Source organism: Papio anubis, chromosome 9, assembly GCF_008728515.1.
Source record: "Papio anubis isolate 15944 chromosome 9, Panubis1.0, whole genome shotgun sequence".
Classification (NCBI taxonomy): Eukaryota; Metazoa; Chordata; class Mammalia; order Primates; family Cercopithecidae; genus Papio; species Papio anubis.
This window is the reverse complement of record NC_044984.1, coordinates 46,812,723-46,940,490: the sequence shown is the minus strand read 5'-3', so window position 1 is coordinate 46,940,490 and position 127,768 is coordinate 46,812,723. Positions and strand designations below refer to the sequence as shown.

General features: G+C 54.0%; 4 protein-coding genes and 1 long non-coding RNA gene across 11 annotated transcripts in view; 1 reads left to right on the top strand and 4 right to left on the bottom strand.

Annotated features, from left to right (window-relative positions):
* Positions 1–49,433: 49,433 nt before the first annotated feature.
* On the bottom strand, positions 49,434–53,841 carry SMIM41 (small integral membrane protein 41). The gene is made up of 2 exons (XM_031650494.1): positions 53,416–53,841; positions 49,434–50,726 (listed from the first exon to the last, which is right to left on the bottom strand). The coding sequence occupies exon 1, from the start codon at positions 53,821–53,823 to the stop codon at positions 53,536–53,538; it is 288 nt and encodes a 95-aa protein (XP_031506354.1). The 5' UTR covers positions 53,824–53,841; the 3' UTR covers positions 49,434–50,726; positions 53,416–53,535.
* Positions 53,842–56,105: 2,264 nt separating this feature from the next.
* On the bottom strand, positions 56,106–64,248 carry ATG101 (autophagy related 101). Of its 4 annotated transcripts, none has more exons than XM_017945890.3 (4): positions 63,565–64,248; positions 63,034–63,166; positions 59,660–59,987; positions 56,106–56,814 (listed from the first exon to the last, which is right to left on the bottom strand). In XM_017945890.3, the coding sequence occupies exons 3-4, from the start codon at positions 59,909–59,911 to the stop codon at positions 56,410–56,412; spliced, it is 657 nt and encodes a 218-aa protein (XP_017801379.1). In that variant the 5' UTR covers positions 59,912–59,987; positions 63,034–63,166; positions 63,565–64,248; the 3' UTR covers positions 56,106–56,409. The 4 variants fall into 4 exon arrangements, with proteins under 4 accessions (XP_017801379.1, XP_003906452.1, XP_009179036.1 ...); XM_003906403.3 differs by lacking the exon at positions 63,565–64,248 and adding an exon at positions 63,278–63,533; XM_009180772.2 differs by lacking the exon at positions 63,565–64,248 and adding an exon at positions 63,254–63,528.
* A 10,375-nt stretch (positions 64,249–74,623) lies between these two features.
* Positions 74,624–99,610, bottom strand: NR4A1 (nuclear receptor subfamily 4 group A member 1). 3 transcript variants are annotated; one of them, XM_003906400.3, is made up of 8 exons: positions 99,357–99,610; positions 94,886–95,005; positions 79,551–80,428; positions 78,601–78,730; positions 78,115–78,266; positions 77,501–77,703; positions 77,230–77,408; positions 74,624–75,437 (listed from the first exon to the last, which is right to left on the bottom strand). In XM_003906400.3, exons 1-8 carry the CDS (start codon positions 99,448–99,450, stop codon positions 75,181–75,183), a joined length of 2,013 nt encoding a protein of 670 aa, XP_003906449.2. In that variant the 5' UTR covers positions 99,451–99,610; the 3' UTR covers positions 74,624–75,180. The 3 variants fall into 3 exon arrangements, with proteins under 3 accessions (XP_003906449.2, XP_021778072.2, XP_003906447.2); XM_021922380.2 differs by lacking the exons at positions 94,886–95,005; positions 99,357–99,610 and adding an exon at positions 92,914–93,661; XM_003906398.3 differs by lacking the exons at positions 94,886–95,005; positions 99,357–99,610 and adding an exon at positions 83,099–83,260.
* Positions 83,408–91,963, top strand: LOC103875759. Its single transcript, XR_634691.4, has 3 exons — positions 83,408–84,487; positions 90,479–90,550; positions 91,857–91,963. It is a non-coding gene; the product is annotated as an uncharacterized LOC103875759 (long non-coding RNA).
* A 21,671-nt stretch (positions 99,611–121,281) lies between the features above and the next one.
* Positions 121,282–127,768, bottom strand: part of GRASP (general receptor for phosphoinositides 1 associated scaffold protein) — an 8,578-nt gene continuing 2,091 nt past the window's right edge. Inside the window, exons 2-8 of one of the 2 annotated variants that reach the window (XM_003906397.3) lie at positions 127,561–127,610; positions 125,877–125,931; positions 125,672–125,774; positions 123,385–123,478; positions 123,220–123,286; positions 122,962–123,028; positions 121,282–122,476 (exon numbers count right to left, since the gene is read on the bottom strand). In XM_003906397.3, coding sequence (XP_003906446.1) covers positions 121,971–122,476; positions 122,962–123,028; positions 123,220–123,286; positions 123,385–123,478; positions 125,672–125,774; positions 125,877–125,931; positions 127,561–127,610 — 942 coding nt within the window. In that variant the 3' untranslated portion in view covers positions 121,282–121,970. Of the gene's footprint in view, positions 122,477–122,961; positions 123,029–123,219; positions 123,287–123,384; positions 123,479–125,605; positions 125,775–125,876; positions 125,932–127,560; positions 127,611–127,768 lie in introns of both variants that reach the window. The other variant, XM_021922379.2, reaches the window with a different exon arrangement.

Sequence of the window (127,768 nt, the reverse complement as noted above, 5' to 3'; positions counted from 1 at the left end):
TATAATTTCAAAGAAAGCAGAACAGAAAGATTTGGAAAACTCTTAGCCTGGCCATTTAAAGAATAAAAAAGCAGCCATGCATGGTGGCTTATGCCTGTAATCCCAACACTTTGGGAGGCCGAGGTGGGTGGATCACGAGGTCAGGAGATCAAGACGATCCTGGCTAACACCATGAAACCCCATCCCTACTAAAAAAAAATACAAAAAATTAGCTGGACGTGGTGGCACACACCTGTAATCCCAGCTACTCAGGAGGCTGAGGCAGGAGAATCGCTTGAACCTGGGAGGCCAAGGTTGCAGTGAGCCAAGATTATGCCACTGCATTTCAGCCTGGGCAAGAGCAAGACTCTGTCTCAAAAAAAAAAAGAATAAAAAAAGGATGTTTGGGGAAGAACACTAAGCATGCAGCCAAGTGACCTTTTGCTAAAGAGAGTAATATGGGGAAGCCAGGTTCTATTCACCAAGACAATTGGGGGAATGAACCTGAAGGCATTTCAGAGATCTTCAAGGCAAACAAGGAGCTTGAGGGCAAGGTTTCCAGAGAGCTGCCCAAGGGAAGTCGGCATTCACTGTCCCATCCACCTCAAGACTCTGCTCCCGATTTCCAGTGCAGTGCCCCTTGGCTGCCCCAGCCACGGCTCAAGCAGGCCCGGGTGCAGTTTGACCCACCACTCCAGAAGGTACAAGCTGTAAACCTTGGTGGCATCCCTGTGATGCTAATTCTGCAGGTGGGCAGAATGCAAAAACTGTGGGACCTTGGTGGCCTCTATCTAGATTTCAAATGATGTCATGGACAGCCTAAGGGCCCAGACAGAGATTTTCACAGGGGCAGAGCCGCCTCAGAGAGTTCCTGCCAGGAATGCCTAGTGGAGCCATGGGAGTGAGGCCACCTCAGAGACCCCAGAACTGTAGACTACCAATGTGCCACTCCAGCATGGGAGAGCTGCTGCATGGGCTGAGTTCAGCAAAGCCATGGGAACTGGGCTGCCCAACGCTTTGGGGGCCCAAATCCCTCAGTGTAGGAAGCACACGGAGAGAAAGATTATCCTAAAGTCTTAAGTTGTAATGTTGGCTGGGCATGGTGGCTCATGCCTGTGGTCCCAGCACTTTAGGAAGCCAAGGTGGGCAGATCACCTGAGGTCACGAGTTCAAGACCAGCCTGGCCAACATGGCAAAGCCCTGTCTCTACCAAAAATACAAAAATTAGCCGGGTGTGGTGGCACGCACCTCTAATCCCAGCTATTTGGGAGGCTGAGCTAGAAGAATCACTTGAACCCAGGAGGCGGAGGTTGCAGTGAGCTGAGATTGTACCAGCCTAGGGAACAGAGCTAGACTCCATCTCAAAAGAAAAAGATATAATGTTGTCTGTCATGTTGGGTTTTGGAATTGCTTGGGGCCTATTAGCCCCCGCCCCCTTTCTTCTTGCCTGTTTCTCCCTTTGGGATGTGAACTTCTGTCCTATGCCTGTCCCACCGTTGTATTTTAGAAGTAGATCACTTGTTTTTATGTCACAGGCTCACAGACAGAGGGGAACGTGCTTCAGGGCAAATGATACCTTCAGTCTCATCTATGTATGATTTAGATTTAGACTCTAGACTTTGGGCTTCTGAGTTGATGCTGGAACAAGTTAAGACTTTCAGGGCCATTGGGATGGAATGAATGTATTTTGCATGGGAGAAGGACATGAATTTTAGGGGCCAGGGGTAGAATGCTATGGTATGAGTAAGTCCCCCAAATTCATGTATTAGAGCTTAATTCCCAGTGCAGCATGTTGAGAGGCAGGACCTTTAAGAGGTGATTAGGTCATGGGGGCTCTACCCTCATGAATGAATTTATGTTACTGCATGAATGGGTTTGTTATAAAAGTGAGTTTGGCCTTCTCTTGTTCCCTGTCATGCACTGTATCGCCATGTGATGCCTTCTGCCATGTCATGATGCAGCAAGAGGCCATCAGGCCATCACAAAATGCAGCCCCATGATCTTGGACTTCCCAGCCTCCAGAACCATGTGCCAAATACACTTCTACTGTTTATAAAGTACCCAGTCTATAGTCTTCAGTTATAGCAGCACAAAAGGGACTAAGACACCCCCAGGCACCTAGCCCCCAAAAGGTTATGCCAGCATCAACTCAACTGCAGCCTTTAAGTCGTGCCCCCAACCCCCAACCCATCATTAACCCCCATCAGAAAGAGAGGTATGCCACTGCAGGGCCAGCACTCAACATTCACTTGACAAACATGCATTGACAAATATTTATTGATGCTTACAATGTGCCAGGCACATTCTAGGCCCATGGATACGGCAGTGAACAAATCTGCCCAAATCCCTGCCCACATGGAGTTTATGTTCTCATGGGAAGAAAAACACAAGGAAGAAATGTATTCATATAAAAGATGTGGTTGACTAGATGTTGATCAAAAGTGCTATGGAGAAAACTAAAGCAGAAACAGCATAAGGAATGTTGAGAGTAGGGTGCTTACTAGGGAGGTTAGGAAAAGCCTCACTAAGAAAGGAACATTTTGGCTGGGCGCAGTGGCTCACGCCTGTAATCCCAGCATCTTGGCAGGCTGAGGCAGGTGGAACACCTGAGGTCAGGAGTTCAAGACCAGCCTGGCCAACATGGTGAAACCCCGTCTCTACTAAAAGTACAAAAAATTACCTGAGTGTGGTGGCAGGTGCCTGTAGTCCCAGCTACTGGGGAGGCTGAAGCAGGAGAATGGCTTGAACCCAAGAGACAAAGGTTACAGTGAGCTGAGATTGAACCACTGCACTCCAGCCTGGGCGACAGAGGGAGACTCCATCTGAAAAAAAAAAAAAAAAAAAAAAAAAAAACCAGGAGATGAAGAAACAAGCCATGCAGAAGCCTGGGGAAGAGCATTCCAGGCAGAGGGAACAGCAAAGGCAAAGGCCCAGAGGCAGAACCTGCCTATCATGTTTGAGGACTTGCAAGGAGGGATGAGGGGGAGTAGGTGGGGGGTTCAGCCTACACTGGGCCTCAGGGGCCGCTGTTGAACCTCAGCTTTGACTGAATGAGATGGAAGGTTTGAATGTGACCTCTGCAGTAAGAGGCAGGGGACCAGAACAGTACCATAATATCTGGACTTTTCCCAGCCTGCATTTGATAAGCAATGAAAGAGGAAAGGGCCTTCCCTGCCAGTCTCTGCCTTTTATCCCATAATTTCCACTTCAAATAATCAAATGGGGAGTAGTGATCATTTTGTATCCCAAGTATCCTAAGATACTCCCCCCATTAGAATGTTAGCTCCCTAACAGTGGCAGGAGCCACAGGGTGTGACTTGATCATCACCGTATCCCCAGTGCCTTGCAATGGACCTGGCACTTAGTAGGTGCTTGGAGAACTGTGCAGACATACCATTGACGGAGGCTCCGACAACCTCTCATAACCTCCAGGGTGACATTGTGTGTCAAGGCCTGAACTGGACACCTGGCAGACATTGCCCCATTCAGGAGAGCTCAGGTCACCCAGAGGCAGCTCTGGAGTCGGACCTCGAGTGTGCCTGACTGCAGAGTCCTTGCCTTCCTTCCCCTCCTCACTGTCTCCAAGGGCCAGCACCCCCTGCCTCCAGAGGGACGTGTGGGCCGATATGCTCACTCTCATCTCCCTCTGGCTCACTGGGCCCAGAGTGCTCTCAGAGGATGAGGGATTGTCCCTGTGTCTGTCCTTCTGAGGGTCTGTGAGTCTGTTGGAGAGGGCCTGTCCCTCTGGGGAGGATGTGCATATCTGGCCCTCTGGGAGTCTGCCCCTCGTGTTGCAAAGTTCATGTTCCTCCACCCTTTCCCCGCAGGTGGGTCTATGCCCGTGGTTCAGCCCTACTCTCCCCACTCCCATCCCCACCTGCCTGTTTCATGGCTCCCCACCATCTGCAGGCTCTGAGCGCCCCCTGCTGACCACTGCCTCATCTGCACCTCCACGCCCAATGGGGAGCCAGATACCTATGGCCTGGGGTCTGGGACAGTACAAAGAGCGGTTCCTGGGGCTGGAATTTGGCCTTAGCCCTTCTCTCCAACACCTGTGAACCTCAGAGGAGGTTTAGCATTCCCATCTTGCCCCCCATGCTCAACCCCTCCATTCCCTTAGAGGATTGCCTGGTACACAGATATGGAGACAGGGCACAAACATGTCCTCCCTACCTGGGTTTCCCTAGGTAGTGGGGCTGAGTCTTGAAAGAGGTGGGTAGGCCGAGCGTGGCGGCTCACGCCTGTAATCCCAGCACTTTTTGAGATGGAGGTCAGAGGATCGCTTGAGCTCAGGAGTTCGAGACCAATCTGGGTAATATAGTGAGACTTCATCTCACTATAAAAATAAAAATAAAATAAAAAATAAATATAAATAAATAAGAAAGAGGTAAGTACAGGGTACAGGATCAGGCTCCTGCGAGGCCTCTACCCCTGATTGGGGGGCTGAAAAACACCTAGGCCTGCCTCCGCCCCATCTGCCACCTTCCTGTTCAACACCCAGCCCTGCCAGTCCTACCTCTCCCCAAGTCTCCTTCCTTCAAATAATCTTCAGAAGTCGCTGTACCACCAGCAAGGCCATCACACATCCTGCTGTGACCCTGACTCAGTGGGACCAACATGCAAATAGATTCCACACATGTGCCTGAGTCAGGAGCCTGAGAAGGGGACAGAGGCTGAGTGAACTGGAGTGAGGTCAGCCTTTGAAGATAACCACGTATACCCAGGGACATGGCTATCTGCAGATATGCACACTCATGTGCACAGCCCATGCATACACCTACTCATAAATGCAGGCACACTGTGCACAAGCATATGTTCTTATGCATATGTTCACATCTGCACACATACACACACATTTGTACCCAATATATGTGCATTGTGCCAGCGTAGGTGCATGTGGGCATCTGTGCACACACCTGCATCCCTAGGCAGAAACAACCACGCCTGCATGCAGGTGTCCTCAACAGGCGCAGGCCGACTCAGGCCCACCATCAAAGCACACATCCGCACACGTGCGTACACACAGCCCTTGATCAGTGCTCACATGCACACACGTCCACAGGTGCCAGGAGTATAACTGGACTGAAGTCAGACAGACCTCAATTTGAACCCTGGCCTGGCTTTATCACTCAGTTACTCTGTGACCCTGGGCATCTGCAACTTTCAGAGCCTCAGTTTCCCCACCTATAAAACTGGGTAATAAGGGTGCCTGCCTACAGGGTTGGGAAGATTAAAGGACACAATACATGAAGCAGACCTGCGACACAGCAAGTGCTCAGCAAGCGCTCGCTGGCAGAACCCCAGCCTCAGAACTGTATATAACTGTGACTATAAAGTAATGAGAAGGGCCCCCTCTGGGGCATGAGTCCCCCAGCAGAGGCCCACACATACACACACACACACACACACACACACACACACACACACACACACAGAGAAACTGCTCTGTGTTTCCGCTGTTTACAAAGCTGCCTAGCTACGAACTGAGATCAGGAGCACATGGGCTCACCTGGGAGCCCCACCCGTCCTCCCCAGCCTGTCGGAACAGGGCCTGGCGGGGAACCCTTCATTCCTCCTCTTCTTGGCTACAGACTTTAGGGGTACAAAATGGAGACCTTGGAGACCTACTTCCCCCAGGTCCCCCCATAGGCTTTGCCCTGCTGCAGTGGATTGTGGCTGCTTTAAGGAGCTCCCTGAGATTGGGGGAGCCTGGGGTCCCCCTGGAGGCTCTCCAGCCTGCCTGACAGTCCTCTCCCCAGCTCCATCCCCCTACAAGCCTGTGGCTGCTAAGACTATGTTTCTGGTGGAGGGAGGCCCACGGCGTCCCACCGCATACTCTCCCCATGACCTCCTGGAAAAAGGAAGATGGCCAGTGTCCTCCTCTCCTGAGGATGCTAAATCCCCTTGCAAAACCCTGCCCTGACAGGCCACTGCCATCCCACCCCTATGGCTACCCCAATGCCAGAGCATTGACGGAGAGGAGTTCCCTGTCCTGTACTCAGAGTGGAGAATAACTTGAGCTGATAAGCTAACTCTGAAGACCTTCCAGGGGATCAAGGATAGCCACATGTCCCCACGTAGTTTCAAGGTCAACCTTCGAAAGTATAGCTTTCCGGCCGGGTGCAGTGGCTCACGCCTGTAATCCCAGCAACTTGGGAGGCCAAGGCAGGTGGATCACCTGAGATCAGGAATTCAAGACTAGCCTGGCCAACATGGCGAAACTCTGTCTCTACTAAAAATACAAAAAATTAGCCAGGTGTGGTGGCCCACACCTGTAATCCCAGTTACTTGGGAGGCTGAAGCAGAATAGTTTGAACCCAGGAAGTGGAGACTGCAGTAAGCCGAGATCGCGCCCCTGCACTCCAGCCTGGGTGACAAAGTGAGATTCCATCTCAAAAAAAAAAAAAAAAAAAAACAGCGTAGCTTTTAGCTGGGAGCAGCTCATGCCTGTGTGTGATCCCAGCACTTTGTGAGGCCAAGGCAGGTGGATGGCTTTGAGCACAGGAGTTCAAGACCAGCCTGGGCAACATGGTGAAATGCCATCTCTACAAAAAATACAAAAATTAGCCGGACATGGTGACATGTGCCTGTAGTCCCAGCTACTTAGGAGGCTGAGGTGGGAGGATGGCTTGAGCCTGGGAGGCAGAGGTTGTAGTGAGTGGATATCGTGCCACTGCACTCCATCCTGGGTGACAGAGTGAGACCCTGTCCCAAAAAAGAAAAGAAAGTGTAGCTTTCAGATACCAAACACTCGACCTATCAAGCCTCAAAAGGCTAATATGGGTCCCTTCCCCTTGCCTGACCTTACCCCAAGCAGAAGAGAAACACAAACTTGTGCCTGTTATGGTACTGCCTGACTTGGCCTCTCCTACCTGATGTCTCTGAGGGGAAGTTGGAGCACATTAGAGCTTCGAGGAATAGCAGAAATTGCTGCCATACTTAGCAGACAATGATCCCCTTCCTTTAGTCCTCTGAAAACTAAACCGGCCAAAAAAGTAGCTGGTAGAGCCCAGATAGGCCATCCCCTCCCATTTCCCTCCAAAATAGGTCAGGGCCACCTCACACCTCAGGTTTGGCGATATAGTGGGTAGCAAAGGCACCCTTGAGGGGATGACATACTAAAACCATGAATGTCACCTACCTCCTCATTTTACAGATGGAGAAACTGAGGCCCAGAGAGAGGAAGGGCCTTGCTCTAAGCCACACAGCCTGTCGACCAACAGAGCAGGACTTTAAACCAGGAGCTGGACCTCCTGACCCCTCCCCACTGTTTCTGGAGACGGTCAGGACTCCAGGTGACCCCTGCGCTCTGAGCGTTGCCCTGTGCCCTGGCACTGCCCCACTGGTGGAGAAGAAAGGGAAAGAGGGGATACACCAGTGGAAACAGCTGATGCCCTCTGTCAGGGAGCAGGCTGAGGAGGACCTACCCCAGGGCTGAGCCTTAGGGTTGGTGGGATTTACATTGCCCAGAGAAGGTCCCTTCTGGAACCTCCAAACCCAGACCATGGAGAGTGTCACTGGTATGGCCACAGCCAGACTTTGGCTTGGGAAGGAGACCCTGAATATATTCTGAGACCCCATACCCTCTCTACTACCATGACTTTGCCACTTCAAACCACTCAAAAAATGTGGACATAGGGAAATGGGAAAAGAGCACTAGGCTGGGAGTCAAGGGCCCTGGTTCTCGTCCTGCTTCTGCCGCTAACTTGTTGGAGGAATTTGAGCCTCAGTTTACCCATCTGTCAGACACAAATGAAGTTTGTACTCCCCTTCCCCCACCACCCTCCTATGCTGCCAGAGCCTGACCTTCATGGCCTCAGTCTCTCCCTCCAAATGCCAGGAATGTGCCTCCCACTCCCCTCTCTGTCCTGGCCTTGCGGGTCAAGGGCAGGGTCAGCAGAGGCTGAGGGGTGAGCCACTCTCCAGCCCCTTCCAGGCTCCCCATGGCCCCAACTTCCCCTCAGAGACACCAGGCAGGGGAGGCCAGGCCAGGCAGTACCAGAACAGGCCAAAGTTTGTGTTTCCTTCTCAGCCTCTCACCTTCTACCCACCCATCTAGCCTGGGAGCCACAGGCAGCCATGGGATGGAGCTGGGGCCCCAAGAAGCCCCTTCCTGAGGAGCCTTGCCCTGGGGGGCTGCCAGTCTGATGAGGGAGATGCCTGATGTCATAAGCCTTACCTACTGGTCAACACCACAGTGCTTCGAAGTAGGATCATCACTCTCTTTTTTGTTTTGTTTTATTGGGATTTTGCGTTGTATTAGAGACGGGGTCTCAGTATGCACAAGCTGGAGTGGAACTCTTGGGCTCAAAGGATCCTCGTGTCTGAGCCTCCCAGGTAGCTAGGACTACAGGTATCACTCTCTTGACAGATGAGGAAACCAAGGCCCAACCAAGACTCCAGCACAGGCCAGGACAGGCAGTAAGCCAATGATGCTGGGACTAGGGGTCTGGTCTCCCAGACACCCACCTACAGGGCAGGTGTGTCTCACGCTGCCCTGGTTCCTCCCGTGGAGGGTCCCCGAACCCCAAACCCAGGCACTTGGGGCCTGTCCCCCGCGGCGGTTCCCTCCCTGACCACATGCCCGCGCCGCGCCCACCCTCAGGCGCCCGGCGTGGGGTGAGCAGGGTGGGGTGCCAAGTCCCTGGGAGGGGCTCAGAAACCTGTTTCCGCAGCGCCAACACCTGGTGTCCGCCCGCCCTCAGGCCAACATGCCCGGGCAGGAAGGCCGCTCAGGGCTGCCCGGACGGGACAGGACGGAACGGGACGGGATGGGACGGGACACTGGAGGCGCCGCCACATCTGAGCCCCGCCGCCTTCGGGACGCCCCGCCTGGGGCAGGGGAGGGGAGTCTCCCAAAGCCGGTCGGGCACCGCCCCCTGCCGGCTGCCGCGGGCTTCTGCAGGCCCCGAGCAGGCCACGGGTGAAGGCAGGGCGGCATCCACCCAGCCGCCAGCCCTAGGGAGCCTCTCACGTCCCGCCACCCCCATCAGTCACTCATCAAACACTTCCCGCCTATGCCTGAGGCACAGCGGGGGGTTTTGGAGCTGGACACAGCCAGAGCCTTGCCCTCTCTGGCCCTCCACCCTCTCTGACCTTCTGACCTGCCAAGGCTCTGAGCCACACCACCCAACAGACCACACCAGCCACGGCCTCCGCACAACCGGCAGCTAGGCTGGAGAAGCGGCCTCCAGTTTCTAGACTCTTCTTGCCCAGGAGGTGGGCAGAGCCAGAGCCTCCTCTTTCTGACTCAGCATCTCCAGCACCCCTCCAAGCCCACCTGTCCTGCTACCCCTGACGCCCACTCCTCCTGCCCACAACTCAGCCAGGGTCCTCCACCTGCAACTTTTCCAGTCCTCCTTGCCTTACCTAGGCTAAGACCCCTCAAAATAACAGCACGGTACTTACTATGTGCAACACTGTTCTTCCTGCTTTATCACATTTCATCGACCTGCCCACAACATACCCTGCACAGCCCCTGCCACCCACACATGTCATGTATATGCACACACACACACACACCCCCGTTGATGCCTGTGGGTAGCTCTACGTTCCTGGGACTGGGCTTCTGCAGATCTTTCTGGGCCTCCTTGCCACCGGCAGCTGTGCTTCAGAACCTTGGGCACGGTCTGTTGCTCCCTGGGCCGGAGCCTCCTCTTCCCCACTACTGAATTCCCAAGGAGCTCAGGCAGTTCCTTGGGGAGTAGATGCTGGGGAAGGAACATGGTCTCAAGTCCCAGCCACCACATACTGCTGTGTGGCCCAAGGCAGCACATGTCCCTCTCTGGGCCCTCAGTCCCTGAGTTGGTTGGAAGAGCCCATTTCTAAGACCCACATCAGACCTGCGCATCTGGGGTTCAGGGCGGGCCTGGCCTAACTCACTTTAAAATGTGCTCTCCTTTCCCAGAGTCATAGGGCTTTGTATCCGGTGAGTGCTCACTAACAGTTGTTCACAGACTGTAACTCTGCTCTCAGGCCTTCTCTGATCCCAGGCCCTGGGAGAAGCCACACCCTCTGCCTCCCATGCCCTGGCCCTCCTGGCTTCTAGAACCTTCTCATGAATCCTGGTCCAGGCCTAAAGAAGCCACATCAGTGACCCGGAGGGGGTGGTGATCTGAAGAGACCCTACAGTCCCCTCTTCTCTTTAACCCCCTCCAGGGCCTAGCATCAGCCTACAGGCCGGGAGAAAAAGGTAGTCTAAGTTTACATGTGGTGTTCAGATGTCCCCAGGTAAAGCATTGTGAACCAAAGGTCCTAGTGGGTTGGACCCACAGGGTCTACTCTGGAATTTCCATTTGGAAAGTCAGGAAAAGTCAGCTGACCATGGTTCTCAGCATGTGTTTGAAGGGCTGCTGGCCTGGGAAGAGGGTGGAGACCTGTGTGTGTCCTTCCCCAGAATGGAGGTTGACGGGAGGTAGGTGTCAGTTCCGTGCCAGAAAGACCGTTCTAAGAATTAGAGCTTCCCACAGTGGTTGGTGCCATGATGAGGTAGTGAGCTCCCCATTGTGGAAACTGTTCAAGCTCTTAAATATGCAATGAGCACCAACTAGTGTCAGACACTGGCAGAGGCACTGGGGACACAGGCTGGCAGGGGACACAGAGAGGATGCGAGGACCAACTAAGATGCAGAATCTTCCTGGAGAGGAGCATGCGTGAGGTGTGGAAAGCCAGGACAGGCCAGAGGGCTGGCGAAGAAGAGAGGTCATCCCCAATGGGGGCTCAGCATAGAGCCTCAGTTTGCCCAAACCCCACAGATAGGGACAAACAGGAGAGAACTAGGGCCCCTGTAACTCTGACCTCCAACTTACTGTGGCCTGAGCACTGGGCAGCCTGCTCCCTCCAGAGGACAGGGCAAGAAGAGAGGGGGCTTGAAACACAGCAGGAGAGACTGGAGCCAGGCAACAGGGAGAACTTCCTGCTAGGACTGCCTGGATTCCAAACTGGCATGACACTGGGGGACTCCCTGAGCCCCAGGGTTTTCAGGAGGGGGTGCAGCCACAGGGACTTGGAAGTGAAGGGTCCTTTGTGCACTTGGCCAGGGGAGCGCAAAAAGCCTCTGAGAACCACTCCACGCAGGGAAGGCTGGGAACGGGAGAGGGCAGGGGAGGCTGGGAACGGGAGAGGGCAGGGGAGGCTGGGAACGGGAGAGGGCAGCTGTGCATGGCAGCCATGCTCACGTGTCTGGCCTTGTTTTCTTCACACAGCAGAAGCTGCCTTGTCAGCCCTCTTGAAAAACCTCTGTGCAATTGCTATGCTAGGAATGGACAAGCCAGAAGGCTCCGTGGGACAGAGGAGGAGGGAAGGAAGGCCCACAGCAGGGATCCTCCATGAGGCAGAGGCTTGGAACCTGTCCCAACCCTGTCTCCCCTGGCTGGGCCAGACACAGGGAATAGGGAGAGCAGGCAGCCTCTGGCCAGGCCCGGGGGCAGGAGGAGGGGAAGGATCCTGGGCTCTTGGCCAATCTGGGCTCCACAGTGGGAGGCTGGACTAGACATTATCCAAGGACGCCCCCAGCTCCAATCTTCCCAGGACTGACAGAAATGAGACAGGCTCCCTTCCCTTACTGTGCTGACCAGGGGTCCAGGGCAGAGAGCACCAGCCATGCTGTGAAACCTCACTTGCCAAAGTGTCCTGTAGACAAGAGTCAAACCAGATAATGCTTAAAAGACACTTTGGAAATGTGGAGTCAGGGTTTTTATCTCCAAAGCCAAGTTCCAATGGCAGAAGAAGATGCAATACATGATGTACCTACGGCCTGGCCTGGGGGCTTTGGGGCCGGCATTAGCTGACGGCTGAAAATGGAAGCATTTCTGGCAGAGAAACAGATCCAAGGAGGCAGCGCCGGCTTCCTCAGGCCCTGTCTCTACAAGGCCCCATTGCTGTAAGCAGTCAAGCCAAGCAGATTGCCCTGCCTGGAGAACTGACTGACCTGCCCTGGAGTCCCCGCTTCCCTGGAACAGAGACGGGGAGCCCCATAGGCAAGCTGTGGGTTTGGAGCAAGGGGGCTGAGACTACACCCTTGGAGACGGGTGCACCCTGGCCCCATGTTTGTAAGTGGAGGGACACCCTATGGGGTTAAGAAGCCTCAGGACAATTCAAGGTCCCTCGCACACCTGCTGATTGTATAGAAGAGGAAGCTCAGGCTTGGGAAGGAGGGGTCACCTGGCCAAGGTCACACAGCCCCCAAGCTGACGCTCGTGAGGCTGCCCCTTCTGCCTCCCAGGTGGGAGGCCAGGCTTCCCCATGCCAGATGCCCCCACCCGAGTGTGGAGCAGGAAGCCGGAGCTCCATGGGGTGAGGGGGTGTGGGGTTTCTGGGCTCGGGCCAGGACTGAGATGCCACAGAAGCTGGTGTTCTGCCAGGGCGGGGCAGGCGGGCCTGGAGGTAGAGGCGGGCCTGGCCTCTCCCCACCTGGTAGAAGGCATTTCTTACCTAATAAGGTGCTTTCTTCTCTCCCTCAAACAGCTTCTGACAAAGCAGGATGGTGCAGGGGGTGGGGCCAGCTCCTGGGGCCACACCCCACCTGCTCACCCCACTGTACCAGGCTAGGCCTTTCTGGGGGCAGCAGGGTCCGTAGCAGACCCCGGTCTATCTGAGAAAAGCAGGCAAGCTCCAGCTGGCCTCCAAGAACCCAAGCCTGGCCCAGGACACAGGGGCCCCGTGTGCCCATCCACACCCTTGTGGGAGGGGGCTGTCCACAGGCAGTTTAGAGTCCAGGTTCCCCTAACCTGCCCTGCTTCCCCCCTACACCCGGTATAAGCCAAGCTGCCTCTCCTGTCCCATCCCACACACACAGATATGCACATACTTCCTGCGCTGTCCCTGGGGGCAGTGAGGCCTGGATCCCCCAAGTAGGGAACTGCTCCTCAGGGCCCCAGGACCTCCTGCTGTTAGCCCAGAGAAAGCAGGTCAGGTACCCTCCAGGGAGTCCAGCAGAGCCCTGTGTCTTCATCCTCAGAGACAGTGGAAGGGCCTGGGAGGGACAGTGACACCATTCCCCATGGGAAAATCTGGCCCCAGTCCCTGTGGGCCCCTGCCTGACTGAGCAAGGGGTGGTGTCGAGGGGATCCTAGTGATGAGCTGGACTGAAGTGGAGGGAGGGCCGGAGCCAGGCCACACAGAGCACCTGAGGAGGAGCGTCCCGGTGGGACACACACTAGTCGGTTGACTCTAGACAACTATTAACCACCCTAGTGTCCTCATCTGTAAAGTGGGAACAATGCACCTTCCTCTCAGAGCTGTTCCAAGGATCCAGTGGGTGCACAGTTTGGACAGATGGCACATGGTCACCTGCATATGCCCTTTATCAGGTAGCTGGGGAAGGTTCTGTGTACCCCTCAGGGTCTCCGGCTGTGCCTGCAGGTCCCCCTCCAGGCCCGAACCAGGGAGTGACCACGAAGAGAGAGAAGCCTTTCTCAGTAAACAGCTGAGTTTGCTCCAAGGGCACAGGGCCCTTAGTCACCGAGGAGCTTCTCGGGAATGCCTCACAGCACCACCGAGGGAAAGGCACCAGCGACAGCACCCACACCAGGGGGCCCCTCCACTCCCAGGGCGCTGTGTCCTGAGCTTCTGTGTGGTTCTCTGTGAATGTGGCCATGTATGTCCCGCCAGCAGCTCGGCCACACCCGGGTGACTCAGGGCTGCAGCACGCAGCCTACCCGGCCAGTGGGAGAACAAAGCTGCCAGCTCAGAGCCTGGGCATCCAGACTGAGTCACACACAGGCACACCCAGCCAGGTGCCCCCACCCCTCCGGACCCACCCCAGCCTAGGGCTCAGGAGCCCCCCCAACCCACGCCGCAGTGAGGGAACCGAGATAGCCCCTCACACTGACTGGGCATGCCCAGGTATGACCAGCCAAGCTGAGGAGCTGGGCCCGAGGAAGCCTGGAGGTCTCGCTGAGAGCAGGAGCAGAAGCCCACAACCGGGCTGCCGACTCCAGCTCAGTGCAGTAGCAGGGGACAGGCACCAGGATGGGCAGCATCAGGCCTGAGGCCCAGGAGCCCAGCTTCCCCACAGGGCTGGACTTGGAGGGAAACCAAGGCAGAAGTAGAGGACCTTGGTGAGAGCCATGGGCTCTCACTGAGCTCTGCTTAAGACAATGCGGAGCAGCCCAGCCTCCCTGCCTAGACCTGGGAGTGAGGTTTGTGAGGAGAGGGGCCGGAGCATGTTCTGTTAAGTGCCCCAACACCACCAGCGGCTCAAAGAAGGTGCTAAGGTTCCCAGACAAGGACCCAGGGTGAGGCCGAGGCAGGAGGGCAGGCAGCAGCCAGGCGTGGGGACCCTGGATTCCCCGGCAAGGAGGAACCCCAAACCCCAGGCCCTTTCCAGTGTGAAATGGGGGCCCCTGCTTCGGCTGATACTCCAGCACTGGAGAGTCTGGGGCTCCACTGCAGGATGCCACCTCCTGGAGCCCCGGTCCAAACCCAGAGGGTGGCAGGGTCTGGCCACCAGCTGGGTCTCCAACCAAGGCCATAGCTGAGAGCAACGCTGCAAAAAGGGAGAAAAGGCCCATCAGGGACACCACAGGGCAGAACGAGCCGATCCTCGGACACCCTCAGCAGGCCCCGCACACCTGACCCTACCCCAGAAGCCCTCGCCCTGACCCAGCCTCACCAACCCCGAGCTGTGCCCGGTGCTAACTGCAAATGACCCTTACTCTCAGCCCTGAACCCATCCCTTCATCTGACATGGTACTAATCCCAACCCTAACCCCAAATCTGAACTGTGCCCCAAACTCTACTTTCTTCTTTATGCTTAAGCCCCACTCCATCCTCACAACTCAGCCCTAAACCAATCCCATCCGAAACCCAGCTCTGACCCTCACCCCTCTCAGATCATCTGTGTGCCCAAAATTCCATTGTCAGCCCTACCACCGCTCCAAAACCTAACCAGCCCTCCAAGCCTTGCCTTCCCAGGCCCTTTCTAATCCTCCTCCCCATTCCACAGCCCAGGAGCACTGCACACCTCTATCCTCTCCAGTAACCCTCCACTGAGCCTCGCAGCCTCCGCACTCTTCACAAACCCCACTTGTGCGCAGACTGCCCACATTGCGCCCACCCTGGCCCACTGTCCAGCCATCAGGAGCCTCTGCTGCACCAGGCTGTGCACACCCAGGCTGGGAGCTGACATGGAGGAACAGGGGCTGGGGACCTGATGTGTCCCCTACTAAGAATAGCAGACGCTCTCCCAGCACCAGTGGCTTTATGACAGGACTTGTATGGGGTCATTCAGACTCAGGCCTGCTGGCCAGCCCCAGCCTGCCTGCCCTGCAGAGGTCGGGGACAGCTCAGAGCAGGCACTTCTGTGCCTTCCCAGCTCAGGGCTCCACTGCACACTCCCAAGCCCACTCCTCTCCCCCAGGCCCTGGCGCACCCCAGGCGCGCCTCAGGGGAGGGAGTCAAACCCAAGCCCTAGGCATGGGTTCTAATATGCCCAGGGGGCTCAGCTCCCCACTCACCCCACACCACTCACTCTTGCCTCGACCCCAGAGCACCCCAGCCCCTGATCTGCTCTAAAGGCCCAGCAGGCTGAATTGGAGACCCCCCACTCTCCTAGCCAGACTGGGAATGTCTGCGGGTGGAGGCGGGGGTGCAGGGCCCCTGGCTGCCCTCCCTCGCCTGCCCTCAGGCCCAGGCTGCATTCCCAGAAAGCCCAGACCTGCCACTCAGGGACACACAAGCTGAGCTCAGCACCCTCCTCCGCTTCCCAGGAAGCTGCTGGGACTCCTCCCTCAGCCTCAGCCTGAAGCCCTCGTGCTGCAGTCACTGTCAAAAGGCTCCAGGGACCCCTCTCAGGCAGGCCCAGGTGCCCCAGACTCACCAGGCCCGCCCAGCCCTCTCTCACCCCCTCAGCCTTCAAGCCAAGGTGGCCTTGGTAGGTCCTTCCCTTGGCCTGCCACCGTCTTGTCAGAAGCCCCAGCCCATGGAGCAGGGGCCCCACGCCCCACCGTGGTGGGCAAGGAAGACCCAGAGAGGTCGCCGTGTGTCACTTGTCACTCAGTGGAGCTGGAACAGAACTCTCACCCCGCAGCAGGCCTCAGCCAGGGTAGGGCTCACCCCTAGAAGCCCAGACAAGGGCAAGGGGTGTCTGAAGACAGTGGGAGCTGGGGAGAGGCAGGGGATCCAGGGATGGGTAAGGGCCAGGTCCCTGGGCCAGGGCGTCCCCAGATCTGTGCCAGGAAGTTCTTCTAGTCATCTAACCTCGATTCCCTACAATGCATTCCAAGAGGAAAAGGAGATTCTCCTCCCAGTGAACCTCTCCCTTCCAGCTGCCATCCAGGCCCAGGCCCCGGCACCTCTTGTCCACTGACCACTCGGGCCCCTACCCCTACCCCAGCTGGTCTCCCTGGCTGGAGCCCTCTCCTCCACTACAGGCTCTTCACTAGTGGTCAAGGCCCCAACACTCAGCCGTCCCACCCGGCAGCCTGACCCCGACAGAGCCCACCACACCAGACGACTACTGCTGTCCAAAGGCCCCAGTTTCCACCTCCCTGGTTTTGTAGGCCGCCCACAGCCTGGAGTGCACTCCCTGGTGAAATCCTGTCTTTCCTACAAGCAGAGCCCAGACCACCGTGTTCCATGGTCTGGTGGCCCTTTCCCCGCCCCTGCCCCACAGCTTTGTGGTGGGCCTCTGCCACCCTCCAGCCCTTCAGCTTCCTGAGGGCACAGCCTCTCTGGGTATAGCTCTTGCTGCCTGGCACAGCTGTGACACCACCATCCCTCCTGCCACTGTGTGGAGGCCAGGCCCTAGGTGCTTCCCACTGTTCTTAGAACAGTCCTGCAACATTGGTGTCCTTGTCCCCATTGGACTTACAAGGATACCGAGGCTACAACCTTTTAGGGATGGACCAAGGTGAAGAGTGGGGATTACACCTCAAAGCTCGCCCTCCAAAGCAGCCTGTTGAAGATCTGCCTCAAGTGGGTGACGAGGTGGGGTGCCCTGGGGAAGGGGCTGGAGGGCAGACAGGGCCAGGCCCAGACTTTCACCTAAGTCCAAGGAATCCTACTGTGAGGTCCCCAGGCTCCACAGAACCCATACTATGACCTATGTCCCCACCACACACACACAGCTAAGCTGCATGCACACACCCAGCTCCTGTACCCCCACACCCCGAGGCCCGCACCCACACACAGATGTGCTCCTCCCCACCCCCTCTTCTGGCCTCCACCACCCACGCTCAGACCTGCTGGGCAGGCTGAGCAGGCCCAGCCGCCAGGAGAGGCTCCAGAGCTCCCCGCCCCCACTTGGAGCCGGGATGCCGGGGTTCTGTGGGGCAGGAGCGCCCTCAGCTGACAGGTGTGGGACACACAGGAGACAAGGACCCCATCCAGGCCCCAGGCCAGGAAAAAGGAGTCCTCCATGCCCCAGGCCCCCTGGCCACCCGCTGCTTCTAGACCTCACTGAGCACCCAGGCCCACATTAGAGGGCATGACCCAGGAGAAGAGGAGAGGGGAGGGCAGGCCTGGCACCACGCTAGCAAAAGCACAGTGGCCAGACACAGGCAGTGTGGCCGAAGTGTAGATGTCGCCTCGAGCTCAGTGATGGAGGGGCCAGGGGCTGGAGATGAAGAAAGGATCTCACGCGACTCCCAGGTTTCTGGCACTGGCTGGATGGGGAGACCAAGGGACTGGGAAGGCGACTGAAGAGCTCGTCTCAGACATGCTGGGTCTGAGGGACCTGAGCAGCGTCCTGGTGGAGGCCAGCAGGAGGAGGACGCTCACGTCTGAAGCTCTGGTGAGTCAAGGGACATGGCAGGGAAGCGGGGAGATTCCTTATGGCCCGCATAAGGCACATGCAACCCCAACCCTATAAGGTAACACCTGAATCCCCAGCACCGCTCCACGGAGAAACAGCAGAGCCCCGGGGGTCTGCACTCTCTTACCCCTGTGCTTGCACTCATGTCCACAGGCTGCCTAGGCCCCATCTGGCTTCCCCCAGCCCTGCGCCCACCTTTCCAGACCCGGCTGCCTCGCGTGTCCTCACTGAAGCCTTTCCCCACGCCCCCTGGCTGAGTGAGGTGCTCCTTCTCTGTGCTGACCTCTAATGTGACTCTTTTCTTTCTCACTTTAAGAAATCTTCATTCTAGATGCTGCAGATCCTAAAATACTACTGTGGACGAAGCCCAGATCCCTCCTCTAGTAGGGCTTCCCTCTTGGCTGAGGAAGAAGGACCATAAACCAGCAGAACACTGTGAGGACCACTACGCGGTCAGGCAGCCCAGGCCGCCACCCAGGGCCCCGCGCTGCTGCCTGGGAGTTGTTAATAATTTTTAAATGAAAGTCCCCACATTTTCATTTTGCATTGAGACTACAAATTATGCAGTCAGTCCAAAGACAGTATGTTAGGCAGCAACTGCTATGGAGAGAAATAATGCAGGAGAGAGGAATGGAGGAGCAGGAGGAGGGATCACACATTTAAATAGTGTAATCAGGGAAGGCTTCACTAGAAGGTAATGTCTCCGAAGACCTGAAGGAGACAGGAGAGCCAGCAATGTCGTCGAGGGTGGGAGCGGGTGATGGATGGAGAGAGCATGGTGGGAGGTGGGGGCTGAGAGCCTGAGAGGCTCACATTAAGACCTGGCTTTCCTTTACTTAGACCAGAAGATGCACATCATAGCATAGTGGGGCACATAGCAAAGTGACATGAGCTGATTAAGGATTCAGCAGGACCTCTGCTGCAGGGGCAAGGGCGGAGGCCAGGAGATCACCTTAACATGTACTTGAAATCACCTTTCTGTCTCCCAGTAGGCCTGTTGGACTGAGGCGGGGAGGAGGAGTGGAGGCATTGGAGGGGATACCCAAGTGTCTGGTCTGGGCAACCAGGAGGGCAGAGGAGCCACTCAAACGAATCCAGAGACCATCAGAAGATAGAGTGATCAGGGTGAATGATGGGGAGACGAGGGGCCCATGGATGGCAGCTTTCACCCGGAAACTGACCACAGGCCCTGCCAAAGTCAAAGGCCCACCTGCAGACACCTACACCCCACCCCACACTGAAGCCCGACCATTCCTACATATTGACAGGAGGATAAAGGCCTAGAGAGCTGCCTCTCACCTTCTCCTGCTCTCTGGAATCAGGGCACCTTCTCCTCCTGATTCCCTCAGATCTTCCCACCCCTTCCCATCTCTCTCACAACCTCAGGAAGCATGACAGCTCCTGCAATAGCAAATTAGCATTTCACTCACAGAGGGGACCTCCAGATAGGACAGCACTGCTCAGTCCAGCCTGAAACCAGGGTCTCCTCTGCAGCATCCGGTGTGGCAAGTGCACTCTGCTTGTGCACTGCCAGTGCCCAGCAACTCACTTCCTCACCAGGAAGCCCCTTCCATTCTTGAACAGCTCAGATTGCAAATCTGCCCACCCATCGAGCTCTCTCTAAGTCCCTGCCTGGTCTCCATGGAAGACACCTGGAATGCAGCGACTCCTCCTCCATGTGATAGGGGCAGGGTGGAGAGAGAACTAGCTTCTGAAGCACCTGCTTTGTTCCAGGCCCCTGGGACACAGGTATCAACAGTCAGCTATGGTCTCTGCCCTCAGGGGAGAGAGGGTACTCTCTCAGATAGATCACTACAATGCAAATGAAAAAAGAAAAGAGTCCAGTTGCAGTGGCTCACGCCTGTAATCCCAGCACTTTGGGAGGCTGAGGCAGGTGGATCACTTGAGGTCAGGAGTTTGAAGCCAGCCTGGTCAGCATGGTGAAACCCCGTCTCTACGAAAAATACAAAAATTAGCCGGGCATGGTGGTACACGTCTGTAATCCCAGCTAGTCAGGAGGCCGAGGTGGGAGAATCGCTTGAACCCAGGAGGCAGAGGTTGCAGTGAGCTGAGAGCACACCACTGCCCTCCAGCCTAGGCTACAGATCGAGACTCCATCTCAAGAAAAAATATATATATATATTGAACTTTATTGAGCAATGACCATGTAATATGCACTGTTCTAAGCACTTTATATAAAGCAAATTATTTCTTTATTCCCAAAGCCCTAGATAGGTCAGGTTCTGTTATTCTCTTCACATATGCAACCAGCCCAGTCATGCAGAATATGAACTCTGGAGCCATGCTCAGAGGACAGGCAGCTGAAATTAGCACATAGCTCTGCCGGTTTTAAGTCTGGGCCAGAGTTTCACTTTTCAATTTAAAGCATTTCTCTCTTCCATCATCTCCAAAATACAAAAAGCCTCTTTTCCCCAGAACACCTGGACCAGGTGGGAAGCAGCACAGTCCAGCAGTGCCATCTAGGGACAGAAGCGTGCACTGCAGAGGTTTCAGTGCAGTGGCACCGGGCCCTGAGGCAGAGACCCAGCACCCCAGCGCCATCCATCTCCCCACTATGGGGTGCCGTTCAATGCTGCACGTTTGATCTGCTTCCAAAAGTTACCAGTCAGAAGACAGCCCCCTGCAGAGCGGTGCCGCTAAAACTCTGTTGTTTGTTCAAGGGTCCCATCTCATTTTTGGTATGAACGCAGGTGACCTTAAGAGTTCTGAAACCCGGCCGGGCGCAGTGGCTCACGCCTGTAATCCCAACACTCTGGGAGGCTGAAGCAGGTGGATCACTTGAGGTCAGGAGTTCAAGAGCAGCCTAGACAACACAGTGAGACCCCCGTCTCTACTACAAATACAAAAATTAGCCGGGCGTGCTGGTGCATGCCGGTAATCCCAGCTACTCGGGAGGCTGAGGCAAGAGAATCGCTTGAATCCAGGAGACGGAGGTCACAGTGAGCCAAGATCGCCCGGCTGTACTCCGGGCCCCACTGCACTCCGGCCTGGGCTCCGCTCCAAAAAAAAAAAAAAAAAAAAAAAAAAAGTCTTCTGAAACCCAGTGGTTTAGCAGAAGGACTCATACAGTCCCTGAGCAGCTAAGTTGTACCTGTTTCTGGTGTCAGGCAAACTTGAAACGGTGACCTTATCAAGACCCCTGAAAGGGAGAGGGTGTCCACCCACCATGCTGGCAACACTCTTCCTTAAGCTGGGTGGTGGATACATAGATATTCATTTTATTAAACTTTGTACATATTTATAGATATGAAATATATTGTTTAAAGTGTATTAATTCTTTAAGACAAACTTTCTGTTTCAGACCAACTCTGTATCATGCATTTGAACGGAGCACCCGCAGGGAACCACAAACAGCCCTGGAAGAGAAGCCCACAGGGAAAGCTCAACCTGTGGCTCTGCACCACCCACCAGCCAATCAAATCAGCCCAGAGAGCAGATCAGGAAGTTGCATGCAGCTCCAGCCTTAGAACTCTGCCCATGGAGCTGCTGGAATTCAGTGTACAGAGCTGCATAGGGTAGTTTATTCATTTGAAAAATAATTAGTAAACACCTACTACATGCTAAGCCCTATGTGAGCTGCTGGGAATCCAAGAGTGAGTTGGACGTGTCTCCTGCCAACAGAGCGTGACCTCTGTGTTGGAAATGAGTCCTGCCCATAGACAGCAACAGACAAGATAGAAAGTGGGAGGCGGCGTAGGGGAGACATGGGGGAAACACTTCCACCTCAGTGATGTTGATAAGTCATTGATAGGTATTTTCATGCACATAGAGATAACATAGATGAGAAGTATAGGGTGAAAGGTCTCCCCTGAGCTCCAGACTCTTATCCCCACCTGCCTGCTCACATCTCCACTGAAATTCCTCATGGACATTTCAAAGTTAACATGTCAAATAAGACTCTTGTTTCTTCCCTTCATTTACTTTGGGAGGGATGTCCTGCCATTCACCTTGATCACTGGACCCTGAAAGTTTTACCAATTTCATAGTCCTCTGAATCTTTGTAGAGTTTTTTTGTTTGTTTGTTTGTGTTGAGACCGACTGTCACTCTGTCGCCCAGGCTGGAGTGCAATGGCGTGATCTCATCTCAGTGCAACTTCCGCCCACCTGGTTCAAGCAATTCTCCTGCCTCAGCCTCCTAAGTAGCTAGGATTACAGGTGCCCACCACCACGCCCAGCTATTTTTTGTGTTTTTAGTAGAGATGGGGTTTCGACATGTTGACCAGGCTGGTCTTGAACTCCTGACCTCAGGTGATCCGCCTCCCTCAACCTCCCAAAATGTTGGGATTACAGGCGTGAGCCACCACACCCGGCCAGTCTTTGTAGAGTTTATCTCCCACCAGCAGAAGCACACATATCTTGCCTCCAGAGAACTAGCCACTTCTTGCTCATCAGACCCTATTAGCACAATATCATCCATGTGACAGATAAATAGAACATCTGCAGATGTCCAGAGAATCTGGATCTCTTCAAACTCATATGACAGACTGGGTGTGGTGGCTCACACCTGTAATCCCAGCACTTTGAGATGCTGAGGTAGATGGATTGCTTGAGCCCAGGAGTTTGAGAACAGCCAGGGCAATATGGCAAGACCTCGTCTCTATAAAAATTTTTAAAAATTAGCGGTTGTGATGGTGCATGCCTGTAGTCAGAGCTACTGGGGAGGCTGAGGCAAGAAGATCACTTGAGCCCAGGAGGTGGAAGCTACAGTGAGCCATGTTCATGCCACTGCACTCCAGCCTGAGCACAGAAGAAGACCCTGTCACAAAAAAAATCATATGACAGCATGCAGGAGATTTAATAGGACCTTGGAGCAAAGCTGCAAATTATTTTACTGCCCAGTTCATATGAATGTGAACTGTCTTATGATCCTCTTCTCTGATTGGAATAGAAAAGAATGCGTCTGCCAAGTCCATGCTTGTATATTAAGTGTCTGAGGCTGTGTTGATCTTCTCTAGCAAAGACACCACATCCAGCATGGCAGTTGCAGCTGGGGCTTCTGCTTGGTCAAGTATGTGGTAGTCTACTTCCACCCTCCAGATTCTGTCTGGTTTCTGCTAAGACCACATGGGGGAATTAAATGGAGATGTGAAGGGGACCACCACCTCTGCATTTTTTCAATGATTAAGGATAGCACTAATGGCCATTCCCCCAGGATGAAATATTGTTTTGACTTTCACTCTTGGCTGAGGGGTGGTGGGGAGGGGCAGTTTCAGAGGTTTCCACTTGGCCTTTCCCACTCTGATAGCCCTACCCCACAGGCCAAGGACCTAAGGTGGGGGTTGCACTCCTTCTTAATCCCAATTATACATCTCAGGATCAAAGAAATGGCCACTGGGTGTATGTGATTAACTTTAAGCCATTTTAAGTTCAGACCTTGGCTAGGACACCTTATTACCCAGCCCTTACTTGTCCCCCGATATGTCATCTATTGCTGTGTAACAAATAACTCCAAAACTTAGTGGCCTAGAACCAAAAACATTTATCCTCTCATAATTTCTGTGGGTCTGAAATTTAGGCATGGTTTAGCAGCTGGTTCTAGCTCTGGGTCTTTTATGAGGTTGCAGTTAAGCTGCTGGTGAGGCTTGACAGAGGATCCATTTCTGAGATGGCTCATGCACGTGGCTGCAAGCAAAAGGCCTCAGGTCCTGCACCTACCCACGTGAACCTCTCCTTGGACTACTCACTTGACCTCATGATATGGCAGCTGGCTTCCTCCAAAGAGACTGATATAAGAGAGGATAGAAAAGAATAGAGGATAATAGAATAGAGGATAATATAAAGAATAGAGGATAATATAAGAGAGGATAGAAAAGAATAGAGGACTGATATAATAGAGGATAGAAAAGGATGCCTTTTATGAACCAGTCCAGGAGTTGGCAAACTCCAGCCTGCTGGCCAAATCTGGTCACACCCATTCCTTTACATATTGTTTACAGCTGCTTTCACACTACAATGGCACGGTTGAGTAATCAATTGCAACAGAACCCATATCGCCTACAAAGCCAAGAATATTTACTCTCTGGCCCTTTTCAGCAAAAGTGTGCCAACCCCTCATCTAGCGTTGGAGGTGACAGGCCTTCCCTTCTGCCATAATCTATTCTTGAGAAGTGAGTCACTAGGTCCAACCCACCCTCAAGGGAAGGGTAAGTAAGCTCATCTCTTGAAGGGAGACGCTTCGAAACCCCCACACATCACTCTAATGGTGATGCTTCGTGTTCCTGGGTGTCGAGCTCAACTCAGGCTCCATGTCTAAAAGCCCTTGAATGTTTGGCTACTACCATTTCCCCCATCTACAATTTCTCCAAGCAAGTGGCCACAGGTCCCTTTGGGAAAGGGCTGGGGAAATCAATCCTGTTAATGCTGTTGTGGTGTTGCGGGTTCCTTCCTCACAGAGACCCAACCTCCTCTTCATTCTCTTCCTCTGCTTCCATGTCCAGAAACCAGACACAGGGTCATAACTGCCCAGTCTTATAGTCATCCATCCTTGGTTTCTTCTGATGGCACGAGTTGGGTAGTTTCTGGATTGGCTCTTCATCTAATTTGCCCCTAGGAACACTGTATTCTCTTAACCATCTCCTAGCTCTGTAGGTTAGGTTTCCTTGGCTGCAACCCTGTGCTCATTACAATCATCACGAGAGATGATAGACAGTGTCTATGGACAGGGTCCTATCCTCCTTCAGCCCACCCCACCCCTCCCTGTGCAATCACTGAGCCTGGTCTCTAAGGACCCCTAGTGGGATGCCAGATGGCGGAGACCCTCCTCCCCAGAAAGAAGTGAGCAACTCCTCTCAGCCTCTCTCTTTTGTGTGTGTGTGTGTGTGTGTGTGTGTGTGTATGATTTACGTTTAACTTTTTTATTAAGTATAACACACGTACAGAAAATATATACGCACATATATGTGCATTCACAAAAACTAAAAATGCTCAGTAAATCATAATAAAGCAAATACCTGTTTAATCCCCACCCAGGTGAAGAAAGAGAACTGTTACCACCCCACTAACCTCTCTCATGCCTACCCCTCTATCTCCACACTATAAATTTCTTTTCTTTTTTTTTTTTTTTTGAGACAGGGTCTCACTCTGTCACCCAGGCTGGAGTGCAGTGGCAGGATCTCAGCTCACTGCAACCTCCATCCCCTGGGTTCAAGTGATTCTTATGCCTCAGCCTCCTGAGTAGCTGGATTACAGAAGTGCATCATCACACCTGGCTAATTTTTGTATTTTTAGTAGAGATGGGGTTTTGCCATGTTGGTCAGGCTGGTCTCAAACTCCTGGCCTCAAGTGATCCACCCACCTCAGCCTCCCAAAGTGCTGGGATTACAGGCTTGAGCCACCATGCCTGGCCTTCTACACTGTAAATATCTAATGTTATAGTTTAGTTCTGCCTGATTTTGAACTTAATCTAACTAGAACCATACAGTATTTTTTTCTTTCATGTCTGATTTGTGTTATTCATCTTGTTAAATGTCTCCAAATCCTTATCAACACTGTATTAACGCTTATGGAGCTAGAGGTCTTCATAATACTTGCTCATCCTCCCCGTCCATAACAAGCAAAATGCAAGCTCATATTTATTGAGCACTTACTAAGTACCATGCTCTATTCTCTATTCTCACGCTTTGCATGCATTTCTGGTAGTTCATAAATTCTCATTGCTGTGTAGAATTCCATTGTCTATATACACCATAATTTAGGTATACTTTTTTTTTTTTTTGAGACGGAGTCGTGCTCTGTCGCCCAGGCTGGAGTGCAGTGGCGTGATCTCGACTCACTGCAAGCTCCGCTTCCGGGTTCACACCATTCTCCTGCCTCAGCCTCCCGAGCAGCTGGGACTACAGGCGCCTGCCACCACATCTGGCTAATTTTTTGTATTTTTAGTAGAGACAGGTTTTCACTGTGTTAGCCAGGATGGTCTCAATCTCCTGACCTCGTAATCCGCCCGCCTCGGCCTCCTAAAGTGCTGGGATTACAGGCGTGATACCGGGCCTGGCCTTATGTATACATTTTACTGTTGATGGGCACTTGGGTTGTTTCCATTCTGCATATTACAAATAAAGTTACTATGAACACCCTTGACCATATCTCTTGGTGCTCATATGCATGCATTGCTATTGGCCATAAGCCTAGGATATAGGATATGAGAATCTTCATATTTGATACTTAATGTCAAAATAGTTTCCAAAGTATCTCTACCAATTTGTGCAACCCTCAACAATGTATGAGAAATTCTGTTTCTCCAACAATTTAGTCTTTTTATGTTCTAGCCATGCTGATGGAGATGTAGAGCTAGAGCTAGCTGTCTCATTGTGGGGATTTTGTTTGTTCGTTTGTTTGCTGTTTTTGTTTTGAGATAGTGTCGCTCTGTCACCCAAGCTGGAGTGCAGTGGCACAATCTCGGCTCACTGCAGCCTCTGCCTCCCGGGTTCAAGCAATTCTCTGCCTCAGCCTCCCAAGTAGCTGGAATTACAGGCGCCCACCACCATGCCCAGTTAATTTTTGTATTTTTAGTAGATACAGGGTTTCGCCATGTTGGCCAACTCCTGCCCTCAAGTGATTCACCCTCCTCAGCCTCCCAAAGTGCTGGGATTACAGGCATGAGCCACCGCTCCTGGCCTCATTGTGGTTTTATTTTGTATTTCCTTGGTAACTGGTGAGGGTGAACAACTTTTCATCCTTATTGGTTATTTGGGTATTATCCTTTGTAATGTGCCTGTTCAAATCTCTCAGATTTTCGTAGTGGGCTGTCTAACTTTGTCTTACTGATGTATAACAGTTCATTTTTATAGCTTTATTGAGAAATTGATACAGCAAAAAAACCTGCCCATGTTTAACGTATGCAATTTGATGAGTTTGGACACATACATACACTGTGATACCATCACCACAATCAAAATAAACATTCATCACTTCAAATGTTTCCTAGTGTTCCTTCCTCTCAGCTTCTTTTGATCGTCTCCCCACTCTCTTTCTCCCACCTTCCCCCTGTGATCTCAGAGGTCCCAGCATCTCTGATCTTCAGAGCTCCTGCTTGCATCTCACGTCCAGATAATAATAGTCCAACAGTCACAGGTGGTTAAGAAGAGATCCGGCCTTTGCCAGGCCCTCCCTAAAATCCTCTGGGACCATTTCTGAAGAAACTGTCCCGTTGCCAGTCTGTCCTCACATAGAAGGGCCAGGCTACCTTCTTATGGGCCTGGGCCCACCCTCAATCAAGGTTGCTCCAGGCTCTCAAAACCAGACAGTCAGTGTATACTCAGTTCAGACCTGCCACAAAAGGAATCAAGAAGGTCCCCAGGCATGCCTCTCTGCCCACAGTGAGGATGACCTCAGACATGCCCATGCCAAGCAGCTGAGCCCCCACCCTGAATTCCTCCCTTCCAGTGAATCCCAATCTCCACCTTCAGTGAGATAAAACACAGCTGGCAGTTCTACATCAGGGCTTACTACCCCCACCCTCTGCCTTCTAGGTTTTGTTGGGTTTCCAAATCCTTATCAACACTTATGGAGCTAAAGGTCTCCATAATACTCACCCCCTCCCCCTAATCCTTCCTCCATCCATAACAAGCATAATGCAAGCTCACGTGTATTGAGCACTTACTAAGTGCCAACTTCTATTCTCACCCTTTGCATGCATTAATTTAAACATCCAACCCTTTCAACAACCCATCTAGCAGCAACTATTACTACGCTGATGCACAGAGAGGTTAAGTGACTTCTCCAGGGTCACACAGCTTCTGATGGTGGAGCTGCAATCAGTGCCCAGATTCCCGGTCTCTCTGCACCCGGAACTGCTGCAGGGGCCTCTACCGCAAGCTCAGAGCTTGCTGCCTGGCTTCTCTTACAACATCGCTCTGCTTCCTTCTTGTGGAGACAGTCTTGTAAACCCTCCCTTTCTGCCCCGGGTGCTGGGAAACTAGAGACAATGCCGATACTCAAGCACAGCAATGGTACCAGCCCTCATGGCCACCAGGTCTGCTTCTTCCCTCGTTTTCTATTTTATCAGTAATGATAGACTGAGAATGTAGGAGGCGACATCCTTCAAAGATGTAAAATGCTAGGCTACAGAAAACAGAGATTGTAAAAGGCAGAACTGGGCGGCAACAGATGCCACGGTTACAGACGTCTCGAGGCAGCCAAGGCGGAAGAAGAAATCTGATCCATTACTATCTGCAGGAAGCAGACTGTTTGCTCTGCAGGGACAAAGCTTTCCCCTTACAATACTTTCTCATAAAATTTGCTCGCTTGGGCCTTCCTGTAAAGAACGTTGAGTGATGCGATGGATTGGCTATGTCCTGAAAAATCACTTTTGCAGCAAAAGGAAAGCATACTTCATGTGACTGTTGACCAACACAGAGAACACCACGCCAACAACCCTCAGGGATGCAGAGTCCTCCAGAAGAGAGGCCAGCGTGGTCCAAGGACACACTCTCCCAGGGCAGAGGGTCTGGTCAGGACCAGAACTCGGAGTACCCGGCAGCCGGCTGGACAGCTCAGACCTTCAAAGCCCTGCTCTGAACACCCTCTACCCACTTTTGTTTGCCAAGGAACTGGTTGCCCCTTGAGTCCAGAGACTGGTTGTCCCTTGAAAGCAGGGACATATCTTTCTATCTCTGTAACTCAGCCCCTTCCCCACCCTCAACAGCTGAGATGACTGGAAAAGGTAGGTGGGTGGATGATTGAGGTGGGTCCCTCAATCAAAAGAAGTGGCAGACTCTTCTTTTGTCCCCTAGCTTCTGTAGAAGTCATGGAGCCCTAACTGTAGTTGGGCACATGGCTTCCCATGTTGCTTTCTGGCACCCCTTGCGATTGGGAGAGTCACACACCTGAGTCCTGAGCAACAAGAGGGGAGTAGAAGTGATAACCTGAACATGCCCTCTCCCTGCCTTGTGCCCTCTCTCTGGCTAGAACACAGAGGAGGTGGTGGCTGGCCATCTCAGATCAAACTTGTCCATCAACCTTCAGAGCAACCAGATGAAAGAGCCTGAGGCACTGGCCCTGTGCAGCTGCTGTTCCAGCCCTGAAAGTCTCCTGCCAAGACAGTTATGTGAGAGAAGTCCAAGCTTCCATGTTGTTTAAACCACTGTTGTTTTGAGTCTCTAATGCAACAGACAAGTCTATAGATGAGCTCATGTCCCAGGAGTTACCAATGAAATGCCACTGCCTTCCTCCAGGGCCACCTGGCCGGCACCTGAGCACTGTGTCTAACTGCATGTCTTCCTGGCACAGTCTCCACTACCAACACTCCTAGAGGGAGAATAGCCCCCAACAAGGACTTAACACCATCCCTGTTTTACAGATGGGGAAACCAAAGCTCGGAGGAATGGCCAAATCTGCCTGAGGGCTCAACAGCAATGGTTGGCGGAGCCAGTCCCAAATCCAGGCCTGCCAGCTGCACAGTGTTTGCTCCCCTGAGAGGGCTGGGTCCTGTTGTTCACCTGCTCAACCAAGCAGAGACTGCTTGCCCAGTTAGCGGTGGAGGCCCTATTTGTGGGGAAATGCCTGGATAAGCCTGTCTGGAGGCCAGGCCAGCACCTAAGGTCTGCAGGACAGGCTGTGACCAGGCATCAGAGGGAAGCTCCTTTGCATTATAAAGGGAGAAACAGTGGGGATGGGGTGTTGCGGGCTGGAAGGGAGGGGGAAGGGGGGAAGGGAAGACCGGTGAGAACAATGGCAGGAGGCTGCCTTCCCCGCCTCTCAGTGAGGTCTTCTTAAACATCACAAAACACTGCAGTCATGGGATTTCTGCGGAGCCAGGTGAAGACACTGAGCCTTGTGAAGGGGTCCACTTGTGACCTGGCTGCCACGTGAGGGTGGCACACACGGTGGAGGGGAAGTGAGCCACACATTTGACAGGTTTCAGAAGGTGCATCTGGGAATGTGAATCTAACAGGGGCCGGGCCCCACCACAACCCACTGATGTTGGAGTCAGCAACCAGCCCACAGCAGGGCTCTTGCAGGGACAGTGACCCCACGTTGCACTGAGGTGCTGCTGTGTTTTGAACCACCTCCAACATCATGGCCTACAACAGCCATCACTGTATTATGTTTCAGAGTCTGGGGAGGTCAGGGGTTTGGAACTGGGTGTGGGGTGTAACGGGTTGAAGCCTGGAGCCTCAGCTGGGAGCACTGGAATGGTTAGGGGGTGACTGGGACAGCTGGGTTGGACTCACTGCTCCAGCTTCTTCACTCCCATATCTGGACAGGACCATGGCTCAGGTAGGACTGTCAACTGAAGCACCTCCAGGACACCTCCCCATGGCTTCTCATAGCTTGGCAGTGAGGTTCTCAGAGGGAGTGTCAGAGAGGGACACCTGAAGAACAGCGTTTCGAGACACCCAGGCCAAAGCTGCCTGGCCTTTAATGACCTGCACTTAGAAGTCATGTGGCCTTCCAGTGCGGTGGCTCACGCCTGTAATCCAAGCACTTTGGGAGTCTGAGGTGGGTGGATCACTTGAAGCCAGGAGTTCAAGACCGACCTGGCCAACATGGCAAAACTCCATCTCTACTAAAAATACAAAAATTAGCTGGGCGTGGTGGTGGGCACCTGTAGTCCCAGCTACTTGGGAGGCTGAAGCAGGAGAATCGCTTGAACCTGGGAGGCAGAGGTTGCACTGAGCTGAGATCGTGCCACTGCATGCCAACCTGGGTGACAGAGAGAGACTCTGTCTCAAAAAAATGGAAGAAAGGGCCAGGCGTGGTGGCTCACGCCTGTAATTCCAGCACTTTGGGAGGCCGAGACAGGCGGATCACAGCATCAGGAGATCGAGACCATCTTGGCTAACACAGTGAAACCCCATCTCTACTAAAAATACAAAAACTTAGCCGGGTGTGGCAGCAGGCACCTGTAGTCCCAGCTGCTCCGGAGGCTGAGGCAGGAGGATGGCGTGAACCTGGGAGGCGGAGCTTGCAATGAGCCAAGATCGCGCCACTGCACTCCAGCCTGGGCAACAGAGCGAGACTCTGTAAAAAAGAAAAAAAAAAAAAAAAAAACAGAAGAAGTCACGTGGCCTTGCATCCCCTATGCTGTATTGGTGGCAGCAGTTACAAGCCTCCCCAGTTTCAAAGGGTGGGGACATAGACCCCACTTCCGTGGAAGGAGTGTCAAAGAATGCGGGAGCTTGTTTTAAACTGCCATGCTCCATAACGCCGTAAGTGACGCCCTCTTGAGGTCTCCTCAGCCAGTTCAGGTCTATGATTTCAGGGTGTCCTAACATCAAAAAATAACTCCCCTTCCCACAGCTGATGCTTGGAATTTCCAGAGAGAGATCAAAGGCTTCGATCTGGAGGGGACTTTTATTCTAAAGCAGCTCCTCCTAACCCCTCTCCCACCACCCTTGAGAAGTACTGGGCCCTGACGCCCCTTCTGCCTCCATGTCAGTGGGCTCGCCAGGCCTCTGCAGGGAGCAACTGTGGCCGAGGGAGGATGGAGCACCTGGGCCATTGTGTTTTTACCAAAAGTCCACCCTAACAGCATCCTGGGAAGAGTGAGGAGAGAAGGAGAGTCTAAGGTCCTGAAGGTCAACTCAGTCAATGTCACCATTTAGCCAGAGGCTGCTCCTCCCAGGAGCTTCTGCTTCACGACCCAACTACACTTTCCCCTCCCGCCTCGCACTGCCTTCCATCACACAGGGCTCCATCCAGCCCTGCACCTCTGGGGTTCCTCCTACTTCCTACCGCCAATCCACTGTGACCCTCCCTTTCACAGCCAATGGTCTCAAAGATCTGTTTAGAAGTAGATTCAACTCCTGGCCGGGCGCGGTGGCTCAAGCCTGTAATCCCAGCACTTTGGGAGGCCGAGACGGGCGGATCACGAGGTCAGGAGATCGAGACCATCCTGGCTAACACAGTGAAACCTCGTCTCTACTAAAAATACAAAAACTTAGCCGGGCGAGGTGGCAGGCGCCTGTAGTCCCAGCTACTCCGGAGGCTGAGGCAGGAGAATGGCGTGAACCCGGGAGGCGGAGCTTGCAGTGAGCCGAGATCCGGCCACTGCACTCCAGCCTGGGTGACAGAGCGAGACTCCGTCTCAAAAAAAAAAAAAAAAAGAAGAAGTAGATTCAACTCCTGTTTTATCCATCCAAGCCAGCTTTTGCTGTGTGCCTACTGCATCAGCAGTGCAGAAACAAACCATTCTAGGTGGAAAAAAAAAGTAGGAGCAAGTGGGGCACAGGAAATCAGGTGCTTGTAAAATCACGGGAGTGGGTGGTGGGTGGCAGCTGGAGAGGCAGGAGGCTCCCAGTGGGGCTGCTGAGCTCAAGGACACACCCACCCACCACCATGTTGCCATCTGTGGATCAATAATTGCTGCACTGCCGCTGCCTCCACAACTGCCAGGACACCCAGGACACTCATGACCAGACACTGGAACACAGAGTCCAAAGGCCACAGCCACTTTCTACAACCCTGCTGGTCAGCAGAAGCAGCGGCAGGAAGATGGCCTTCACCATGCCAAATCCTGCCGAGCACTGTCTATTAGAGGCGCCCAGTGTGCTCTAGCTGCAGGGAGTTTGGGAAGAGCATTTGGCTTTCTCATCTCAGCAGTCCAGAAAGACATGTAGAAGGAGGAAGTATGGATGCTGAGGGCTGGGACACTGTGCCCAGCACACATGAAGGAACCTCATCTGTGCTCCTGGAACTCCTGGGAAGGACCCTGGGAAGCTGGAAACCTCCTTTTCTTCCCAGGGTAGGGTTGGCGGAATTCTCTGATCTCTGGGCACCATCAGAAGACCTGGTCTCTGTCACCACTGCATATGTCCTCTGGTTTATTTATCCTGCTGCTGTTTCGCCACCTCTAGAACCTTAGATTGCCCCATAAACCTCCTGGCTACTCAGCAGGCTGACACCTTCTCTGCTGCAACGTGGAAGAAATGAGTGCCACGGGCTCCCACTGCCACTGCATCCCTTAAATCTCCCGAGGACACGTTTACCAATCATGCACATTTCTTTACTGACATGTTTGAGCAATTTCAAGGGGAATTATTCCTCTTCTGAGAAAAAACTGTTAAAGTCCCAACTGACTTGGACTTTCCCTTGAGTTTCACATAAAAATGTACCTAAAGATCCCGGACCTTCCCAAGGAAGTGACTCCCTACCCACAGTATCCCCACTCCAGCTGCTCTCGGGGTCCCCCCACCCCCAGCAACTCCCTCCTTCTCTCCCTGCCCATCAGGAAACCACCCTGCTCCCAGCCTCCTTCCCCTTCACCTTCCTTCATCACCAGCGTCAGATCTGAGTCCTGCGGTCCTAAATAGCACCCTAGGCCTCAGCAAGGGGAGGGTGGAAGAAGAAGAAGAGGCAACTCCTTGCTGCCAGCCCTCAGCAGCACCGTGGGAGGGGGCTTGGAGGGAGAGGTGGTTGGGGTCCTGGGGCCACAATGAACTGAATCCTGGCATTTGGTTCCTTCTCAGGACCCCCCACTAGAGGGCGCGACAGTCCCGCCAGTTCCTTCCCAGGTGGCTCCAGCTGTGACAGACATCAGAGCACCTCCCCGGGACTAGAAGTTCAGACTAATGAGATTGAGAAAAGAGCATTTCCACATTTGCAAGGAGCCTGTGCTGCTCCAGAGGTCCCCATTGTTCTGTCCAGAATCCTTTATTGCTTCCTGGTCCCCAGGGCCTGCTGGAACCAGAATGCGAGAAGGGCTCTGCGTGGTTGGCTTTCCTGGACTCACAGCTTCCCTGTGAAGAACCTAGCAGGCTGTGAAGAACCTAGCGGGCTCTGCAACACCCTGGCCACCCTTTCAGAGTGCTTGAGAGCTTATACGGGGTATGTTTAAGCTGAGACGGGTCCCCAGCCACCCACAGCACGGGTAAGGGAGCATGGGCAGGGGACCCTCGGGGGAAGTGTTCCAGACCATAGGCCCAGCCTCTGCTAGGGCCCTGAGGTTGGTGAGGACAGCATGCTCAGAGGAGATGGAGGCCAGTGCAGCTGGAGCTGGGGGGACAGCGGGTGTGGGGGGACGGTGGGTGGGGACCACCACCTCCCCAAACTTCTCCATTAAGTAGCTGTGGGCAGAGACTGTTCCCCCCTGAGGCTGGAGGAGGGAAAGAATGGAGGTGCCTCTCGGATTTTCACCCACTCCTACATGAGGAGGTTGCTGCTGCCTCCCAGCTAACCACCTCTGGGAAAGTCGACAGATCCTCCCCAGCAACCAGCCACTCCTCCTTTTCTTCCTAGCCAACTGTCAGAGGCGTGTGAACCACAGCAACTCCATCTTGAATAGGGGCTGGGTAAAATGAGGCTGAGAGCTACTGGGCTGCATACCCAGATGGTTAAGGCATTCTGAGTCACAGAATGAGATAAGAGATTAGTACAAGATACAAGTTGTTCAAGATCTTGATTATAAAACAGGTTGCAGTAAAGGAGCCGGTCAAAACCCACCAAAACCAAGACATCCTCACAGCTATACTGCCACGAGCGCCATGACGGTTTACAAATGCCATGGCAACGACAGGAATTTACCCTGTATGGTCTAAAAAGGGAGGCATGAATAATCCACCCCTTGTTTAGCACATAATCAAGAAATAACCATAAAAATGGGCAACCATCAGCCCTCAGGGCTGCTCTGCCTATGGAGTAGCCATTTTTTTATTCCTTTACTTTCCTAATAAACTTGCTCTCACTTTACTGTATGGATTCACCTTGAATTCTTGCTTGTGCAAGATCCTGGAACCCTCTCTTGGGTTCTGGATTGGGACCCCTTTCCGGTAACACAACCACTCCTCCTTTCCTTGGTAACATCCCTAATTTTATTTCCGGTGTACACACCTCCCCAAGTGATCCACGTCTTTGTTGGGAACTGACTCCTCTGTGGGCTCTAGGTTGGGCATACAAGGTTGTACCCATGGAGTCTCTCTCTGTCGCCCAGGCTGGAGTGCTGTGGCGCGATCTCAGCTCATTGCAAGCTCCGCCTCCCGGGTTCACGCCATTCTCCCACCTCAGCCTCCTGAGTAGCTGGGTCTACAGGCTCCTGCCACCGTGCCCGGCTAATTTTTTTTTTTTCTTTTTGTATCTTTAGTAGAGACGGGGTTTCACCGTGGTCTTGATCTCGTGACCTCATGATCCGCCCACCTTGGCCTCCCAAAGTGCTAGGATTACAGGCGTGACCCACCGCGCCCGGCCTGCTGTAGGCTTCTTAGTTGCTTCCTCGGCCTCCTGGGAGAGCTTCCCAAAGCCTCCCCCTCCCGCCAGGGACCTGCACCAGGTAGCCCAGGCTCTGGGAGCGGCTATACTCTTGGGGCCACACGGGGGTGCCAGCCTCAGGCGACTGCACCACTCCCTCCTGGAACAGGAGACCCCAACACCCCAGAGCACAGTCAAACGCCCTGCACTGGCCAGTTACTCCAACTGATAAGCCCCCTTCCTGCTTAGCCCCAAGTGAGTGAGGTGCTTCCTTGCAAATGAAAGTCTGCTGCCAACCCAGAGTCACTTCTCAAGATGCGGGCTCCCGTCAGCTCCCCAACTCCAGCCCCAACCCTGGGTGCCGCCTCCTGAGCAGGCCTGGAGAGTGCAGACAGGAAGGAAGCACAGTTGGACCTCACCGGAGAGGGGGACAGATTATCAGCAGGGTGAGAAGTGCTACAGGGAGCCCCCAAGGGCATCCCGCTTGTGTGGGCGATGCAGGCAGGTGCATGGGGGAGGGTGGGGTGCTACCAAACCCCAAGTGAGTCCTGTTGGAACTGAGCCTGGGGTGAGCAAATAAACAAGGTGTCGGGAGGCGATCCAAGCATCGCCAAGGGCCCCGGAGCATGAAGGTAGAGACAGCCAGGCGGGAGTGGCTGGAGAGGGTGCACGTGAGGACAAACAGGAGGAGGGGCAACAGGAGGGTGAGGTGGTGACAAGGGTGAGGAGGTAACCTGGACCAAGGAGACTGGACTCTTGCGGGAGGGAAATGACCCTCAGGGCGGGCTTAGGCAAAGTAAACATGATCACAGGGCAACGTGCTCCCACAGGACTTTATGCAGTAAGGAAGTGTGGCTATTGAGCCCTTGAAATAATGTGGCTAGTAAGATGCAGGAACTAATTTTTAAACATTATTTACTTTTAATTAATTCTTTTTTTTTTTTTTTTTTTGAGATAGAGTCTTGCCCTGTCACCCAGGCTGGAGTGCAGTGGTGCAATCTTGGCTCATTGCAACCTCCATCTCCTGGGTTCAAGCTATTCTCCTGCCTCAGTCTCCCGAGTAGCTGGGACTACAGGCACGTGACACCACTCCCAGCTAAATTTTGTATCTTTAGTAGAGACGGGGTTTCACTATGTTGGCCAGGCTAGTTTCGAACTCCTGACCTCAGGTGATCTACCACCTCAGCCTCCCAAAGTGCTGGGATTACAGGTGTGAGCTACCAAGGCTGGTCCCTTTTAATTAATTCAAATGTAAATAGCTACACCAGTTAGGAGGCTGTGAAGATGGTCCAGGTGAGGGAGGGTAGGGGCCTGAAGCTGGTGGCAAAGAAATGGGGAGGGCATGGACCCTGGGATTGTCAGGGCACTGGCTTTTTAATATTTAACTTAACCACTCAGCCGGTACTGAAACAGTTGTTATGGAGGCCTGCGCTCGTGAGAACTGGCATGCCACAAGTGAGCAGAGCCAGGAAATCATGGAGATCCACTGAAAAGGGGAAGGAAGGCTCAGGGCCTCGGAGGTCTCCTGGGGGTCTGGCTGGGGCAACAGGGTGCTTGTGTATCATCACTAAGAACAGGAACCCATGATGAATCAGCTTGGAGATGACAAGTGCAGTTTTGAACACATGGAAACTGAGAGGCCTCAGGACATCCCAGTGGAAGCATCTGATAGGCTGTTCTGTGTATGGCTCTGATACTCAGGAGGGAACTGAAACTGAAGACAGCTCTGTCAGTCATCAGAGGTCAGAAACTGGCAGCCCATAGGTCAGCTTCAGGTCACAGATGGAGGTTTAGACTGGCTGACACTATTGATTTCTTATGGAGCCTATTTTTTTTTTTTTTTTTAAGATGAAGCCTCGCTCTATCGTTCAGGGTGGAGTGCAGTGGCACAATCTCAGTTCACTGCAACCTCCACCTCCTGGGTTCAAGTGATTCTCCTGCCTCAGCCTCCCGAGGTGCTGGGACTACAGGTGCGTGCCACCATGCATGGCTAATTTTTGTATTTTTTTTAGTAGAGACGGGGTCTCACCATGTTGGCCAGCCTGGTCCTGAACTTCCGACCTCAGGTGATCCACCCGCGTTGGCCTCCCAAAGTGCTGGGATTACAGGCATGAGCCACTGCGCCCAGCCTAATTTTTGTATTTTTAGTAGAGACAGGGTTTCACCATGTTGGCCAGGCTGGTCTCAAACTCCTGACCTCAAGGTGATCTGTCCACCTCAATCTCCTAAAGTGCTGGGATTACAGGCGTGAGCCACAGAGCCCGGCCAGAGGCTACATTTTTAGATTAGCAGAATTTATGTAAAAATCTGGATTTCCATCTCCTCTTGAAAACTGAGAAGATCTGACAACATTGGGCCTGAATTTCCTCATGCGACAGTCATCTAGAGTTGCCTAGCAGCCCCTCCTCAGGCCGACACCCAGCCAGCAGACACCACTAGTGGGCAGCATATTTGCCCACTCCAAGTAGATGTGGCGAAAGAGACTTGCCACCCCTGTAATCCCAGGGCTTTGGGAGGCCAAGGCAGGAGGATGGCTTGAGGCCAGGAGCTTGAGACCAGCATGGACAATACAGCAAGACCCCATCCCTACAAAAACTGTTGTTGCCCAGGCATGTTGGTGTTCATTTCTAGCCCCAGCTATTTGGGAGGCTGAGGCAGGAGGATCACTTGAGCCCAGGAGGTCGAGGCTGGGACAAGCTATGATTGCACTGCTGCACTCTAGCCTGGGCAACATAAAAAAACTCCCATCTCTACAAACAATTTTTTTTTTTTTTTTTTTTTTTTTTTTGAGACGGAGTCTCGCTCTGTCGCCCAGGCTGGAGTGCAGTGGCCGGATCTCAGCTCACTGCAAGCTCCGCCTCCCGGGTTCACGCCATTCTCCTGCCTCAGCCTCCCGAGTAGCTGGGACTACAGGCGCCCGCCACCTCGCCCGGCTAGTTTTTTGTATTTTTTAGTGGAGACGGGGTTTCACCATGTTAGCCCATGTTGGGATGGTTTCGATCTCCTGACCTCGTGATCCGCCCGTCTCGGCCTCCCAAAGTGCTGGGATTACAGGCTTGAGCCACCGCGCCCGGCCAACAATTTTTTTTTTAATAGCTGGGCACAGCAGCATGTACCTGTAGACCCAGGTACTCAAGAGGCTGAGGTGGGAGGCTCACCTAAGCCCAGGTCTCCAAGGTTGCAGTAAGCTATGATTGTGACACTGTACTCCAGCCTGGGTCACAGAGCCAGACTGTCTCTAAAAACAATTTTTAAAAATGTAAAAAAAGACACTTACAACAACCCCCACACACATAGTCACAGGCCCCTTTATGGTGTGACTTTGGGCACTCCTCTCAGCAAAAGGTGCAGTCTACTTAGCATGAAGTACAGCAAATGGAAAAACTTTAAAAAAAAAAAAAAAAGGCCGGGTGCGGTGGCTCACACCTGTAATCCCAGCACTTTGGGAGGCCGAGGCGGACGGATCATGAGGTCAGGAGATCGAGACCATCATGACGAACACGGTGAAACCCCGTCTCTACTAAAAATACAAAAAAATTAGCTGGGCATGGTGGCGGGCGCCTGTAGTCCCAGCTACTCGGGAGGTTGAGGCAGGAGAATGGCGTAAACCCGGGAGGCGGAGCTTGCAGTGAGCCGAGATCGCACCACTACACTCCAGCCTGGGTGACAGAGCAAGACTCCATCTCAAAAAAAAAAAAAAAAAAGAAAAAGAAGCGCAGGTGGGAGGAGGCCAAGCGCAGTGGCTTATGCCTATAATCCCAGCACTTTGGGAGACCAAGGAGAGTGGATCACTTGAGCCCAGGAGTTCAAGAACAGCCTGGGCAACATAGTGACACGCCATCTCTACAAAAAAAATTTAAAATTAGGTGGGTGTGATGGCACATGCCTGTAGTCCCAGCTACTCCAGAGGCTGAGGCAGGAGGATTGCTTGAACCCAGAAGGCGGAGGTTGCAGTGAGCCAAGATCCCCAGCACCATGTGAAGACACTCAAGCTAGACTTTAAAATGAGAGACCCAGAGGAGAGACAGAAGCTCCACTAAGTCCAGAGAACACCTGCACTGACTGACAACAGAGGGGGCAAGGACAGCAAAGAGCGCTACAGAGCCAAGAGGTGAGAGCACTGCAGGAGGGAGGAGCAGTCAATGGTCAGCCGCAAGTGCCTTTGGAGGCCAAGCCATAGCTTGACCAACATCCCAGGGCATACAAAGGCACAGGTTACCTGGATGTGCGTGGAAGAGTTTCCCTCTTTGAGTGAGCCTTAACCCAACAAGAACAAAGCTTTGTGTTGGCTGGGCACGGTGGCTCTGGCCTATAATCCCAGCACTTTGGAAGGCCGAGGCAGGCAGATCACCTGAGGTCAGGAGATCGAGACCAGCCTGGCAAACATGATGAAACCCTGTCTCTACTAAAAAGACACACCAAAAAAATTAGCTGGCTGTGGCAGTGCACACCTGTAGTCCTAGCTACTCGGGAGGCTGAAGCAGGAGAATCATTTGAACTTGGGAGGCAGAGGTTTCAGTGAACTGAGATTGTGCCACTGCATTCCAGCCTGGGTGACAGAGCAAGACGCCGTCTCAAAAAAAAAAAAAAAAAATTTCAAAAAGCTTTGTGGGAATTGTTCAAGTTAGATTTTTCTTTCTCTCTTTTTTTTTTTTTTTTTTTTTTTGGAGATGGAGTCTTGCTCTGTCGCCCAGGCTGGAGTGCAGTGGTGCAATCTCAGCTCACTGCAACTTCTGCCTTCCAAGTTCAAGCAATTCTCGTGCCTCAGCCTCCTGAGTAGCTGGGATTACAGGTGCCCACCACCATGCCCGGCTAATTCTTGTATTTTTAGTAGAGACAGGGTTTCACCATGTTAGCCAGGCTGTTCTCGAACTCCTGACCTCAGGTGATCCACCTGCCTCAGTCTCCCAAAGTGCTAGGATTACAGGTGTGAGCCACCGCACCCTACCCAGCCAGATTTTTCCAAAAGGGTTGCTTTTGTTGAATGATAATCCAGTTGAATAAAGAATCTGTCCATTTCCATTATGTTAGTCCAGCAATAGAGCCAACATGACAATCTTCAGCCATAACCACAGAAGCCAGCATTACAACTCAGAAGCTAAAGTTCCAAATGTATAACATGATAAAAACATACCAAGACAAGCTTGATTAATTTAATAAAACATTACCAGTCTCTTGGCCAATACAGCCAACTTCCCAGCAGAAACAGCGAGTCAGGCCTTTAGGCTCCCTGGGCTTGGCCCGGAATCCCCATACCTCAGCCAATGGCCCAGGCTACTGACCCCGGTCTCTGGGTCAGTTCATTTTAGACAACAGGGTTGCTGGGCTGCCACAGAGATCAGCAAACAAAATAGTTCACCTGCAAGGAACAGGCCTTCCTTGTGACAACTATGCTGCAGGAAAACCAGCCAAGTTGCCAGAACCACAGAGTACAACAAAGTTTGGATAAGATAGTTGTGGCAAAAATGAAATTCTGGGGCTACATTTCCATCCTGTGTGAAATTATTGAACATCCTTGGCCATCACTCCCTGTGGAGGTTTGTTTCATGTAAGTTGTAGTTCCAAACTGTGTGGGGTTTTTTGTTTGTTGCTTCTTGTTGTTGTTGAGACGGGGTCTTGCTCTGTCACCAGGCTGGAGTGCAGTGGTGAGATCTCAGCTCACGACAACCTCTGCCTCCTGGGTTCGAGCGATTCTCCTGCCTTAACCTCTTGAGTAGCTGGGACTACAGGTGTGCTCCACCACGCCCGGCTAATCTTTTTTTGTTTTTTTTGTATTTTAGTAGAGACGGGGTTTCACCATGTTGGCCAGGATGGTCTCGATCTTCTGACCTCATGATCTGCCCGCCTCAACCTCCCAAAGTGTTGGGATTACAGGCATGAGCCACCATGCCTGGCCCAAAATGTGTATTCTCTAAATCACTCTTTAAAAGAGTTTTTAAAAAACTACTTTACTAAAAAAAATTAAATTTAAGTTTAGTAACATGGCATTACGATCCTTGGAAATAAAATTAATTTTAGGCTGTTGTCCTGACAAAGCAAAGGAAATGCATCTGAAGTGGCATGGTTTTGTTTTATGTGTTTTGTTTTGTTTTGTTTTGTTCTTTGTTTTCTAAAATTTTTGTACTCTTCCAAAGGGAAGGTTTTAAAATGTTTCCCAAAGCATGTCTGTTGGAATGGTGGTCCCATGACATGCTCCTTTAAAAAAAAGAAGGAGGTAAAAGAATTATTTGGCCAAATCTGCTTTGAAATCCTCTCTCCCTCTTTTAGATTCATCCCGCTACTGGCATAGTAATGCCTCTTTAAAGAACTACAATAAAGAAGCCTGTTTATCTTTGCTTAACACAAACTCCTCAAGTTATTAACCACCCTTTTTTCAAGTAACACCCACAAAAGTCCCTTGGTGCTAGGGGACCTTGGAACCCACTGAAAGAAACACCACCTTGGTCTCTCGGGGAGGAGAAGTGGGACATAACTCCCTGCTTTCTGACAAATGGTTTTGAAATATTCATCATTTCTCTAAAATGACAAAGGATGAAATATTGTTTCTACTTTTAATTCATTTCCCCTACAATTCTTGTAACATTTAGTTTGTAACAAAGACATTTTAAACAAAAAGATACATTCAAAATTGGGAACCAGCAGGCAGCAAAGCTTCCATTCACCAGCCACCTGTGCATTTGAAGTGGTTGAGTCTGCTCCCAATGTGTTCATAGCCTCTGGAACGCCCTCACAGGTACAAGAGCATGCCGTTCAAATTTTCAACCAGTTACATGGCCATGTCCCTCTCCATCCCGCCTGCACACTGGGAGAAAATGCAAATCCATGAAGAGTGGTATTTAAAGAATTGACAGCCTTGAAAACATTTTGGAATTATTTGATTTCCTCACAAAACTTCATTATTGCTAAATCCAAAAGATGAGCATGACAATATCTGTAAGTCTACCAACTGTCCTCCTTAAACCTTGCTGTTAACACTTCCCTAAATCTTCTGTTCACGCCAGCAGCATATCACATGACCAACTCTAATGTGCCTCTGTTAGATTCTAGGACATTTCTGGGAGTTTATACATTTTTGTTTGAGAAAGTTAAGGAGCTATCATACATTTACAGTTCCCCCCTCCTCCCCACTCTATGATCAAAGGAAAAATTTAAGGGGCAGTGCCCCTTGTTCCATAACATCTTTCCCCATGGTCCTCCATGTGCAGTGCAAAACAGCAGAAATCCCCATCCTAACGGAGTTGGCATTTGAGCAGATGGCTTGGGCAAGGAAGTTCCCAGTTAATATAGCGGCTCTTATCATGCAAACCAGTCCAAGAAGGAGACACAGTCACCTTGAGCCAGATTGTTTTGCAAGGAATGGGTTCAAAGTCAAGAAAAGAGGAGAGTTCACCACATAGACTGTCAACTTCAACAAAGAGTAGCTCTCATAGGGGTGAATGGGTTTGGGTTGCTCAAGGAGAGATTCCAAAGATGGAGCTTGAGTTGAAGCCCCCAGGAGCTCCCCATGCAGAAAGAGCAGAGGCTCAGGCTGAGGACAGCTCCCTGAATGGCCACCTGAAACCTGAAACCGTGGAGCAAAAACATCAGGGAACTCTATATGGTGGAAAGGAGATAGCCAGATGTGGCAGCGCACATCTGTAGTCCCAGCTACTGGGAAGGCTGAAATAGGAGGATCACTTGAGCCCAGGAGTTTGAGATTAGAATGAGCTGTGATTGCGCCACTGCACTCCAGCCTGGTGAAAGAGTAATACCCTGTTTTAATAAGAACAAAATAACAAAAATAAAAACAAGAAAGGAGAGAGTTGGCTAAGCTTCATCACCTTTGTGGGTTTGGAACCCTTACTTGATCCTTCACTAAAGTACATCTTGGGCGTCCAGTGAGGTTCTGTGTGTATTGGGAGGATGGTGAGGATGGGAGCCAGGCATGGGACCTGTATTCAAGAAGAAGCTGCCCCACACACTGGCCATCTATGGATTTCCAGCCAACAAGCATTTGCAGCCATCTATGGATTTCCAACAACAACTGAGAACTCAAGAGACAGGCTGCCCGGTCTTTCCTCTCTCCCAGAGCATGAAGAGGCCTCCATCATTTCAGGTTGATGCTCTGGTTTGGGTAGAGCACACTCTTTCTGAGTGGCTTCCTGAGAAAATGTGCAAGACAAGTCCATTTTCTGGCTCTCCATGGAAGACCCACTTCACCTGCAGCCTCTCTGTGTTCTCATCGGTGCTCCCTTGCTCACTCACTGCAGCTCCCTGGACTTCCCCGGGGTTCCCCGACCACAGCAGGCATGCTTCTTTCTCTGGGTCTCAGCACTTGTTCCATGACCTGGAGTGCTTCCACCCTGCCCCCTCCCCACTCTCTCTATTGCCCACTCTCATTCAGGTCTTTACTCAAATAACACTTTCTTGGCCGGGTGCAGTGGCTCATGCCTATAATCCCAACACTTTGGGAGGCCAAGGCGGGCAGGTCACTTGAGTTCAGGAGTTTGAGACCAGCCTGACTCAGCCTGACCAACATGGTGAAACCCTGTCTCTACAAGAAATACAAAAAATTAGCCAGGTGTGGTGGTCACACACCTGTAATCCCAGCTACTCAGGAGGCTGAGGCAGGAGAATCACTTGAACCCGGGAGGTGGAGGTTGTAGTGAGCCAAGATCATGCCACCACACTCCAGCCTGGGCAACAGAGCAAGACTCTGTCTCAAAAATAAATAAATAAATAAATAAATAAATAAACAAACAAACAAACAAACACCTTCTTGGCGACACTTTCCCTGATAATTCCATTTAAAATTCCAGCCTTTCCCCTGCTCTCTCCATGCACCATCCCTGCTTTGCTTTGCTCCATAGGTTGAACTGTGTCCCCCTACAAAAAGATGTGCTAAAGTCCTAACCCTGAGCACTTCAGGATGTGACCTTATCTGGAAGTAGGATCATTGCAGATGTAATTAGTTAAATTAAGATGAGGTCATACTGGACTGGGGTGGGCCCCCAAATCCAAGAGGACTGGTGTCTTCATAAGAAATTTGGAGACAGAGACATGGGAAGAACACCATGTGATGGGACAGAGCTGGGCTGTGCAGCTGCAAGCCAAGGGACGCCAGATATTTCCGGCCACCACCAGTGGTCACCACTGGAAGCGAGGTGGAGGCAAGGAAGGATTCTCCTGCAGGTTTATTGTTTGTTTGTTTGTTTGTTGATTTTTTTGAAGGCAGGGGTCTTGCTCTGTTGCCCAGGTTGGAGTGCATGGCACAATTATGGCTCACTGCAGCCTCAACCTTCCAGGCTCAAGTGAGTCTCGTCTCAGCCTCCAGAGTAGCTGGCATGCACCACCATGCCCGGCTAATTTTTTAATGTTTTTGTAGAGATGGGGGAGGGGGTCTCACTATGTTGCCCAGGCTGGTCTTGAACTCCTGGACTCAAGTGATCCTCCTACCTCAACCTACCAAAGTGCTGGGATTACAGGTGTGAGCCACCACACCTGAAGCCCCTACAGGTTTCAGAGGGAGTATGGCCCTGCCAGCACCTGGATTTCCTACTTCTGGCCTCCAGAACTATCAGAGAATAAATTTCTGCTGTTTCAAGCCACCCAGTTTGTGGTATTTGTTATGGCAGCCCCAGGAGTTAATATACCATCTGACAGGCTCTATTTTTAAATTGTGTGGTTTATCATCTGTCTCACCTCACAAGAAAGCAGGCAGCACAGGGGCAGGGAATTCCACCAGTTTCGTTCCCTTGGTGCCTAGAGCAGCGCCTGGCACGCAGTACAAGCTTTACAAGCAGTGGCGGTTGGATGAGGGGTGAATGGTTGGAGCCTAGCACTCTTCCACGGCCACTGAAGACTCGGTGCCTGGCAGAAGGGTGGGCACAGCATCCTCAACGGCCCAGAAGACTAGAGATGGTGGAGCACGTGAGGGACAGTAGTGAGAGATGCAGGAGCAGGGACTCAAGAGGGCAGCAGTTTAGGGGCCACAAGAAGACGCCATCCTACGAGCAGTGGACACCACATTGAGAGAGTGTGAAACAGGGACCGGATAGTGTGGCCAGACAGAACGCTCCTCTGCTAAACACAACTCTGACAGCAGTGTGGAGGATGGGTGGGCTGAGAAGCCCCAAGGGACACAGGGACCAGGTGCAAGGCGAGGTGGCGGCCGGGGACATGAAACGAAGCTTTCCATCAGGCAGAAGGGACCATATTTGGTGACGCACTGGCTGTGGAGGGGAATCCGGGACAGCTGCTGGGGTGGAGAAACCATCCTCTAAGATGCAGAACCTGCCAGGGAGATGGCTCCCGAGGGAAGAACCTGGCTGTGGGTGTGCTCTGGCACCTTCCACAGTCCTTCTCTGTCCGCACTAGCCTCTTGGTGTCCCCTCAGACACACCAGGCTCATTCCCACCCCGGTAACTTCCCACCCCTCTGGCAGGAACACTGTGCCCCAGATCTTCCCTGGCTGGAGTCACCTCACAGGTCAGGTCTCAGCTCAAGTGTCACCGCCTTGGAGAGGCTTTCCCTGGCCACCTTCATGAAAGTCCCCCACAGGTCTCCACCCCGTCACCCTGCTGTCTTTCCATTGCAGCACAATCACTCTCTGCAGGCACCTCATGCATTTGCTCACAGGTGCACGGAAGGGCCCTTCCCACCAGCAAGTACTTGAGCTCTCTGTCCCATGTACAACACGGTCTCCAGTGCCTGGGACAGTAGCTGCTCAAAAATATCTGTAGAATGGGTGGCAAGATTAACGTGGCCTTCAGGGGCCAGGTTAGGCTGGGGCTACTGATTTCAGAGCCATGGGCAGAGAGGTGGCAATTTCCATGCAGGGGAAGGGCAGGGAGCCCAGGGGAAGATCTAGGAGACAGCCTGGAGGAACTTGGTTTTGAGAGAGGAAAGAGGAAACCCTGGTACAAGACTCTCAAGCAGAGAGGGGAGATGCCCCAAGGGCAGGCCTAGGAACTGAGGGAGCCTGGATTCAACCTGGCAGGCGCTCCAGAGCCCCAGTGTCCAGACACTAAGGTGCCCTTCATCTTGTTTGAGTGTTGCCAAGTGGGTATGATCACTATCTCATTTTCCTAAGGATGAAGAGGATTTAACTCACACAACAAGTGGCAGACCCAGGGGGAAGCCCCAGCAGTGTTCTTCTGGAGCCCACAGTCTCATCCTCTCCTGTTGATGGCACCGATCTTCTTCGGGAACTGCCACAGGAGGAGGAGAGCTGTGAGAAGGGGCCAGCCACAGCAGACGTGGCCGGGAGAGCAGCCTCTGGAGCAACCACCCAGGGGATCTGAAGACCTGGCCGTCAGCTTAGCTGGGGTGGAGGCCAGGATGAAGAGGATGGAGACATAAACAGGAGGCAAGGAAGTGGGGACGGCAAGCGTGGGTAACTCTTTGGAGAAGTTTGGCTGTAAAGACAAGTGAGACATAGGATAGTAACCGGAGGCGGCAGTGGGTGCAAAGAGCGCTATTTTAAGGTGGCAGAAACCGGAGTGTGCTTGGACGCGACAGCCAACAGAGGAGCAACTGAAGAATTGAGTTAAGGAGGAAGCGGGGCAGCTCAGCACCGGGGTGGAGGGGCTGCAGAGGCGGAGGCCCAGCCCTCCTCTGCCCACTTATTTTCCGTGGGAAGTAGGAGGAGGAGAGGGCACCTGAGCAGAGTTGGGAGGTGGGAGGGTCAGGTTTGAAAGAGCAGGGAAGGCTTGCAGTCATGCAGCAGGGGAGACAGCTGGCTGCAGCGAGGGCCAGGCAGCGGGACCCAGTGACCATTCTCAGTGCCATCAGTCTGCTCAAGGGTGTGATACTCTTTGGGGGCACCCAGCAGCCTGGGTAAAAGTCCAAAGGATAGAGAGTTGCAGTCATCCAGGGATGAGGTTTCACCGGGACGGTTCTGTGGATGGAGTGAAGTTAGGACATGGGCAAGAGAGTGACTGAGGTAATGCACCAGGCAATCTACACTGGAAATGGGGCAGCTGGGAAGGGGCTGAGGGTCAGGGAGGAAGCAGAGGTAAAAGAGGTCAAGGGACCAGAGTGACAATGTCGGAGTGAGCAGGTTGAAAGAGTAGAAGGCGTGGCCATAAAGCACAGCCTCTCAAGGAGGGATCTCAGAGGGGCCACAGCTCTGAGCCGGGGCAGGTGAACACCCAGAGGAGTGGTGGGTGTGGGCATGTGGCTGCAGCCTTGGCCTCTTGGCAGGACTCACAGAAGCCTCGCGGAAGTCAGCTGCGGCTGGGAAGGGCAGCCTGGCAGCTGTGGAGCAGGATGAAGATCCTTTTTGTGTGTTTGTTTTATTTTTTTATTGTCTTATTATGCCTAGGTGAGACAAGTGCCTGGGAAAGCATTCACACAGCATGAAGGAGTATATTCTAATAAGTCTGTTCCTCACCCTGCAGTGGGCTTGCAGACCAGAGGCAACTGCACCACCATCTTCCTCTGTGTGGAGCGTTTTTCAGAGCCTGAGGGGTAGTGCTGGGAGCAGCTCAGCTGGGCAGAAGGCTTCCCCACTTCTTCCTTCCAAGGTTCCAGGCTTCAGGTCCCCTCCCAGCACCCCAGAACTGCTCAGGGTACGGAGGCCCCTGTCCAACCCCTCAGTTTCCGAAATCCTCTCTTCCTCAACTGCCAAGAGAGTCCACTCCTCGGGCTCCCTCCCCTATCCCTGAGCACTCCTTGTCTGCCCCTGCCTTTAAGTGGTGGTCCACCAGGGCTGCGTCTTCCATCCCCTGCCTCCTCGCCTCATTCTGATGCATTCCTGCAGCTTCACTTTCCACCTCCAGCAGCATCAGGGCTCAGAACTCTCTCTGCTGAATTCCAGTCCTATACACTCATTGTCCACCTGACAGCTCCCCTCCAACTCAAGGAGCCACAGCTGAGCTCGTCTGCTGCCCGTCTGCCCATGGCCCCATCGGCAGCAGACATGAGTTATCTCATGGCCACCCAGCATCTGTTCACCCCAGGATGGAACAGGCCCAGATTTGGTGCACAGACAGCCCCCTCTGCTTTGGACCCTGCAGTCTGTGGTGTTCCCTCCACCTCTACCCCAACTCAAGTACAGCATGTTACCAAAGTCTAGAACATTCCATACTCTCAGCGTAGTACTGTTTCAGGGTTAGCACAAACAGGCCCAACAGCAGCAAACCCCGGGGTTTGGCCCAAGTGACATGGGAGAAGACCTCTGTTTTTCCTGATAGGTTTGAACCTGAGAGGCTTCAAGCCAACGCCCTGCCTCACGTGGAGGCCGGGAACACACACCATCAACACTCGCAGTGCATTTTCTTGGTGTCAGGTATGTGCCAAGCACCCTACATGTGTGGATCTCACTTTATCCTAACAAAACATGGCACCAGCTAGGCCCTATTTTTTCCCAACCTAAAGAGGAGGGAATTGAGCCACAGAGAGGTTCAGGGCCTTGTCAGGCCATGCAGCTAATAACTACGGTGCCAGAATTCAAATCCAGACCACGTGACTCCAGAGTCCTTGCTTTCAACCACCAGGCTCTACTGCCAGAAGCCGACACAGGCAAGCAGAGCTATAGGAAGAGGGGAAACTGAGGCCTGCTCCCACCATGGAGCCCTGAATCATGCTGGGCCTGCGTCCAGAACCACCCCTAGACTTTTCAGTTACATGGGCCAATATACTCCCTTCTGCCTGAGCCAAATATAGTTTGGGTTTTCTATAAATTCAGACCAAAAAAGTTCTAACTGATAACACATCCTCTCAGTGGGTGGCACCATCGCACACACAGTATTCAGGCCAGAAACCAGAACATCGTCCTCCCCTCCTCTCTCTCCCTCATCCCTCACATCCAACCAGTGACCACAGCTGGTGTCCCAGGCCTGTCCCTCTTCTTACCTCTGGTCCAGGCGACTATCATCATTTTTTTCTGGGTTTTGACAACAGCCTCCTTGCCTCCTTTCTACTTCTAGCCACCACAAACTTACCGCCAAGTTCTTTAAGATCCAGATCTTAACATGTCACTTCCCGCATGAAACCCTCCAGACACCTCACTGCTCCTGGGGTAAGCTCCAACTCCTGCCCAGGCTGGCCCTACCCACCACCCTGGTCACACCTCCCTCACTCACCCTGCCCCAGCCCCCCTGCTTCTGAAGCTTGCTGCTTCACACCTCCAAATCTCTGCCTGAAATGCTCTTGCCCCCTTCTTGCCCAGGCGAATGCCCAGTGGTGATGCCACCTCCTCTGTGAGTTGTGCTTTGCTAATCCCAGCAGAGCTCTCACTCTCTGCTCTCGGCTCTGTCACTCTGGGCTCTTTTCATTGTCTATTTTAACTTCAGTTTTGCGAGCACCACTCTTTACTGGACTGTGAGCTCTTCAGGGGCAGGGTTTCTGTCTTGTTTTTGTGTGTGTGTGTGTGTGGGTTTTTTTGTTGTTGTTGTTTTGAGATGGAGTCTTGCTCTGTTACCCAGGCTGGAGTTCAGTGGCAGGATCTCAGCTCACTGCAACCTCTGCCTCCTGGATTCAAGCAATTCTCCCCATTATAGGCACGCACCACCACACGCAACTAATTTTTGTATTCTTAGTAGAGATGGGGTTTCACCATGTTGGTCAGGCTGGTCTCAAACTGCTGACCTCATGATCCACCCGCCTCGGCCTCCCACAGTGTTGGGATTACAGGTGTGAGCCATCGCGCCCAGCCCTGTCTTATTTATTTCCTCATCCCCACGTCCCAGAGTATGCCTGGCACGGAGCAGTCACTCAGTAAATACTCATGGAAAAGAGAATAAAATGAGTGTTCCCAGGAATAGAGGGTTGGTTCTATACCTCTTCTCTCCTCTCCTCTTCTCTTCTCTTTTCTCCTCTTCTCTTCTCTCCTCTCTAGGGATGGTCAGGTTCAGGGAAAATAATTATGCCACAGGATGATTACTAGGCAGAAAGACTTTTTTCAATAAATAAGCATGTTACCAATTTGATCAATGACAAACCTATGATATTGTCACCTACATTTTATAAACAAAAAGACTGAGGTTTAGGAAGGTTTTGCAATCTAGAATTCCATGCACATGCTCACGAAACCCACTCTCATCTCAAAGCCAAGGCTCAGGCTGGACTCTGATGGGACAGACCCCAACAGTGACTGGTTGAATGAAGCGGTGCTCTTGCCCACACTGGCCACAGGGCGGCAGCCGAGTGCTGGCGTGAGGGTGGCTTTCTGCCCCACTTCACATCCACCCTGGGAAGATGTGGATCTGAGGGTGCAAGGGGAAAAGCCACCACTGAGGAGAGGCCAGGGGACAGGGCCTGGGGTTGCTATATCTGCTAGAAACAGGTAAAACTGGAGGAGAGTTGGGGAACAAACCATTAATTCCTAGAGTCAAGGGCTGGAGACATAGACTGTAGACCTGAAGCTTGCATTACCAGCATATTTAATAACAGGCCACAGAAAGTGATGCAGCATTCCTGGATTGTGGGGGCACTGCAGGCCTGCAAATGGGAGGCACTGACTTGCAGCAGGGGCCGGTCACTGTCAGACCATTGCTGCCTCACACCTGACAGGACAAGTGCTGCACTCATGTCCTCAGAGGCCAGAAGGCAGGGGGCACAGCCAGCACCTGCTGCACCAGGCGTCCAGGATGTGTGACCACTTCAGTGCCCAGGACATGCAGCAGGTCCCAAGTGGGCTGGGAGTGCAAGTCTCCCAAGTCCAGGCCCACACTGAGTACTTCCGGAGGTCCAGTGGAGCAGTTCAAAGGCAGCGGCTGGGTGCAAGGATCCCAGGTTGAGGTCTCACCATAAGCCAGGTATCTCCCAGTCTTTCATCTGCAGCAAGAATGGGCTGAAGGTGGCAGGGGACCCCCAGAGCGGCAGCAGGAGAGCTCTCTGGTTGGCAGATGATGCGGGGCTCAGGAATCTGTAGAGAGAGCCACCCCCGTGTCTTTGTTGGAGAGGGAGCTGCACTATGTGGAGACTGAGGAATGGACTCCATAAACTTCTCACAGCCTTTCCCAGCTTAGGGAAAATCTCAGGGGCTGGAGGAAGGTTAGGGCAAGATCTGAACCCATCAGCTGCTCCAGCCCTTCCCCTATGGACAGTGCAGGCTAAGTGAGCTGGCTAGGAGTCCAGGTGCCTGGCTTCTCTCCCTGGCACTCAGACCTGCACCCATCCCCCACCTCTCACTCCCAGCTGGAGCCTGATGGGGTAACAGCAGCACCCACTTCCCAATTTTCCACATTCTTTCCTGCCCACTCAGCCTGACAGCCTTGACCAGGGTCAGAGTTCCACGGCAAACATCTCAGTCCTTTCCCGTAGGAACACTGAGGTCCCAGGCACACCCCACGCCCTGCCCTCCAAGCACTAGGCTCAGAAACAGCAACAGGAGGAAGTTGGATGAAGAAAGCCTTTGCCCCCACCTCTACACCCCTGCCCCAGCCCTGTCCTGGGTGTGAGCAGACACAATGATGCTGGGGGCACAGCCCTTCCTAACACCAAATCACTCTACACCCTCACACCACGGGAACTTGAGCCCAAAGGCCAAACGGAAGGTCATCAGCCTTCGGCCCTGATCCCTCAGCTCTGACCGCTGGGATGTTTTTTCCACGGATGTTTATTCCAGCTGACCCTCTAAGCCCATCCCCCCTCAGGTTCAGGCCAGGAAAGCTGAGCCCAGCTGGCTGAGGAGCTGCTGCCGGCATCTGGAAGACTGCTCGCCACAGCAAGAAGGTAGGCAGGGCCCCAGGGAAGCGGGATGGGAAGGGGGCAGTGACACAGGGGTTTGGGGGTCCATCCCTGATTCGCAAATGTATGAAGAGAGGCCGCGTTTTGCACCAGCATCTCAAGAGTGATGAGAAAGCAGGGAAGGGAAGAGGACAGAGCAAGAGGGGCCCCCAAGCGCCAGAATGGGGCTTGAACTTGGAATCAGGGCCAGGGTCTGCTTCCAGCTCTGTCATTAATGTGAGCATGTCACTTACTGTTCTCTGAGCTTCCCCACGTGTAAAAGGAAGGGGTTCCCAGTGATCTGGAGACCCTCTCTCCCAGCTGGGAAAGGAGAGGAGTGTGGGGCCAGAGGGTGACAGGCAAGGCAGCTGGGTGAAACCGGGTATAATCAAGAGAGGAAGTTCCCACCCTCTCCCCCAGCAAAGGGAGGGGGGGAATGTCCCCTGGGCCCAACCCCCTGCTTGTGCCAGGTGCAATAACAGACACACCACACACACCCCTCAGGGCGCTGGACAACCCTCCCTCCTAGGGGGCAGGGTAGGGGATAGGAGGGGACCCTGAGGTGAGAAGTCCCTGGCTCAGCAAGGCCAGTGTGGCGCCACTGCCCAGGATTAGCGCCAAATCCTGGGCTGCTGGGCAGGGATCACACGTCGTCTTCAGCTTCGCAGCTGCTTAGCTGCACCTGCCCGCATCCTCCCCCTGCCCCTCACAGGCACCCAGCCTGACTCGTTTCTCGGATAGAAACTGGGACCCTGCCCTACCCCAGATAAGCAGGGCAGGGGCTCCAGAATCGGGGAGGGGGCAAGAGAGGCCAAAGTCACCCCTGACAAACAAACACTTCCACCCACAGAAACCCCCAGGGGCTCCTAGGTGCAAAGCTGAACAGAGGGAAGGAACAGAGAAGGCCTCTCCAGTCCCTGTGGCTGTCCCAGGTGGCTTTCACCTGTAGTTACCTTGTCCTCAGGCCACCCAGGCCCTTCCCTCCAGATGGCTCCTGTCCTTGGAAAGACAGAGCGAGACACCCAGACAGAGCCCCCACAGCTGGGAGTCCTCAGCCCTACTTCCTGGAGCAGCGCTTCTGAGGCCCCCCAGCTGTCAGGAACCCTGCCATCCACACCCCGCAACACACACCACACAAAGCTCTTTGTCTGGGCTACATCTACTCCCCCACCCCTCACCCCCCCCCCCCCGCCCCCACGACCTGAGCAGGGTCCAGGGAAGGGCCTTCCACTCACCTCCCCATTCCCCAGGGCCACCCAGGCCCCTGGCTCTGCCCTCAAACATGACCACACTCCTCTCCCTGTCTCAAGAGGGAGGCCAGGCAAGGAATCTCCCACAAGCCCCCTTCCAGGGAAAAGGTTTCAGGCAGCTGAGGCCAAAGGCTGGTGCTGTCTGCCTATCTCCTCAGCCCCGTGGAGTGGGCAGTGCTGGGGCCCGCAGAGTTGGGCCTAGGGCCTATAGGGGCCGGGGCAGATGCAGACCGTGGGGTTGAGGGTGGGGGCTAAGGAAGAAGCCCCCAAAGCACACTGTGGCCTCTAGACTCCCTCCTCTGTCATCCTCCTGCCTCCACAACCACCCCACAGTTACACAGCAGCCTCTGTTCCTAGAAAAAAAGCTTAATGCTGGAACATTTAAGATGGGAGGAGGGGGCCGGAGCTGCAGGAGACACAACCCCGGGCGGGGCGGCCTCCTCCTGATTCCGCACACCTGGGTGGCTGCAGCCCCACGGGCCGGCCGTGGACTTATACAGAGGTGGGAATCGGAGTCGCTGAAGAGCCCATTCCCCAGACAGGTGCCTTGCTGCGCCCCAAGAAGCCTCCTCAGTAAGGAAGCTACTGTAGCCCCCCGGACCCCCGCGCCCACACTCCCGCTACCCTCCCTCTCACCTGTGTGGGGCGCGCCGCTTCGGGTAAGGGATTGCGACCGCAGCAGCCGTCGGGCATGCTCCGGACCGCTGGGAGTCAGGAGCCGCCTGGAGGCCGCGACCTCCGAGCGCAGCTGGACGCCTAGGAGTAGTCGTCGTCGTCGCCGTCCTCTCCGCTGGCACTGCCGGGCTCGAGCTCCCGGGACGCGCGCTGCTCGCGGGTCAGCAGCGCTGTCAGGCCCTGGGCGCGGAGGAGGAGGCCGCCGCCCAGGAACAGGACCCCGCAAAGCACCAGCAGGGACAGCACGCCGAGCACCGCTGCCTGCACCGCGAGCGGCTCCTCGGGGGGCTCTGGCGGCGACCCCGACTGGTTACAGCAGGAGCTCAGCCAGGCGGCCTGAGCCGCCGCGCCCCCCTGAGAGCCGTTCATGCTCCAGCGCCGGCTGCCCAGATGTGGCGGGATCGCCAGATGTGCGGGAGCCCAGACTGGCGGGCGGGCCGGAGGCTGCGTCGGGGGGAGGGAACCAAGGGGCGGACCCCAGGCGCCCTACGCCCCTACCCCTTGCACAGAGCGCTCGGGCACTTCCTAGACAAAGAGCTCCAGCCGTTGTGGCTACGGCCCTTTCTCCACAGGCCCAGACTCTGGGCCCATCGTATTTCTTCTCATCCCCAAGGCCCACAGGCACCCCCATGCGAGTCCAGTCAGCCAAAACCAGAAGCCATGTCCCCAAGAGTCCCTCCCCTTCGCAAAGTGGGCCAAGAGGTACACCTAGGCAGAGCCCTGAGAAGATCCTCAGACCCCATCCCAGCTGCAGGCTGGGGTGCTGCCCCTCTGAGCAGGACACAAGACAAAGGTGATTGTCCCCATTCTTGAGTTTTTTGTCCCGAGACCAAAGTTCTATGGTGCTAGGGGGCCCAGGTGGCTGCTGAGCCAGGAGGCACATGGGCAGCCATAAGAGTGAGTCCCACCCTTCCTCGTCCATCATCCCCTTCGGAAGCCTCCTGGAGCTGGACAAGCAGGCCAACGCCTCCTGCACACTCCACAGCAGGGGGACATTCAGGCACAGCAGAGCAGAGCAGAGCATGGGGAATTCAAGGCCCACCTCCACTCCTTTTCTCAGGCCCCATAGGCCAAGGAGAGTCACATTTACAGACCAATGGGAGAGCACAGATTTGATCCACCAGGACTCCAGTCCTGACTCCGGATAAATTAGTCCCCCACTTCAGAAAATCACAATGCCATAAGGGAGGGGAATATTACTGTCCTGTCTACCAGGGTGGCCCATTGCCAGCTAGGTGTCCCACAGCCAAGCCAGGGTGGGAGAGTGAAGCAGAGTTCAGCTGCAGAAAAGCAGAGAGACTGGAAAAGCGGACAGAGAAGCAAGACCCTCCTGCCAGGTCTGTAGCTGGACCTGTAGCAATTCTTGTACAATTCTGTTGCAAATTCTGTAGCAAGCCTTGAGTCCTCTTTTAAAAAATAAAGTCACTGCCAGCCAACACCTGTACCAGTCCCCTCAGAAGGGATTAGATTAGCTGATGGCCGTCTGGTAGGAAAACAAGAAGAGTCCCCAGACTGCAGCAGGCCAAGTGGGGTGTCATATGCTATCAAGGACTTGCTAGAAATTGGCCTTCTTCAACTATAAACCCCCCTCCTGAGTCCTCCAACTCTCTGATGACCCAGAGATCAAGAGTAGAAACATCACATGGCCAAGGGTAACTTGGAATGGGAAAAGCGCATTCCAAGTGCAAACACTTCCTGGTCATCCTGACTACCTACACTGCTCCAGGACCATGGACAAGATACCCCACTCCCACCCCATTTCTCCCTTAGCATCCCTCCCTACACACACCTCATTTAGTCTGGTTAGAACTGGTCCAGAAGCAGCCAAAAAGCATTGTAAAGCATGGACTGTATCGATGAGTATGCGGGTGTAGAAATGAATGTGAGTGATGGAGGCAATGACCAGCCCAAGCTGGAAGAAGTGTCACCAGATACCAGACTGTCTCAAGTTGGCCAATCTGTCTCCAGACATGTCCCACATCAAATGACCTTTCAGGTGCACATGGGGATCTGTGTGCTCTATGAAGACAGAGAAGGTACTCTCTGGGGCCACGGTGAAGCAAGACCAGACAACATAAAGGCCAGGGATGTCATAGCTTCCTTAGAAAAGGTGGAGATAACACGGGAACAGAAAACCAACATGTTCTCACTTGTAAGTGGGAGCTACATGACGAGAACACATGGACACACAGAGGGGAACAACGCACACTGGGGCTTTCTGGAGGGTGGGAAGAGGGAGAGGATCAGAAAAATAACTAATGGGTACTAGGCTTAATACCTGGGTGATAAAATAATCTGCAAAACAAAAGTTTACAAAAAATAAAAGAGGAAAGTGAGTTTGGAAGTGTTGAAATAGGGAGTCGATTGGTGGGGGGGAAAGGGAGGAGCAGCTCAGTCACATCCAAAAGCAACAGACCCTCACCCTACCATGCACCTTCATTCATGGGATTGGCTATGGCCACATCTGGGTAACACCTGCTTTGTGTGAATAGCCAGTCAAGTGCAAAATCTATCCATTTTAATACATCTTTAATCCCATCCACCCACCCCTCTCATCTTGGAGCAATGCCCTCCACACACACCTGTGTCCTCAGAGGAATGCCAGAAAGTGTTAACACATCAGGGCAGAAACAAGAAAAGAGAGAGATGGCTCAGCCCAAACTCACGTTCTCAACTTTATTCCCCATCCCAGTGGTGGCTCTTCTGTACAGTGGAGAAAGAAGGGGGACCACACCAGGGCTATGGAGAGACAGTACAGACAGGACTGAACCGTCAGCAAAGATTAAAAGGATGACCAGAGGCTGGCAACCACAAAACCAAGAAGCCAGCGGGGGCTGCCCCTTCCAAGTCTCACCAACGACCCCAAGCAGGCAGCAGAGCCAAAGGCCCAATAGTACAATCCCCAAAAGCCAAGGTCTGGGAGCCATCAGGGAGCTCCCAGGGATCCGGCGAGGCTCAGAGGGCAAGGGTGTCTTTGATGAGCCTGCGCATAGTGGTGGTGACCGAGGTGCCCAGGGCATCAGTGATCTGGAAGGAGATCTTGTAGAGGTAGGGCTGCACGTCCCGCAAGCCTGTGTCAAACACGTTATCCACCTCCGACTGTGTGGGCATCTTGGGCAAGTACTCATGCCGATTCATCACCTCCACGATGTTGATGATCTTCTCGCAGAGTTTCTCACCCACCTTCTCCCGGCAGATCTGCCGCTCCTGCTCCGTGGCCAGGGCTACCACATGTACCTTGACCGTCCACACTTCCCATGGAATGCACTCGTCTGAGAAAGGCCAGCGAGACTTCTTCTTCTGGTAGAACTCCAAGGACATCTGCCCCAGCCCATCACCACCAGAGTTGCGCAGCGCATCCTGGGGAAGAAGGGAACGAATGAGCATGCCAAGGCCTCTGAGTTCCCACCTGTGAGGGCCTGCTTCCCACACCCCAGGGAATTATGCTCTCTTAGCTCTAGTAATCATCCAGGGATGGCAAGGAAACAAGGCTGGGAAAGGGTAAACGATTTGGGTGAAGTGACACAGCAAACTGCCAACCTGAAATTGTGTAGTTCAAGCAAACCAACAAAATCTGTCTCCACGCCCAATTCCTCCAGCTTGGTGAAGAACTGATATTACAGGAATAACTACTGGTCTGCAGGCACATATTCTGTGCCAGGAACTTAACATACACAATTCCACTGGCTCCTCCCAACAACCCCATGAGCTTTCACCAAGGCACAATGAGGCTTAGAGAAGTAAGGTAACTTGCAAGAGTCACATGCCTATGGATGGCTGGACCAGGGTTTGAATCTGGATTGTCTGATTTCTAAATCCTTGCTTTTCGCCTTTACATTGCATTAAGGGCCTTCTCCTTCCACACCACCCCTTTAGCCTATATCCTTCAAAATGTTCTAATCACCTCATCAACATCTCCCTCTTCCCCTGTAAACTATTTGTCTTCTCCACTGCCAATTAAACATAATTCTTTCGATATTTTTTAAAGAGACTGGGTCTTACTCTGTCACCCAGGCTGGAGGGCAGTGGAGCAATCATGGCTCACTGCAGCCTCAGAATCCTGGGCTCAAGCGATCCTCCCATGTTAGCCTCCTGAGTAACTGATACTACAGGCACACTTGGCTAATTTTTAATTTTTTTTATTTTGTTAGAGATGGGGTATTGTTACATTATCCAGGCTGGTCTCAAACTCCTGGGCTCAAGCAATCCTCCTGCCTCAGCCTCCCAAAGTGCTGGGATTACAGTTGCAAGCCACTGGGCCCAGTTCACAGTCTCTTATGAGCGCAGGAAGAGGGAACTGTAGAGCCCAGTGATCCTTGCTCAAAAAGAGGGAAACCAAGCAACAGAATGGGGAAGGGAAGTTGAAGGACAGACTAGACCTGGTGCTTCTCCCTCTTCTTCCCTGAGAAGCAAACAGGACCATCCAGTCCAATGATTCTGCCCTTGCCACCCCATGGGGGTGGGTGGTCCCATACTCCTCTTCCTAGGGCAGCCAGGACCCTGAAGCTCCTTTCCATCTGAGTTAATGCCAACCCAGAGGGTAAGGATGCCTGAAATCCTGAACCACACTCATCAGGGAAGAGGCTCTCCTTCATTGACAAACCAAGGTCAAGTAACCTTGAATGAGTATCTCTAATGTTTACTGTGTGCCAGGTTCTGTTCCAAACACTGGGCATATTTGACTTATTCAGTCCTTGCAGTGCACACACCCTTTGAGGCAGGTAGGATTACTATTCCAATTTTGAGTGGAACCACTAGCCCAAGGTCACACACTTGCTGGCTAGTAGAGTGCGGCTCCAAAGCCTATGCTCTTCACCACTCTGCTCCACCTGCCTCTTACGGACACCTGGAGGACAGAGAGCTGAGAGCTGCTGCTGCTCTTGAGGGTGACTGGGAAACCGCTGATGAACTTGCCCTTTCTGGGTTTGGCGGGACAATGAGGGACAGCTTTCGCCTGACACTGGGCAATCCCCTGCAATGAGCACACAGTACTCAACACAGTGAAGGGCTCTGCAAGTATTTATGGAATGAAAGTCAGACACACAGCTCCCCTGTGTTCTAACCCCAGAGCAGATGCCTTTAGGCTCATGCCAGTAGTTCAAGACCAGCCTGGAGTTCAAGATCAGCCTGGGAAACACAGTGACACCCCATCTTTACAAAAAAAATTCTTTTTTTTTGGAGACAGGGTCTTGCTCTGTCACCCATGCTGGAGTACAGTAGCATGATCATGGCTCACTGCAGTCTCGAACTCCTAAGCTCAAGCAATCCTCCCGCCTCAGCTGCTCAAGCACCTGGGACTATAGGCATGTGCCACCACGTCCCACTAATTTTTGTATTTTTTGTAGAGACGGAGTTTCGTCATGTTTCTGGGGCTGGTCTTGAGCTCCTGGGCTCAAGCAATCTGGCCACCTTAGCCTCCCAAAGTGCTGACACCACAGGCGTAGCCACCAGGCCTGGCAAAAAAAATCGTCGAAAATTAGCCGGGTGTGGTGGTAGTGGTGTACACCTGTGGTCCCAGCTGCTTGGAAGGCTGCGGTGGGAGGACTGCTCAAGCCCAGGAGTTCAAGACTGGGGTGACACAGTGAGATTGTGTCTCAAAAAAAAAAAAAGGAAAAAAGAAAAATTATCTTCGCTACTTTAAAATTTAAAAGTACCCACTCAATGAAATGGTCAAACACTGTGACTCTGAACAAAGACCAGAGGAGAACCACACTACCACTTCCACCTCCTGAGGTGACCAACAGCAGCAGCCGGCCATGTCCCTTCCACATCTTTCTTCCACCCAGGCACACAATGCCACACTGCCAAAACAGATCTGTGGATGGCAGCCACCTGAGCCAAGCAAGCCACCCTCTGGGGGAGTTTCATGTGGGAAAGGAAAAGTGGAAACAGAAGCAGAGAGAGCTGTAGCCAGAGAGAAGGTCAAGACCACAGAAGCAAGGATGGCCCCAGGGGGCCTGGCCACCAACACTTCTCAGCTTCCTGTTCTTCCTTCTCCCCCAAGCACATTTATGAGTGTCTCCCTCCCTCACCACCGTTCGCGCGCGCACACACACGCCCTCCCCTGAAGAGGAGCTCTCAACATGCCTGTTTCTCAGAACCTGAAAGAACCCGATTCACACACTCAGGAGGAAGAGGCTAGTTCAACAGCAAGCTGGGGTGGAGGGCACCCTAGGCCCCGCCATCCGCTGTGCCACACCCTTACCTTGAACTCCCCGACAACCTTGCGCAGGGCACGATCCAGTTCCTCAGAAGAGACGCGCACGTAAGTGAAGTCGATGAAGTCACAGTCAACATCCTGGGTGCCCACGGTGCCAATGGAGTAGGTGCCCTCCTTCTTGTAGTGGAACTTGCCCGTGCTGCGGTGCAGGAGCACCGTGTGCAGCACAGCCAGCATGGCTTCCTCCACCTGTCGCCCCTCCACCGACACCTCCAGCACCTCCGAGCGACAGTTCATCCTGCACCCAGTAACCCACACCAAGGTGGGGAACAAGGATAAAGACAAGGGATCTTCACCCTACCCAAGGGCCACCCTGCAAGAGGAGCCCAGGTCAGAATGCTGACAAGAATAGTCCACATGTTATCTGTTCACTTCCTTCTAGGCTCAGCTCGGCCTCTGCCTCCACTGGCCCTTCTCTGCATTTTGGCAGCACAGACTATCAGAGAATCATCAACTCTCAGGATCAGAAAGCGCAAGAGCTTCAAAGTTATCAGTCCAAACGACAGGCCGGGATTCCATTTTACAACCTTCAGTGTAGTTTACAGCAGATGCTCACTGTGCAACCTTTGTCAGGTACTAGACATAAAAGGCAAGCACGGCCCCTGCCCTCAGGCTGACAGAATGAAGGAAAAGCAGGCAACTAAACATTATCACCATGGAGAGAGTACAGGGTGGGAGTAAGAAGTACAGAAAGACGAGTTTGATTTCCTCGGACCTTGAATGAACAGGTTAAGGCATTTGAACTCTGTCCTAAGAGCAGCGCACTGTGCCAAGATCAAATCTGTGCATCAGAAAAGTACCTCTGGGCCAGGTGTGGTGGCTCACATTAATCCCAGCAATTTGGGAGGCTGAGGCAAATCACTTGAGCCAAAAGTTCAAGACCAGCCTGGGCAACATGATAAAACCCCATCTCTACCAAAAATACAAAAAATTAGCTGGGCCTGGTGGCAGGCGCCTGTAGTCCCAGCTACTTGAGGGGCTGAGGCAGGAGGATAACTTAAACATGGGAGGCTGAGGCTGCAGTGAGCTGAGATCATGCCACTGTGCTCCAGCCTGAGTGACAAAGTGAGACCCTGTCTCAAAAATAAATAAATAAATAACAAAGTAATAAACTCAAAAAAAAAAGAAAAGTACCTCTGGCTAAAGGGCAAAGAATGGCTCTAAACTGTATTAGGGTCACAAACTACTCAGAGAAGTCAATGAAGCCATGAAGGCTGGGCTTTAAAAACATGACACACACACACATACCAAATCTCACCTATTTCTAGGGACATCCACATCCACAGACTCCAGGGCAAAAACTTGTGGATTTAAGGCACAAAGCCTGGGCAGGGAAGTCAGTTAAAGACCACTACAGTAGATGTAGTTACAGGAGGCAGCATAATCAGGTGTGGGGGTTTTTCATGCCCTAGAGTCCTGGGTTTGAATCTCACCTCATCTACATCTTGCTCTGTCACTTTAAGCAAATCACTCAACCTCTCTGAACTTATCTGTAAACGGGGATAGCAGTGAGAATTAAGGTAACACATGTAAAATACAGTAGAATAGTGGTTAAAAACGATGACTTGAAAGTCATACAACATGGACTGGAACTCCAGGTCTGCCACTTGCTCCATGCTCATGATCTTGGGCAAGTTACTTAACACCTATCTGCCATATATACAAAAGAGATAATAATGGCTACCTTGAAAGGGTTGAGGGCTGAATGAGTTAGCATGTATAAAACACTAAAAGCAGTATCTGACAAGTAGTAAACATCCACTAAGTATTCATTAGTACATTGTTATTGCCAAGAGATGACGCAAGGCTATACAACAGTAGTGGTAGAGGGAGTGGGAAGGACAGACAAGAGACTTGAGAATCAGAACATAGTAAATAACTAAATACATGCCCAGAGGGAGAGGGAACAAGTTCCTTATAACTCAGAGTATTCAGCTTGCAAACTTCCCCTGACAGGGAATTCACTAGCTCTCACAACAACCACTCAATGTTCAGGAAGTTCTATTCAGTTATTCTGATTTATTTATTTATTTTATTCATGAGATGGGGTCTCACTCCATCACCCAGGCTGGAGTACAGTGGCACAATCTCTGCTCATTGCAACTTCCGCCTCCCAGGCTCCCATCCCAGCCTCTCCAGCAGCTGGGAACACAGGTGCACACCACCACACCTGGCTAATTTTTTGTATTTTTGGTAGAGAAAGGGTTTCGCCATGTTACCCAGGCTGGTCTCGAACTCCTGAGCTCAAGACATCCACCTGCCTCGGCCTCCCAAAGTGCTGGGATTACCGCACCCAGTCCAGTTATTCTTTCTACTGAAGAATCTGTCTCTTAGTGCTTCAAACTACTTTTAGTTTTAGTTTTGGTACCCAAAGCCACATAAAGTCTCACCTCTTTTCCACAAGTGAGTTTTTATTTAGGGGCAGCTGTTCCACCACCCCCTCACCCTTTCTACAGGCTGAAGGTCCCCAGTCCTCAAAATCATGCCTGTTCCACATCACATCTTATCTGCATGGAATCCTGGCAGCTCTCTTCTAAGTGTATTTCACTCATCTGGTTGACAGACGGTGAAAATAAAAAATATATTTCAGTTTGTGTCTGCCCCCTTTTAAACTGTTGCTCAGCACAGGATACAGGGCAACAGTCTGTAGACTGCACAGAGATCAGGCCAGCTCTGCCTCTCACCTGGCGATCAGCTCGCGTCTACCTGTACTATCACGCACCATCACGTTTTGTTTTTGTTTCTACCACTAGGCAGACAATTCCTATATTCTGCTTATAGGGCAGAGACTATATTCCATTCATCACTATAATGGTACTTCCTAGTACTTTGTACAAAACAACTGCTCAATTCATCCCAACCCAGGAATTCCAGGTCCTTCCAGGGGTTGCTAGATTAGTTTCTTCTACATGCTTGGATCAAGAATGAGAAGGGCTCTCTTGCTCGTTTTGCCCTCCAGTTCCACTCCATCCAGCAGTCTTCTTCCCATCTGGAGACTCCTGGCTCTGGTCTGGCTCCCTTTCTTCCACGACTTCTCCCTCTTGTGTCCCCCTCAATCGTTCATACAAGCCATACATCTCACTTGTGCCCCAAGCCTGGGCTCCTCCCTCACTCTACGTGCTATTTTAGAATCCACTCCTCCAAGAAGTCAGTCCTGACCAACCCCATTCTCCTTCCCACAGCAGCCACATTTGGTCTGTGAAAACCTTGTTGTCCCCTGTACCACACAGTGAGCAGTGAGCAGCAGGGCCCACCAGAGTAGGGTCTGGCAAGTCTCGTCCCTCTGGTCCCCCCGAGTTTCAGAGGTTAACAGCCGCCTTCTCAAGCTTGGTCGGAGCACAGGGTGCGCCAATTCCCACCTTGAGTGTAGAGTTTGGAGCACGGATTCCTCAAGCTCGGCTCATGCCCTTCCTCCTCCTCCTCCTCACGCCCAGGTGCGACCTCCGCAGGTACGCGTCAACCTCCGCGCGGCGCTGAACCACAAGAGGCCGGCTAAAAGCAAAACCAGAAAGCTTACTTGGCTTCATATCAAGAGACTCGGGACGGACGCAGGAAGGAATTCCCGCCCGGGTCCCGTACCCCCGGCCGCCACTACGAGCGAACCTCCACCGTCCACGTAATCAGGGAAGAGCGGACTCCTCGGGTGTCTCGGGGGCGGCGCCCCGCGCCCAGGCTGGCTGGAGGAGGGCCCCCGTTCCGCCGCCCCAGGGGATGCCCACGCCGGCACAGGAGAGGGGGGAGACGGTTAAAACAGCTCCCACCTCCCCCAACCCCCGTCCGCAACCAGCCTCTGAGATGCCACCACTCTCCCGGCAGGCTCCAGACCACCTGGGTAGGAGGCCGAGCCGGGACCGGAAGCCGCACCGCCCCCCGCGCGCCGGGAGGCTCACCGGATCCCGTGGCCCCGGAGGGGGCACGTACCCGGCTAGCCGGGTCCTCGCATGCATATAGCCGCCCACATCATCCGCGTAGTCACAGGAGCACACACAAATAGTTATGTGTTGCTCTCTATCTGGGGGCTGCTCTTTTCGTGGTTATGTCTTGGATTTTAAGATTTGATGGTGATGATGATCCCCCTTATGTGGACGAGTCCATTCAACCCACCACCTAGAACGCTGTGGTGTTTCGGCTGGGACAACTCACTTCCGCCATAGAGACTAGAGAGAAGGAGGAGCCCGATGGGCTCTCGGCCGCCTCCCTAGGCCGAGCGGAGTCATTGGCTGCGAGCCCGGCCCGGGGACGCAGACAGGGTGCCCAACTCAGTCCGGACTGAGAGGCCTGGAAGCAGCACCGATCTCCACAAGATGAGGGGCATACCCCGTAGGGAGAGGTCCTGGAGATGCGCCCACACCGCTGTGCTGCAGGACGCCCAGTGGATGGCAAAACTTGAGTTTGTTCAATGTGCGTAACAGACAGGATCCCTGGCCCTCCACCCACACAGATGCTGGAGAAAGGGGCTTCATCTCTCAGTGTTGCCTTTATGCAGCAGCACTACTTGGTACTCCACGGTGACCAATCTGGTCTTCGGAGGCTAGTAATTCGGCCATTGCTTGTCTGCGTGACCCTTAACATCACTCATCCTTTCTGATGCTCTCTATAAACAGGGGGCTGTTGTGAGGATCACAGGAGATAAGTCATATGAAAGATTTTTGTGACCTGTGAAGTGTAATATGAATGCAAATGTATTTTTAGTGCTGTGTAACTTCCTGGAGCGCATTTGGTTATCCATGTAGATTGTAAGCCCAGAGCAGACAGGGGTTCGAGAGCTCCGTTAATGCACCCACCCCCAATAGCAGGCGCTCTTAAGATGTTACTTGGTGTTTACCATGCTTGTTTTCTGGCCACTGGGGTGCCTCACGCCTGTGATCCCAACACTTTGGGAGGCTGAGGACGGAGCATCACCTGAGGCCGGGAGTTCAAGACCAGCCCTGTCAACATAGTGAGACTCCCATCTTTAAAATAAAAATTTAAAAATTAGCTGGGCATGTTGGCGTACCCCTGTAGTCCCAGCTACTTCAGAGGCTGAGGTGGAGGATCACTTGAGCCCAGGAGGTTGAAGCTGCAGTGAGCTATAATCATGCCGCTACACTGCAGGCTGAATGACAAAACAAGATCCTGTCTCAAAAAAAAAAAAAGTTGGGCGTGGTGGTTTATGCCTGTAATCCGAGTACTTTGGGAGGCCGAGGCTGACGGATCACTTGAGGTCAGGAGTTTGAGACCAGACTGGCCAACATGGTGAAATCTCATCTCTACCAAAAATACAAAAAAAATCAGCCGGGTGTGGTGGCAGGCACCTGTTATCCCAGCTACTTGGGAGGCTGAGGCAGAAGAATTGCTTGAACCTGGGAGGTGGAGGTTGCAATGAGCTGAGATTGCACCACGGCATTCCAGCCTGGGCAACTGAGTGAGACCCTGTCTCAAAAAAAAAAAAAAAAAAAAAAAAAAAGCTCGTTTTTCAAACACATGCTTTTATCTTCCAAAATGATAATAGATAACATTTATTAGGTGGAATGGAAAGGTCATGATTTTAAATACCATATATATGTACATATAAATTTAAACCTGATACTAATCAATCCTGCAATATAGATGAGAAATTGGGCCAGGCATGGTGGCTCATGCTTGTAATCCCAGCACTTTGGGGGGCCGAGGTGGGTGGATCATTTGGGGTCATGAGTTCAAGACCAGCCTAACCAACATGGTGATACCCCGTCTCTACTAAAAATAAAAATAAAAATAAAAAAAAGCCAGGCCTGGTGGCACATACCTGTAATGCCCACTACTCTGGAGGCTGAGGCAGGAGAAGCGCTTGAACCGAGGAGGCAGAGGTTGCAGTGAGCAGAGATGACACCACTGCACTCCAGCCTGGCGAAAGAGCGAGACTCTGTCTCAAAAAAAAAAAAAAGAAAGAAAAAAGAAAAAGAAAGTGATTGGGGAGAGGTTAAGTAAGTGGCCCAAGGTCACTCAGTAAATAACAGAGCCTTGAATTCAAATCCAAAACTCTTTACCACTATGGGAGCTCTCTTTCTGGCTGGCTTCTTTAGCCAACTCTCCCCTATGTACCACCACTCTCCAATACACCCTCACCCACCAGTGGTGTCCTGATAAATGCTTCACACCTGCTCTCTGGTAGGGGAAATGCCTTGCTTTGTAGCATTTGCCCATTTTCTGCCATAGGTGATTTCTTTTTTTTTTTTTTTTTTTTGAGACGGAGTCTCGCGCTGTGTCACCCAGGCTGGAGTGCAGTGGCGCGATCTCGGCTCACTGCAAGCTCCGCCTCCCAGGTTCAGGCCATTCTCCTGCCTCAGGCTCCGAGTAGCTGGGACTACAGGCGCCCGCCACCACGCCCGGCTCGTTTTTTGTATTTTTAGTAGAGACGGGGTTTCACCATGTTAGCCAGGATGGTCTCGATCTCCTGACCTCGTGATCCGCCCGCCTCGGCCTCCCAAAGTGCTGGGATTACAGGCTTGAGCCACCGCGCCCGGCCCATAGGTGATTTCAAGCTACAAGACATCAATGAATGCAGAGTCCAGAATGGATGGATGATTGCATGTTGATTGTCAAGGTTAGAATCAGCCCTTGGGGGCCAGTGCCAGCTGGCTCCAGCACACCACTGTCACCACCTCAGCCTTAGGCTTCCTCCTCCCATTCAGGTCTTCCAAACCTGGCTGCACAAGCTCCTCCTCTGGCTGGCCTTTCCTCCATCATCTGTTCCCTATCTTCTTTCCTTCCTCCCCACAGTTCTGCCCTTCCTTGTTCAGCCCTTGCCTCGTATTCCAGGTGTAGGTGCCTCTCCTGGGAGAAAGAGAAAGCTGCCTGCCCTGCAGACCAGCAATATTTTCGGGAAGCTGCACAAAACCAGAAAGCAATCAGGAGGAAATATTGAGAGGGAAGGGTCTGTAAGGAGCTGAAAGAGAGGGACCAAGGGAGGTTGGAACCAGTCCTGGAGTGGAGGAGGTACCAGAGCCCATCCCCAGAGACTGCCATTGAATAAGGGGAGAGACTGATCTCCCTGGCCATCCACACACTCCATCTCACAGCCCTTTGCGGCCACTAGCCTGACATCATCATCATCATCATCATCACTACCACCAATCACTGAGCCTTACTAGGCACCATGCCAGCACTCACAGACCCTATTGTGCTGATTTTGCCAACTACCATTCAAGGTAGATACAGTTCACCTCCGCAACACCCCACTTTCTGATTTACTAATGTTATAACTGAAGCCCAGTCATACATAGTGATGCATAGTGGTTTGCTGTGATGCTTAATTTTACGTGTCAGCTTGACTGGGACACAGGGTACCTAGACAGTTGGTTAAGTATGATTCTGGGCGTGTCTGTGGGGTGTTCTGATGAGCCTAACATTGGAACTGGCAGACTGAGTGAAGCCAATTTCCCTTCCCGGTGTGGAGGGGTTTCATCCGATCAGTTGAAGGCCTAATAGAACCAAAAGTTTGACCCTTCAGTGAGTAAGGGGAATTCCTGCCTGACTGTCTTAGAACTGGGACATCAGTCTTTTCCTGCTTTCAGTCTCCAACTGCCTTCAGAGAGCTGCTTCTCCTGCATCTCAAGACTGAAATGACACCATCAGCTTTCCTGACTTCAGATCTTAGGACTTGTCAGCTAGTTACTTATAATAAATCCCTCTCGGCCGGGCGCGGTGGCTCACGCCTGTAATCCCGACACTTTGGGAGGCCGAGGTAGGCGGATCACCCGAGGTCAGGAGTTCGAGACCAGCCTGACCAACATGGAGAAACCCCGTTTCTACTAAAAATACAAAATTAGCCAGGTGTGGTGGCGCATGTCTGTAATCCCAGCTGCTCAGGAGGCTGAGGCAGGAGAATCACTTGAACCCGGGAGGCAGAGGTTGCGGTGAGCCAAAATCTCACCATTGCACTTCAGCCTGGGCAACAAGAGCGAAACTCTGTCTCAATAAATAAATAAATAAATAAATAAATAAATAAATAAATAAATCCCTCTCTTTCTCCCGCCACATATATATAGGGGAGAAACTCTCACTATATATAGTATGTGTTTGTGTCTATGTCCTACTGCTTCTGTTTCTCTGGAGAACCCTGACTAGTACATGCCCAAGGCCATGCAGCTGCTCTTTCCTCCTTCCACCAGTCTTTTCACTCATTTATGTACCTACTCCGGCACTCACCCTTTCCATGGAGCCTTGCCTGCTGGACTGGGGAACATAAAGGAGGCTGAGTCTTCTCACCTCTTTATCTCACATGCTGACCCACACTTGCCTCTTCTTACCTCCCTGAATTCTTACAGCGAAATTCTCATTGCAACCCTGGGTCTCAGCCCCTCTGAGTAGTCCCATCATGGAGGGGAGGGAGTAGTTAAAAAACTGGGACTGTGTGGGATGAATTCTGTCATTCTATGCCCCTACCTCTGATGATCAAGACGTAATCGTGCCAGGCCCTTGTAATACCTTGTGATGCCAAGGGAGACAAGTCATACTTCTAGCCCTCTGGGAGCTCAGAGTCTTCAGATGAGGTGGACCAGGAGATACCTGTGGGTAAGAAAACCCAACAAGTGGTATGAAAGAAATGGCAGCAGGTTTTGTGGGGACCCAAGAGGGCCAGGATGGAGAGATGCTGGTTGCCTGGAATAGAAAGTGACACATTCGGCCAGGCGCGGTGGCTCAAGCCTGTAATCCCAGCACTTTGGGAGGCCGAGATGGGCGGATCACGAGGTCAGGAGATCGAGACCATCCTGGCTAACATGGTGAAACCCCGTCTCTACTAAGAAATACAAAAAATAGCCGGGCGAGGTGGCAGCGCCTGTAGTCCCAGCTACTCGGGAGGCTGAGGCCGGAGAATGGCGTGAACCCGGGAGGCGGAGCTTGCAGTGAGCTGAGATCCGGCCACTGCACTCCAGCCTGGGCGACAGCGCGAGACTCCGTCTCAAAAAAAAAAAAAGAAAGTGACACATTCAGGCTGGGCACGGTGACTCACACCTGTAATCCCAGCACTTTGGGAGGCTGAGGCGTTGGATCACCTGAGGTCAGGAGTTCGAGACCAGCCTGGCCAACATGGTGAAACCCCATCTCTACTAAAAATACAAAAAGTAGGTGGGCCTGCTGGCACATGCCTGTAATCCCAGCTACTCAGGAGGCTGAGGCAGGAGAATGACTTGAAACTGGGAGGTGGAGGTTGCAGTGAGCCAAGATCATACCACTGCAGTCCAGTCTGGGCAACAGAGAAAGACTCTGTCTCGAAAAACAAAAAAACAAACAAAAAACAGAAAGCGACGTATTCAGAGTGAAGAGGAATCCCAAGCCCTGCTCTCATCAAGTTGAGAAGTGACCAGGCACCAGGAGAAAACCAGGACAGCCTGAGAGAGCAGCAGGCAGCAACCTGAAGAGATGGCAGGGAAGGGGGCTGATTCCAGGAGGAAGTGGGAATTATTCTAGGAAAGCTCCCTGGAGAAGAGGGAAGAAAAAAGCCAGGGGGCACGGGGGCAGAGAGTGGAAATTGAAGGTTCTGGGGTGAGAGAGGCAAGAATAGAGAGAGCAGACTTTTCAGCCAGAGCCCAGAGCCACAGCCGCCAAGCAGACAGGCAACTGGCTGAGACTCTCCAAGCCATGCCTGCAGCAAAGGCCTGTGGGGAGACCTTGAAGGCCAACCCAAGACCTTGGGAGTAGGCAGCTGGCTTCGCCTGGTGAGTGTGGCCTCAGATGGCCCCAACTCATCCTGGTGTGTGCCCAGGGGAGAGCTGAGCCCCAAAGCTGCCCCTACAAGCCACCCCAGCTGCTCCAGCGCTGACCCCAGTGGCGTCACAGGGAGTGACTCAAGCCCCAGCAACAACAATGAGTGGGACTGACGTAGGCCAGGGTTCCTGCTGGGGGCCAGGCTGGCTGGAAAGCCAGCACCCTGCCTGCTGCTGACCCTCTAGCCTGGGCAGACTGCGGGGGTGAGGAGGACCAGCTGTCCCTCTCTGACATCTGCCCTCTGGATCGCGGGCAGCGGCTCTTCCACCTCCCACCCTTTCTGGGATGTCACTTCCAGCCCCCACCCTCCCTGACAGGGAAAATGTCTGAGCGGATGAAAGAGTGGCAGAGAGCGTGAGAAAGGGGCGCCTCCCAGCCCCAACCTGCCAACCTCACCAGGCAGCCTGGAGACCAGGACCAGGCCGGGAGCAGCATGTGTGCTGTCTGTTCTCCTGAGGACCCAGGGATCTGTCCATGCTGGGGAAGGGTTGTGTGGTGTTTTTTTGTTTTTGTTTTTGTTTTTGTTTCTTCCAGAAAGGCCTGTGTTTTTCTGGCCAAGTTGGAGTAGGAGCCGGGCTTTATTTCTGTGCCTCCGTCCCTCGGGGGTGCGGGACTGTCTCTCCTTGCTGCAAGGTCTGTTCCTTTGGCAGGCTGTTCTGAGCATCTGTCATTCTTTAAGGAAGAGGATTCTGGACGACCGTGCTTGCGAAAGGTTATGGGGCTGTTTATCCGCCCCTGATAAGGCAGTCCCTGTATCTGCCTCTGGGGAGCTGTTTTCCCATCCCTGCTTTCTTGTGGGGCAGGGGGCATCTCTGTATCTGTCCTCATAGTATCCCAGCTACCTGGGGCCCTGGGGTGGAGTCCAGACTTCCTGCTTGGCTATGCCAAGGCTGGGCTCCCTGGTTGGAGGCCTCTTTCCTCTGATGTTCTCCAGGCTAGGAGCGCAGTGACAGTCAGCACCCTGCCCGCCTGGCTTGCGGCTGGGCACTGCTCCCTGCTAACGCAGCATGTACCAGGACAGGCCCCCCCGCACTCCCTTCCCTGTCCCAGCTGCCACCCCCAGCCCCTGTGGCCACGCCAGGCCTGATTTATGGTCCTGAGTTGGGACTGGACAGTGCCAGCGCCTGGGTCAGACCTTGAGGAGACCTCAAGTGGCACCCTTGGCCTGGCAGGGTCAGGGCCCAGGAGGAGATGAGGGGGAGCCAGGGTGCTGGGGAGGATGAACACAGCACGGGCCCAGGAGTGGCAGGCAGGAGGTGGAAACCAAGGCCAGGGCCTCCAGGGGCCCATAGGTTTCCCACCGGCTCCGAGTCCAGCCGGGGACCTGGAAATGTGACTCCTGCCTTCAGAATGTCCCTGGCTTGTGTGGAAAAGGAGACATTGGGGAGTGAAAAGGGCTTTTCCTCTGCTTTGCACTGACTCCTTCATGTACCCACCATTGGAGGCTGGAGGTTTCAAAGTCCCACTGGCCAGCCTAGGCCAAACCAGACAGTCTCCAGCCTAGGGCGCAGGAAGAGGCCTGAGAGCCTGAAGCTGGAGCAGGGATGCAGGCAGAGGTTTGGGGCAGAGACTGCAACCCAGAGCTGAGCACTGGCTGCCCCAGGTAAGACGGTACAGCTGCCCCCTGAACTATAAGGCTGCAAGGCCAGACCCCTGCAGGGCTGGATGCCAGATAGACAGAGGTCCCCCCCTTCAACCTCATCTTCCAAGAAGGCCCAATGGCCCTGGGGCTCTGCTGCAGTCAGGGACTTGTGAGAGAGGGGCCGGGGCTCATCCAGATGTCTAAACTAAAGCTCTCTTAGGATCCCAGGTCCAGCTCACACAAGGCTGCCCAGCACTGCCTCACCAGGGCATGACTCTGATGTGCCTGGCACAACTGCCTCATGGCTGCAAAAGGATGTCACTGCTGATTGTCCAGGGACCACACAGCGGCCACCTGCCTCTGATGAGTCTCTCTCAGGCTGCCCTCTGCAGCAGCAGAGCTGCCACCACACAACTGAACATGCTGGGTGCTCAGAGCGGGCCATGTGGACAGGACACCCCATTACAGCACAGTCACCCATGACCTTCAGGAGCTTCTCACCTCCTGGAGGCTGATCCTTGCCACACCCCTCCATAACCAAGACCAGGTGGCTGGAACCCAGGTGTGGGGCAGCTTCCTCCACACTGGCCTCAGGGAAGGGCTACAGGCAGAGACCCCCCCCCCGGAGTGCAGAGCTCCCCCTCAGTCCCTAGACCTCAAAGCCACCCCTCCGCAGTCACAGTGGCACCTCAAGGCTGGGGAGGGGGCCAGGGACCTCTGGGCACTGGGCCCAGCGTGGGTGGGGTGGGGGAGACAGAGAGGCAGGCTTCCTGGGTCTCCGCGTGAGGACAAACAGCAGACTTTGAGGCCTCGGAAAATCCCGCCTGGGATTCCAGGCTCTGCCGGCGTCACTGCCTTTTGACTATTGTCCCCGTCGGAAATGGGCCCAGCCCCCGGCCAGCCTGGACAGAGCAGCCATTGTGAGGCCCCATCAGGCTCAATGCCCCCTTGTTTGCCCTCCCATCCCATAGCAAGAGTTGGAGGCCAGTTCTTCCAGTTGCTGAGTGGAAAGAAAGGGCCTGCCTCCGGGCTCCAGCCCTTGGGCGGGGCAGGGTGGGGCAGGGTGGGGCTGGAGGAACCAGCCCCCAACCCTGTACCCTAATTGCCAGGGTCCTGAAAAGGAACGACCATCAATGGAGCTTCTTATTTTCGAGGCCCTGGGCAGGGAGACCTAGTGGCTAAGTAGCCAGACGCACCCGGCTCGGCTACTCACAAGCCAGGTGACCTTGGGAAAGTCATATCCTTTCTCTGAAATGAATTCTCCTCTTTTGTAAAAACAATAGCTAATATTTATTTGGTGCTTGCTATGTGCCAGGCACTGTAAAAAACACTTTGTATGTATTCACTTCTGTAATCCTTATAGCAACTTTGTAAAATAGATTCAATTTGTTTTCTTATTTCTAGGTGAAAACACTGAGGCACAGAAAGGTTAACAAACTTGCCCCAAATCACACAGCTAGTAAGAGCTGGAGCCAAGATGTAAACCCAGGCCTCGGGCTCCAGGGTCCTTGCTTTCGCCACTCTCCCATGGTGCCCCATGAAGTGGGAATAGCCAGGCTGTCCTCATGGGATGGCAGCTAGGGCTGGAAATCACAAGCATCTGATGAAAAGAATCTGCCAGCGTGGACCCTAATACCGGCTAACCTCATCCATAGATATGGAGATGCTCCCTCAGCCCCACTCCACCCCCAGCCCTGGCCCCTCCCTGAGCATCTGAGCAGCCCTCTTGCCTTCCCCAGCGGCCTGTCCTGTCCTGTCCCTACATCTGTCTGTGCTAAAGGCAGGGAGCTGGAGTCAAGTGACACAAAGGAGGACTTGGTCCAGCCGGCCAGCGGGAGATTTCCCAGCAAGCTCTGCTCCTAACCAGCCTCACCTCCCCACTGAACAGATGGGAAACCGAGGCTCGGTGAGGAGGAGGGCCTTCTCAGAGAGCAGCATGGAGTTGGAGGCAGGCTGCAAACAGAAGCCTACCTACTGATAGCCTCGTGTCATCAGGTGCGGGTGCAGCTGACAAAGCCTCGCTCAAGGGTCTGGGGCTGGGTGGGGCGATGCCAGGGATACATGTTTGGAAGTCCACAGCACTGCTGGGAGCATGTCCCAGGGTCGGGGCCATGGTCTCCCTACCCCAGCCTCATGTGGACTCTTCAGCAGGCCTGAGGCTGGACTGTGCTCCCAGAACCCGAGTGAGGGCATGTGGATGGGGGCTCCATGCAAGCTGTGGCTGGAGCACTGGGGAAGGCCCTTCTCACCCCTATCCAGTCGAGAGCCCTATTCTGTCTGGCCCCATCCAGTAGGAGCTGCCCCTCAGCCAGCCAGTTCCCAGGGACCATGGAGGTGGAGACTTGGGGGTCCTGGGCCAAGGGCTATGAGGAACATGTGTGAGGGCACTGCCTTCAGGCCTCCTACTGGGTCCTAGAGAAGGAAACAGTGAGGCTGGGCGAGCACTGAGCACAGGAAGGGTGCCATGCCCTGCATGGTGACCAACTCCTGTGGGCCTCAGGTTAGGTCCGTCTGGGTCTGTTTCTTAAAAGGGTGGCCCCAGGCTACCTGCATTACAAGCACCTGGGTACTTCCTAAGACTGAAGTTTCGTGGGCCCCCTCGCCTCCCCAAATCTGAGTCTTTGGGGGTAGATCCCAGGAATCTGCATTTTAAGCCAGCTGACTAAACAACTGATGAGCCTGGGGGGTTGGAGGGCCTACGTGGTGACACGGGCACAGGTAGGGACTTCTTGCCAAGAAGGTGAGGGCCACCAGATCCCTGGATCCTCTTGTTGGGGTGGCAGGAGAGTGGGGAGGAATGTTGAGAATGTTGAGAATGTTAAAACACTGAATACAGGCCAGTCCGGTGGCTCACGCCTGTAACCCCAGCACTTTGGGAGGCCGAGGCAGGCGGATCACGAGGTCAGGAGATCGAGACCATCCTGGCTAACACGGTGAAACCCCCTCTCTATTAAAAATACAAAAAATTAGCCGGGCGTGGTGGCGGGCGCCTGTAGTCCCAGCTACTCTGGAGGCTGAGGCAGGAGAATGGTGTGAACCTGGGAGGCGGAGCTTGCAGTGAGCCGAGATCACACCACTGCACTCCAGCCTGGGTGACAGAGCGAGACTCCGTCTCAAAAAAAAAAAACAAACAAAAAAACAAAACACTGAATACAACAGCTACTACCAATTTGGGCTTACTTAAACTCAGCCCATGCTAAACATTACACACACACTCCTCTGATCCTAAAAGCTCTGTGAGGCTGGGTCTATTCCTGTTTTATGGATGTGGAAATCAATAATCAGAGAATAATGTGTCCAGATTAGGAACTGTGACAACCCTGAGATCTGCGGCTAAGTATATTGCTAGGGTCCTGCAGTAACCCCTGGGCTAGTCGGCCACTGCAGGCCCCTGCAATGAGCCAGGCATGTCTAGTGGAGGCTTCCCATGTGTTAGAAATTAGTCTAAGTGCTTTGCGTAACAACCTCGTGGAGCAGGTGTCATTATTATCCACCTTTTACAAATACGTACACTGAGGCCTGACAGCTCAGACTGGTAACATCCAAGTTTCATCTTGAGCGACCCATCTCTTATGTAATGATGAGGTGTGTCGGGTGGGGGAGTGGGGAGCGGGCATCAGAGACAGACTGAATCCCAGTTCCAGCTACATGTCTATTTTTTATTCAATATATTAAATATATTAATCAGAAAAGTCACATACTATAAATCCAGGAAAATACACAAATATAAATGTCAGAATCTGTCATTTGTCTTCTTCCTAGAGTGACAGTTTATGTACATGTGGAAGGAGGGTAGGAAGAGAGAGCCAGCAAGAGGCTGGAAAGGCTGCCCAGGTGGGTGGGGCCCATCCCTTCCTCCCAACCCCACTCCCACCTCAAGCTCTTTCTTCCTGTATTTACAGCAGCACTGGGCTTATTTACAGCACGGCGCTATGTGTTAAAAACGGTTTATCTTACAAAAAACATAAAGGCCAGGGCCAGGCTGGGGGAATAAGACAAATCGTGGGGTCACCCCCATGAATGCATCCCCTCCCCAAGGGCTTGAGCTCCCTGCCAACCTCCTGGAGCAGGTGAGAAGGTGGAGTCATTCTGCAGCGCAGGCCCAGGCTTGGGGGTGCTCTGGGGGTCCGTGGACTAAAGGCACGTGGGGTGGCGTATGAGAGTGCACATGTGCACACGTGTTCCCAGGCGGGGGTCAGAAGGGCAGCGTGTCCATGAAGATCTTGTCGATGATGGGTGGAGGGGGCACCAAGTCCTCCAACTTGAGGTAGAATATACGCTGCAGGCCCTGGGTGCACAGGGTCCGGAGCTCGGGCAGTTTGCCCAACAGACGTGACAGGCAGCTGGCCGGCTGGGGCTCGCCCGCCACAGCTGCCACGTGCTCCTTCAAGCAGCTGGCGATGCGGTTCTGCAGCTCCTCCACCCGCCGCGGCTCCTGCAGCCCATGCCGGTCTGCGGGGAGTGTACAGGATTAGCCGCACATCTGACAACCAGGCCCCCAAAGCCCCAGCCTCCCCAGGCCCCTAAAACTGCTGCCCCGACCACCCCTCAGGCTCTGCTGGCACTTCACAAAAGCGCGTTCACATGTTGGCCATTAGTAAGCATCATCACAAGTCTGAGAGGCAGTAACCCTCATTATCCTCGTACTCCAAGTGAGAACCCAAGGCCCAGGAGGCTAATGACTTGCCCAGGGTCACAAATGGGAAATAAAATCCTAACCGAGGTTTTCCGGCTAGATCATTGGGTTTTTAAAATCTAGACTGTTCTGAGAAACTCAGCCTCAGAACTCAACACCCCTCAGCCCAGAGTACCTCTGATTGTGTTCTATATAGTTGGGTCCCCTGTGCAATTTAAGTGAAAAAAGGAACGAGGGTGGATTCTTTCCTTTAAAAAACAGAGATCTGAAAACCTCTGCATTCAACACCAGATTCCATCCTGCAGAACTACATTTACATAAAGTCCAAAACAGGCACAGCCAATCTGATCTGCACTGTCACAAGTCACAGTGAAGGGCTGGGCGTGGTGGCTTATGCCTGTAATCCCAGCACTTTAGGAGGCTGAGGCAGGAGAATAACTTGAGCCCAGGAGTTTGAGACCAACCTGGGCAACATGGTGAGGTACCATCTTATTTTTTTTTTTTTTTTTTTTTGAGACGGAGTCTCGCTCTGTCGCCCAGGCTGGAGTGCTGTGGCCGGATCTCAGCTCACTGCAAGCTCCGCCTCCCGGGTTCACGCCATTCTCCTGCCTCAGCCTCCGGAGTAGCTGGGACTACAGGCGCCCACCACCTCGCCCGGCTAGTTTTTTTTTTTGTATTTTTCAGTAGAGACGGGGTTTCACCGTGTTAGCCAGGATGGTCTCGATCTCCTGACCTCGTGATCCGCCCGTCTCGGCCTCCCAAAGTGCTGGGATTACAGGCTTGAGCCACCGCGCCCAGCCTACCATCTTATTTTTTAAAATTTTTAAATAAAAAGTAGTGGTTACCCTTGGGGAAGGCAAATGACTGGAAGGGGCATAATAATGGGTTCTGGGGGGCAGTTATGTGCTCTTTCTTGACCAAGGCGCTGGTTGGGTAAGTGTGGTTTATAAAAATTTACCATTTGTGTACTTTTCTACATGCAGCAAAATTGACAGGAAGGTTTTCAAAACAAGCCAATACCCCTGGCCGGGCGTGGTGGCTTACAACTGTAATCCCAGCACCTTGGGAGGCAGAGGTGGGAGGATCATGAGGTCAGGAGATCGAGACCATCCTGGCCAATATGGTGAAACCCCATCTCTACTAAAAATACAAAAAACTAGCCAGGCGAGGTGGCGGGCGCCTGTAGTCTCAGCTACTCGGGAGGCTGAGGCAGGAGAATGGTGTGAACCTGGGAGGCGGAGCTTGCAGTGAGCCGAGATCACGCCACTGCACTCCAGCCTGGGCGACAGAGCGAGACTCCATCTCAAAACAACAACAACAACAAAAAAAAAACAAGCCAATACCCTAGGCCACATACATGACACCTGCAGTCTAGATCCTGGCAGTCTGGGACCAAAGGCTGTCTTGGGCTTTAGAGCTGGATGCAGCTGAGCCCATCTCCAATTCCTATGGTCCCTACTTTACTGTTGGTATGAGCCCGGGGCAGTGCAGGGGCCCAGAAAGTGCTAGATCCCAGCTCACCAAACTCCCTGGGACAGTGCCCTCCTGAGAACCAGTCAACTCCCTGACACCCACTCCCTTGGACCTGGTGTGGTGCTGGTCACTCACCGGTGATGAGGACAAGAGCAGAGAGGCAGGCGAAGGCAGGGACATCGACAACCAAGCTGTGCAGGGACCTTGAGAAGGCCAGGATGCTGTCAATCCAGTCGCCGAAGCCACGGGCACACTGCAGCCGGTGTAGCACCAGGCCTGAGCAGAAGATGAGCTTGCCCTCTCCTGGCTTAGACCTGGCAGGCAGATGGGCACGAAGAGCGATCAGGGTGGTTCACAGGCAGGTGTATCAGGGAAAGGGCCTGGGCAGACAGTCGGCAGCTCTCACCTGTATGCCAGGCGGAGGATGAAGAGCTCCAGGAAGGCTGACTCCAGCAACAGGTCCTGGTCAGCTGGTGACAGCTCAGCAAAGCCAGGGATCTTCTCCGCCCACTTGCGGATGACCTCCAGAGAACCGGAGAGCAGGTCGTAGAACTGCTGTACATCCCCAGCATCTTCCTTCCCAAAGCGGGGCAGCACCAGCTCCTGAAACTAGGAGGATGGTCCAGTGGGGTCAGCACCCCAGGCAGGGTCCTGCACCCACTGCCACATACGGCTGTGTCAGACACTTGGATGCCAGATCCTGGGGGTGGGAGTGGATGTGAGATCCTGCCCAGGCTCTCACTTGCCAAGTCTCACATATTAACCCAGGGCTGCAGCTGCCAACAGGACACATTTTTCTAATTGGCCACCTGCCTGAGGGGTTGCATTTTCCCATCTGGTCAGCCCAGAGGGGGCTCCTCTCTTTGATCTATCAAACCGGAGGGGGTAGCTTTTCTTTCTTTCTTTTTTAAACTTCCTTTCTCATTCTATCCTTCTGGAGGGGACAGCTCTCCTAACATGCACAAAGGCACTGCATGTGCTCATAGCCCTCCCCTAGGCAGGCACGGGGTGGGACCTCACCTTGGAGTAGTCCAGTTTGGCAGTGCTGGGCCCTGAGTCCAGGTGTGCACGGACCAGGGAAGTGAGGAGATTGGCAGGGGAGGCATCTGGAGGCTGCTTGGGTTTTGAAGGTAGCCGGCCCCGCCGCCCCTTCAGGCTGTCTGTTCGGACAACTGCAAAGGAACGGGTAGGGGTGAGGAAGGAAGGGATCTGAGGAAGGGCCTCTCAGCCCAAGCCGCGCACACCACTGCTGAGATGCGCCCCACCGAGTCCCTAGGACCCAAAGCCCCTGAGATCCAAGGTACCCTACAGGGACCTCCCCCTGCCACCACCCTCACAATCCAGGCAGGTGTAGGCTGCCTCCCTCCAAGGCCTGGGGTTCAGAGATGGGGTGGAAATAAGACATGCCCTCCCCTGGGTCATCCAGGGCAGAAGCCTGGGGACCCTGCTGGTCCCACTCCAATCAAGCCTACCCTTGCCCCGCTGGGCTGCACCCCAGCCACATACCTTCCTTCACCATGCCCACCGCCAGGCACTTCTGGAAGCGGCAGAACTGGCAGCGGTTTCGCCGCCTCTTGTCCACAGGGCAGTCCTTGTTAGCCAGGCAGATGTACTTGGCGTTTTTCTGCACTGTGCGCTGGGTGGGGGGGCAACACGGAACAGGCTGTCAAGAGTGTGGGGTGGGGAGGGGGGAGCCTAGGGGAGAGGACTGTCCAGATCCTGCTGCCATTGCAGACAAAAGCACTCTCTGTTCACAGCTATTTTTCTAACATTTGGGTGGCAAGGGAGGGAGAGCTAGGGGGTTGGGGGGGAGAGAAAAGTCTTGAAGACATTGGGGGAGGTTTCTCCCTCTGAGGAAGACCCCAGGACACAATATCGGGGACCAGGGTCTCTCCGGCAGTCCAGACACCTGTATTTTTTCATGGGCTCTTGTCCGCCTGCCCTCTCCCTAGGGCAGACAGGAGAGGGCCAAAGGGCTGGGGGTGGGGACGGGAAGTTAAGCAGGCACCATCGCTGGGACAAACACACAGCCTGTTCCCAAGTCCACCCCTAGTCCTCAGGAACCAAACCCTCCGCCGGGATCCTTTCATCTCACGCCAGGAACATGAGAGCGCGAGGGCACCCCTTCCCACTAGAACCTTGAGTTGGGGGAGGACAGGCAGAGAAAAACCAGAGGCTGGCCAGGCACCCCTGCAGCCCATATCTGCCCATATCTCACCCCTCCCTCCAGCTCTGTGCAATCCCATGGGCCCCTGAGTGTCCTGTCGAATGAAAGCTTCCAGCCCTGGCATCTATGGGTCTCCAGGAAGGCGGCCCACCTGGCAGGGCTGACCCCATCCTGCAGGACAGAACTTAGCTGGGAGGAGAATCCAGGGGGTGACCACAGGTCCCAATGGGATGAGAGGCCAGCCTCTCTTCATTTCCAACAAAAAGCCCCACCCGGGGCCGCGCAGTACCTTGAAGAAGCCCTTGCAGCCCTCGCAGGTGCGGACACCATAATGCTGGCATGACGCGTTGTCCCCACACACAGCACAGCGGCCTTCAGTTCCACCTGGGGCCCCGCTCCGGGCCTTGGTTGAGGTCACGGGTGCATCCAGTATCCCCGAGCCCTCAAGGTGTGGAGAAGTGGGTGCCAAACCTGGGAAGGCGGTTGGCATGGAATAGCTCTCTCCCTCCCCCAGCTGGTGGGTGGCCTGTGAGGGGAACAACTTCAGGGGGCTCTGGGCCAGGCTGGGGCTGGGACCGGTGGGAGGACTGAAGGAAAAGAAGGCTGGAGGCTGTGGGGGCCCAGACGCTTTGGGCAGCTGCTCTGTCCATGCCCGCAGGCCTTCGTAAGTCTGGCTGGGCGAGAAGTGGCCGAATGAGCCATCCCAGGGAGAGAGCTGGGGCGGCTGGAAGCTGGGCGTGGACGGTGATGGGGCCGAGCAGGGGCTGCCATAGTAGTCAGAGCCACTGGAGGACAGGGCCTCATCCACTGGGCCGCTCAGGGGGCCGGGGTAGCAGCCGTACACCTGGAAGTCCTCGAATTTGAAGGAGGCAGAGGCAGGGGAGGTAGCTGAGGACGAGGATGTGGAGGAGGCCGAGGAGGAGGCTGAGGAGCATGGCTGGACTGTTCCCGGCAGCTGGTAGAGGAAGGTGTCAAACTCTCCTGTGTAGCCGTCCATGAAGGTGCTGAAGCTGGGCAGGGCAGTGGGGGCAGCGGGGGCCGCCTCAGGGCTGGCCAGGTCCATGGTGGGCTTGATGAACTCAGGGGTCAGGGGGTCGCTTGCCAGGTGGTCACGGGGTCCTGGACTCGGTGCTGGTGTCCCATATTGGGCTTGGATACAGGGCATCTCTGGAGAGAGAGGAGACCCCAGGGAGGGAAAGGAGAGTCAGTGAGAGAAGCCTATAGCCTGGTCTCAAAGTATTTGGGCCCCAGAGCAGCAAGGTGGCAGGAATCCCAGCCTAAAGATGGGACAGAGGCATCAGGACCAGAGCACCCAGGAATCCTGACCCCTGGCCTGAGTACCGTCTCGACTTAGATGCCACAAAGCCCCTGGGCAGCGGCCCAGCATGAGTGGGCTCCGTCAGAAGGCCAGCCACACCCTAGTCAGCCTGGGAACCCTAGGGGAGGCATCCAGCCAGCATTTCTCTGCTGGAACAGGGGGAAGCTGTGTTCCTCTAGCCCCCTGACCCTCCCGCCCCCCTGCCCGGGGAAGGCGTGGTGGGGGCTGGGAAAAGGGTGAGTGGGAGAGGCAGCTCAGCAAAGCCTCAGCCCAGCTCCCAGCAGCAGCTCCCTGGGTTGTTTCGCCAACCAGGCACTTCCTGGGAATACTCCCAGGCACATCCCAGCCTCTGCAAAGCCCCTTTTCTCCTCCCCTCGCAGTGCCTAGGAAGAAAGACATCGTGGAAATGGAAGAGGAGCTGGGAGTGAAAGCCCAGCTGCCTAAGAAGGGAAGCCACTCTGCACTGCCCAAGATGCTCCCAGAAGCAAAGAGGAAGGCAGCCTAGGCCTCCTCATCAGTAACCTGGCTCCAGACCTTTAAAGGCCATTTGCTGGGGACAGGGGAAGGGGGAGGAAGGAGACCACAGCCCCCTGGACTCCCAGGAGAATGGACAACAGTACCTAAAAAGAATGTTCTGCTGCCCTCAGTTATTTTAATAAGAGAACTGTGAGAGTCCAGCAGAAGACTTAAGGTGGCTATGCAGGAAGGAGAAGCCTGCTGGTGGGTGGGTGGAAGACATTCTGCCCCTCCACTAAATCGGGGTCTGTGCCCTGAAGAATCCAGGGGCTCAGGCAAAGGGGGTTACACACCCCCAGTCCCAAGGAGCCTGAAGAGAGCCTGAACAGAGATAGCATCATTCAGGTAGATCCTCACATTCACAGAATGGTCAAAAAATAATGCAGAGAAGGCTCCAGGACAGTCTCCCTCCCAACCTCCATGTCTGGGGTCTGCATAACTCCGGCCTCACCAGTCAAGGAGGGAAGCTGGAGAAGAAATCAAGCAGGAACAGAGAGTACCATAATCAAGGGGTGCAGGGATGGGGGTAAAGCCTGTCACCACCTCCTGGCCAAGAACCCAGGAAGTCCTCTCTGGTTCTAGCCTTTCTTCTAACTCCATGGGCCCTGAACAGGGCACCTCCACCCCTAGCCTGACATTCACATAACCAACCAAGACAACAGAGACCCTCGTAGCTCGGGCCCCATCCACCCAGTGGCACCAGTCCACAGGCATGCAGCACCCTGCAAGAGGTGAGGGTGGCCACATCTGCCTGCACTAGGACAGCCTGGGCAGGGATGGGCTGGGGGTGAAGGAGGAAAGACAGCAGTTGGGCAGAACTGGGCGTTCGTTCCTGCCTTATTCAAATCCTGTTTCTCCACCTGGACGTCCCACATCCGGATCAACCCCCATCAATCCCTCCCCCTTCATGCAGGTTCTTAACAACACAAGATACGACCTACATCTAGCCTCATGGGAAGGGGGAGCAGTCCCACAGGAGGAGGAAGAGGCGGGGTTGAAGGAGGGAGTGGGGAGAATCCGGCTTCAGGCAGGTCCTGGCAACAATGTGGCTTGCACCTGTTCTGCTGAACAAGTCTCAGGCTGCACCCTACCTATAAGATCCAACAGGGACTACTGAGGGAGGAGGCATAGCGATGATCCGCATCTGGAGCTGGAATGGTTGGGAGGTATCCTCTAGGCAGCACCGCCCCAAGACTCCAACACTGGCAACTTCTATCCAGGATCCCCAAGGACAAGGGTTTCCACCTCTCTTTGTCTGTCTGTCTGTCTCTTTCTCACACACACACACACACACACACACACACACACACACACACGATCCAAGCCCCAGTGAAATCAATCCTCCCTGTGCTTCCAGAGACCCTGCCCCTGATCCCAAGAAGTCTCCTTTATTCAATACAGAGCAAGCAGCCCTCCACAGCTCAGTCACCAAGCCAGTCACTTCCTTCAGTGATCCGGAGGCTTCCTAACGCACCTCAGACAGAAAGTTCAGGGTGGGGAACCCCTGCCAACTCAGCCACAGCTGAAAACAACTGGGGCACTGGGAGCGGGCTGACAGGCTGGGAGGAAGAAGAGCCTTTTGGAAACCCAATCCCAGTTGGAGTCGTATGGATCCCCAGCAGCACCAAAGCTCTGTGTACCTGTTCCCCCACGGTGTTGTGATCCCCATCCACACCCACCCAAGTTCAGAGCACCCTGCGCCCAGTTGGGCACCCTAGGAGACTGAACTAAGGCCAGCCGTCTGCTGGACAAGTCCCTACTCCCGGCGCCAACCCCAACTCCCTGTGGCTCCCACCTTGCAGGTAGTCAACCTCCCCTACCTCCTACTCGGCACCCCGTAGTTTCCAGTTTGACCTGGGTTCTTATCCCGTTGCACTAGAGCTGCACACTACACCCGCCCTCCTGCATGCTGGCCCTACAACATCCTTTCTGCCCGCGTGTACACCCATCTCCCTCATGCACCACCCCTAAAAACAGATGCACATTCCCCGAAGGGAACCTACCCGGCCGGCTCCCGCTGCCCCTGCCCGGACCGGCGCCCCGAGTCGCAGCCTGGTCCCTGGTCCCGTGTGCGCTCCCGAAGTTCTTCTGTGCACTCCCCCAACTTTCGCAGCCTCAGCCACTGGGACTCCCCGGGCGAGCCCGACCCTCCTCTTAAGCGCTCCGTGACGCACGGGGAGGGGCGGGGGCGCCACTGACGCAGGCCGCCCGGCGAGCTTTGGCCATACAAGGGCGCGGGGGGCGGTGCGGTTCCGGCGGGAGGCGGCCAGGGGGAGGCGCGGCCCGGGGAGCCCGAGGGGGCGGGGCGAGGAGGGGGGGCCTGGAATGTCTGCGCGCGTGACGCACGCGGGGTTCCATTGACGCAGGGAGCGCGGATTGTTTGATCTATAAATAGTCTCCTCGCGCCCGCCGCGCCCGCTAAAAATAGCAACTCCCAGGCCCACTAGGCTCCCCGCACCGGACCCGGGTCCCAGCTGGGGGCCCCCAGGTCCAAAATAACCAGCGGGAGGGCCAGCGCCCGAGAAGGGGCGCTGTAGCGGCCGTGGGGCTTCCCCGGACGAGGATCTCCTCACCCTCCAGCTGCTCCTGGGAGCCAACCGCGCCCGGTCCCTCTGGCTCCCTCCGAGCCCAGCCCCGCCTTTGCACCTTTCTGGAGCCCTAGGGTGTCGCTGCTGCCGCTGCTGGGCGGTCAGGACAGGCCGTGGGCTGGGACAGGCAACTTGGACACACCCTGGGGAGCCTGCGCCCTCACCTCAGCCCTAGGCGCAGCTAGTGCACAGGACGCGGCTTCCCCAGCAGGATCTCAGGCTGAGAGGCTGCCCCTGAGACGTCAGAGCCCCCTCTTAGTCCCTCCAGGCAGTCTCCCTACACAGGACCTTCCGGAGGGCACTGGTTGGCCAGGCCCAAGCTCGGGCCAACAGCTCCGGCTCCACTCCACAAGCTGAACTTGGTTTCGCACCGTCCCTTCCCCAGCCCCTTACAGGGGGAGTGCACCCTACTTGGGAAATTACCGAATTTCAGAACCGGGTGGAGCCTGAGAAATCTTTTCAAACTTGTGCGAACTCTTCCCCATTTTATAAATAAACAGGCTCAGAGAAATAATGGCACTTGCTGAAGGTCACACAGTCAAGTGGTGGCACACGGGTGGAACCCAGGGCCACAGACTGCATCTCTAGGGATCTCTCCACGCCTCTTATCAATCCCCCTCCCCCTGTCCACATCAGAGAGCACCGGCAGCTCTGACCAGTCATCACCTGCCCGGTGGAGTGCGGAACAGCCCGCCAGGGCCCTGCTGGGCACAGACCAGGCTTCAGTCACCTGGAGCTTTCCCTGGTTTGGCCGTCACCCGTCCACCCTGATCTCTCCTGAGCCTGGGGAGCCCTCATGGCAAGGTAAGAGAGGGAAGGGAATTAAAAAAAAAAAAAAAAAAAAAAAAACCCCACAAGGAAAAGAGAGCCCTGCCACCCCACTGCGACCCCCAACCATTCCCCTTCTTCCCATGTAAGTCAATATCCATGAGTTTCTGCTTCCACTGAGCCTGCACCCACCCTGTTCTCACCTCATCTGGTCACCCCATAGGACTTCCTCTGCCCCAGAGGCTCTGCCTGCTCCTGATTTCCGCCCTCAACCCCCATCACAGGTTTCCCACACCCTGGTCTCCAGCCCCCGCTTCTGCCCACTCAAAGGTCCCACAAGCACCTCAAATTTCAGCTGTTCCAGACAGAGCCTGTCATTTCTGCACCTCCTGCCTGCCACCTAATCTCTGCTCCTGATGCCCCATTTGCAACTCTTCATTGTTTCCTGAAATTCTTTTTTGGAACATCTCTTGGGTCCTTTCCTCTCCCCATTTTTGTTTTGTTGTTTTTGAGATAAGGTCTTGTTCTGTCGCCCAGCCTGGAGTGCAGTGGCACGATTATGGCTTACTGCAGCCTCGACCTCCCAGGCTCAAGCCTCTTGCCTTGGCTTCCCAAAGTGCTGGGATTACAGGCATAAGCCACTGCACTCAGCCTCTCCCACTTTCCTACTGCCAGCCACAGCCCATGCCTCACTGGTCCCACAGACCAACTGCCTGCGCGCAGTGACCACTCCTTGCCCACACCCATGAAGACTATCCAGTAGCCTGCCTATCTTCTCTTTCTAAAGCCTCACTGTCCACCACAGATGGAGCAGTCTTCATACAGTTGACCCTTGAACAACACGTTTGAATTGTGTAGGTCCACTTATATGGGGATTTGGGGATTTTTTCAATCCAACGTGGATCCAAAAACCCACATATACAGAGGGCCGACTTTTAGTATCTGCAGGTTCCACAGGGCCAACAGTGGGACTTGAGTATTCACAGTACAAGTTGGGGTCCTGGAGCCAACTCCCTTCATATACTGAGGGGTGACTGTAATGCTGATGGCCAGTGATCTGGTCAGAACCTGCCAGAACCCTCCATCCCAGCAAACAGTCTCAACGTGAATGCGTCTGCAGAGAGCTCTGGGTTGCCCCAAACCATCTTCCTTCAAGGCCACTGGTTGAGCGTGAAGTGTGGGCAGGATGCTGCCAATTGGACCCATCCAGGATCCCTACCTCATTTCAGCCAAAGTTTTGCTTTTCTTTCTCTTAGGCTTTTCCATAAGATTTTGCTTGGATTTTACGGAATCCTTTTGTGGAAAATGACTCCACAGCTTTAAAAAAATAAAAAATAAAAAAAAAGGTTTAAAACCACGTATAGAATTCAAGTCCTCCCATTTTGCAGATTAGGAGACAAGGGTTCCAAGAGGAGTTGCACCTTGCTCAGGAGCACACAGTGTCTTGCTGGGTGGAACCGATCCCAGCTGTGTCACAGGCTGGCTTCCTCACCTAGCACCTGCTTTGCCCCAGGATGTCTCCCTCCACCCCAGCAGGGCCTTCCCTAGAAAATAAAACTAACTTTTTTTTTTGAGACAGAGTCTCGCTCTGTCACCCAGGTTGGAGTGCAGTGGCACAATCTCAGTTCACTGCAAGCTCTGCCTCCCGGGTTCACACCATTCTCCTGCCTCAGCTTCCCGAGTAGCTAGGACTACAGGTGCCCGCCACCATGCCGGCTAATTTGTTTGTATTTTTAGTAGAGATGGGGTTTCACTGTGTTAGCCAGGATGGTCTTGATCTGACCTCGTGATCCGCCTGCCTCGGCCTCACAAAGTGCTGGGATTACAGGCATGAGCCACTGCGCCTGGCCAAAATAAAACCAATTTTAATAGGTAGCAAAAGATAATCAGCCAAGCCAATGTTCTTCCTGCTAACCAGCAAGAACAGGTGTGTTGTCTATGGCTTGACCAGTCTGTGCTCAATCTCCACCCTTGCTAGCTCTTGTTTTGTTTTTTTTTTTTTGTTTTTTTGAGATGGAGTCTCCCTCTGCTGCCCAAGCTGGAGTGCAGTGGCGCGATCTCGGCTCACTGCAAGCTCCGCCTCCCGGGTTCCTGCCATTCTCCTGCCTCAGCCTCCCGAGTAGCTAGGACTACAGGTGCCCGCTCCCAACCAAGCCCAGCTAATTTTTTGTATTTTTAATAGAGACGGTGTTTCACTGTGTTAACCAGGATGGTCTCAATCTCCTGACCTCGTGATCCGCCTGCCTCAGCCTCCCAAAGTGCTGGGATTACAGGCGTGAGCCACCAACCCCCACCCAGCCTTGCTAGCTCTTTGAAAGTTGAACCAGCCTCAAGCTCAGGCACCCTCCTCTCCTCCTAACAACTTGGCATTTGTAAAAAGTGGCACAGACCATCCTGTGAGGTAGGCCCACGCATAAGCCTAAGGAAAACTGAGTGTGGTGAGGAGCTGTCCAGGTCCCTGGTCTGAATCTCAGCATCTAGCCTCCAGATCTGGGCCTGCAGCCCAGGCCCCACCTCCCCAAGCCGCTGCAGGTCATGAAGGCTGCAGTCCTGCTGCCCCAAAGCCTGGAGGAGGATAAGAAACTATAGCTGCCACCTGGTCATGCTTGCAGGGGTGGGGAACGGTGGGGGTGCTCAACACACCACATTCTGAAAATAAGTAAATAAGGAGAAAAAGGCAAAGTCCCTCTGTGGAAACACAGCTGGGGCCACGGATGCAGGTTCCCATGTGGAGCACCTAGCCTAAGATAAAGGCGAGAGAGGTGAAAGGGGCTTGGGGATCCCAGGCCTTGTGGGCCCTCCAGGGAGGATGGCCTGGGCCTGTGAGAGAGTGGAGTCCAGCTAGTGGAACTTTGGAGAAAGGCACAATTGATGTGGACTTTGGGAGGCCTAAAGCAAATGCTGGTCCCAGACTGTCCAGAGACTCCCAGCAGACACTCCCCCAAGTCAACCTTCAAGAACAAGGTCAGAGTGAACAGCTAATTGTCAGGGAGATGGGGTAGGAGGGAACAGGTAATAATGAGAGAGGTATCCAAAACTAGAGACAGGGACCTGAAGGTAAGGCAAGGCCATGACAACACAGAAGGGTAGGTAGAGAAGATGTCATGCTGGAAACGAGACAGCCCCACCCAGTAGTCAGGCCCCCACACCACAGCCCAGCCTATCCATCTGCCCTCATCACCCCAGTTCCCCACCAACCCCATATAAGGACCTTGAGCTAAACCTTCCCATCACCCACTTTGCACATACTGTTTCACCCACTGGGCACACTGTTTCCCTTCCTCCTTTCTATTATAATCCTGCTGATCCTCCAAGACCTCAGCTTAGAGTCTGGACCAGCCCAACTCTTTTTTTTTTTTTTTTTTTTTCCTAAGTCACTATATCCAACTAACTCATTTATAATAAGCTCCTTCTCACTGGGAGTGGGTCAGACCTTGGCCAGGGCACTTCACATGGATTCTTCCATTTAACCCTCTCCCCAACCCTTCCAGGTTTGGAATTACAATCTGCATTGTATAAAGACAAAAACAGAGGCTCGGGGCAGGATTGAAACTCAGGTCCCCTAACTCCCAGTTTTGTGCAGGACCCATTGGCCCTAGACTCTAACCTCCAGAGGCTGTGGCTTCTGGCCCCATGGGCCTTGAGTCTTGTAAGTGAACCACAAAACCAGGTATACACACAACCTATAAACTGAAAATGGAGGTGCCTACAATGGGGGCCTTTGTGGAAATGGACACATTCTAGTTCCCCATCTGGACGATAATCACCCAAGCATGTTCACTCTGGAAAAGTCATCAAATTGTACTTTTTTTTTTTTTTTTGAGACAGAGTCTTGCTCTGTCACCCAGGCTGGAGTGCAGTGGCACAATCTCAGCTCACTCCAACCTCTGCCTCCTGTGTTCAAGCAATTCTCTGCCTCAGCCTCCCGAGTAGCTGGGATGACAGGTGCCTGCCAACACGCCCAGCTAATTTTTTTATTTTTAGTAGAGACGGGGTTTCACCATGTTGGCCGGGCTGGTCTCGAACCCTGACCCGATTACCAGCCTAGCCTCCCAAGTTGGGGTTACGAGCCACCACACCTGGCCAACCTATACTCTTAAGACTGTACTGGCCGGGCCGGTGGCTCAAGCCCAATCCCAGCACTTTGGGGAGGCCGTAGACTGGCGGATCACGAGTTCAGGAGATCGAGACCATCCTGGCTAACACGGTGAAACCCCGCCTTCCCCTACTAAAAATACAAAAAAAATTAGCCGGGCGCAGGTGGTGGGCTTCGTACTCCCAGCTACTCGGGAGGCTGAGGCAGGAGAATGGCATGAACCCGGAGGCGGGTTGCAGGAGCTGGAGATCCGCCACTGCACTCCAGCCTGGGCACAGAGCCAGACTCCGCCTCAAAAAAAAAAAAAGACTGTACTGGCGGCTGAGGCTTGCTCAATCCCAGCACTTTGGGAGGCCGAGGCTGGTGGATCACGAAGTCAGGAGATCTAAAACCATCCTGGCTTACATGGTGAAAACCCCGTCTCTACTAAAAAATACAAAAACTAGCCGGGCGTATGGCGGGCTTCTGTAGCCCCAGCTACCGGAGGCTGAGGCGAGAATGCATGGAACCCGAGGCGGAGTTTGCAGTGAGCCGAGATCATGCCACTGCACTGCAGCCTGGGCGACACAGTGAGATTCTCTGTCTCAAAAAAAAAAAAAAAAAAGACTGTACTCCAGGCACTGTGGCTCATGCCTGAAATCCCAGCACTTTGGGAGGCCGAGGCTAGAGGACTGCTTGAGCCCAGAGTTTGAAACCAGCCTGAGCAACACAGTGAGACCCTTTCCTTACACTAAAATTTTAAAAATTAGCCAGGATGTGGTGGTGCACACTTGTAGTCCCAGCTACTTGGGAGACTGAGGTGGGAAGATTGCTTGAGCCCAGGAGTCTGAGGCTGCAATGAGCCATAATCATGCCATTATACTCCAGCCTGGGCAACAGAGTGAGACCCTGTCTCAAAAAAAAAAAAAAAAAAAAAAAAATTGTACACCTATAATGTGTGCACTTTTCTGTATTATGTTATATTTCCCCCAAAGTTTTGTGTTTGTTTGTTTTTGAGATGGTGTCTGTCGCCCAGGCTGGAGTGCAGTGGTGTGATCTTGGCTCACTGCAAGCTCCACCTCCCGGGTTCACGCCATTCTCCTACCTCAGTCTCCCGAGTAGCTGGGACTACATGTGCCTGCCGCCACGCCCAGTTAATTTTTTGTATTTTTCGTAGAGACGGGGTTTCACGGTGTTAGCCAGGATGGTCTCGATCTCCTGACCTTGTGATCTGCCCGCCTTGGCCTCCCAAAGTGCTGGGATTACAGGTGTGAGCCACCGCGCCCTGCCCAAATTTTATTTTTATTTTATTTTATTTATTTTTATTTTTATTTTTTTTTGAGACGGAGTCTTGCTCTGTCTCCCAGGCTGGAGTGCTGTGGCCGGATCTCAGCTCACTGCAAGCTCCGCCTCCCGGGTTCCCGCCATTCTCCTGCCTCAGCCTCCCGAGTAGCTGGGACTACAGGCGCCCGCCACCTCGCCCGGCTAGTTTTTTGTGTTTTTTAGTAGAGACGGGGTTTCACCGTGTTAGCCAGGATGGTCTCGATCTCCTGACCTCGTGATCCGCCCGTCTCGGCCTCCCAAAGTGCTGGGATTACAGGCTTGAGCCACCGCGCCCGGCCCCAAATTTTATTTTTAAATAGCCACGCCTGAATGAGAGAGACATATTTCTTCATATGGATCCAGATGCAGATGGAATTTATTGAGAACAATTCTTTCAAGTGTGTGCTTCTGAAACCACAGTGGCTGTTTCTTATTATGTATTATTTCTATCAATAGATAGAGTACAAATACGGTTAGCAGGGAATGCAGCATCTCATAGTAGAAAGGGGTCCTCCTGCTGACAACACAGTTTATTTTCTGAGCAGTTCACCAGGCCCTTACCCCTCCTAGTCAAATTTTATGGGGCCCAGGGATTTATCATGTACTTAGACCCATCTCTCACCCACCAGATGTGAACACCATGAGGACAAGGGCACTGTCTGCTACCCCATGCTGGGAAGATCCTTTATACATCCTCAGTGGTAAGTAGCCCAGGGCAGGCCCCAGATGAGCAGCCAATGTCCATCACCATTCCCCAGCCCAGAGGGTGGGGGTAGAGATGGGTAAACAGGAGATGAAGGAAGTGGAATTACACAGCCCTTTTCCCACGCTACCCCTCCACCTTGGGCTGGGCCCCGCCCCTACTAAGTAGAGGTCAGGAACTTGCCCTACTTTCACTGAGACTGTCCCCACCCATGGGCCTCCACACCCTTCCCCTGGGGTGGGCAAAAGGAGTGAGCTTCGCCTTCTCCAGCTCCGAAGTGGCCCTGGGAGCTTCCCCTCAGCCCCAGGGTCTATCGCCAGCCCTGACCTGGCCACTTCCTCTTCCTGCTCTGGCAGTGGGCAGGGGGATTTGCACTGTGGGCAGGGAAGCACTGCCTACTGCCCCGGGGGCTTCCCATGGGCAGCTCTGGGAACCAGGGGGGAAGGGTAAGGCCCAGACCCCTGGCTCTGCTCTCCTGGCCCTTGCCCAAGCCCTACCATGAGCACATGTATCATTATCTCCCCAAAACCAGCCTCCCAGGGACCCAGGTAGGCCTGCACCCCTCCCCTCAGCTCTCAGCAGGGGCCAAAGATGGAAGAGCTTTCAGAGGCATCTTTGTCCAGGAGCTAGCAAGCCTGATGTGTGACCTGAGGCCAGTCCCTTGTCCTCTCCAAGACTGCTTCCTCATCTGCCTAATGCAGACATCACCAGTCCCAGTGCTGGTAGAATTCAGTTCACAATGGAGGGAGAGGTTCAACATCCAAATGTAGCACTGCCTGGGGCCTGGGCTCCCCCACTGTCGTGGGAAATTTGTAATGGCAAGTGAGGGTGGAAGTCGGGAGGCAGGCAGTACCTCCAAGTCACAGGGAAGTGCTACAGGGGGGTGGGTTCCAGGACCCCGACATATACCAAAATCCACGCATACTCAAGTCCCGCACTCGGCCCTGTGGAACTCGTGTCTGCAGTGGGACAACCACAGCGGCCTGCAGCAGAATCCTGGGACTGGCAGGGGCAGGAGATAGCAAGGTCCTCAGCTGGATGGGGGAGCCAGCAGCCCTCCTGCTCCAGGAACTACAAACAGTAACCCCATCTCTACTTCTCCCATTCCTGGGCTGAGTGAGAGGAAATGAGAGTGTGCCCAGCGATGTGGCTCTACCCGGCACTGGGAGAATTCCAGACTCTGTATGCAGCAAGTGGTCAATTAATACTCTGGAGAGAGCCAGTTAATTAAGGAGGTCAGGGTATGGCCACAGAGGCTATCTTCAGTCCAGTGATTTCTCTACCCCTTCCTCCCTCCCTCTCAGGCCAGAAGAAATTAACATACAGCACAAAAGAATAAGATCAGGCTTCAGGAACAACAGCCAGACCGGGCTGGAAAACACTGACAAGATCACGGAGTTCCTTTGGGAAAGGTTGGCCCACGCCTTGAACCTCCCTCGGTTTCCCCCTCAGTCTGTTCAGCTCCTGGCCAGCTCTCTTCTCCTCTCACCTTGGAGGGTCTCCCACCACCTTGCAGAACATCAACACCCACCAAATTCCCTTGCCTCTGTCCAAGGTCTCCACCCAGCCAATGCGGGCAAAATTTCAAATTCCAAAATAAAAACCCTCTGATAACGAGTCCCAGCCGGAAAGACTGATGCACTTTCCTATTGTTAAAGTATTTTTAGTCACAGGCTCTGGATTCGTTTAGAGACTCACGTTCAGAAAGGGGAAAAAAATTTTTTGAGAACTGGGAAGGAGAGCACAGGAGCCTCCCACGTAAGGAGCTGCTGCCTGTTCCATGCTGGGCCAGAGTCCCTGGCCCAGGTCCCGGAGCGTGTTTGTGGCAAGCTGGTTGGCAGACTTGCCAGACCTCTCTCCAGCTCTGCTTCTCAGGCACCCAAAGCAGCTGGGAGGCCCGGCAAGGGCCCGGCAAGGGGGACAGGCCAGGGGCTGAGGGCTCAGCAGGGCACCAAGCCCCTGGCCCAGCCACTCAGTCCCAACTAGTGGGGGCTCAGGGGCCCCTACTCAGAAGCCAATCCTGAGATACCCCAATGGACACCAAACTTGCTGCAGTGACCAGTGCCTCATCCAGATGGGGCGGACAGGAGAGGAAGACGGACCCTGTGGGGAAGCTCTGAGGAAGGAGCTAGACCGCATCACCTGTCTCTGTCCACCTCTCCCAGTTCTCAGTCACAGCGTTCACAAGTCCAACTACCGTCATCCAGCTGTGGTCAAGCTGCACACTCATGCCTCCAACTGTTGGCCACCCTTGCTTCCTCCCCGCAGCCCAAGGCCAAAGGGTTTGGCATGACAGTCGCAATGGGAAAAAATCCAAACAGCCCAGCTCCCATTCCTCAATGTCCCCGTCCCAAGACTCACCAGCTTCGTCCTCACGATCTGCTTTGACCCTGGACAAAGGTCCTGGACAATCGCACGAAGGGAGAATCCCAAGATTGGTTGGGGGCTCTTTCTGGCAGCCTCAGGGAGCCCTGTGGGGAGAGACGTGCTGCCCAGCCAGCCTATCCTCGCAGCCGAGGCCGGGCAGCAGCTGAGCAGGCTCTGGATGTGGTGCTGCCTCCAAGCCGGCGTGTCCTCCTCTGTTTATATAGCAGAAACCAGAGCTGGCCTCTGGGGATGGGGGGAGCCACTTTGGGCCCTCTTGGCTGGGCCTGACTTTGGCCCAGGTCAGCAAGAGCCCAAAATAGTCAGCTGACGGGAGCCCCGGCATGAGCGTGACCCTGGGCCCGTGCCCGGGCCTGGCAGACAGGTGCCCACGTCACAAGACCAGCAGCTCTAGCACTCATGGGGCCCCGGTTGGCAGCCCCTCAGGGTGGCCTTGGCAGTGTATCTGGCATGGGAGTTCCACCCAATCACCACCATCACCCAGACAACGAGGTAAACACAAGGAATTCTGCCCACCAAGGCTGCTGTGTACCCAGAGGGAGAGCTGGGTGCTTAGGAAGCTGGGTCTGGACTGGGGGTGGATGTGGGGGCCGAGTTGAGGGAGGGACACCTGGCCACTGCTGTCATCTACATTCACGTGCCTCCCAAGTCCAGATCTCCAGCTGACCAGAGAACACCTGCCTCTTACAGTAATTCCTCTCCCTGTCTTTGGCCCGAGGTTGGTGGTACAGCGCCTGCTGCCATTGGGAGGCCAGGCGCACACCCAGCCCCACCCCTAGAACAGGAGGCCCTGCTTCCCAGGGCTTCCCCCTTCCCTCCAGGCTGGGACCAGACATCCCATCCTCCCCACCCCAGCCACCTCTCCAAGGCTCTCTGCACCCTGAACGCTGACCCCCTGTGAGGCAACAGTGTTTGGGAAGCTGAGGGAGATATTGAGCCAGCGCCTGCTTCATCCGGGATCTCTCAAGGCCTGGGAGGGCTGCTGCTCAGAGATGGCCCTCTTCCAGGGAAGGAGGAAGGGAATCTCATGGCCCCTGTCTGTCTGGGGTGTAAGGCAGAGCTCCAGCTCCTTTAAGAACCAGGACTACAGTGCCCTTGGCCCCATCTCATGTCCCCAGGAAAGGCCTGCTGGAAATCCCATTCCTGTCGTCCACCTCTCAGTCCCAGATCAGTGTGGGCCTTCTCTGGAAGCACCCTCAGTCAAGGAAGTTATGTCCTCCACCATCAGACCAGGTGCCAGTGCTTGCCAGCTACCCAGGAGGCATGGTTCTGGGCTTGGCTCTGCACATCCTTACTGCAGGACCCCTGGAAAAGTCATTTCTCCCTTCTGTACCTCAGTCTCCTCTTCTGTAAGTGGAGGAGATGTGCTAGATCACAAGTAGTGGAAGGGCTGTCCCTGCCTTCCCATTCACAGAGGCCACCCCCCACACCACAGACTCCACAGGCCCTCAGGCCTGCTGCAGTAAGGAGGGGCAGGCACCGTGCTTTCCATGAGGGAGTGGAGGTCCCGGCCTTCCCTTCATGCACTCACCTGGAGAAGTGTCTACACCCGGGAGACAGGCCAGTTCCCCACTGCCACGTCTGCTCCATGATGCTCCCAGCCCAGTCCCCAGATACCCTATTCCACCCTATCTGCTTCCTGGAACCAGGCACATGCTGCCTTGGGAGCAGCTGTCATCCCCTATTCCTACCAGCCCATGTCACCTGGGCCCAGAGCCCTCCAGCCTATCCTGCCAAGAAAATAAGGCTTCCCCAGTCCCCACACCCACATTACCCCACCTCTGAAGAAATCAGATCCCCCACACTGAACAGCACCTTGGCTGCCACCTCCGCGGGGTTTCCCCTCCATCCCCCTAACCACATCCGCTTTGGGCAGCTCCACCCCCACCTCTGCCCCCCAACCCCACCTGCTGGAGGGGTGTACAAAGGACAATAACAGAACACTTACCACTCTGGATGGACCAACAGGCCTTGGCCAACCACATTATCCTGTCAGCCGTCAGGGCCCAGGAGAAGGCACCAGGCTGCCTGGGAGGGGCAGGGCCTGGCCTCTGTCCATGGTGGAGGCCTACAGAGGGAGAGTCGATGTGAGTGAAGAGAAACCAGCCAGCAAGCACATTCCCTGGAGACAGCATGGCCAGGACACACAGGAATGGGAGCAGTGGCAGGATCCAGGCTGCAAGAGGGGGACAAGCCATCCCAAGGACCTCCCTGGGTTAGGCATCAGAGCCTGGGGGCCCAAGCCCCAGGCAATCTGCTTCCAGGGGTGTAGGGTGTGGCCAGGAGCTGCTGACAGCATCTGGGGCATTTCAGAGCCATATAAACACATCAGCATCTAGTCCCTCCACCTCATACCCTTCTCTGACGTGCACAAAAGGGCATGTTGCAGGCACAGGAAGGGAGCTATTTGTGAGGATATAGCGGAATACCCCTCTCTCCTTAAGGGGCTCTAGTTAGGCCCCTAAAGCCTCAGAGGCCCCCAAAAGGCAAGGGTTCCACTCAGAGTAGAGTGGATGTGGGATCCCAGACTGTCTGGGTTCAAATCCTAGCTCCACTGCTTATCATCTTGGGCAAATTACATAATCTCTTTGTACCTCATGCTCCTCATCTATAAAAATGATGACATCTCTAAAATTAACAATCACAGGGTTATCAGCAGGCTTTTAAAACAGTTTTTTTTTTTTTTTTTTTTTTGAGACGCTTAGGGCAGTGCTAGATACACATATCTGCTACATGTCATTATTAGGAGAAGTTCAATGAGGACACACACATAAAAGCTAGCCACAGACCCTGGTTCCTAGTCCAAGGCACCCTGGGCACCTGGCCTCTCCTTCCAGGGTGGAAGCCAACTATGTGCCTCACCCCACACCCCAGCCTCTTCAGCTCTCCCCTAACCCCGTTCAGCTAGGGTACCTTGACCCACGTCTCTCCTTCTCTTCCTCCACCCACTCCAGTGCTCTCTCCTCTCGACTACGCTCCAGAGTGAGGGCAGAACCAGGCCTTCACTGGCTATTGGACTGCCCTTAAGACCGAGATGAGGTCTGGGAAAAGAGAAGGAGATGATGGGAGCTAGGAGGGACAAAGAGGAGGAGGACCCCAGAGGGTGGGCAATGGGCTTCCTCGTCCTCCTGACCTCTGCCCAAGGTCTACAGGCCAAGGGGAGGACCTCTGGCCCACAGTACCCAGGCTCTCCCCTTACGACATTACCAGCACCCCTCCCTCCCGATCCTGTGGGTATGATGGGGAACAGGAAAAGGCCACAGGAGACAAGGAGGGAAGGGAGGGCAGACTGGAACATCTGGAGCACCTTTAACCCTAAACAGAAAGCAAGACGAGGCTTCCAATCTGCCCCAGCCCATGGACTACACCTGCTTTCCAGGATGACAGTGTCATCCTCCCATCCCCTGGAAACTGGTCTATAATTTCCCCCAGCCTTGTCTTTTCTCCCTACCAGCTCACTGCTGAGAAGGAAGGGTAGGGAGGGCCAAATACCACCTACCATAATCAGGCCCAACCTGAGCACCCAGGTCTTCCCCATCTGGTTCTCAGAACAGGGGCCAGAGTCTGGCACCTGGTGGTGCCCACAAATGATTTTAGCATCTTCAAGCAGGTATCTGTTTCCCTGCCTGCTCCAGATCAAAATGCCCCCCTCAATAGTCACACCACAAGCATTTACTGAGGACCCCCTGGAAGCCAGGCAGTGTGCCCCGAACCACAGGAGAGCCAAGAATGAGCACACCAAGATCCCAGAGCCCCAGGATCTGATAAGGGATGAACCAAGGTCAAGGACAATCTGCACTGGGCAGAGGGCAAACCAAAGGCTGAGTGGGCTTGGCGGAGAAAGTGACCCCCAAAATGGGGTGGACCATCAGGCCAGATTTCAGTCCCCAGTTCCTGCTCCCCACCAACCTCATTTCCCAGCCACTCACTGTGGTCCCGTCACATGGGCCTTCTCTCCCCACTCAGGGCCTCTGCATCCACCATTTCCTCTGCCCAGAACTGGCTCTTCCTGATCAACGAGGTTTCCATTCCCATGTCACCTCCCTGAACAGCTTGCACCCCCACCCCACCACACTAGCCTGATTTTTATTCATCAGAGGTCTAATGTTCACATCTGTTCACTGGTTTATTACCTGTCTACCCAACCAGAATGTAAGGATGCTGTCCATCTCAATCACTGCAGAATCTGCAGTCTCTCAACTCTGCTCAGCACTGGCAGGTGCTCAGTAAGCGTGCGTGGAAAGGTGGGGGGTGCACATGCCTGCATTGGAGCTGTGCTGGGAGGAAGGTCAGCTAGGTGGGGACAGCATTGCAGCTCAAGAGCTGTCCCTTCCATTTGGGGACAGATCCAAGAGCCAGAGCGTTCTTCCTTATGTTGAATCACATCCCTGACTCTAAAAGTCCCTGGATCCCAGCTCTGTCCCCTGCACTGGCCCACAGGAAGCCTCATTCTAGTCCTTCCTAGCAAGTATTTTAGTCTTTTCTTAACTAAACTGCCCCTTGCAACAGGACACCGCTGACAGGCCCTCTGCCTGACAGGCCCTGGTGGCCTCCTGAGTACAAGCTCTACATTGGCCAATATCCCTACCCAGAAATGGGAATATTACTACTATTAGCAATAACAACAGCCGCTAATATTTGTTAAACAACATGTGCCAGATACATTAAGCACTTTACATGCATTTTCTCATTTCAGCCTCACAATGCTATGAAGAAGGGATTATTATTATAAACATTTTACCAATGAGGAAACTAAGGCCCAGAAAGAAATGTTAAGCAACTTGCCGAAGGTCACACAGCTAGGAATTGGCAAAACTGAGATTAGAACCCAGGGAGCCTAACCAAGGAGTCCAGAATCAGGCATTCTTGCTCCCCCTACCGCCCACTTGGACCTGTGTAGTGGATGGAGGCTTCACACTGCACAGAGCAGTCCCACAGCCTCCGTCCAGGGAACAGCTCAGAAGCTAAGGGCCTGGGTTCCTGGGCCTTTGAGCCAGGCACACGGCCTGAACTCCTCAGCTGACTTTCTTAAGTCCAGCAGAGGCCTCAGCACAGGCCTCATCAGTCACATTCACATTGTTAATCTCGGCCCATCCTTCTGCCCAGTTGCCTTCAATTAGAATCTTGATTTTATACTGTGCACTTGTCATTCCTCACAGCTCTGCATGACTACAAGGAGTCGGCTGACTTCCTTTTTAAGTCTTCATCCAAGTCACTGATCTTAAACGTTCACTTGGAGTAGGTCTAGGAGCAGGTCTTGTAGCCCCACCACTAGGGCTCCAGGCCAGGCTGACAACAGCCCCCAAATCCATCAGCACCCACTGGGCATAACTGTTGTGAAACCGACCCCTGCTCAGCCTGCGTTTTTCCAATGTGCCGCTAATACTAGCCCCACATCCAAATTAACAATTCACTGTAAACCAGCTCTGTAGCATTTCCCCTATCCACCAAGTCATCTATCAAAAACGAAGGCATAAAAACGATATGAGCCTGCCAGGCGCGGTGGCTCACGCCTGTAATCTCAGCACTTTGGGAGGCCGAGGCGGGCGGATCACAAGGTCAGCAGTTCGAGTCCAGTCTAGCCAATATGGTGAAACCCTGTCTCTACTAAAAATACAAAAATTAGCCAGGCGTGGTGGCGGGCGCCTGTAGTCCCAGCTACTGGGGAGGCTGAGGCAGGAGACTCACTTGAACCCGGGAGATGGAGGTTGCAGTGAGCCGAGATCACGCCACTGCACTCCAGCCTGGGCAACAGAGCAAGACTTCATTTCAAAAAAAAAAAGGGGGGGGGGGGTAGGTTGTGGAGGGGAATGAGCCAAGTCAGAGAACTGTGTCCTGTCCTCAACACAGACCACCATGGTAAGGAGGTCTGGAAATACCGCGCCCCCACCCCTCCCAATACAAGGAGGGAAGATGTTGCGGCAAAAAAAACAAAACAACAACCAAAAAAACACGCCTGGGAGACACAAGCCCCAAGTCCTAATCCCCAGCTCCGCCTGATTCCACGAGACCCCCAGCCTTGGTTTCTTGACTCAGTCCCGTGAAGGGGTTGCATCGCGCAGCATCCGTCCCTCCCGGCTGGGTCTCCTAGTAGACTCCTGGAAGCTCCCGCGCTCCTGGAACCGGTTCCCGCAGCCGGCGGGGAAATGGAAGGAATTTCTCTGGCCTGGCCACCTCCAGCGCCCCTCGTGGGCCAAACCCCACCCTTGGCGGGCTGGGGAGAGAAAGCCTTGGCCGTCGCCCTTGGGGGCTGACTCTGAGCCAGCAAGTTCCGCTGGGAATCCAGTCCCTCCCCCGACTCCCCAGTTTCCAAGCGGGACTCCGGCGTGGCCCTGAGCCCGCCCCAAGGCATCCACCAAAGACCCGAGATTGCCCGGCCTTTCCGGGGCCCACCTCCCGCCACCCCGGCGGCCCCTCACCTGGCCCCGCGGGCTCCTCTAGCGTCTCCACTCCTGCTTTCCGGGGTCGCGCACCAGCAGGCCCTGAGCTGCTCTGCGCCGCAGGGGCGCCCATGCCTGGAGGCCGGGGGTCGCGGGCGCCGCGCTGGGACCCCGCCAGTTCCGCCGCCGCCGCCGCCGCCGCCTCGCGCTCCTGCAGCCGCGCCGCCGCCGCTCGGCGCCCGCCCCCAGAGCCCCCGCCCGCAGTTCCGGCCTCGCCGCGCCCCCCGCCCCCGCGCCCGCGGCCGCCCGCGCGCGCTGTCCCAGCCCCGGCGCGCCTCCCCCGGCGGGCGGGGCGGGGACCGTGACGCGTGCCCATTGACGTCTCCGGAATCCCGGCGGCGGCGGCCGACGCAGCCTCATCAATGGGGCTAAAAATAGCTGCGCCCGGAATAGCCGCGAGCGCCCCGCCCCGCGGCTCCCCCTACGCCGCACACCCGGTTACATAACCCGCGGCCAGAGCCGGGGAGCTGGTTCTCAGGTGAGGGTGCCGAGGCCTCGCTCACACCTCCCGAGGCGGCGCACCTGGGGCTAGGTTATAAATAAACTTACCCGGGGCTTCCCCAGGAAGAGGTGGAAAGAGAGAGGCCCAGAGAGACTCGGTGGCGGCCGAAAGTCACACAGCGATTCGGCTGCTGGCGAAGGCAGGGCCTGGCCTTTTGAGTCTGCGGGCGCCCTGCCTGCATCGCTTGGCATTCATGCCATCCCAAGGGCAAGGAACCCAGGTAGTAGAGTACCCAGCTTCCACACGAGAAGGCAGCTAACAGAAAAATAGGATTTCCTCCTGAAGAGGGCACTGCTCGAGGTGGTGGTGCAGGCCCCGGCAAAGCCCAGATGATGGATTCACTGATCTGGCTGCTCCCATACCACTGTGTGACCTAGGGCAGTCACTTGACCTCTCTGAGCCTCAGCTTCATCATCTCTAAAACAAAGATGATATGATCAGATTATCCACCCTATCTGGCTGTCAGGATGATAACAGCTGTGGAGGTGCCTTGTACACAGTAGACCCTGAGGGTTAGTTCTCCCTGCTCTCCCCAATCCACAGGAGTGTTTAATGCACTCAGAGACCCACCACCGTGGCCAGGAAGCCCTGGAAGGCCCACCCTCCTCTGACCGGAGTCTCCAGGCCCAGGCTTCCACGGTAAGAATCTTCCTGGGGGTGCAGGCACTTGGAAGGTTTCTCTCTCCCATGTGACTGGAGCCCTCTTTGGAAATGGGAGAATCATCCTGTCCTGAGCAAATCCTTCTCCCCCATCAGCTACCCACTCAGGAAAGGCTGGTCAGGAAGGCCAGCTCAAGGTTGGAGCAATGGTGTTGGGGCTGGCTGGGTGGGTGGGGTTTGGGGTTACCATCTCTGTTCCTATACCTCCATACAGGCAAGGTCATTGGGGAACACCCATTAGGGAGGATGCAGTCATGTGCTCTGCTGTGCCAGCCACTAGTCCCTGCTCCCTTTTGGAGCCACCTTAAATTATGAGCATGCTATACAATCTCCAGCACCCAGGCCAGGCCCCACGCAGCAAAGAATCTCTTCTGTGCTCAAAATTCTCCAAAAGAGGCCCCACACCTCCACTCAGCCCTCATTCCAGGGGCTGCATTCCTCTCTCCACCCCGCTGCCCACCCCCAGAAATCCTTTGCTGGACCAATCCTAAACTCTTGGCGCAACTCGGAATTCCCTTTCTCTCATTCTTCATAATGATCCCAAGAACCTCTGGTTTGTCTCAAAATCACCTCCCAAGAACCTGTACATTTCTCTCCCAGGTTCAAGTAGTAGGTCAATTTACAGATAAAGAAACTGAGGCTTCAAAAATGGCAAGGTGTCAGGGTGGGGGAAAGGGACAGGCTTTTCCTCACTCACCCTGTGTCCTCCTCTCTCCTACCCCAGCAGCTCCTTTCCGATGGGCTTCTTAGAGGAGCAGCTACCCCACCCCCTCTTTTCCTTTCTTTTTCCAGAAGTCTAACTTTTGAAATACATTTTAAAATATTTGCCTGTGTGGGAGAAATACATTTATTTAGACAGGAAGGGAAAAAAAGGGCTCAGTTACCAGTTTTTCCATGAAGGCTTCCAGCCCACAGAGGTCTCTCCTTTCCATAAATACTTTCAGCATAACTTGTCTTTATTATATATTCTCCTATTTATAATCAAATAAAACATATTCTAAAATGTGGAATGCCAGAACACGCACACTTAGGGTGGCATGTGGAGGCGGCGTGAGATGGTGGAAGAAGCAGTCTCTAGAGGTCTGGGATGGACACTGGTTGTCAGAGGACTGAACAGCTGTGGAGGTGCCTTGTACACAGCAGGCACTCAGAGTTAGTTCTCCTCCCTGCTCTGCCCTAGGAATCTGATTTCCCACAAGAGGCTCTATCTCTTAGCAGCTGTGTGACTTCAGGGAAGTTACTTGCCCTCTGTGGGCTTCAGTTTTCTCACCTCAAACACAAAGATAAGAAACCTATCTCACAGGGTTGCCATGAGAGTGTCTCTTTGATAGCAGACATAAAGCATGAAGTAGAGTCTGGCACATCGTGGCAGATCTACCATTTCTATACAGGAGGACTTGGAGGACTTGGGACCTTGTCTTAAAGCTGTACATCCAAGGTGCTTACCCTAGCTTTGCTCAGCTGGTATGTTTATTGGGAATACTGGGGGTCTTGGGGGTTGCACAGATAGGAGCAATGTCACCTCTTAGTCATTACAAGTGTCCAGTAAACATCAGCCCCATTGTTGTCTCCCTGATCCAGGTCACTTGTCTAATGAGTGGCCCAGCCAGAACCATAGCCCTGGTCTTCTGTCTCCATAGCCCAGGTCTTCTGACTCCCAGGCCAGTGCTCTTTCTACCCAGCCTCTTGTTCCTTCATATCTGATTCCTCTTTTTTCTACAGGCACTGCTTCACAGCCCCTATTGCAGATAGGAAAGGTGAGGAGAGAAAAGGTGAACAACGTGCATGGCCCAGGGAGTTGGAGCAGAGGGGAGACAGGCCCCACGGCCAGTGACGCCCCACATTGTGGGAGGTTCCTAGAGGACAAGCTCCTATGCAGAAAGCTGACTCCTAGTCTGATGGGGAGGCAGGACACAAGAATAGGTATGGAAACATTGCCAGGACATCCAAGAAGTGGCCTCCAAGAAGCCTTGAGCTGGCATTGGAGTGGAATCTAGAGGACTAATCTCAGAGGCCTCCCTGGAGGAAGAGAATGTAGGGCCCAGTGTGAAAGAAGAGACAGGACCAGGCAGGGTATAGGGAAAAGGCACTCCATGGAGGACAGAGGCTGCCCCAAAAGCTTAGGTATGCAGCAGGGCAGGGCTGAGATCCTGAGGGTGAGAAGCAGTGGGCCAAGGTGAGTCACAGGACGCAGGACTATCAGCCAGACTCTCAGTGGCCCTCCCCAGGTGCCCTTCCATCTCACAGCATCTGAAATCCCACCCCACCTAGGAGACACCCTTGCACTCTACCTCCACCCTGGCCCTCTGAGGCGAGGGTAAAAGGATGTCCCTAGGGCATTTAGACCAAGAAGGGGCTCCCCTGCTCAGGTCCTAGCCCTGAATAAGGAGAGGGGCTATGGAAGGGATTCCCTTCACGGTTTCCTTCCTCTTCTTGAGGATCAAGAACTACCTGGCCGGGGTCCTCCGACCTCTCCCCATGCTTAAGAGCAATTCAAGGGCCAAAAAAATAGACATAGAAACGTGTTTTCCTGGGGCTGTCTCAGGGTTCAAGGGCTGTCCAGACACCGCCCAGATGGGGTTACACTCTCCAGACTGCATAAGGACGAGGAGACCCCACTTGTGTTTTCGAAGCACTGCCACATTTGCTCTACTTAGTTGCCATGGAAGGCGTCAGGGCCCCAAAAGAAGGTGGCAGAGGTCTCCAGACCGGAAATGGCAGAGCTAGAATTAATGCGAGATTTCCCCTAATCGACGCCAGGGCTCTTAAAAATCCTCTGCAATTTTATTTGTTAAATTACAAAATCAAACATGCTTGTGGTAAACAAATGTGAGCGTTTCGACCCTGAGTGATTTACGAAGTGAGAGGCCCGTAATCGCACTCCCAGAGGAGCGAGGATTTGGTCATCCTCCGACGCTGGCTTCCATATTTCTCTCCGCGTCGCCAGAGATGGGATCTGGCCCGGCGGATCCTCCCGGAGGGGCCCGCGACCGGAACGCCGGGCCGGAAGGAACAGGGCCGAGCCCCCGCTGCGCTCCCGGGGGCGGCCGCGCTGCGCTGCGCCAGGCCCGGCTGGGCGGGGTGGGGCCGGGGAAGCCGCTACGTCACTAGCCAGTCCGGAGGGAGCCGCAGCAGGGCCAGCCAGGATTCCATTACCTCACCCGGCAGCGCGGAGCTGCGGCTCGGTCAACATCCCTGCACACCATTGGCTACCATGCCGCCCTTCCGGCCAATAGCGCGGGCGCATGCAAATGACCCATTGAGCCGACGCTTCCTTCGGGTCCGTTGTAGGCAAATAGACGTCATTGGAAGGATGGGGAAAATGAGTTAAGAAGGGTCCTGAAATCTGTAGGGTGCTGGTTTGGGGGCTCGCTATCCCAAATCTATTCCAGCCTGTCCTGAGGAAAATGGAATATAATTAAGGGTGAGCCCCCTTAATTCCTGAGCTGTCTTTCCAGATACACCTCGCTGCTTAGAGATTCAGTGAACCTAAGAAAAGGTGCAAAAACTATTTAGGTCAACTTGGAGAGCAGGGGAAGGAAGAAATAAGAAATAAAGAAGTACGGAAAGCTGGAACATACTTCGGAGAAACACCTAGGCCAGCCCTCTCACTGGAAACACAGCACAGAACAAAACAGACACAGCTCCTGTCCCCGGGCCGACAGCCAAGTAGGAGAGATGAATGTTCAACAATCTTGCACATAAGTAATAAGTGCCATGGTGTTAGTCAGCGTTCTCCAGAGAAACAGAACCAATAGGATGGATATACAGAGATTTAGAAAAAGATTTACGATGGGGCATTGGCTCCCATGATTATGGACGCTGAGAAGTCCCAGCACCTGCCCTCCGCAAGCTGGAGTAGTTCCAGTTCGCGTCTGAAGGTGCAAGAATCAGAGCATGGATGTCTTAAGGAGGGAAAATATGATGTCCCACCTCAAAGAAGAGCAAATTCGCCCTTCCTCTGCCTTTTCGTTCTATTCAGGTCCTTAACAGATTAAATTATGCCCGCCCATAGTGGTGAGGGCGATCTTCTTTACTCAGTCTACGGATTCAAATGCTAATCTCTTCCAGAAACAGCCTCACAAATACACCTAGAAATAACATTTTACCAGCTATTTGAGCATCCCTTAGCCCAGTCAAGTTGACACTTAAAATTAACCATCACGGTGGCTCACGCCTGTAATCCCAGCACTTTGGGAGGTAGAAGCGGGCAGATCACTGGAGGTCGGGAGTTCCAGACCTGCCTGACCAACATGGTGAAACCCCATCTCTACTAAAAATACAAAATTAGCTGGGCGTGGTGGCGGGTGCCTGTAATCCCAGCTACTCTGGAGGCTGAGGTAGGAGAATTGCTTGAACCCAGAAGACGGAGGTTGCAGTGAGCAGAGATTGCGCCACTGCGCTCCAACCTGGGCAACAGAGCGAGACGCTGTCTCAAAAAAAAGAAAAAAAAAAATTAACCATCACAACCATAAACAGAAAATGAAATGGAGGATGTCAGTGAGATATTTAACAGGTAGCTATAATTTTGGCAAGGGATGGATAAGAGAAAGCTTCTCCAAGGAAGTAGCTTTTTTGTTTGTTTTCTGTTTTGAGACGGAATCTCACTCTGTCACCCAGGCTGGAGTGCAGTGGCATGATCTGAGTTCACTGCAACCTCTGCCTCACGGGTTCAAGCCATTCTTCTACCTCAGCCTCTTGAGTAGCTAGGATTACAGGCGCATGCCACCAAATCTGGCTAATTTTTGTATTTTTAGTAGAGACGGGGTTTCACCATGTTGGCCAGTGTGGTCTCACACTCCTGACCTCATGTGATCTGCCTGCCTCGGCCTCCCAAAGTGTTGAGATTACAGGCATGAGCCACTGTGCCTGCCAGGAAGTAGCTTTTAAACTGAGGGAAGGCTGGGCACCACTGGAGGCTCATGCCTGTAATCTCAGCACTTTGGGAGGCTGAGATGGGAGGATCATTTGAGCTCAGGAGTTTGAGACCAGCCTGGGCAACATAGAGAGACTTTGTTTCTACTAAAAATAATAATAATTAAAAACTAGCCCGCTTGGCCGGGTGCGGTGGCTCACGCCTGTATTCCCAGCACGGGAGGCCGAGGCAGGCAGGTCACAAGGTCAGGAGATCGAGACCATCCTGGCTAACACGGTGAAATCCCGTCTCTACTAAAAATACAAAAAATTAGCCGGGCGTAGTGGCAGGCACCTGTAGTCCCAGCTACTCGGGAGGCTGAGGCAGGAGAATGGTGTGAACCCGGGAGGCGGAGCTTGCAGTGAGCCGAGATCTTGCCACTGTAGCCTGCTTGGTGTTACGGTGGTCCCAGCTACTTCAGGGCTGAGGTGAGAGAATCACTTGAGCCCAGGAGGCTAAGGCTATAGTGAGCTGTGACAGCACCACTGCACTCCAGCCTGGGCAACAGAGTGAGACCGTGTCTCAAAATAAATAAACTGAGGGGAGTTTGTCAGTGGAGAGTTAGGGGAAAGTGATACGTTGCAGGGAGATGAAACAGTAATGAAAGAGTACTGGCTTGTTAGAGCAACAGAGTAAAGCAAGTGGCTGGAGCCCAGTGACTAAGGGGGACAGAGCTGGGGATGTGGCGAGAGGAGCACTCAGCCCATTCCACAGGCCCTTGTGCCAGGCTCTGTGCTGATGACTTGTTTCCTTTGTCTCTTCTTTCAGCAGCCATCTAAGGTGGGCACTATTTTAGTATTGAGGAAACTGAGGCTATAAAAGGTTAGTAGGCCAGGTGTGGTGGCTCGCACCTGTAATCCCAGCACTTTGGGAGGCCAAGGCAGGCGGATCACATGAGGTCAGGAGTTCGAGACCAGACTGGCCAACATAATGAAACCCCGTCACTACTAAAAATACAAAAATTAGCCCAGCATGGTGGCCCATGCCTGTAATCCCAGCTCCTTGGGAGGCTAAGGCAGGAGAATCACTTGAACCTGAGAGGTGGAGGTTCCAGTCAGCCAAGGTGGCACCACTACACTCCAACCTGGGCAGCAGAGCAAGACTCCATCTCAAAAAAATAATACAAAATAAAAAATAAATAAAAGGCTAAGTAAACATGTCCAGTGTCACACAGCTAAGAAGCAACAGAGCGTGGATTTGCATCCAGACCAGTGTGGCTTCAAAGTCCTTACACTGAGCTGCTATGTTGTTGCCTCCCAGAGAAGAAGTTGAGCTTCCCAGAGGTGAAGGGATTTGCCCTTCATTTCGTGGCTTGCTGCAGAGCTGGGACCTCTGCCTCAGAGAGGTCTGCAGATACTGTGAAGGGAGACAGGGCCTAAGAAAGGGGAGAGGGACTGGGAGGGTGGAGAAAAGAAGAGTCCTTCTTGCCCAAGCTGGAACTTAGGGTTTGCTGGGGTAGAAAGATGCAGCAGTTTATAAGTGTCCACTTCTAGGGGTGTGCTGATGGCCAGCAGCCACCGCCCTGAAGACTGTGGGAGGGCTGGCCACTGGGGCAGCCCAGATTAGCTGGATTTTGTGTGCTGTGCCTGTTGCTAAGTAACGCTGCTCCTGCTCTCACCAGCGGAGCCAGCTCTGGTTACCGGTGACAACCCTCAAGGGAGAGTGCCTGGAGAGACATGAGGCAGGCAGGAGGGAACTGAAGGAAGCCAAGCCCTTCCCCACACAGGTTTATCTGGCAGAGGGGTAGGTATTCCTTAGCTCTCTGGTGTTCTGTTGTGTGTGTGTGGGGGGAGGGGGGGTTTTGTTTTTGTTTTTTGAGACAGGGTCTCATTCTGTTGCCCAGGCTTGAATGCAGTGATGCAATCATAGCTAATTGCAGCCTCAGCCTCCCCGGCTCAAGTGATGTTCCCACTTTTGCCTCCCAAGTAGCTCTGACTACAGGCGTACACCACCATGCCTAGCTAATTTTTGTATGTTTTGTAGAGACGGGGTTTCACTATGTTACCCAGACTGGTCTCAAACTCCTGAGCTCAAGCGATCCGCCCGCCTCGGCTTCCCAGAATGTTGGATTACAGGTGTGGGCCACCACACTGGCCATCTTTGGAGTACGTTAGGGGCCTGTTTCCCCTGTGCCTTGGACATGGGGTCAGAATTCCAGGACCCACAGGCCCACAAGGAGGGTGCAAAGGCAAAGGCAAGGGGTCTGCAGGGAATGCTGCTGCAGGAGTTTGGAGAGGAGTTCTGCCCCCACGTCTGAGCACCAAGGAGAGAGGTGGAGTGTGTGTGCATGTGTGTGTCCCTCCGTCATTGGACAGGCAATCAGTGGTCAGGCAGGTGGGGCAACTCACTCACTTTCCATTGCTCTTTTAGAAAATGTCCCACACTTCTCCAGCTGGGGGCTTCCAACCTGTCAGAGGGTCCTGGAATCAAAATAAACAGGTCCTAGCTCCCTGGGAGTGCCTATTGTGCCTATTCCACTAAAGGATTTGGGGAATAATAGAGAGATAATTTCACTTAAAGCATTAATCTTTTTAGGGAGAACTTGATTTTTGGTCTTTTTTTTTTTTTTTGAGATGGAGTCTTGCTCTGTCACCCAGGCTGGAGTGCAGTGGCATGATCTCGGCTCCACTGCAACCTCTGCCTCCCAGGTATGAGCGATTCTCTGCCTCAGCCTCCCAAGTAGCTGGGATTACAAGTGCCCACCACCACCACCACACCCAGCTAATTTTTGTATTTTTAGTACAGATGGGGTTTCACCATCTTGGCCAGGCTGGTCTTGAACTCCTGACCTCGTGATCCACTCACCTCGGCCTCCCAAAGTGCTGGGATTACATGCATGAGCCACTGCAACCGGCCTGGTCTTTTTGTTTTTTAAGCAGGTATCTTTTTTTATTTTTTGAGACGGAGTCTTGCTCTGTCACCAGGCTGGAGTGCAGTGGCTTGATCTCAGCTCACTGCAACCTCCGCCTCCTGGGTTCAAGCAATTCTTCTGCCTCAACCTCCCGAGTTGCTGTGACTACAGGCACCACCATGCCCAGCTAATTTTTTTTTTTTTTTTTTTTTTTTTTTTTTTTTTTGAGACTGAGTCTGGCTCTGTCGCCCAGGCTGGAGTGCAGTGGCTTGATCTCAGGTCACTGCAAGCTCCGCCTCCCGGGTTTACGCCATTCTCCTGCCTCAGCCTCCGGAGTAGCTGGGACCACAGGCGCCCGCCACTTCGCCCGGCTAGTTTTTTGTATTTTTTAGTAGAGACGGGGTTTCACCGTGTTAGCCAGGATGGTCTCGATCTCCTGACCTTGTGATCCGCCCGTCTCAGCCTCCCAAAGTGCTGGGATTACAGGCTTGAGCCACCGCGCCCGGCGCTAATTTTTGTATTTTTAATAAAGACAGGGTTTCACCATGTTGGCCAGGATGGTCTTGATCTCTTGACCTCATGATCCACCTGCATCAGCCTCCCAAAGTGCTGGGATTACAGGCGTGAGCCACCGTGCCCGGCCCCTCAAGCAGGTGTCGAGTTGGCATAGCCATAATCATTCATACTTCTCTCTCTCTCTCTCTTTTTTTTTTTGTTTGAGACAGGGTCTCACTTTGTCACCCAGGCTGGAGTGTAGTGGCACAATCTTGGCTCACTGCAGCCTCAACCTCTTGGGCTCAAGTGATCCTCCCACATCAGACTCCCAAGTAGCTGGGACTAAAGGCACATGCCACCACGCCTGGCTAATTTTCGTATTTTTTGTAGAGACAGGATTTCATCATGTTGCCCAGGCTGGTCTCAAACTCCTGGACTTAAGCGATCCTCCCACCTCAGCCTCTAAAAGTGCTAGAATTATAGGTGTGAGCCATTGCACCTGATCAACACAATCGTAATTCTTAACATATGATCACCATATGCTGGGAGAATGCCCTCCTATACTCCTGAGCCTAGCCATGGTACTCTCAGAAGTAAGGGTGCATATTCCTAGTCCCTGGGGGAGGGGTGTGGCTCTGCCCTCTGCAGTGGGCATCAGAGTGTGTGGGTGCCCCCCTGTGTCCAGGGCCACGAGTTCAGTGACAGAGTGGGCTGTGAAACAGGAGGCATGGGGATGTCGGTGGAATGCAGCCCTGTAATGACACCTGCAGTCCCCACGTGCACCCCGAGTTTCTCAGGCTCCTCTTCCTCTTTTCTTGGAGGCCCTTAGCACAGGACCCAGAGCAGCAAAGCTCTCAGCCCTCCCAGTGCTGACTGTCTGCAGAGATCCAAGTACTTGCTCTGGGCAATGCCCTGGCTGCCAGCATCTGGAGGCTGCCAGTGGGCACGGCGTGGCTGGGAGCTGCCTTAGCTGCTCTGGCTTGGGAGAGGGACCATTCCACAGGCGCTCGAACCATAAATGTCCAGACACAGAATCACATGAGAGCCATCCTCAGCAGACCAGGCAGGGCTGCCTCCCAGGGAGAGCTGGGTAACCCGAGCTGCTGGCAGGCCCTCAGGTCACTTCAGGAGCACAGAGTGGTCAGCTGATGCTCCTGGGGACCATTCATCACGTCTCCTAGCCCAGCCAGTACAGCCTCAGCTATTTCCAGACCTGGGTATGCAGCAGCTTATGTAACTGGCTGGAAGTCGGGGCGGGGCTTAGGGGCACTTGTGGTAGGGATGGGGCTGTTCCTACCTCCCACTGTAAGGCCTGCCCCTCAGTCCCTAGTCTCCCTGTGGAGATTTGTGGGGAGCCCACAGCTCTGGCTAGAATCCCTGTGGACAGCCACTGTGCCTGTCAACACACCCCTCACTTCCTGTCCAGAAGATGCCTGGCCACCTTCCTTCCATGGAGTTGAGGCCACCAAGCAGCCTCTTCCTCAACCCCATCAGCCCTGCCCAGCCTCTGTGCTCTCACCCTCTCTTCCACCCTCAGAGGCAGAGTAGGTATGTCTGCTGCTGCCCCTCTGAGAGAACCTATGCACATTCCTGAAGCCCTCTCCTAGCTCCTGCAGGCCTAGTCTGGTGGGTGGTAAAGCTGGGCTCAAATACACATATTCTCAGTGTGGCTTGACACAGGCTTTGTACATCTGCTGAGCTCAGTTTCTTGTTTGGGAAATGGGATGAAAATAATAATATCTCCCTTTTGGTGTGGCTGTGACCGTGGGGCTTTAAGAGCACATTCCAGGAGGCAGATTGCCCAGCCCTGTCTATCTATGTGGCCTTGGGCCAGTCACTTAAGCTGTCTGGGCCTCAGTTTCCTCGTGTAGAACGGGGCAGCGATATGACCTACCTCCCTGAGTTGTTGTGAGGATCCAGTGAGTTTTTATGCATAAAGCACTTAAAGAGTTCCTGGCATGAGGTCAGCGCCATGTAAGTGTTGGCTATAATTAGACAATGTTTGGAGATCACTTTCCTCTGCCTTGGCTCCTAATAAGCTCTTGGTGAAAGGTAATTGTTATTTTTAACTTCTTCATTCTCCTTCACTGTCTTAATTCCCACCTTCATTTAGCCTTGCAATTCCCTTTAAATACTTTATCTTCTCTCCTCTTTTGTTGTCAATCTGCTGTACTACCAATAAAGTATATTTGTCCCATGTTTACATTCATAAAACATTTGCACCCTGTCCCGACCTCACAGCAAACCCGTGAGCGAGCAGTGTGGCTCATGTCATTGCCCTCATTTTGAGAGCCCAGGACGGGGTGTGATCTGTACAGAAGCATCAGCTGCTCAGGGGTGTGTCCAAGCCACCAGTGAGGGTATTCCGACCTTGGGCACCAGAGCACACCGGGTGATGCACCCAGGGCGTGCCAGCTCAGTGCTGCCAGGGCAGATTAGCGCAGGGGGCCCTCCTGCTTCCGGTCCCAGCTGTGGAGCGCCCACATTATGGGAGGAGAGGCCTATGGGCTTTATAAATATTTCCCGTCCCAGCAGGAGCCCCTGCGGCCCCCAAGTGCTGTGCGGTGGTGCCCTCTGCTGGTAACAGGAGGTACTGCCACCTCTTATAAGGGAGGAAGGTGGATCCCTTCATTTTTGCGTGAAGAGCCAAGGCAGGCTATGTGCCAGGCCCTCTTCTAGGAACCACAGAGGAAAAGAACCTCGGAAAGCCCCGTCCTTTCATGGAGATGACTTCCATGGGAGGGATAAAGACAAAAACATATATAAGAGAACGGCACACAACGAGAAGTAAAATGAAGAAAAACAGAACCGGGTGAGCTGCTAGAGAACGATAGAGGGCGCTAGCGATACGGAACGGCCAGACAGGGCTTCTCCGAGGAGGCGACAAATTAGCAGGGACCTCAGCGAAGCTAGAGAAAGAAAGGCCCCTACCCGGGGAAAGCCCATGGAAACACAGGACGAGTGGGAGGGCGCTGAGATGGGGAAAGTCTGGGTACGCCGGAAGAACAATGAGGCCCATGTGGTTAAGGGCAGTGCCGAAAGAGGCCGGTTGCAGTGGCTCACACCTGTAATCCCAGCAGTTTGGGAGACCGAGGCAGGTGGATCACCTGAGATCAGGAGTTCGAGACCAGCCTGGCTAACATGGCGAAACCCCATTTCTACTAAAAATATAACAAATTAGCCGGGCGTGGTGGCAGGCGCCTGTAATCCCAGCTACTCGGGAGGCTGAGGCAGGAGAATCATTTGAACGTGGGGCGGAAGTTGCAGAGAGGCGAGGTTGCCCCATTGCACTCCAGCCTGGGCAGAGCGAGGCTCTGTCAAAAAAAAAAAAAAAAAAAAAAAAAGCAGCGAGCAGTGAGCAAGGTCCGAGAGGCGGAGGCCTCCAGCTCCTTCCTTACCACGTGGTGCATGAAGAAGGCAGAGCTCCTGCAGGCTCAGGAAGCAAAAGGAGAGGCCTAACCAGCATGCACTGGGCTGTGTGCAGGGCTTCACCGCTGCCTGTGAAGTGGGTATTCCTGTCATTACCACCATTTTGCAGAAGAGAAAACTGAGGCTGAGGAAGGTAGAGCTTGTGTGGTTTGCTCAAGGGTGGAAATACAAAGTCACAGAGCAAGGCCCTAAATCCAGGTTTGTCTGTCTCTAGTTTTTTGGTTGTTTCTTTTCTCTCTCTCTCTCTTTCTTTCTTTTTTTCTTTCTTTCTTGTGACAGGATCTCACTCTGTCACCCAGGCTGGAGTGCAGTGGCCAGTGGCACAATCACGGCTCACTGCAGCCTGGAACTCCAGGATTCAAGCGAGCCTCCCATCTCAGCCTCTCGAGTAGCTGGGACTAGAGACATCAGATCATTTTTGTTGTTGTTGTTGTTGTTGAGAGGGAGTCTCGCTCTGTCCCCCAGGCTGGAGTGCAGTGGTGAGATCTCGGCTCACAGCAAGCTCTGCCTACCAGGTTCACACCATTCTCCTGCCTCAGCCTCCCGAGTGGCTGGGACTACAGGCGCCCGCCACCACGCCCGGCTAATTTTTTGTATTTTTAGTAGAGACGGAGTTTCACCGTGTTAGCCAGGATGGTCTTTATCTTCTGACCTCGTGATCTGACCGCCTCTGACTCCCAAAGTGCTGGGATTACAGGTGTGAGCCACCGCGCCCGACCGACACTCAAATCATTTTAAAAAATTTTTTTGTAGAGACGAGGTGTTGCTATGTTGCTTAGGATGGTCTTGAACTTCTGCTCAAGAGATCCTCTGGCCTTGGCCTCCCAAAGTGTTGGTGAGCCACCTCTCTGGCCGAATCCGGACTTTTAACCATAAGTTAAGCACTTGGAGAGACAGAAAAAAAAGGCAGTACAGAACAGCAGAACAGCACGTAGAGAATGGCCACGATTGTATTAAAATACATATATGTATATTTTATACCCAGAAAAAAGGCTGAAGGCAATCCACCACATGTGATAATCTCTGGAGGTGGACTTATGCTCTCCTTCCACTGTGGGGCTGGAGCAGAGAGAAGGATGGTCGTCACCCCCGCAGAAGGCAAGAGACTACCCTTAGCGTTGATAACAACCATACCTCACACTCACAGGCTCCTTTGCGGTTACAAAGTGTCCTTCTTCACTGCTGAGCGTTTGCTCCTCACCACAGCCATTTCACAGGAAAGAAAGCTAAGCCTCAGAGAGGCTGCGACTCTCTCTCAGACAGCCCGTGACATGGCTGGGGCCAGGACGGACCTCTGCACGTTCCGAGTCCTGCAGGCGCATGTCCTGGAGAGAGGGGAGCTGGCAGAGAGGTCCAGGCGGGTCTGGGAGCAGGGCCGGGGGCGGGGTGACGAGTGTGGCAGTTCCCGAGTCTGCCGACAGAGGGCGCCGCCGCCCCGCAAGTCGGCCGGGCCACGCCCCCTACCGGGACCCGCCCCTTTGCAGCGGGGAACCACAGCACCCAGTGAGGAGCGGCTCGGCGGGCTGGGGTTCGAGGCCTTGGGGATGGGAGGGCGGTGGACTGGCTGGGCCGGGGCAGGAGGAGCAGCAGCAGGGGATGGGCTGGGCCAGAACAGAAGGAGGAGCCGCAGGGGAGGTCACCGGCGGGCCGAGGTTTGCGTGGGTAAGAGGTTGAGCGTCTCCGTGGGTGAGGGGTTGAGCGTGCAGAAGCGCCCGCGTCTGCGGCTGGGAGCGCGAGATGGAGGCGGGGTGGGGGCGGGCTAGTGCGAGTGGAAGGTCCCGGCGTGGCAGGTGGCGGTGCGCTATGGCGCCGGGACTTCCTGAGGCGGCGGGACTAGCTGCCTCGGGAGGCGGTTACTCACTCCAGCGCTGCCGCTTGCTTCCTTCCCAGATCCCAGCAAAGCACAACCCCGAGGCCCCCTCTGCACTCCCACCCGAATCGCGGCGGCCGCACGCCCAGGAGGGAGCTGGCCTCTGCAGCTCAACCCACAGCCTCCCGGCCCCGGGGCGGGAGAGGGTGGAGAGGGAGGGCGGCGCCCGGCGGACTCCACCCGAGCAGCACCGCCAGCCCCCAACCGCTGCAGTCTAGCCCAGGCCTTGAAGGCCAGCCTGCAGCCTCTTGAGCAGCGCGTGGGGCTCCAACCCCCAGCACCTCCACCTGTCCCATGTCTCCGAGCTGAGCCCCAACTCTGGTATAGACGGGAACCCGTGAAGAGCAGCCTCCGGCAGGGATCCCCCTCCGGCTGTGCGCCCCAGCCCCGCCTCCTCTCCCCCCACCTCGACCCTGAGCACTGGCGACACCCAGCCAGCTGGCAGGGGCTGGACACTGTGTTGAGCCCCGCCCCCATCTCCTCCCTCGCCCCCACCCATACCCCCTCCAACCAAGGCGAGGACGCAGATGTGTCAGCTAGGATCCCTGCCCTCCAACAGCTCCCAGTCTCTAGGGATACGGCCACCATCCATACCAAAGCTTACACCAGGAAGCAGAAAGTGGTTCCCGGCCAGTGGGAGGCACAGGTCCTTAACTCCCCAAGAAGACACAGCCTCAGGGGGCCGAGTTCGGCCAGTATTTAGAGCCCTAAGGATCTGTGTGGGAGGAAGCTCAGAGGTCTCCAGAATCATCTTGAGTCAGCATCCTTTCAATAAAGACTCACTGAGCACCTAGGGTGCTTTAAAAATACCAACGCCCCAGCCCACCCTAGAACTCCTGGATCAGAATCTCAAGGGAACCAGGAGCGGTGCCTCACACCTGTAATCCCAGCACTTTGGGAGGTCGAGTTAGGAGAATTGCTTGAGCCCAGGAGTTTGAGACCAGCCTGGACAACATGGCAAAACCTCTTTCTACAAAAAATACAAAAATTAGCCTGGCGTGGTGGCACAGGCCTGTAGTCCCAGCTACTCTGAATGCTGAGGTGGGAGGATCGCTTAAACCCAGGAGATTGAGGCTTCGGTGAGCTATGATTACACCACTGCACTCCAGGTTGGACCACACATCAAGACCCTGTTTCTTTTTTTTTCTCTTGAGACAGAGTCTCCCTCTGTTGCCCAGGCTGGAGTGCAGTGTCCCAGTCTCTGCTTGCTGCTACCTCCACCTCCCAGGTTCAAGCGATTCTCCTGTCTCAGCCTTCCCAGTAGCTGGGTTTACAGGCATGTGCCACCACACCTGGCTAATTTATATATTTTTAGTAGAGACTGGGTTTCACCGTGTTGGTCAGGCTGGTCTTGAACTCCTGACCTCAAGTGATCCCAGCCTCCCAGAGTGCTGGGATTACAGGCGTGAGCCACCGCACCCAGCTGACCCTGTTTCAAAAAACAAAAAACAGAAAAGAATTGCAAGGGGGAGGAGAAGGGAAAAAAGAATGGCAAGGGTAGGAGTACAGCCCTATCTGCTGTTAAATGTTCCCCACCCTACTGACTGCTGTAGCTGCCAACCACTGGTCTTGCCTTATTTGCCTAGAGACCACACTCCTCAGAGACAGTGGCTCGTGCCAAGCCCTCAATTAGAGTGAGATTTGGGGGGCTCCAGAAGAAGCTATGTATGCTGGGACCTGGGTGAGCTGTCACTCTGTGGGTTGCTGAGTGGACCAGATCAACTGTGAGACACTAAAGGCTAAGTGATTTTGTAGGGGAGCAACTGGGAAAGAGACCCAGAGGCAGTATTTGCATTTTTACTTTTTGCATAAATTTGTGTGTTCTCCCCACAAAGGCCAACTGCAAGATGGAAGGATCGCTGAAGCTTAGGAGGTGTCCCTGAAAGCAAAAATTCATGTGTCTTAGGCAACCTGGTGGTCTCCTGCTCCTGGGAGGTCCCCATATTGATTGCATGCAAGACCCATCTCTAAAAATAAAAATAAAATATAAATAAATAATAAAAACACTCTTGCATCCTACAGTTGAAAAGTATGTTTCCTCTCCGCTATCAACCCCAGTCCATGAGCTTTCATACCACACAGGGTTCTCTGTGCAGAGAAGATCTGTTGGTTGGAGTCATTTAGTTATTTAGGTAGATGTTCTGAACTCAACTGCTCATTCATTCATGCAGACGTACCTGCCTTCGATCAGTGCTGGCGTGAGATGGGGTTCACTCCCTTGGGAGCCCACCATCTGGGTGGTGGGGTGAGGAGAGGCCCTGGGGACCAGAAGCGTTGGGAGGGTGTCTGAACACTTCAGATAAATGGTTGTGGGGTTCAGGGGAGGCTCCACTTTGTACGAGCCTGCAGCAGGCTGAGGAAGGGCTGAAGAGGTGGGCTCTAAGGAGGGAGGGAGGCTGCTCCCAGCGGTTGGCTGATGGGAGAGCCCTGCTCTGTCTCCCTCTCCACCTGGTATGGTCCGGGCTCCGAGAGGCGCAGTGTTCCGGGGTCCCCACCAGGGGTCAGCACACCGCTGCACTCTGGCTGTTTTACTCTCTTGAGGAACTCTCCTGGGTTCCCCTGGCCCCTCCACAGCCCCCGGCTTCCTTTCTGTCTCACTTCTCTGAGCCCATCACTCCCCAGTTACGGTCATTTCATCCAGACCCGTCAGTGCAGGACGAGGCAGCCTCCCAGCCAGCCAGCCTGACGTCTCTCCTGAGCTGGGGAATCCCACAGCCTTCCTCACTTCCCAGCAGCAGAAAGGGCCTCCTGCTGTCCTTCTCCTGCTGCCATTCAGCGCAAGGTCTCTGGTTTGGTTTCCAGGGGAAATGGGAGGGTTCGGAGGTTCACTCCTTCTAATAAGTTTTCCCACATGTGTTAGCAAAGCTCTTCTTCAAGCCCTCCTCCCCTGTTTTGCGGACCCCAACAAGTCTCCAGAGCCCCGCTCTGCTCCCCTTAGGCGGGACTGCTCTTCCTCCCTTCAGCACAACACCCGCATGCATGGAACCGAGAGCTCTCTGGGCTGGCCCCTCCTCTTCCTGCTCCCTGGCAAACCTCAGACCTACTCTTTCAGGTCCTACCTCTCATATACCCACCACGCCAACACCTCTTTTTCCACAGGTGAGGCCTCTAGCCTGAGAAGCTCAGCTCATTCTTCACCATCTCTTCCACCCTGTCCTCACACCTCTTCCTCCAGGAAGACTTCCTTCTCACCACCCTAAGCTGTAGAGACAAACAGGCATGAGAGCATCCTGGCCTTGCCAGGCGCTAGCTATGCTGCCTTCACCTAATTCTCAGTCTCTTTATCTGTCAAATAGAGTGATACACAGCTTTCAGATGTACTGTGAGGTCTCAGTAAGGTAATGGATGTGGAAGTGTTAGCCCAGCACATAGTGACACAGAAGTCACCTATCCTTTTCTTTTTTTTCTCTTTTGAGACGGAGTCTCTCTCTGTTGCCCAGGCTGGAGTGCAGCGGTGCTATCTCGGTTCACTGCAACCTCCGCCTCCCAGGTTCACACAATTCTTTTGCCTCAGCCTCCCGAGTAGCTGGGATTACAGGCACCCACCACCATGCCTGGCTAATTTTTGTATTTTTAGAAGAGATGGTGTTTCGCCATGTTGGCCAGGCTGGTCTTGAACTGTTGACCTCAGGTGATCCACCTGCCTCAGCCTCCCAAAGTGCTGGGATTACAGGCATGAACCACTGCACCCGGCCACCTATTCTTTTCTTGTAGTGCAGCTGCCACCCCCACTGCCCACCCCCAGCCTGATGATGGGAACCTGCCCTTGCTAGGTGCACTGGCTGCTTCTGCAGGGCTCTGTGGGGACCTCAGACCAGAACCCTATCAGCAGGGCCATGTCCCTCCCCTGACCATGCATGAAGCCTGGAGTGGAGGCCTCTGTCCTCCCCTGGAATTGTTGGGAGCCCCTTCTGGCCTAGCATGGGGGAGGGGCTCCCACAGAGTTCCCTGAGGCTTAAAGGAGCAGAAGGCTGGTGGGAGGTGAAGGAGGGGTGGCAGGGCAGGGGGAATACCGACCACACAGTATTCTGAGTCCCTGCTCCTTTTCCCATCCACCCCCACCCCCTCCGCCAAACACGATCCCTGGGTTAATTTTTAGCATCGCAGCTCGCACATTAGTCACTCCCTGTCACCCACCTACACGGCAGGAGGCTGCTGTGCTGGTGCCGTCATCCCATCAGCTGAGAGGTGGGATCTAGCCCCGCCCTGGGCACCCCTCACCCTCCCCTACGAACTCACGGCTGGCCAGGAGTCCCCATCAGCCTGGGTGAGGGGGCACCGACATCACTCCTGGGACTAGCTACATGGCAGGGGGTAGGGACAGACTGATGGCCAAGGGACTTGGAATCTACTCAGGGGAGAATCTAGGGAGGCCCCTGCAGCCTTCCACCCCCTGTAAGGTGCCAGGCTATGCCCAGGCAGTTGGTATCCTGGCAGCCTTGGGATCTGGGAACAAAGGTGTCAGGGGGCCCCTCCCCTAGACCTGAGCCTCTGGGAGCCAGTGTTTGTCATCGCCACAGAGCAGCTGTTCAAACAGGGAGCTTGGGGCAGCTCCATTTTCTTAATCAAATGTCCTCCCTTCCTGGGACTGGGGAGGACAGGGTGGCCAGGTGCAGGCGCTCTTGCTGGGGCTGCCACCCAGCCCCAAAGGGATTTTGAGAGAAGGGCCTACAGATGCCAGCTACAGATGGAGCAGAAGAGGGGACATCTCACCCAGCCCCTGGGGCTCAGAGGTGGGGAGGTGGTGGTTACCCCAGGCAGGGTTGGCCCCAAGGAGGCATTCACTCATCGGCATGAGTTAATAGAGCCCCTCCGAGCCCCTCCTGTGTGCCAGGCTCTGTTAGGCCCTGGAGGTGCAACTTCAAACAAGGCTGGGTTCCTGCCCTCACAAAGGCAAGACAGAAACAAAAGAAGTCAGTGCGATTCCCAATTGGGAGAAAGTGCTATGAAGTAAAAAAGAAAATAGACGGGCGTGGTGGCTCATGCCTGTAATCCTAACACTTTGGGAGACTGAGGCAGGTGGATCACCTGAGGTCAGGAGTTCGAGACCAGCCTGGCCAACATGGTGAAACCCTATTTCTACTAAAAATACAAAAATTAGCTGGGTGTGGTGGTGGGCGCCTGTAATCCCAACTACTCAGGAGGCTGAGGTTGCACTCCAGCCTGGATGACAAGAGTGAAACTCTGTCTCAAAAAACAGACAAGCAAACAAACAAAAACCCCAGATGACTCAAAATAAAGAATAATGGGGTCAGGGAACTACTTCCTATTCGATCAGGCAAACCTCTCTGAGGAGGTGATGTTTCAGCTGAGGCTTGAGGATAGAGAAATCATTCTTGCAAAGAAGAGTGTTCCAGGCAGAGAAGACAGCATGGGCGAAGGCCAGAGGCAGGAGAGAGCTTGGCATATTTGAGGAATAGGAGCAGAAAGGATAGTGTGGCTTAGATGTAACAAGTGACCTGGAAGGAGAAACAATTTGAGATCAGAGGGAGAGGCACAGACCAAATTCTAGAGAAATTCATGCAGGGCATCAGGATATAGTTGCAGAGGTTAGGTACTGCACAAAAGACTCCCAGTTACCAAACTGTTGGGCCTGTGTGGTTGCTGTCAGCCTGGAGAAAGGGATGCTGTGGTGGTGTCTCCCCAGAGGGACGTGTTATGGATAGGCCATGGTAAAGAGTTTGGACCTTATTCTTTTATTCCAGGGGAAGGCATAATGGGTTTAAGCAGAGGAGGGTTGTGATCCAGTTTCCTTTTTGAAAAGATCACGCTGACTGCTGTGTGCAGAAGGGATGCTCAAGGAGCAAAAGAAGAAACAGAAACGGGACCCACTCAAAAAGCAAGAACCATGGTGCAGGACAGGCGGGGAGGGTCTGCTCAGACCTCACTCAAAGCCACCCCTTGCACACTGGTTACTCCCGGGGAGGAGCACTGGAGCAGGGGCCTCAAGTCCCAGGCCCAGCTCTGCCACTAGTTTGCTGTATGACCCCAGACAGGTCACTTCAAAGAGGTTGTGACCACCACTTGGAGATGTTTGAGCACATACTATGTCGGCACACGCTGTATTGAGGGTCTACCATGTGCTAGCATCAGGCAAAAATAAAGCAGTGAAGACAGAAAAGGCTCCTGAGCACTGCTGCAAGAAGCGTGCATCCTCCTGGGTGGGGAGGGCAGGCAAAGATAAACCCATAAAAGTCAAGACAGTCCCGGATGGCGATGCATAATCTGATGGGAATAAAACAGAGCTGTCACAGAGGAGGGTATGACTGTATTTCCCACTGGGTGGTAAGGTCTTCAGGAGGCAGGGCTGAGGACTGAAGGAGCCATCTGTGGGAGGGGCAAGTGCAGAGACCCTGATAGAAGGGGTCTGAAGTGTGCCAAGTACAGCCAGCAGCGCAGCCAGAGCAGGGAGTGAGAAGCAGAGGCCAGCAGGGGTCAGAATATCATCCTGGGAGGCCGGGCGCAGTGGCTCATGCATGTAATCTCAGCACTTTGGGAGGCCAAGGTGGGCAGATCACCTGAGGTCAGGAGTTCGAGACCAGCCTGGCCAACATGGTGAAACCCCGGTCTCTACTAAAAATACAATTAGCTGGGTGTGGTGGCGCCTGCCTGTAATCTCAGCTACTCGGGAGGCTGAGGCAGGAGAATCACTTGAACCCGGGAGACGGAGGTTATAATGAACCGAGATGGGGCCACTGCACTCCAGCCTGGGTGACAGAGGGAGACTCCACCCCCCCCCCCCAAAAAAAACAATCTCATCCTGGGATTACGGGAAACCGCTGAAGACTGCTAGAACAACAGGGTTATCCGTGATTGGGCCCGTCACAGGCCAGGTGGTAATGCCTCAAGTCCCTGCAGATCTGGCTTGTGCCCCTCAAGGGAGACCTCAGAAGCTGGGAAGGCATGCCAAGCACACGTATTTCTACAGGGATGGCTGAGGACTTGAGGCAAGCCTTGGCCACCACCTGCTTGGGTATCTGGGGAGGGAGGCTCAAGCTGTGAAGAAGTGTGGGGCCTCCAGCTCAGGCCCATACATGTAAGTTTAAATCTCCCAGCCTATTTCCCTGGCTTCAGGCTGCAAGAAAACAAGACGTGTGTGCGTTGGGCGGGGGTTGGGATGGTGGAGTCAGAGCTTGCCCCAGCCCAATCCTCCCCCTCAGGCAGTCACCACACTGACACAGATGCAAAAAACCATCCATTTTATACAGTTTGTGGTTCAGAAGCAACAATATGCAGAACGGTGGAACAGTCTGTGCTGTCCCCACCCCACCTGAACTTGCCGGTTCCTGTCCCCCAAGGGGCACAGAACACAGGCCCCCTGCCTGGCAGGACCCGACTTAGTTACAGGCCCCTGGGAGGGGCGAAGCCCTTAGGGGTCGAGGCCAGGAGGGAGGAGGACCAGCACCCGATGCCCCTGGAGGCCCGCTGGGTCATGGAACTGTGTGTGGAGGGTGGGGGGTCGGCCAACCACGGGCCATTTCTCCCCAAGGCTAAGGGCGGGGGAGCAAGTAAAGCTGAGGAGAGGGCTTCATGGGACAAGGTCCCCATCCCCTGCTGGGAGGGTGTTCCTGGATACCCCACAAGGCACTACAGATGCAGACTGTAGGCGAGCACCCCCATCTTTGGCCCCCGATTTCCTGGCTCTCCCCCTGCCCCAGCTCCCACTGTGGTTTGGCGGGGGAGAAGAGAAGGGTCTGGGCCCCCCACTCCCTCAGCAGACACCAGCCAGGAATCGACCCGGTGGGCTGAGGCTAGCAAGGACCCTCTCCCGCTGCTCTGGGCTCCTGGGGTCCTCTTGGCTCGGCCTCCCCCTCTTTTAGCGCTGTCTGTTGCGAATAAATAAATAAATACCTCCCTGCCCGCCCCCGCCCCTACAGCTGGCTCTCCTCCTCCTCCAGGGAGCGGTTGAGTCCGGGGATGAACTTGAGCAGCCGCCGGCGGAAGCTGCGGTACTTAGTTTTGCGCAGGCCGGGGCCGCATAGGGCCTGCTCGCGGGCCTCAGTCCAGAGCGCGCCCGGCGCGCCTCCACCTCCGCCCCCGCCAGGGCCTGCGCATCGCACACTGGCGCTGCGGCTTAATGCGGCCCGCGGCCCAGGGCCCGGCCCCACTGCAGGAGTCTCAGCGGGGCCCGGACCCAGGACGCGGACCGGGGGCGGCGGGGGCGGCAGCGCCGGCGGCTCGGAGTCCCCGAAGAAGCACGTATGGTAGACGGCGTCGTCGGCGTCGCCCCTGGCCCGTCGGGCGCCTCCGCGGGGACGCCCGGGCACGGCGAGCAGAGGCCCGAAGGGCAGCGAGCCCGGGAGCAGGCCCGCACCGTAGAGGCAGGAGCGCACCGACTCCAGCGTGTCATAGATGCTGGGGTCCTTCACCACCAGGCCTGCGCAGAGACGGGAGAGGTGGCGGGTGGGTCAGGCCTGGGCCGTAGTGTCCTCCGCAAAGGGTCGGAGGGCATGGATGGGGCATCCCCACTCCGTCCTGCTGACCATCTATCTCTGTGGCCCTGGCCAGGCACAACCCTGAGACCCTACTTCCCTCACCCGCAAATCAGGAATTACCACTTAGATCCTTATGGGGGCCGCTTAGCACAAAAGGGCCTCGGGAAGAATTGACACACACTCTTTGAGCCCTGGTGTTCCCCTCTGTACAGTGAAGATGACACTACCTGCAGAGGGCTAGTGTGAGAATAACCAGAAATGTGGGTGCGGCAGTACCCAAAGTAGTAGTAGCTCAACAAACCTTGCTTTACTGTGGAGGTTTACTAGTAAACCTTTCTTTACTAGAACCCGCCAGTTCTGAGGGGGTAGCACAGATGGGGTATCTGGAGCAGAACAAGTGGCCCTTCACACCCCGGGATCTACTTACCATGCACCAGCCGCTGCTCCTGCACCATTAGGGACCTGTACTCTCCCCACTTCTCATACAGGGTTTGCTGCAAGAGACAGTCCCCACCCCACTGTCACAAGCTAGCAGGAAACTAGCAGGACGTGGGTACAGACAAGGGGTCAGGGAGTAGACAGAAGAAACCTTCAGTTAAAGGAGATTCAGATATAAATGACCCCCCACAGGGCAGAGGCTTGGGAAGAGGAGGGTGGAGGTTGGACATTATCTGGGTTTCCCAACCTTCAGGTACTGCAGACGAGCCTCCAGTTCCGCCTTCCGGATTGATGTCCCATATAGAGTTTCCAGTCTGAGGTTGGGGAATCAAAGGCTGAGTGAGCCACAGGCTGAGGAAATACCAAGAGGCTGAGCTCAGGAGTTCTCAGGCACCTCGGCTCCCAGACATACCTGAGAACGTTGCCCGATGCCTTTATGATGTCCACAATCTCTCGATGCCGGATGCCTTCTACGTTCAAGCCATTGACGCTGGCGATGGTGTCCCCTGCCAGGCAGACAAGGGGGTTAGATTTGCTCCATGGAGCATGCTAGAATTCCAGCATCCTACCTTAGCCAGAAAGGGGAGAGGAGTGGGTAGTAACTCTAAGGAAAACTCCCGAACTCCCTCCTCCAACTTCTCATGGTTCTCGGTAGACTTCCTCTGACATCTCTCATACTCGATCCAAACACACAGAACCACAGCCATTCTTCTGGGCCTGTAGTGACTACCAAGTTGTCCAGGCCCAGCACCCCAGCCAAAGGGCGGGGACCTCACACACCCAACACCCTCACTCTACCCTCAAGCTCTGTCCCAAGGCTAAGCCAACCCAGGACCCTGGGCTGCACTCAGAGTTGGTTATTTCTGTCTAGTCCACGCTGGCCATAAGACCCAGTCAATTTAGGGAAGGGCAGGTGAGCAGCATCCAGCTGGGAACCAACCCTGGCCCCAGGCATGGCAGGGCCTCATGGATCCACAGAGAATCAGTCCAGCCTCTGGTGGTGGGAGAGAAGCACAGGGAATGACTGGCCCCTAAAGGGATAGTTCTGCTACCCTGCACCACTGCAGAGCCTCCTGACCTCAAGCGTGGTGTGCTCCATCTGAGGGCTCCATTCCCATCTGTAAAAAGGGGTATGGATCCCTGCTGTGGCTGCTTCAGGGATGATGGGGAAGGAGAGTGGATGTGAAACTACCTTGAGAAGTTGTAGTATACTACTTGGCTACTGCTACCATTTAAATATGGTTTGTCCCCAAAACTCATGTTGAGGCTTCATCCCCAATGTAACAGTGTTGAGAGATAGTAGGACCTTTAAGAGGCATTTGGGGCCGGGCGCGGTGGCTCATTCCTGTAATCCCAGCAATTTGGGATGCTGAGGCGGGTGGATCACCTGAGGTCAGGAGTTCGAGACCAGCCTGGCCAAAACGGCAAAACCCCATCTCTACTAAAAATACAAAAATGAGCTGGGTGTGGTGGCTGGTGCCTGTAATCCCAGCTACTCGGGAGGCTAAGGCAGGAGACTTGCTTGAATCTGGGAGGTGGAGGTTGCAGTGAGCTGAGATCACGCCATTGTACTCCAGCATTTGGACCATGAAGGATCCACCCAATCAAGGGATTCATGCTGTTTTTGGGGAGTGAGTTCTTGCTCTGGCAGGACTGGTTTAGCTACCTGGTGAGTGGGTTGCTATAAAGCAAGATCACCCATGTTTTATCTCTTTTGCATGTGCCTACTCGCCACTCTTGCAGGCGTTCCTGCCATTAGATGCCATCCATCATGTCAGAATGCAGCATGAGGCCCTCGCCTGATGCAGCCACTCAGTCTTGAACTTCCCAGCCTCCAGAATCATGAGCTAAATAACCTGTTTTCTTTATAATTACCCAATTTCAGGTATCCTGTTATAGTAACAGAAAATGGACTATGATAGCTAGCACGGGCTGCTGGTAAGTGGGAAGGAGGTAGGAGCTTAGGGGCAAGGATGGTGGAGGGGGGGATTGATTCATACAGTTTCAGGCTGCCCTTCCTGGAACCTGGGGACTCTAGATCTGCTCAATCCAGGGGTCTCCTATTGAGGCATAATTTCCTTGTTAGGGGAAGTAACATATTGCTTTGGGAGGCAGAGGCAAGAGGAGGATTGCTTGAGCCCAGGAGGTCAAGGTTATAGTGAGTTATGATCATGCCACTGCACTCCAGCCTGGGTGACAGAGTGAGGCCCTGTCTCTTAAAAAAAAAAAAAAAAAGTTGTTAATTGTTTTAAAGGGAGTAACATCAGTTCCTCAGCGTCGGGTCCATTTGGGGGCAGGATTGGCCTGATCCCCAATATCAAAGAGACCTAATGGAATGTTCCTTCTTCCCCAGCTCCTGCCCATGCTGACTGCCAGGTTGCTGGGAGGAATCAGAGCAGCAGCAGCAGCATCCACCATTAGTTAGGCCCTGGCTCTGTGCCCAGGGAATCCCCTTGCCGCACTCTGATGTTTGGATGCATTATTACCCTCATTTTGTAGATGGAGCTGTATATAAGATCACACAGTACATGGCAAATTTGCCTAGATCCAAAGCCCTGATTCTATCTTTCTTCTCTCTGGCCTTCTCAAAGAAGGAAAAGGAAGAGGAATTGATTTCAGGAGAGATTTCTCACCCCCTCTGCTTGGGAGTAAGGTCATATCCCCTTCCCAGACCTGGGTGTCCTGGGCTCAGGCCCCACCTGGTGTAAGCCCAGCCAGCTGGGCAGGGCTAGACTCATGAACTCGGCAGACAAAGGTCACCATTTCCACACGCTGCTCCTCCCGGTGGTGAAGGCCATAAGTCTGTAATGGACAAGGGGACCCTCAGCCCAGGGTTGGGACAAGTCCATGCATCCCTCAGGCTGGCCGTTCAACCCCCCGACCCCTGTGTGCAGCTTCTCCCACCTGGATCTCAAAGCCGAAGGTCTGGTTATCCTCCTTCTCCAAAGTCAGCACTTTCCTGCAAGAAACACAGGGGTCAAGACAATCAGGATTAAAAGGTGTAGCAGTCCCATAGCTTGGGCCTCCCTGGATATTGGCCACTGGTCTAGAACATTCCAGCAGGACTCAGTCTCCAGTGACAGCTCAGTCTCCTCACAGATTATTGGAATGTCTTTCCCATACCCAACTGAAATCAGCCTCGTGGAGCCACAGAGAACCAATCCAGCCTCTAGTGGTGGGAGGGAAGCACAGAGAAGGGCTGGTCCCCTGAAGGATGGGCCGGCTGAGTTTTTTAGCCACACCCCAGCTTTCCAGTGAGCCCTACAGTACCACTTACTGACTAGCTAAGGCCCCAAATTCAGCCACAGCCTGGAGCCTCCTCTGTTCCACAGCTTTGGGGAGAGGACTGGCCCCACCCCCAGAGGCCAGTCACGAGGCTCAGCAAGACCACAGCTGCTCCTCCCAGCTGTGCTGGGGCCAGCCCACCAGATGTGGGGGCTGGAGGAGGGGAGCCTCGAGGCCGCCCCTTCCCGCACTGAAGGCCTGCCCGCTGGACACAATGGTCTGGAGCCGCTCCAGATCCTCGCCTGCTGGGGGAGCCCAGAGTTTCCTCTGCCCACTCCCACCCCCTTCCTTCCTGCCCAGCCAGAAGCACAGTTAAAGCAGCCTCCAAAGGCCCCTTCAAGTAGCTCAGCCTCGGAAAGGCCCTGGAGACCAGGCTCCTCCACTCCCAGCCTGACCCAGATATTCCCCCAAATGCTGAGCAGCACCTCCCGACTCCAACTCGAGCCCCTCTCGCTCTGAACAGCAGGCCTTTCCCCTCTCTCTGTACTACTGGGGCAGGGAGCAGGGTGGCTGGGAGTTCGGCGTCTACCCCAATGTTCTAGGGTTTTTTGGAAGGGTCAGCAAACTTTTTCTGCAAAGGGCCAGATGGTAAATGCTTTAGGCTTTCTTTGCAGGCCCCTTATGATCTCTGTCATATATTGTTGTTTGTTTTTTATTTTTATAACTCTTTAAAAATTATTAGCTCAAGGGCCAAACAGGCCAATCTGGCCAGCAGGCCAGTTGCTGATCCATTTTAGAGAAAGTCAAGCCCAAATCAGGGATGGGACATGAGTAGAGAAGGGAAACTGAGTAGAGAAGGGAAACTTCTGCCCACACTCAGATCCCTCCTTAGAGGGCTGCCACAGGCTGGGACCAGAAGAGGACTGACATTCTGGAGGCAGGGGTAGCCAGCCCCAAGCAGCTGGACACAGCCTGGCTAAGGTCTGGGCCCATGGGGTTTGCCAAGGTTGGGAGGGCTCAGGGGAGCCCAGGAGGCCTGGGTTAGGACATTCCCCATAGACTTTGCCTACACCCCCTCCCACCTCCCACATCCGTTCATCCAGATCTCCCCAGGGAGGGGTAACTGGCAGGGACTGGGGGTGGGTTGAAGAGCACCTAATGACTCAAAAGTCCCTACCTCCTTTCTCTGCCACCCCCTTCACACAGCCCACACCCCCACCTGCCCCTCACTCTCAGCGGGGGAGCCATGCTTAAAGGCTAGGAGAATGACTACCCTCGCTAGGCTGAGATGCTGTCCTGGCACCGCCCAACCCAGCACCTCACCCCTTTGGACCATGGCAGGGGCTGGGTGCTGGTGACTCACCGCTGCTGTTCAGGACTCTGGCTGAGATTCTTCCAGCGGAATCCTGAGCCCTGGGCAGGAAGATGGTCAGAAGGAGCAGGTGAGGCAGGACTGTCCTTGAGCAGATGCTGAGAGTGCTACCCTGGACACAGCGACCCACTTCCTGTTTGCCTCTTGCAACTCCACATCCACACCTGCTTTGGTGCTGGTACAACTATTTGCCAAGTGT

Coding starts and splice junctions, on each gene's coding strand:
- SMIM41 (XM_031650494.1), bottom strand. CDS start 53,823: ATGAACGGCTCTCAGGGGGGCGCGGCGGCTCAGGCCGCCTGGCTGAGC.
- ATG101 (XM_017945890.3), bottom strand. CDS start 59,911: ATGAACTGTCGCTCGGAGGTGCTGGAGGTGTCGGTGGAGGGGCGACAG. Junction 56,815..59,659: donor AGGTTGTCGGGGAGTTCAAG/GTAAGGGTGTGG, acceptor CTTCTTCCCCAG/GATGCGCTGCGCAACTCTGG.
- NR4A1 (XM_003906400.3), bottom strand. CDS start 99,450: ATGGGCGCCCCTGCGGCGCAGAGCAGCTCAGGGCCTGCTGGTGCGCGA. Junction 95,006..99,356: donor AGAGGAGCCCGCGGGGCCAG/GTGAGGGGCCGC, acceptor CTCCCTCTGTAG/GCCTCCACCATGGACAGAGG. Junction 75,438..77,229: donor TGCTCTTGTCCTCATCACCG/GTGAGTGACCAG, acceptor CACTCCCCGCAG/ACCGGCATGGGCTGCAGGAG.